Source organism: Ruditapes philippinarum, unplaced genomic scaffold (assembly GCF_026571515.1).
Source record: "Ruditapes philippinarum isolate M1 unplaced genomic scaffold, ASM2657151v2 ctg3134_1_1_1_1, whole genome shotgun sequence".
Classification (NCBI taxonomy): Eukaryota; Metazoa; Mollusca; class Bivalvia; order Venerida; family Veneridae; genus Ruditapes; species Ruditapes philippinarum.
The window spans coordinates 110-144,288 of record NW_026859358.1 but is presented as its reverse complement, the minus strand read 5'-3'; the positions used below and the strand labels follow the sequence as shown (position 1 = coordinate 144,288).

At 31.3% G+C, this 144,179-nt stretch overlaps 7 protein-coding genes and 1 long non-coding RNA gene across 15 annotated transcripts in view; 5 read left to right on the top strand and 3 right to left on the bottom strand.

Annotated features, from left to right (window-relative positions):
* Window positions 1-8,501, bottom strand: part of LOC132756236 (neurogenic locus Notch protein-like) — a gene marked incomplete at its 3' end in the record, with an annotated part of 31,261 nt that extends 22,760 nt beyond the window's left edge. The window contains exons 1-14 of the mRNA XM_060747252.1: window positions 8,471-8,501; window positions 7,911-8,102; window positions 7,505-7,684; window positions 6,324-6,486; window positions 5,096-5,198; window positions 4,546-4,626; window positions 3,919-4,134; window positions 3,297-3,461; window positions 2,708-2,790; window positions 2,356-2,419; window positions 1,970-2,158; window positions 1,288-1,502; window positions 863-1,127; window positions 1-112 (exon numbers count right to left, since the gene is read on the bottom strand). The exon at window positions 1-112 is cut by the window's left edge and continues 41 nt beyond it. Coding sequence (XP_060603235.1) covers window positions 1-112; window positions 863-1,127; window positions 1,288-1,502; window positions 1,970-2,158; window positions 2,356-2,419; window positions 2,708-2,790; window positions 3,297-3,461; window positions 3,919-4,134; window positions 4,546-4,626; window positions 5,096-5,198; window positions 6,324-6,486; window positions 7,505-7,684; window positions 7,911-8,102; window positions 8,471-8,501 — 2,059 coding nt within the window. The remainder of the gene's footprint in view (window positions 113-862; window positions 1,128-1,287; window positions 1,503-1,969; window positions 2,159-2,355; window positions 2,420-2,707; window positions 2,791-3,296; window positions 3,462-3,918; window positions 4,135-4,545; window positions 4,627-5,095; window positions 5,199-6,323; window positions 6,487-7,504; window positions 7,685-7,910; window positions 8,103-8,470) is intronic.
* Window positions 8,502-37,726: 29,225 nt separating this feature from the next.
* Window positions 37,727-86,330, top strand: LOC132756232 (phosphatidylinositol 4-phosphate 5-kinase type-1 alpha-like). Of its 8 annotated transcripts, XM_060747240.1 has the most exons (21): window positions 37,727-37,955; window positions 38,812-38,843; window positions 41,302-41,433; window positions 41,987-42,117; window positions 44,229-44,346; window positions 44,968-45,120; window positions 46,420-46,479; window positions 48,122-48,361; window positions 49,083-49,160; window positions 49,914-50,019; window positions 55,826-55,943; window positions 56,653-56,785; window positions 57,202-57,289; window positions 58,498-58,551; window positions 60,898-60,942; window positions 69,408-69,494; window positions 69,823-69,952; window positions 70,701-70,888; window positions 71,384-71,988; window positions 77,411-77,433; window positions 82,897-86,330. In XM_060747240.1, exons 1-20 carry the CDS (start codon window positions 37,925-37,927, stop codon window positions 77,414-77,416), a joined length of 2,535 nt encoding a protein of 844 aa, XP_060603223.1. In that variant the 5' UTR covers window positions 37,727-37,924; the 3' UTR covers window positions 77,417-77,433; window positions 82,897-86,330. The 8 variants fall into 8 exon arrangements, with proteins under 8 accessions (XP_060603223.1, XP_060603224.1, XP_060603225.1 ...); XM_060747241.1 differs by lacking the exon at window positions 77,411-77,433 and having other exon boundaries at window positions 49,914-50,007; XM_060747242.1 differs by lacking the exons at window positions 60,898-60,942; window positions 77,411-77,433 and adding an exon at window positions 61,537-61,554.
* Window positions 86,331-91,157: 4,827 nt separating this feature from the next.
* LOC132756235 (uncharacterized) lies at window positions 91,158-96,632 on the top strand. The gene is made up of 3 exons (XM_060747251.1): window positions 91,158-91,734; window positions 95,032-95,098; window positions 96,515-96,632. The coding sequence occupies exons 1-3, from the start codon at window positions 91,158-91,160 to the stop codon at window positions 96,630-96,632; spliced, it is 762 nt and encodes a 253-aa protein (XP_060603234.1).
* A 1,022-nt stretch (window positions 96,633-97,654) lies between these two features.
* LOC132756234 (uncharacterized) lies at window positions 97,655-102,504 on the top strand. The gene is made up of 2 exons (XM_060747250.1): window positions 97,655-98,202; window positions 102,300-102,504. Exons 1-2 carry the CDS (start codon window positions 97,655-97,657, stop codon window positions 102,502-102,504), a joined length of 753 nt encoding a protein of 250 aa, XP_060603233.1.
* An 11,069-nt stretch (window positions 102,505-113,573) lies between these two features.
* Window positions 113,574-116,366, bottom strand: LOC132756231 (uncharacterized). The gene is made up of 3 exons (XR_009629305.1): window positions 115,981-116,366; window positions 114,818-114,936; window positions 113,574-113,840 (listed from the first exon to the last, which is right to left on the bottom strand). It is a non-coding gene; the product is annotated as an uncharacterized LOC132756231 (long non-coding RNA).
* Window positions 116,367-118,087: 1,721 nt separating this feature from the next.
* Window positions 118,088-118,915, top strand: LOC132756233 (uncharacterized). Its single transcript, XM_060747249.1, has one exon. The coding sequence runs from the start codon at window positions 118,088-118,090 to the stop codon at window positions 118,913-118,915; it is 828 nt and encodes a 275-aa protein (XP_060603232.1).
* A 5,758-nt stretch (window positions 118,916-124,673) lies between these two features.
* Window positions 124,674-136,641, bottom strand: LOC132756230 (procathepsin L-like). Its single transcript, XM_060747237.1, has 9 exons — window positions 136,483-136,641; window positions 136,102-136,229; window positions 131,795-131,900; window positions 129,246-129,404; window positions 128,615-128,738; window positions 127,985-128,085; window positions 126,625-126,785; window positions 125,747-125,857; window positions 124,674-125,018 (listed from the first exon to the last, which is right to left on the bottom strand). The coding sequence occupies exons 2-9, from the start codon at window positions 136,227-136,229 to the stop codon at window positions 124,919-124,921; spliced, it is 990 nt and encodes a 329-aa protein (XP_060603220.1). The 5' UTR covers window positions 136,483-136,641; the 3' UTR covers window positions 124,674-124,918.
* Window positions 136,642-137,160: 519 nt separating this feature from the next.
* Window positions 137,161-140,415, top strand: LOC132756229 (uncharacterized). The gene is made up of 2 exons (XM_060747236.1): window positions 137,161-137,167; window positions 137,708-140,415. Exons 1-2 carry the CDS (start codon window positions 137,161-137,163, stop codon window positions 138,313-138,315), a joined length of 615 nt encoding a protein of 204 aa, XP_060603219.1. The 3' UTR covers window positions 138,316-140,415.
* Window positions 140,416-144,179: the final 3,764 nt, after the last annotated feature.

Here is a 144,179-nt window from a genome sequence, read left to right as displayed (position 1 = left end):
CTTCACCTGCAGTTTTATCTGGCATTTCCCTGATGGCCGGACTTGAGTAAATTGACTCTCGACATATTGTCTTAGCTTCATCAGCTGTTATATTAGTTTCTTCTGTACTTCGCTGAAAACACGGAATAGTATGATATTAAGTTACCGCCTCTCGTATTTTTAAATCCAAATTTCTCTGAAGGTTTTGGATATAAATATAGAAAGAAAAAAATAGTATTTTTATTTGAGGTGATAAATGGTATAAAGGTAATCAAATGATTTTAAACAGAATTATTTTATTGTTTTTATAATCAGAATAAACTGTCTTGGAATAAAAGAGTATGCTGCTAATTAAAGTAGCATGTGCCATTCGCTTTTTTTGCGAATATACAAACATATTTCTTTCATTCTTCCATGCAGGTTTTTTTCAATTTCATTTTCAAAATTAAAATATCAATTTTTGCAGCAGATAAATAACTTTAAATATTCTAATAAGTTACTATAACCTAGGACAAAAAAAAATGGCATGCATCTTAATGATTTTATATGGATAACCTGTACAGGAAATAAAACTTGATAGTAATGTACAAATCAAACCAAACTGTCTAATTATTTGAGGCATTTTCCTGACTAGCATACACCAATCAGTATGTAAACAACAAAAATGATTTTTGATGTTCGCGAGAACATATGTTGCAATTTTGTTTGTAATAAGGCTTTTAAAAATTCAATAAATAACTTTTTTATATTTAAATATCATTATAACGTGTGTACATGTATTTGAATAAGAAATCATTTAGAACACTGTTTAAGACGTTGAAAGTAAATCCATGAAAAAGAATGTAATACAAAATATTGCTTGTCTGTACGTTTTAAGACTAACCTTTACGATTACAGGTCTGGATGTCTGCATTAACTTATAGAGACGATCTATTTCTTGCTGATGCTTTTCAGCTCCCATCTCACGTTTCTTTCGGCTGTGTATGTCGCACTTTTTCTTTGTTATTGAATTTGCTGTTCGACCACATTCACGTCGCTTTTGCACAGTACAAATACCGTCTACACAACGACACGTCACTTCATTCCTAGCAGCCCAATTTTCTAAGACACGTTTAGACAGCGTGAACAGGTTGATATTTCCCGGCAACCTTCATAAAAGACCATAACATTATATCTTATGCATTTATATCTTTGCATTGCTGTGTAATATAAAATACGTCCAGAAAAGTATAAATATGAATATCAACAAAAAAGTTATTCAATGATTTGCTTGAAAACGATTTGGTGAATATTAAAAACAGACTATACCTCCAGCTTTCAGAAAACCTGTAATCGTTGTTATTGCTTGCTTGGGTCCCATCTTTTAATACGAAATCATTATTCGGATCCCCATCAAAGTTTCCGCATAATCCCTGTGTGTTCCCAAGATCTTTTGGTGACATAATTATATCAATATTCATAGTGTTCTGGTAATATCCCCCGAGTAAATTTACAATAACTTGCGTTCCGGTTGGTGTGATTATCTAAAAAGAAATCACTTTGAAAACTATCAAAATATTACCAGAATCATGAAAAAACGCAAATCAGAATTAAAGTGGCATTATGTTTATACATTATAAATCGTGTGAGTGCAAGTTAATGTCAAATAAGTTTGAATTTTGCAATAATTCTTATTTCTAATTTTATAATCAACTGTTAATGATTATATAATAACCCACGTTGCACGTGGGAGTTTCTACAGATATTTTTTTCAGAATTCGGATGTGTTCAATTGGCAAAGACAGTAGAACAGTCTAATTAGGCAATTTCTATATTTCATCCTAAACTTTTCTAATTACCATAATTAGTAAATTAACCATCAAAATGATCAATTCTTTGAAATATCTCTGATTGAACTGAACTTCGCAACGACAGAAAAAAAGCGCATGAGTTTGCATGAAACCATAACATATTAAGATATGGAAAGCATAATTCACTATTAAAGTATTACCTTATAAGTTGCATCATTTAACTTTTCTACTTGAATAATTCCACCATCATCACAACTGACGAAGTCGAGGAAGTTTATTGTTCCACAGCGGTTGATCATAAATACATCAGCACCAGCACGAACGGCAATAGCACATGCGCAAACTGGTCCCCTACCACCACCAAAGCAGTATTTCGTTCTTTCCTGTACCTTTTTACCAATAAAACATCAAATAATTCTTTTATCAATAATTATCAAAAAGCAATCGAAAAAGTCAATTTAAGCAAATAATAATTTTATCAAAATACTTTACCAGAAAACAATGTTGTTTTTCTTTACATTTTCAGAGAAAATAAAAATCTATCTCTCTTGATATAAACAGTAAAAAGAAAATAGAAAATACTAACTTCAATGTCACTGCTTTTGTGTTGAAACAACATGTAATATCCTTCTCTTTGGTTTTCATACGACCTTCAAGAAGAATGGATGATATGACAATGACAATTCACGAATTTAAAGACAATTCTTGTCTTTTGTCGGAAAAAAATATTAATTTGCGAAACTTATCTACGAATAATTAGATGTGCTCTTAAGCTAGTAATTCATTAGACAAACACGAATAAAGGAAAAATCTTGCGACAAAACTGACTTATTGAAATTTAAACCTTAAAAAGAGCTAAATAAAAAAACGTCAAGAAAAGATAACTATATTTCCACATAACAAAATAACATAAAATAAAATTAAATAGCACAAAATACCTTCCATCACCAGTTCTCATGTGTGGATCCACGTGCGAGTAGCACATTTTGTTTTGATATGTTCCAGTATCAGTCACTTTCACCTATTATAACCAATAATCACATACATTGTATATTAGACGAGAATCCTATAGCTAATTGTGTAATCATTTGTTCGCATTTATTCAAAATACAATATAATTATAAAAAGCAAATATAAAAGCCGAATAACATACAAAAATCATAGTAAAATTTATTTTTGTGTGCAAAAGAATAAATAAATAAAATAAAAAATAAAATAAAAATAAGAAATTATTTTTTTTAAATTAAACAATATTCACTGTTACGTTTAATTCAAAGAAACGGATTACTTAAAGAATTACATGGAAGGCGGTACGATATTCCAATTATTTGTATACAATTATAATATACCAAGCACTTCAATTTGGATGATAACAAAGTCTGTATTATTATAACATTATTTTGAGAAGAACTAAGTTATTCTTGTTTTAAGCACACGACACAAACATGACACAAGCGGATTAAACTGCTTCATTTTTCAGATAAACATGTCATCGAAATCGTTACAGAATGAAGGAGATATGCATACCTTGATATTTTCAATTGTGTATCCTTTCCATATTGCATGATCTACCGTACTTCCTATTTGTACACGAACACCAAACTCTTTCCCGTCATCATAATTACTATCAACAGTAGAAACTCGAAATTTATATTTCTTATTAGAGTCCCACGAATCTTTCTTTTGCAGAGTCTTGGGAAAAATCAAAACGAAGCGAATTAGCAATATGATAAGAACGATAGTTGACCGAATGTTAACACTAAGCAAATTAGAGATGTTTCTGCAGCAGTTATGTCATTATTATATCACAGTTAATTACAACTAGATTTAATATCTTGCTGGAGAAATAAAATGATACCTTATTTAATATTAGCTACATGTATCAAGAACCTCACTTTCATTTACTCTGATCTGATTTATTTTTAATGTTTCAAACCTGGTCAATCAGATTTAAGTCAAAGTATAAAAACAAAGATATCGAGTCAATCTAAAGAATTGTTATGGAAATGAGGTTTCTTCTAGTGTTTTTTTTTTTGTTTGATATCCTGATTGCAATAGCTTCTTTGTTAATAATAGCAGAAATAAATACTGCATTCTTGTTAAATTTATTTAACTAGAGAACAAAAAGTATTGCTCATGATGGTCCTACTTGTATTTGGTTTGTGCACATATCATCATTATCAGCGTTAACCGCAGATATTCCAGCTTCACATGGGTGTTCACTCAGATTACCATCGTATAAAGACACTGTAGTGGAACAAGACGTGGCTTCACCCTCAATATACCTGCATCCCATGGGAACAGTTTGTTGTACTGTAACTTCCTCAAAACTGCTTTTACTGACGGTTATTTCTTCTGATGAAGTCTTTAAATTTAAGCATTTCACAAATAAACATCTAATTACCAAGATTCGTGTGATAACATATTATGGTACATTTTTTATTTGCTGTTTCTAAAATACTCGTAAAACTAGCCATTTGTAAAAGATCTCATTATGAAGTTACACGAATGATATACATGTAAAGTCATATGTTACCGATGTCTGTGCTTCTAACTGATTACTTTTATTCTTTTATATATTTCATCATATTTCTAAATTAAAATTGGTAACATCATTTGTTATTTAGTTATAAATGGCATGTATTTATATTAAGAAATGGCAGCAATATCATTTACAATACCAGCTTTTTTGTCTATTTGATGTAATGACTTTTTATCAATTGTTTCTCTTCAAGACAATGTTCACCATTGTTCTTTAATGCTTTCGTATACTTACCTGAAATCCAGCATAGAACGATTGACTGAAAGTCTCACTTGATTCTGCTGTTTCATTGACTTCTATCACTCCACATTTTACCTGTAGTCATGTTACAACCTCTTGTAATTTATAAACATTATTTAATGAATATAGTTCTTAAACTACTTCGCATTATAATAGTCATTTCATGTATATAACAATATTTACCAAGAATAAAGATAAGAATAATAGTTCCTTTAATAGTAGTACAATGATAAAAATTGCAGACTCGGTTTGATGAATAAAAAGTATGTTTCAGAGAGGAAATGGAATGTTGTACATCACCCATGACCTCTAGTAGTATTTTCATTACATTAACATACAATAAGTATGATCACCTCTTTTGATTTTTTATGTATCACTTACATATACGTATTTTCGATAGGTCAATTTATGTTTATGTTTTGAAAGCCCGTGTACATGTTTTTTTTTATTTTACTTTACTCTCTGTCCCAGATATATTTTTGCAAACATTCAATATCAATGTTTCACATAAGAATACATTATTTCTATTTTCATCTACATATACCTCAAAGCCGAGACCATCTACGCCCATATCTTTTTCATTCAAAGCTAATTCTTCAGCAACTGTTGATGGTCCGTATTCTTTAATAAACACATTATTAATGTACCTGAAAATGTTAGATAAAAATGGCTTCTTATTTACAATCAATCATGTTTGAACTTCATTTTAGGGCACTGCCAACACAACTTTAATATATTTGATGTCTTGGTGTTATTGTGACAGCTTTTACTTTTGTTGTTATTGTTTTTGATGATCCTTTTGATTTTCCTTTATCTAATACCTTCCTCCGTATCATATTTTTATTCGAAATTATGATAAATTAAGTGAATCGACAACAGTTTCCTATCGCCTACTCATTTGAGTGTGTTTAGCAAGGGTAAACTACGTTAGTATTTTAGGTCTCTATGTAAGAACAGTGCTTGAAAGGGAAACATTTGAAAAAAGCTTAGTCATGTGACAACCAACTGACTTTTCAAGTAACATGTCTTAAAACCGACAAGAAAGCATCAAGTATATCAGAGCTAGATAAAAACTAAATCCCCCCCCCCCCCCCTAAAGTGGAGGCACAAAAATGTAAAAATGTATTGTTCCATCTGTCAAAAGTATATACATTGTTCCAAAAGCAGAAGTTAATAGAGTAAACAAATTATTAGTTTAATTTGTAAACAATTTGTTTACTGTATAAGTACAAAATGTACTCTTACCAATATAAATTTAAAATGATAATTTTGTTTGAAAGCCGGGGTGAAGAAATCGGAAGCATTATTCACAACAAAATTACATGAAAATTACAGATTCGGTTTGATTGAGTCAGTACATTAGGGGTTATTGAAAACATCAACCATGCCCCCTAGCACCGTCTTGAGCGGAACTCCAACAACTAAAATACTGGAATCAATGTGTCCGAAAGACCAAATAAAAAATAACAACACTAAAGTGATGTACGGGCAACTTTTTACAGCTGCCATTTAGCACTTGACACCTGTTGCTGTGAAGTATAAAAATCTGTGCAAAGTGTTGTCCTTCGGAAGCATTTATCACATCTTAATTATATGAAAATTGCAGACTCGGGTTGATTGAGTCTGTACATGACGGATAATGAAAAGGTGCAACATCCTTTACTCCTAGCAATGAGCGGTACTCAATTTTCAACAATGAAAGTACTGGAATCAGTGATCCCTACGAACATATTACAAGTTTGAATTTTAAATAATTTTCAAAGATATATTACCATTTAACTTTGTTGTTCAATGTTCTGTTTGTTTCTGGAATACATTTAAACTGTAAGGAAGGTGTTAACATTTGTCGACCACCAATATCTTCTTCTGTATAAACGAGTTCTGGTTGGACTTTCACAATAAGTCCGGGTGGAAGATAAACTGCAGAGCTTGGAACTACATTCGATTAGGAAATATCATTTTAGATACACTAAAACAACAACATTTGAATGGTGATATGAAACACCTCCTAATGCTTATGATTTGCTTCGGTATTTTAAAAAGGAAGTTTAATTAAATCGAACATGTTGAAAACGAAATTAATGCTCTTTGAAAGGTAACTCTTCAATATTAGTTTGAATGTTTAAGACTAAGAGTATGCCTTAATTTTATTGTTCATTGGAACTGTAGTAAAAAATTCTGGAAACAAAGGGATCCCTCGGAAGCATTAATCACAACAAAATATCATGAAGAATGCAGACTCAGTTTGATTGAGTCTGTCTATGCGGGATAATGAATAAAAGTGCAAAATCCCTAACGCCCCCTAACACCGGCATGAGCGGTTCTCAATTCTCAACACTTAGTAGGGCCGGTATCAATGATCCCGAAGGACCAGGAAATAAAACAACACTGAAGTGAAGTACTGGGCAACTTTTTACAGCTGCCACACGACACTAGACACCTGTCGCTGTGAAGTATAATAATCTAGAAACAAAGTGATCCTTCGAAAGCATTAATCACAACAAAATTTTATGAAAATTGCAGACTTGGTTTGATTGTACATGAGAGATAATGAATAGAGTAACATCCCTCCGTCCCCTAGCACCGGCTTGATCGGTAATAGTGCTGGTACGAATGATCCCGAAGAACCAGAAAAATATAACAACAAAGTTTCACTTTGTTTAGGAGGAGATGCACTTTAATACTAGTTATTTGCCTCAATCAAAATTGATGAGTATTCAATCACATTTTTCTGATATTCTTTTGACGGTCGAAAAAAGTGATTCAAATATGGAATTGTTGTCAATATCCTTGGACAATATAAAATTTGGTTTTCCTGGTATAACATTTAAAAAGAATAACTTTCAGTCAGAAAAGTATTATGCATTCAATTCAAAATAAAATAAAACATTTATCAGTAAAATGTTTTACAAATTGCTATTTCGCTTTGATTGAATTTAAGTCTGACATTTACCGAAACAGTAAGGCGTCCATGGATGCTGCCAGGCCAAATAAGGAAGATAGTAATGCAGTCTTTCACCACATAGACGTATTTTGACAACGATATTTATCATGCAGTGGGGGCTTAGTTCTTCATTTACCACGCAGGTATTAATCTCTTTAGGCTCCTCTCCTAATGTAGACGGTAGCTCCTCTGAAAATAAAGAAAGTACCTCTAAGCAACATACTACAACACATATTACTTTAACGAAGTTGTAGCAACTACAGTTTACTATTGATCTGAGAACTTTTCAGTATTTGACACGCTTTATCCTTATGATACGAGGCTTATCTAAAAGTTATTCTACAACGAAGACTTTGCACTATATTCATCGATGTCATAGTCGCAACTTAGAATATAAAATCCTAGAGCTGGTCACCTGTAAGAACTACGAAATATCCTACAGTACCACACACACTGTACATTTGACTTTGTGCAGGAAGTTGCCAGTTTCCAATCGGTAGTCTGTACCATCCTTCAAATCTAAACGAAGCATATATATCTTGGTAATACCAGATTCCCCTTGTTTCTGTAACGTCTCCTTCAAAACTATCACATGACTGCTGAACAGCTGAAAATATTAATATTTTTTATTTATTTATACATTTCGCGATAACTACCTCAGTATTGTTTGTCGTGGATTATGATTCTTTTAATGTCGCATATCGAAACACCGAGGTATTTTTTATTTGTCGTTTGCGACACGCAAAATTCATAACCTTTTATATTCTCTCACAATGCAATTTTGTTAAACTTACTGTGTTTGTTTCAGTCAGTGACCATACGAGATGAAAATAATGCATTACATTGAAAATTGCAAGTTACATGATATATAAACACATCTACTTAGGTAAGCTGACAACATTGCCAGTTTATGTTAAAATGTTGAAATTTGCTTAAGTCGAGGCAAGAAGACTTGGATTACAGACATCACTTTACCTCCATCGTCATCAAACAAGGCTTGCATCATATTTGTTCTTACTTAGTTACTTGGCAGTTGGTTCTTACTTGTTCTTAATGTTCGCCTTAACATGACTCACGCGTTCGTTATTATTTGGGCGGCGTATCTACAGTTGGCAGATGATTGACGAATAAAAATGGAAATCACCATTGCTATGGATGTTCCCAAAGATGACTTGTGTCCCTAATTCAAATTTATTGACATATAGCTAAATAATGTACGGGAATTACTTTTATTTTTATAATTAAATCACCATAAACTGTTTGGCAAAAATAATAAGCGGACAAGAATGGTCCTTGGCATTTTAGTATTTTCAGAATTCTACCAATAATCGAAAGATGCTGATTTTACTGCTTTGACTATGATAATTATGTTTATTATTTGTCAAAGACTTATATCATTAAATATCTTTCCTTTTCTGCATTTTCAGAACATGCCAGCATGCTCACGTAAATTGACGCTATTTTCATGACCCCTTCGTCGACGTAAGTGTTGGCGTTTTCTTTTACCTTCTATTTACTTAAGTCATAACTTTGAAAATTAATAATATGATATATTTTGATGAATGTTGCCTGCCACGCTAATTGTCTATGTTTGTGTGACCTTTTCTTCAAATTATATCTTACCTAAATGTACAGTATACCTACAATCTCTGAGAAAATTTGAGCTTGCTGCGAGTCTTACTGCTATTCTTTCGATTAGGACTGGTACTTTGCCAGTACAAATCAGTTAAAAAGAAGGTAATCACCATTTTCTGAGTTAAGATAAACTGTTGTTGGGTGACCATGATAAAACTTGATTTATGAGCCAGCCAACAGAAGTTTTTTTAGAACTGCTATTTTATGGTATAATAAAAAATGCATCGATATATTATCATTTATGTCAAAAAATAAAGCAATTAATTCTTTTGCGAATTAGTATACAATTTAAAAGGAATATCAAGTTTTTTTTACGATTATGAATTAAAATGAATATCCAACGATTAATATCTGAAATGAACGGAGTCAAGGGCATTCCATAATTTTAGAATTTTCACACATTTCTGACAATTTCACTCCTTTACTCTTCATTTGCTTATTAAGATCAACTTTTAAATAATGGTACTTGAAATGGTTTGGTTTATGGCAGTATATTTAACTCTCTAAATCAATCAATTAACAAGATTTGTTTTCAGTCTGATAAAAAGGACTTGAGCTATATTTATCTGAATTCTGTTCTCAAATTAAGAAGCAAGATAGAATTATGTCATACAACAAGTTTACAAAACGATCATTGAGAGATAAAAATGTATGTAATAAGAAATAACTAAAAATAAACAATAGAAATATGAATCAAATTTAGAATAGATAGTTTAACTTTTTGATTGATTGATTGATTGATTGATCGATCGATCGATTGATTTATTGATTGATTAATTGATTAGAAATGAAAATTAAAAAATCAACATATAAATCGAATGTATATTGATTTAATTATCTACATTTAATGAATTTAGTATGTACATGTATTTATCTATTATAATATCAATGTCACTCACCAATCTCCTTTTTTATCATTAACGAGTTGCATGCAGTTGGCATTGGATTTTATTAAGTTACCCTTTAATACGTTTTTTGTTGTTATTAAACAAGGAAGTGAAGATACAAATCAACTAAAATAAATCCTTCAGATATTTTTCAAAAAGAAAGTCTTCACTGATGTTTTCCTTAGGGATTATAAATTATTAAAAATCTATTGTCCAATATGTTTTAATTATTATTATTTTTATTCATCTTTCGGGCTTTATTATAATAATTGTAATTATATAACGGTTAATTAAAGTAAGAACTGTGCTAATTTGATAAAGGCCGAAACACTTAAAATACCACACACAAAAAAAACTATTATTCAATACAAATTTCGAGATTTACAACTCACACTTTGTATTAATGCGATATTTAATAGGAGAAGAAGTAAAGTTTTGTTCGCTACTAAAAAAACAAACATATTTAATCTCGCAAGTTATTTAAGCGATACCGTCTTTCTATTTAACTAGGTCATGGCATTGGTAAGACAGTTGATAAGATTGAAGACAAAAACAATGCCCTTTGTCTATTATACAGTCGCGGTACAATTTAAGTCAAAGGATCAAAATATAAACAAACAAAAAAAAGATTTATTATAAAAAAGGAAATACACCACTAAATCAGTGGATCAGTTTTAAAGTCAATTATTACAAACGTTTAGTGGATCTAAACTTGAAAATAAACACAAACATACACACACGCACGCGCGCGCCCACACACAAACACATTTTATCTAAATATTTAACTCTCATTACAAATAATCTAAAAAGTTTAAAATGTATTGTCTTAAAAGTATTTTCTTAAAACTACTTATGTATGGACACATGTTTTACAATCATATATATTATTTAAACTCATGGTGTTTCTTGAACGAAATTTTACAACAATTACAACAATATGCTTTTATTCCATTTTTAATTAAAGTTAAAAGAAAATGAAAACCATTAATTCTTCTTTTTTTCTTTTTTGTTATTTTTCAAAAAGAAAACCAAATATGTTATTTTTCAAAAAGAAAACCAAATAGTCAATAGCAAATGTCAATCAATTTTACCTGGACGAGCATGTTACAATTTGATACATAACTTAGTTTATCACAATAGTGTTGAAGTGTAAACGTACTTTTCATAAATTGATTGTGTTATGTTTGTAATGTCAGTTTCTTTTAAATAAGAAGTTTATTTACCTTTAAAATTTTGGAGATTAATAAAGTAATAAATGGATATTGTTATATCAGTAAATCCTACTTCTGAATAATAATTGTTCACTTCTACATTTTCTTTTTGCAAGATTTTGTTATGCCATTGCCAATATGCACACATTTAAAGTAGTCTGTTCATCCTCTATTTTCCTATTGATCGCCATAATCAGGATGATAATATATAATTGATAAACCAATTTCATTTTCTTAATTTTTTCGTTCCCTCCGTGCCAATTAAGTAAGGGTGTGTAAAAAGATGCAAAATTACCCCAAAGGGGGCCGTGAAAATTTAAGGTGCAAAAAAATTTTAGGACCCGTGGTAAAAAGATGCAAATTAACTATAGGGGCGGAAAAAAAATCCAAAATTTAAACCAAGGGGCCCCGGATAAAAAGGTGCAAAATTATTTTTGGGGTTTTGGATAATAGATGCAAAATTTAATAATGGGGGGCCGGGATAAAAGATGCAAAAAAAACTGTAGGGCCTGGTAATAAGATGCTATTAACTTTGGGGGGCCCAGGATAATAAAATGGCACAATAAAATTGGGTCCCGGGGAAAATGATGCCAATTCCTTTAAAAAACTGTGATAAAATGATAACCTTATTGGTGGTGATAATAAGTTGCACAATTAACCATAAGGGTCGTGATAAAAAGGTGGACATTTAATTATGAAATGTAACAAACGGTTCTGTTACGTAGCAATTCTGCAAGCATAAATATTCGACATTAGATGCTTATTAAATACAGTGAAATACTTTTATCATTCTTTGTATCTTTCATCAAATTCTTGGGTATAACTTAAAGCCAATTAAAACGACTTAAGACGAATTCATTTTGTCGCCATAAAGACAAGCAGTTTATTTCAAATTTGAGGAAAATTGGAAAAATGTTTGTTTTATGAATATAGAAGGAATTAATATTGGGCTATGAAATACTTAAACAATGTAGGTCAATGTTAGAGTTTCGATTTCATAAATGTTATCGAATTCTATTTTACTGCTTAGAGTTTTACATAAATCAATCGGTAAGTAAATAAATTTTTGTAAAATTTAGATCTTAAAAGTAAATAGATAAAGAAACAAACGTAAGAATTTATCATTTAGTTAACTGATTGATGAAATTTTTCTTTCTTTCTGATCGAGAAGTTTATTGAATTATTTGAAAGTCGTTCGATTGATTGTTTGATTGATTGATTGATTGATTGATTGATTGATTGATCATTTACTCAAATAAATTCATATGGAATTTAAGTATATATAAAAATTATGTGGAATTTTGTGATTAATGACAAAAAAAAAATTTAAAATAGATAACCGACATTTTAATGATAAAAAGAAAATCAAAATAGAAAATATATATTAATCTTAGTATTTCTTACTTCTAGTAAGAAATACAAACCAGAAAAAAAATGTTTCTTTTTGCCATGTTGAAAACACCAATAAAAGGTTTTGTCATTCTTTTTTGGAAACAAAGAACCTGTCAAATACTTAAATCTTCCGTAAGTAGATCACATTAATGTCTTTTTTGTTTAATGTTTTCGATTTCATTTGCCTTTGTATTCGGTTTGCTACTTCGTTACGCTTTTGATACGCTTTCGTATTTTTACTACTAACACGGAAGTTGAGATACACATTATTCTTTCTGATATATAAAAATATTTAAAGTCCATTTTGAGATAAACATTTTAATCATTTAAATAAAATATTTTTTTGTAATTTTTCGAAATAATTTGATGTATGCTATTATTTCTACTTATGAAAACAATTTAAGAAATTTTTTATTTATTTTATATTTATTTATTTATCTATTTCTGATTTTATTATTATTTTAATTATTATTAATATTATTATCATTATATTCAATCATCATATTATTTTTATTATTATATAATTTATTGTTCTTGTTGTTTTGTTGTGCACGTAATCACTTAGAGTACGGTGCTATAAACATAATAACTATGACATAATTTCTATTTATCCAGTCATCCGACGTTCATTGGTAGACTTCAATAAATAAAAGACAACAACAATAACATGTTCCTTATTTTAGTCCGTGTCATACAGAATCAAAAGAGATATGAAAAGATCATTATGACTCAAGTGCATAACTTAATATAACATGCCTCTCTACAGTGAGCAAGTTATTTCGATCATTTTTAAAACAATAACCATTAAAGATATCAGAACACACGAACTTTTGAAATGCTATAATAGCATTTAAAATACATTATGTTTTATGTAATGGCGATTAACGTTCATAATTAAAAATATACAAGAATCCACGATGTTTCTTTAAACCTTTTTTAGTTCTGATATAAAATTTAAAGTGCATTTTAATTTTTATGTTTTATTTTGATTTATGACGACGGCAGTACTACCGTACTACAAATAACGGTACGTGCTAATGGATCTGGGTATGGCGACGGAAGTTCTACACGTATTTATAAGTCTTCTATGTGTTATGGTTCCGTGCTGTTGATTCAGTGCATTACGATAGTAGTACGACAAAAATAAGTCGTGTGTTTGTCATGTTACATGTTTAATTGAAAATCCAAGCACGATACAAAATATAGAAACGTTAATACATATTTTCTTTACAAGTTTAGGTCTATGTTACGGCATATTATCATAAACAGACACGGTAATGTATTAATGTAAGATTAATTTTTTATTTGCATATATAATTTCTATTTCGGTTCAAGTATAAAATAAATCTCTTTGCGCTTTATTCATTTTTATTGTGAATTTATTACAAAATAACCAAGTAGTAAAATATTTTTGTCAGATTTAATTTATTAATGGAGAAAGTATTAAACGCAAGCTCTAAAAAAGATCAATAAATAAAAATGAATGAATGAATAAATAAATGAATAAATAATTTTCTCTATTATAAAAATAGCGAAAAAGAAAGTTATTGACCAAAATTGATAATAGTAAAGATAGTCTAAATATTTATCAAATCAACAGATGTTTAACTTACTGCTTTTTGTGATAATTAACACCAGTAAAAGAAAAAGCATCAGAATGAAATGAGCCTTTGCCGTATCCATGCTTAAATATCGTGATATCCTTTTAAGAAGAAAATTGCCTTTCTATTCCTAAAGTACACGTAACAATGTTACCACACCACTGTCTTTTTTTATGATTAACGAGTTGTATGCTTAGTGGCATTGAATTTTATTTGATTAAGTTACGCTTTTAACACGATTCGTATTGTTATTAAACAAGGAAGTGTGGATATAAATTAGCCATAATAAACCGTATTTGACTGATTACCCTTTAGGGATTATGAAAAATATATTGTCACTTGTGTTTTTTTTTCTTTTCTTACGGCCTTTATCAATAATTTAACTCTGGTTGATTCAAGCCAGAATTGTTTCGTTTTGTTAAAGGCTGTAAGGCTGAAACGTTAACAAAACTATAATAACATGAAAAAAAACCACGAGAAAACTTTTAATACAAGTTTTGAAGTATACGTTTTATACTTCGCAATGATGCGACATTTTACGGAAAGGGCTGACATTTTATTCACTCATTCTGACAAATACTACTCGCAATATAATTCAATTATTCTGACGTACGAAACCGTCTTGTCTTCTTATTTTACTAGGTCATAGCATGGCTCAGAGAGTTGATTCGATAGAAGACAAATACAATTACCTGTATCTATTATATAGTTGTGGTACAATACAAGTCAAAGGCGCAAAAGATTAACACAAAGATATTTCATTTACTAAACCAGTCGATCATGTTTTAGATACAATAATTACAAACGTTAATGGGATCAAAAAAAATCAAATAACTCTCATTGATAATTATTAAAATAGTTTTTTTTATTTATTGGCTTAAAACCGAATTTGTATGATAATATGATTTACAAGCAGTTCATATTCAGTTTCAATTAAAGTTCAAACAAAATGGAAAGCATGAAGTATTTTTGTGATTATCGATATCTATAATTTTAATAGTCTCGTCTTGTCGTATAGAATTGGTTCGGTTTTCTAAATATAACACAGTCTATATTTTTATAAATTCCAAGATATTCTTATATATTCTAAGATATTATAATATATTCTGATATGGTCTTAAATATTCTAAATACATTCTAATACATTCTAAGATATTTTGATATATTCATATATATTCTAAGATATTGTTATAGATTTAAATACATTCTTAGATACTCTATGATATTCTAATATATTCTAATACATTCTTATACATTCTAATATATTTTGAGACATTTATAATTTTTTTAAGATACTTTAAATATTCTAAAATTCTTATATATTCTAAGATATTCTAATAAATTCAAATACATTCTAAGATATCCTGAGATATTCTAATATATTTTAAGATACCCTAAGATATATTCTAATATATTCAAAGATATTCTAATATATTTAAAAATATTCTAATTTTATCTAAGATATTATAATACATTCTAAGATATTCTAAGATATTTTACGGTATCCTAAGATATTAGTCAGGTGAACTAATATAACAATTGCATTATTCAAGTTATCCTAATTGATGCAAGTTACTAACTTTAACCATACGTTCTGTCTTTATAACTGTTTAAATCGTTATGTTTTTTCTTATTAGCATCGATTATAACTTTGAAAGATTTTAAGCGTCATTTATATTGCTGTGAAATTAGCAATAAGCTTACCAACACAGTCGAAAAAGGACAAATTGAGCCCCTACCAGCTTTTTTCAAGCTTACATTGTGCAAATCTATGTTAAATATAAAAATGTATGTACATGTGTCGATTATCAAAGAAATCAAAGAATCAGTGCCTTACAAATGAACACAATAAATGACTTGCATTTTCAAGGGTAACATACTTTGATTATTCAATAAAAATAAAATCTCCTCACTTAAAAGAATTTGACATTTCAATGTTACATTTGTAGGTAAAAATGCAGCCTTTTTCACAAAAATGTAGATCTGTTAAAACATAATTGTCCTTACATTCTATCGTCTTATTTTAGTTATGTTTAAATGCATAATGACATTTTAAAATCCTTGGCCTGATATGACAATATACAAAGAATGCTAACTAATACACAATTTCAATGTTACCAATGCTACTTTACGTATACGTAATTGTACATGTATACGTTTACCTTTATGAAACAAAGACATTCAAACGTATACATCGACGATTATATAGGTTAAAATCTCTCTCCAGTTATTCATTAAATTAAATTATATAGAGGATATTTGTTTAGTTCAGTGTAAGATCGAAATATATTTCACCGAGTGAGCACCAAAAGGTATATTTCACGAGTGGCGCAGCCACGAGTGAAATATGAACTTTTGGTGTTCACAAGGTGAAATATATTTCGATCTTACACTAAACTAAACAAATTTTCTTTTTATTATATGCAAAGAAAAGTTTTAAAAAGACATTAAATCTAATACTGAATGAAATGCGCGCCAAATAATAATACAATGTGACGTCATTTACGACGTCACGTCATTTAGTTGGTACCCAGTACTGTGCACGCTGGTATTTCACTGAAACAACGTAAGGGGCTTAAATTCAAAACAGTGAAATTATCAAAGTGGTAATTTCACTGTTTCAAACAGTGAAATTGCCAGTTTTAAATCACTGATATATTTCTATAATCCACCGAAAAGCATGTAATAAATTGCAGTTGATACTTTATAATCATATCATTTTCTACGGTTAAGGAAAATGTTCTTCTTCATGTAATAAGATGAAAGCATAATTATGTTGGCAATGAAAAATTGAAGAATGTAATTATTATATAAAGGGCTGAATGTCTGATATTCTTAAATCTTTTTAAAAAAAGTAATGTCTCGTTCAAGAAAGTCACCTTACATAGGCATTGTTTTTACATCTGAAGGTTCTTTTTCTGAAGCTCAAAAGACACTTGCTCGTCAGGCCCCATAGGCAAGAATTAGAATCAATAAATATCTACTAACGTTTCGGATATATCTGTTCAACATAGGTTAGAAATATTGATAAACTTGATATCCCTTTATCCTAACTGTGGTTCTGAAGTATTATAATTTATACCTTTAAAAGCTATAGAAATGTTGCCCGTGCATTTTCTGCAAATAATATGTAGAATATAGAAAACTATACGAATTGATTTTATATAATTAAAGTAAACTTGCTAGACTTTCTTTTCAAAAAAATATCAATAGGTTTAAGTCCTGCTTAAAATGTGAATGAAAACGAGTTTAATTATGTAAGAAAAGTGAATCATATCTTACAAAAATATATAGACAATAATCCCTAATCACAAAAATGGTGTTATTTTGTTAGACATTTAATTCACAATCTTTGATTTTATGATGCATGTTTTTTTCCTCAAAATGTTAGAAACACAAAGGAACATTTAATTCTAGTCATGTAATTGTTAAGTAATTGTATCCTTTCCATTTATAGGCATTGTGTTATGTATGTGTATGATAGAGAATTAAATAGTCTAACGTTCTTCAAGGGTCTTAAGAAATTTCCGCCACACCGGCGTATAATCATTAATAAAAGAATCCGTAATCGATTCAATTGAAGTTCTGTATTTTTCCTTACATACAGAATTTCTATTCCGGTTCAAAAAAAATCTTCATGACTGTTATTAATTTGGTTGTTTTATTACAAAATAAAGAACAAATAAAATAAACAATTTGACAGAATATATCAATAAATAACATATACAACATTAATGTTTAAATATATAAGTAGATTAATAATTCATAATTGATTGATGATTTTTCTATTGATTAATTGACTGATTGCTTGATTGCTTGCTTGCGTGCTTGATTGATAGATTGATTGATTGATTGATTGATTGATTGATTGATTGATTGATAGATTGATTGATAGATTGATCGATCGATTGATTGATTTACATTTGTTTATTTGTAAGATTTTATCCATTGATTGAGAGTGTATTGAGTGCATATACCAGAATAAATAAATAAATGAATAAATAGTTAAAATGAATGAATGAATGAATGAATGAATGAATGAATGAATGAATGAATGAATGAATGAATGAATGAAATCTACAATAGTAAAGATCGTCTAATAATTAGAAAAATATTTGTTTAACTTACCGCCTTTTATGATAACTAGCACCAGTGAAAGAAAAAGAATAAAATTCGAAATTGCTTTTTTCATGTTCATGTTCAAATGCTTCGATAACTTTAAAACCATATCTAGGCTATTGAAAGTGTCTTTCAATTTATTAAGAACTCGTACAATGTTACACAACACTGTCATTTTTATGATTAACGATTTGTATGCAGTTGGCATTGAATTTTTATTTGATTAAGCTAAGTTTTCATATGTGTCGTATTGTTATTAAACAAGGAAGAGTAGATACAAATTACCTAAAATAAATCGTCGAATCAAACATTTTTCATTGATTTCTCTGTAGGAATTATAATTTGATAAAATATTGGCACTTGCACGTGTGTGTGTGTGTGTGTGTGTGTGTGCGTGCGCGTGCGCGTGTGCGTGCGTGTATGCGTGTGCGTGGTTTTTAATTTAAGCTTCTGTTTTACGGCCTTTATCAAAATAATACGACGCAAAATGAGTTCAGCTAGAATTGTTTTATTTTGCTATATGCAGAAAAGGCCGAAGCGTTAGAACAGGAAACAATATAAATAAATAAATAAATAAATAAATAAATCAATCAATAAATCAATAAATCAATAAATCAATAAATCAATAAATAAATAAAATAAATAAATAAATAAATAAATAAATAAATAAATAAATAAATAAAATAAAATTATTCAATAAAATTTTGAAGTTCGTAATGATGCGACATTTGAAGTGTGGTCACTCATTCTGACAGCTACTTACGAAATTAAATTTATTCCATCCCGCAATATATGTTGGTTATCCTAGCGATACCGTCTTCCTATTTTACTTACTTTACTAGTTTTACTAGGTCGTCTTAGCATGTGTCTGACAGTTGATAAACAAGAAGAAAACTACAATTATCTGTATCTATTATATAGTCGTAGTACAATACAAGTCAAAGGATCAAAAGATACACACACATATTTTAATTATGAAACAAAAGGTACATCACTAAACCAGTCGAACGTTTTTAAAAACAATTTGTTACACAATCGTTAACAGGATCTAAAAGCCTAGCAAACTAACACAAAAAACTGACAACTTTTTGAATGCTTTACTGACTGTCATTATCAATTATTTAAATAGATTTAATTTATGTGTTTTAAATTGCATATGTATGAACACGTGTTTTACAATCATATAAATTATTTAAACCCATGTCGTTTCTTGAACCAGTTATAACTTCAAATTCCTGATTTAATAAAAGTTTTAACAACATGATATTCTGTTTTAATTGAAGTTTAAAGCAGCATGCCTCCAGATTCATGCTAATTTTCATGAAAATTTTGAAAATGTATTTGAATGAGATATATCCAAAAGGAAGCCATTTACACATTATCAATGGCACTAACAAGCCATGTAAATTACCAAAAAGTAGTCAAAATATGCATAAATAGCTCTCACAGCGTTAGTAACGCAGTAGAAATACAGTTGTAGATACTTAAAATCAGTCATTAACCGCATACAACATGTAAAATATTTCTTGAATCTTGGACCATTTTACGTTTCCTAAAATCGTAGTACATATTTCTCAAGTTTGATTTTATTGATATATTTTGACTCATCTGGAGGCATGCAGACTTAAACAAAATGAAACAAATGGTAAAGCATAACTTTTTTTCTTTTTTTGTGTGATTATCCCAAATGAAAACCCAGTTTAAAGTTACTTCCGTATGTCAATTAATTTTGCCTGTAAGAGCATGTTACAGTCTGATGCATGACTATAACTAAGTTTAGCACTAGAGTATTGAAGAGTAAACTTCTTTAAGTGTTATGTTCATAAATTCGTTTTTTTCTTCTAAAATATAAAAAAGTTTTAGATAAATATAGTAATAACCAAAAAGTGTTTTATCAGTATATCAGTATTCTCAAAAACATATGGCATCTCTACATTTTCCTTTTTGCATACGTTAGTCATGCATTAACTTACAAGCAATAATGCATGCATTGAAAGTAGTCAGTTTTTCCTCTATTTTGACCGCTTCATTTCGGAAGATGATATCCAATTTCATTTTCTGTAATATTTCGTTCCCTTCGATGCACAATTAAGCGTAGGGTAGGTGGTAATAAGAGGCGGTCGTGTTAATAAGATGCACAATAAGCTACAGGGGCCGTGATAATAAGATGCACAATTAATTGTAGGGGCCGTGATAATAACATGCATGATTAACTATAGGGGCCGTGATAATAAGATGCACAATTAACTATAGGGGCTGTGATAATAAGATGCATAATTAACCCAATGGACCGTGATAATAGGATGGATAATTAATCTTAGGTGCCATGATAATAAGGTAGGCATTTAATTATAAAATGTAACAAACGGTTCTGTAACATAGCAAATCTGCAACCATTAATATTCGACATTAGATGCTAAATATATAGTGAAATACTTTTATCATTCTTTGTATCTTTCATCAATTTCTTGGGTATAACTTAAAGCCAATTAAAACAACTTAAGACGAAATCATTTTCCCTCCATAAAGACAAGCAGTTTATTTCAAATTTGAGGAAAATTGGAAAAATGTTTGTTTTGTGAAGATAGAAGGCAAAAATATTGGGCTATGAAATACTTAACCAATGCAGGTCAATGTTAGAGTTTCGATTTCATAAATGTTATCGAATTCTATTTTACTGCTTAAAGTTTTACATAAATCAATCGGTAAGTAAATAAATTTTTGTAAAATTTAGATCTTAAAAGTAAATAGATAAAGAAACAAACGTAAGAATTTATCATTTAGTTAACTGATTGATGAAATTTTTCTTTCTTTCTGATCGAGAAGTCAAATGACTTATTTATGAGTGGTTAGATTGATTGATTGATTGATTGATTGATTGATTGATTGATTGATTGACTGATTGATCATAAACTCAAATAAATTAATATGGGAGTTAAATATATAAAAGATTTTGTGATTAATAGCAAAAAAACAAACCGACATTTTAATAATAAATAGAAAAAGAAAAACAGAAATAATTTTTTTAATCTTATAATTTCTTACCGCCGTTTATAATAAATTCCAGTAAGAAATACAGAATCAGAAAAAAATGTTCCTTTGCCATGTTTTAATACCAAAACAAAAGGTTCATGCTATTCTTATTGTAACAAAGAACCTGTCAAATACTTAAATCTCTGTAAAGTATTTCACATTAATGTCTTTTTTTTATTTAATGTTTCGACTTCATTTGCCTTTGTATTCGGTTATGCTACTCGTACGCTTTGATACGCTTCGTATTATTGCTACTAACAAGGAAGTTGAGAAACAAATTATTCTCTCTGATATATAAGACTATTTAAAGTCAAATTTTGAGATAAACATTAAATATAATTAAAATTTTAACATCAAAATATTTTGTATTTTTTTTAAATAATGTGATATACTATTTACATGCTTTATGAAAATGATTTCTACTGTCACTGACAAGAAATGGTTTTATTTATTTATTTATTATTATTATTATTATTATTTTATTTATTATTATTATTATTATTATTATTATTATAATTATTATTATTATTATTTATTATTATTATAATTGTTATTATTATTATTATTATTATTATCATTATTATTATTATTATTATTATTATTATTATTATTATTATATAATTATTTTCATTATTTATTATCATTATTATTATTATTATTATTATTATTATTATTATTATTATTATTATTACGTGCGATATATTTCACTTAGTAGTACTGATGCTATACATATATACTATTGACGCAATCTTCCTATATAATTAAGTCTTACAATACTGCACGTTTGTGACGTCGCAACTTATAATGACGTTCACAATTGGACAGACTACAGATAAGATAATATATTCTAAAACAAAGAATGCGTAAATAGTTCTAACATGCCTCTCTTTATGAGCAAGTCATTTCGATCATTTTTAAACGAGCATTAAAGATATCTGAACAATTAAAAAAATACACGAACTCTTGAAATGCTATAATAGCATTTAAAATACACTAATTTTGTAGGTAATGGCGATGAACGTACATGATTAAAAATCGGATATATTGTATAAACCCACGGTGTTTCTTCAAACTTTTTTTAGTTCTGATATAAAGTTTATGTTTTATCATAATTTATTATGGCGATTGCAAGCCCACAAAGTCGTGTATATACAGTGGATCTGGGTATGGCGACGGAAGTTCTACACATCTTTATAAGTCTTGTATTTGTTATTGGTTCAGGGTGTGGCGACGGTAGTATGACAAATATCAGTCGTGTATGTGCTGTTGATTCAGTGTGTAACGACGGTAGTATTACAAAAATAAGTCCTATGACAAATACGAGTATATGTCGTGTGTTTGCTGTGGGATCATGGTATGGCGACGGCAGTAAGTCACATATCAGTGGCGAATGTGCTATTGAATCAGGGTACAGAGACAACAATTTTCAAGGTATAGAAATAACAAAATATTCTGAAAGGAAAAGAACCCACAAAAGCAATGAAAACAAAACATTTTTTTTTTAAATTACATGCTCGGTTTTCTTGAGTCTGTTTATGTGACATAAGAAATATCTATGACAAGCCAAACGGTATTTAATCTACAATTGGATGAAGTAACATGTCTTGAATATTAGTTCAAAAAAAATCTAAATAGATTTTGTCATGTTACATATTTTAAATGAAAATCCAAGCACTTTTATAACAAAATATAGAACAGTTTGAACATATTTTCTTTACTAGTTTAGGTCAATGTTACGGCTTATTATCGTAAAGAGCAGAAACGGTAATCTTTTAAGTTATGTCTATGTAAGTTTGATTTTTTCTTTACATACAAAATTTCTATTTCGGTTCAAGAAATAAAATAAATCTTTGCGCTTTTTATTGTGAACTTATTACAAAATAACCAATTAGCAAATTATTTTGGTCAGATTTTATTTATTAATGGTGAATGTATTAAGCACGTGTTCTAGAATAATTAAATTAATGAAATGAAGAAAAAAATAAATGAAAGAATAACCAATTTTCCCGATTATAAAAACACCAAAAAAGAAAATGTATCAACCAAATTTGATAATGGTAAAGATAATCTAAATAATTATTAAAACAATACATGTTTAACTTACTGTCTTTTGTGACAATTAACACCAGTAAAAGGAGAAGCAACAGAATCACATGTGCCTTTGCCGTATCCATGTTTAAATATCTTGATATTTTTTAAAAGAAGAAAATAGCATTTTCATTCCTTAAGTACCCGTACAATGTTACACACCACTGTCCCTTTTTATGATTAACGAGTTATATGCAGTTGGCATTGAATTCTATTTGATTAAGTTACGCTTTAGTACGCTTCGTATTGTTATTAAACAAGGAAGTGTGGATATCAATTAGCCAAAGTAAACCGTTTCTGGCTGATAACTCCGGAGGGATTATAAAAAATATATTGTCACTCGTGTTTTTGTTGTTGTTCTTTTTTTTTGTTTTGTATTTTTTTCTTCTTTTTTTACGGCCTTTATCAAAATAATTTAACACTGGTTGATTCAAGCCAGAATTGTTTCGTTTTGTTAAAGGCTGTAAGGGCGAAACGTAAAAAAACTATAATAAAATGAAAAAAAAAACACGAGAAAAATATTTAATACAAGTTTTGAAGTATACGTTTCTGCAATGATGCGACATTTTAAGGAATGGGCTGACATTTTTGTCCCTAATTCTGACAACTACTTACGAAATTAAATTGTTTCGATCTCGCAATATATTTCAGTTATTCTGGCGTACGATACCTGCTTCCTATTTAACTAGGTCATAGCATGTGTCAGACAACAACAATTACCTGTATCTATTATATAGTTGTGGTACAAGCAAAAGATAAACACAAAGATATATAACTATGAAACAAAAGATACATAAACCAGTCGATCATGTTTTAAAGACAATAATTACAAACGTTAATAGGATCTAAAAAATCAAATGCTTAACTATCATTGGTAATTATCTAAATAGTTTCAAGCTTATTGGCTTAAAACTGAATTTGTATGTTTCAATCAAAATTTTAACAAAATGAAAAGCATAACATCTTTTTCGTTATTATCGATATCTATAATTTTTAATAGTCTCGTCAAGTTGTATTGAATTGGTTCAGTCTTTCTAATGTAACACAGTCTATATTTTTCAATTCTAAAATAATTTTGTTTATTCTAAGATATTCTAATGTATTCTTAAATATTCTAATATATTCTAAAATATTCTAGGTAATCTAAGATATTTTGATATATTCTAAGACATTCAATGATATTCTAATATATTCTAATACATTTTGTGACATTTATATATTTTCTAAGATACTCTGAAATATTCTTAGATATTTTAGTATATTCAAAGATATTCTAATATATTCTAAGATATCCCGAGATATTCATATATATTCTAAGATATCGGTGCCCTATGATATATTCTAATATCCTCTAAGACATTCTCATATATTCTAAGATATCCCGAAATATTCTAATATATTCTAAGATACGATAAAATATATTCTAAGATATTCTTATGTATTCAAAGATATTCTAATACATTATATATTCAAAGATATTCTAATTTATTCTAAAATATTCTTTCATTCCCTAGAAACTTGACACTTACATTTGACCAATGGCATTCAGAATTGACGACACTCAAACAAAATATAATTTTCGTCTGAAAACTTGACACTTCGCTCAAAAGATTTTAATATTTCCCTAAAGAATCATAAGTCATTCTGACATTTTGCACAAAAACTTGACATTTCTCCTTATTAAACTTACTTAGCTCATAAAAACAACTCAAGGAATTGTACACAGATAACCTTACATTCCGTCCAGAAACCAGTGATAGTGGGTTGTTGTATTGCAGTTCTAAGTTAATTCAACGCTTGCTCCTTTTTTTACTGAATATACCGCGCATATCACGGTGTCCAGGTCACATGGGAACGAGGAAGATTATATAGACAGCCAAAAAGTGAAGAAAATAAGAACGAAAAGAGGGTAAAGAAAAGAGAACATGGTACAAAGAATTAGATACCCAACAGTTTAAAGTAACTGCTGTAGGATTTTGCATGTAAGAGCATGTTACAACTTGATACATTACTATAACTTAGCTAAACACAATAGTGCTGATGAGTAAATTTACTTTACATAACCTGATTGTGTAACCTTTATAAACTCTGTTTCTTTTAAATAGGACAGGGTTTTACCTTTAAACTGTTCGACATAAATATAGTAAAAAAACAGATATTTTATATCAGTATATCAGATTTCTGAACCAGAAAAACAATGCCCCTTTGCCATGTTCAAATAGCTGAATTAAACTTTCAAATCATTCTTATTGAAACAAAACACCTATCAATTACTTTAATGCCGTAAAATACAAAACATTAATGGCACTTTTTTTGTTTGGTTTAATGCTTTGACTTCATTTGCCTTTGTATTCGGTTGTACTACGCTTTAGTATGCTCCGTATTATTGTTACTGACAAGGAAGTTGAAATACAAATTAGGCTTTCTGATATATAAGAATATTAAAATATCAAATTTTGAGATAAAATATTTTGCTTCGTAATAATGTGATAATTATGCTGTTTGGGAAAATGGGGTTATTTCTCCTTTCACTGACAACAACTTAAGAAATGTTTTTCTTCGTTTTATTTATTAATTTATTTATTCATTTATTTATTTATTTATTTATTTATGTAATTTATTTATTCATTTATTTATTTATTTAGTAAATTTTGTTTTTAATTTTATTTTTTCATCATTGCGCTATATATTTCGCTTAATAGTATGCATGCTCTACACACTCTTCCGATTTAATTAAGTCATAACGTTAACAATTGTACAGACTGCAGATAAGATAAATGACAGCAACAATTACCTGTCTCTATTATAGTCGTGGTACAATACAAATCAAAAGGGCAAAAAATAAACAAAGAAATATATATTAAAAACAAAGGATGCATACATAATTCTAACATGCCTCTCTATATGAGGAAGTTATGTCGATCATTTTTAAAACAATAACTATACGACCATTAAAGAGGTCTGAACAATTAAATACACGAACTTTTGAAATGCTATAATAGTATTTAAAATACACTAATTTTGTACGTAATGACTATGAACGTACATGATTAAAAATAGAATATATTGTTTTAACCCACGGTGTTTCTTTAAACTGTTTTAAGTTCTGATATAAAGTTTAAAATGGATTTTGAATTTTATGTTTTGTCTTAATTTATGGCGTCGGCAGTACTACTGTACTACAAAGTAGTGTATGTGCTAGTGGATCTTGGTATGGCGACGGTAGTTTTACGCATATAAAAATTGCATGTGTTATTGGTTCAGGGCATGGCGATGGTAGTATAACAAATATCACATAATAGATATCTGTGACAAGCTCCAGACCTAAACGGTATTTGACATACATGCTAAAGTAACATACAATGTATATTGAATATCAGTTTTAAAAAATTCTAATTAGATTTAGTAATATTACATTTTTTAAATAAAAACCCATGCACTTTTATAACAAATTATAGAAACGTTTAAAGCTATTTTCTATATTTTTCTTATTAATCTTTTTCTATGTGATATTTTAAGGTCTTTGACGATTTACAAAGAATTTTAATTAATTCTGCAAAGCCCAATGAATATTATTTATTCAAACGTAAAAAAGAATGTCATGCGTGTTGCTCGGCTAAAGCTTAACAGACGGCAGGATCTAGAAGTACAACACCAATAAAACAAAAAGATTTACTAATCAACAAAAAGTGTGAAAGCAACTATTTCTTGAATGCGTAAAACTTCATACAAGATTTATCAAATTATAGCACGTGTTGTATTTTGTAATTCTTATATTGCAGACCTCCCACGATGACAGATTTCCAAATTATCCCCTGATAATGTGTGTAATGATTGCAATTCCCCAAAACTTTGGGCTAAAATGTAAACTTAGTAGTAAGATGGAGTAAAGGAGATGTTAAAAATCTTTTGGAAAGCCCCCAAGTTGCGTGATGTTGATATCTCCCAAATTACTCAGACAATGGTTGTAGTAAAAATTGAGAAATTTTTATTATTACTCATGAAGAAAAAATAATTATTCACAACACGACCACAATACGGAACAAACTTTAGGGTTCAGTCATTTCAATCATTCCAATAATTTGAGGACATAGCAAATTTCCTAAATGCTCACTTCAAGGCCTAATCTTCCGGTTTACCTCTTAAACAATCACCTTTTTGGTCAAAACCAAGTATAATATTTACATATATTCCAAGACTAATAGTGTGTAAATATTGTAGGATCAAATTGGAAGGGTAAAATTCAGAGGGAAACCTGATGAATTATACCCTTTCCACTTAAAGATCCAGTATGTTGTAATTAAGGTTGTTATCACACTTAAGTGAAATTTAATATATGTATATAATTATGCTTCTAAAACAATTTTAAACACCGAAGAATATGCAAAATATGTACTGCAAATATTTGTCCACATTATATGTAATCATTAAAATATATGCATTCATTTCTTATTGAAAAAATTGACATAAACTTTATAGAAAATAAACTTCTAATGACCTCCCTTTATTAATATGAAATTTAAATTCGGTAATATCTTTACAAATAATGCTTTCTGGAACTCACAATATTTATAAATCTTCATTTGAGCATTATTTTAATGATATAAAACCATAAAAAATTTAATTACATAATTATGATCTTTAATATAGTACTTGTTTTAAAGAAGCGATAAGAGATAAATAATTTAGGTCTATCTAGGTCAAAGCTATTCAATAGAAGTTTAATTTTTCCTTGCATTTCAATTTTCTATTTCGGTTAAAAAATAAATAGATAAAGAAAAAAATAAGAAAGAAATAAATCTCTATGAGCTTTGTTAATTTTTTATTGTGAATTTATTACAAAATAACCAATTAGTAAACTATTTTGGTCATATTATATTTTTTTATAAATGTAGTGTATTAAGCCTATGTATCTAGAAAAGATCAATAAATAAAATAAATGAATGAATGAACAATTTTTGAGATTATAAATACAACAAATAAGAAATTAATTAACAAAATTGGATTATAGTAAAGATTATTGTAAAGATAGTCTCAATAATTATTAAAACAATAGATGTTTTAACTTACTGCTTTTTGTGACAACTAACACGAGTAAAAGAAAAGGCATCAGAATCAAATGTGCCTTTGCCGTATCCATATTTAAATATCTTGATATTCTTTTAAGAAGTTAATTGCCTTTCCATTCCTTCAGTACCCGTACAATGTTACACACCACTGTCCATTTTATGATTAACGAGTTATATGCAGTTGGCATTGAATTCTATTTGATTAAGTTACGCTTTAATACGCTTCATATTGTCATTTAACGAGGAAGTGTGGGTATAAACTAGCTACAATAAATCGTTTTTCACTGATCACTCCGTGGGTATTATGAAATGTTTAAAAAAAAAATATTGTCACTCGTGTATGTGTGTTTTTTATATTCAAGTTCGGCCTTACGGCCTTTATAAAAATAATACAATTTTTGGTTGATTCAAGCCAGAATTGTTAAATTTTGTTAAAGGCAGAAAGGCCGAAACAGAAAAAAACACGAGAAAACTATTCAATACAAGAATTGAAGTGTACGTTTCATACTTCGCAATGATGCGTCATTTCAAGGAAAGGGCTGACATTTTGGTCACTTATTCTGACAACTATATACTTAAGAAATTAAATTTATTCGAGCTCGCAATATAATTCAGTTATTCTGACGTACGATACCTTCTTCCAATTTAACTAGGTCATAGCATGTGTCAGACAGTTGATAAGATAGAAGACAATTACAATTACCTGTATCTATTATCTATATAGCTGTGGTACAATACAAGTCAAAGGGGCAAAATATAAACACAAAGATATATAATTATGAAACAAAAGATACATCGCTAAACCAGTCGATCATGTTTTAAAGACAATAATAACACAATATCGGTAAGAGGATCTAAAAAAATAACTGAAATGCTTTATCATTGATAATAAACTATAAGGTTTTAAACTTATTGGCTGAAAACTGAATTTGTATGATAATAATTATGATTTATAAGCAGATAATATTCAATTTCAATTAAAGTTTAAACAAAATGAAAAACATGAATTTTTCTATTTGTGATTATCGAAATCTATAATTTGTAATAGTCTCGTCAAGTTGTATTGAATTGGTTCGGTCTTTCTAATGTAACACAGTCTATGTTTTAGTAAATTCTAAGATAATCTTATATATTCCAAGATATTTTAATATATTTCAAGATAGTCTAATATACTCTAAAATATTCTAATATATTCTAAAGTATACTAAGTAATCTAAGATAATTTAATATATTCTAAGACATTCTATGATATTCTAATATATTCTAATAATTCAATACATTCTAATACATTTTGAGACATTCTAATATTTTCTAAAATACTCTAAAATATTCTAAGATATCCTGAGATATTCTTATATATTCTAAGATACCCTTAGATATATTCTAATTTATTCTAAGATATTCTAATACATTCTAATACATTCTAAGATATTCTAAGATATTCTACGGTATCCTAGGATATAAGTCATGTAAACTTATATTACATTTGTATTATTAAAGTAATCCTAACTTTATACATGCAAGTTACAAATTTTACCTATACATTCTGTCCTAATAACTTTTATATCGTTATTTTTTATTTTGATATTAGCGTTAATTCTACCTTTAAGAATTTAAGAATCAGTTAAATTGCTTTGAAATTAACTACAAGCTAAACACAATAGACAACAAAAAAAGGACAAAGTGAGCTCCTACCATCTTTTTCAAGCTAACATTGTGTAAACATATGTTGTAGATATATATATGTACATTATATATGTACAGAATTACGATTATCAAACAAAAATGAAGAATCAATGCTTTACAAATGAACATAACAAACAAATTGCACTTATATAGGAAACATACTTATATTATTTAATAAAAATAAAATAATATTTGCTTACTTATTAGAATTTGACATTGCAATGTTACAATTATAGGCCAAAAATGAAACCTTCTTTCTCAAAAAAGTAGATCTGTTAAAACATAATTATATTCTATCGATATTTTAGTTATTTTTATATGCATAATGACATTTTAAAATCCGTGGCCATGATATGACAAATTACAAAGAATGCTAACTAATACACAATTTCAATGTTCTCAATGCTAGTTTACGTAATCATACTGGTATACGTTTACCTTAATGGTACAAAGACATTCAAAGGTATACATGGACGATTATTTAGTAAAAAATCTCACAAGTTTTTCATTAAATAAAATTAAATTGCAGTTAATATTTTATAATCATATCATTATCTAAGGTTAAAGCTACATTAAATAAATATGTAAAATTATTTTGCCGTCTGCTTAAAAACCAAGCATTCTACAGTTTCATTAACCTTTTTAACAATAATGTTGTAAATTTCATCAAATACTATTCATAAATTAGGATTTTAAACGGAAAACCCCACGGTAACACTAAAGTTCGTATACGAATTTTAACATGTAAATGAAGACTATAATCAGCTCGTGTATGCGCTACGTCACCGTGTTATAGCTGCTATCCGGAACACAACAAATATGAGATTTTCTTGTGCAAACACACTTTAACCGTTTTAGCTTCACGGTGCACTAGGCCTGGGGTCCAGAAAAAAGAAATCATCTCATAAAAAAGATTAAATTTGTATGAAAACATCCGTTACAATGCGGAAAATTACCGTTAAATTAGGACTGCTACTTATAGTCATGTTTGTTGATTTGATATTGATGTACAGATGATCCGAAGGCGGAGTTTCTCATGCAAACTGAAATTGTACTTTCAATTTCGCCACAATGAGGTTGCACCCTTTTTATGCTTATAAAACTCATTTTGGTTGTCTGGACACCAAAGTAAGATCTGGGGTCGTTATGAAACCCAATTTGTTTATGAAATGTCGCTATTTCTGTTTTTATGAAATTTATTTATTGTAGCTTTAAGGTAGGTGGTCTTTTCTCACTTCATGTAATTCGATAAAATCATATGTTGGCAATGGACGAAAGAAAAATGTAGTTAGAAAGGGCTGACTGTTCTGTCTAATTTAAACTGTACAGTAGAATCCCTCCTTAAGACCACCCCGGAATTAAGACCACCCCGCTATTAAGACCATTTTTTATAAGAACGGAATTTTCTGTTCTTTATGTCAATGGTTACATGATCCAGAATTAAGACCACCTCGCTTATCCACTTTTAAGACCACCAGATTCAGTCCCAATTCTCTATTTTGTTCTTTATTTGACCCCACTATTGAGACCACAGATTTAAAGTCAACACCTACCTAGATCTTTAATTTGTTGTTATGTTGTTATTTTCTGCTTAAATGCTCTAAAGGCATGACACTTCATTTCACAAGGTGTCAAAAACACCATTTGTTATTGGGATATTGTATGACATAAGGTGAGAATGTAGATTTTAGAGTGGTTTAATGTTGCTGTAAGCACATTGATTTTGCTATGAATTTATTTCTTATTTGATGGGTGTATTGTGTACATCATATAATAATTAATATTGAAATCAGATCAAATGGAATTTGATATTAATTGCTTCAGAAATGTTTTCTTCCCATCAGATGTAACATTATATCATACTTTAATATTTGCAGGTTAAGATACAAATTGTTTATTCACACAAATTGACTAAAATAGAACATGGTCGTAAAGTGTGTAAGCAATAAGAATACTCACAATTAAGACCACCCCGCAATTAAGACCACTTTGGTCCAGTCCCGATGGTGGTCTTAATTGAGGGTTTTTACTGTACTTCTGTTATAATGAAGTTAAGTTTCATTACATAAAGATAGCTATAAAGGTCAACTCTAGCAAACAAATAGAATAATAATAATAATGATAATAATAATAATAATACTTATTATTATAATTATTATTATTATTATTATTATTATTATTATTATTATTATTATTATTATTATTATTATTATATTTAACAATTAATTACATAGATGATATTGAATAAGTGTTGTTTTAATATCAAATTTATTGAACGAGCTGAATAAACTCATATCATGCGAGCCTTTGCCGAACATTGTTTACTAAAGTTATAAAGAAAATATTTGCTTTTCATAATCAATTTCGTGAAAATGACTACCTAGCCACCGAACTGAAAGTAACTTTTAGTTTCGTCGGTGTTAAATAGTACAAGAAAGCATACACTACTTAATAAATTGTTCTTTTTTTCAGAACACCTGAACCATCTGCCTAACTCCTGGTGTCATATAATTTACGAAATGAAAGCCAAATGTGATTCAAGAGCTATTAATTAATGAAAGAACCAGCGTTCTCTTTGAATTTCACCCAGAATATCAGCTGTACCTCGTTAAATAACTAGAGTTAACAGTATAATTTATAATAATAGTTTGAGTAGTCTCGGATAAGCTTATCATAAAAATGTTTAATTGTACTTATCAATATCGATCGGCAAAACCAAAAAACAAAAACTATAGCCTAGTCATTTGTTCGCAACTGACTCAAAAAGTAAAAACTTTAATGCGAAGATTTGTCACGAGGGTACAAATATATTATGTCCTATCAGTCGCATGCGCTGATTTATTTCTTTCAATTTTCTACTTGTATTGATTATCGCAAAAGGCAGCGATACACTTTGGTCCGTAGTTATCATTTTCTCCCTATAAAGATGCACACATTTTGGCGCAATTTTTGCGCAATCCCTGCAGTTTTCGACAATCCTGCTTAATGGGATATATATATACGGTTATTGTTATATAATGTTAATTTGTACGTAAGTGATTTACTAGATCTCTTTTAACGAAAGAGTCGGTAGGTAATTTAATTTCTTATCTTAATGCTTTTCTTAAATTTGAATTATGAAATACGTACATATATACATGAACTGTTAGGCACATAATACGGGGTTCGGATTACATTGGGACGAGGAAGTTTTAATATGCAAGATCAAAAAAAAAAAGAAATAAGGAAAACCAGCAAAAAATGCATCATAAAACATGTGTGAGAAAGGGTTTATAACACGCAACATAAAAAAACCTGTCTTTAGTAATACATTTAGACTGAGAGATTGAGTTACGATTTGATTTATTACTTTCTACCCATAACGCAATGTATTTATTTTAAATGTTAAAGATCCTGTAACACATTTTTTTCATGGTTTTATTTCATAAATATGATGCTCAAATTAAGATTTGTCAATCTTGTAAGTTCAAATAAGCATTATTTATAAAGATATTACCCAATTTAACATTTTGCGTAAATATAGGGAGGTAATTAGAAATTTATTTTCTATAAATTCCAAGTCAAATTTTCCAATAAGAAATCAATGCATGTAACTTATTGATTAAATTTAATGTGCACAAATATTTGCAGTACACATTTTACATATTCTTGAGTGTTTGAAAATTGTTTTATTTGCATAATTATATACATATATAATATTTTTTTTGCAAGTGTGTGATACATACAGTAACAATATCAATCATAAAACATACAGGATCTTTAAATAGGGAAACTTCTCTTTTTCAAGAAGAACAGTATATGCTAGGTTTTTTTCCCCAAAATGTTCTGCCTTCCATTGGACTTTGATGACTTAACGCTATCAACGTTATATTGAAAATATATTCAATCACAAACCTTCAAAGCAATCGCTATTTTCTAAAATGTGTACCTTTTTACTAATAAGACAGATATATCCCCGACCCCCCTTATTTTTAGTGCAGAGGATTGAATTAAACTTGAGCTGTGAGAAATGTTGCGTCTAACTTGTCCATAAATTTCATTAACGACACAACGGTTTTTTCTTTTGTATTTTTTTTCTTTTTTTTCCCCCAACTAAATGATATGTTTTGTCGTTGCCCTCAATATGTATCTTCCTATACCGTGATAGGTATACTTACAAAACGGCCTTCAGCTTTAATTTTCTGTCGGAAAAAAATAATTCTGTGTTGTTTCAAACTAAGTGTTTTAGTAATTTTATCTTGAAAAAAATTCCATCACTTCAAAGCCTTCTTCAAAACAGCGTATCGAGACCTATTTATAACGCGAAAGTGAGGTTCATTTCTAAATTTAGAAGACCTGAAAATGAATCGTCCGCTTTACCATATTAATTGATAATGTATTTTATCGTCTCCACCTTAATTATTTTGATTTTGATAATTTATATTAAACGATTTATTTAAAAAATGATACACGTGTATTTAACGTTTAGAACAGATACCTTAAAAACATTGATTGCAAAAGTCTTCATCACGCTGGTCTTTCCAGAATAATAATTACAACGTCTTTAGTGTTGAAAGGTTGAACATTGCTAAAGCCGGTGCTACATGGCGTGAGCGATGTGGCCGCTTAAATTAATTCTCATAAACAGACTCAATAAAACAGAGTCTTCGATTTTCAACCACAGGCGTTCGGCACATTTGCCTTGCCAGTAATGGTCAAATTATCATAAAAATCTCCCCTTGATCATCAGCACCCGTTTTCTATATAAAATATATACTATATTTTATCAGGGTCTTTCAAATAGAAAGACCCTGATTTTATACATGTATATACCAAATGCAAAATGCAATGTTTGGCAAGGTAAATGTGCAGAGCGTCTGTGTTTACAACTACATAGACTGTACATATTTGTTTATCATCTGAAGAAAGAAGCACTGAGTTTAAAAATGTTTGTCATAAAAGGAACAAAGTGTAAATAAAGTAACTTAACTTCCATACAAACTTTTGAAATGCTAAAAAAATATTTATGTGCAAAATAGCTTATTCATGTAAATGTATTGCTCGCAATCTAATATAAAAATCAACTCATTAGCAATAAAATAGAGAAAACAGAATCCCTAAAGAAAGCCCAACACGGCAAAATTGTAAAATGTTGCAGGCTCCAGTTCGCAAGATAAGACTTATATAGTAAGTACTATAAATGCTGACCTTGAATTTATATCTACCTTGGAAAGTCAGTGGTTAATACAATTTAACGCTGCTAAAACTGAAGTCATGTATTTTTGACTTTCCAAAAATAATCGCGACACTCCTGATATTTACTTCCAAAATAAACATCTTAATTTCGTTCAATCTCACAAGCATCCATGTGTTACATTATTAGTTATAAAGATTGTTGACAGGTTATATGATCCTATATAAACGGCTGTTTGTAAATACGGCCATATAACCTGTCAACAATCTTTATAACGAATTTATAATACAGCAAACATCATTTTTTAGAGAAAAAAGTAAGATTTCTTCATGAATCGACAACAGCCGTGTATATAAAACTTTATTACCCTTCCAGATTTTTTCCGCCTTTTTGATTGGATATTGATCACCCGAAAGAAATTGATATAACCGAGCCAGACGGGTAATATACACACTAAATTTCCCCGTTGGGTACCCAACGTTGTAAACAACATGCGCTAAGGTGATGCGCGTACGGATCGATTTTACGCGGTGTAAATTCCGATTTAAAAGCACTTTTTAAATGTCAAATGATAAATATTTACCAAAGTAGAGTAATGATACATATTACCATCAGTATCGAAAACAAATATGACCTTGTGAAAACTTGATATTAATTACAAAAAAGTGCGTTCAATAGACTACTCCTTTTCTCTTGTTTACATTCGTTAGGTACGGGAAAAATACGTCATGGTTTTATGTGACGTCATGTTGTGCCGAAGAGGTACCCTAAAGGGAATCTTATTTCGACGTTTTATTTGAAACAGTAATGATTTTTTTAAAAAATCGTCTAAACTCGGCAGGGGAAGGGTAATAAAATTATTATTTTGGTTTTGGAGTGATATATGTGGATATATTACCTGCAAAGATAAAATATCACCCTCGCCTAACGGCTCGGGTGATATAAATTCTTAACAGGTAGATTCTAATATATCCACATATATCACTCCAAAACCAAAATAACATATAATATAAAACGTCACGATTATCCAATGAAAAGCGACGTTACAAACTTGCAGTATTATAATAAGTATTGATGGTACATGGCATCAACATAATTATTTCTAAAATTCATGTTATCAAGAAACTGGTAAGCATATTCCCAGGAAATATTTTATTTTGTTCGTTATTGTCCTCTGTTTGTCTTGATACGTCATTTATTAGTAAATTCCTTGAAAAATATTTACAAGTTAAGACATGCCTAAAATATTCTCAGAATAAATAAAAATATAGGGCGGATTTTTTTTTCTTTTTCTTCAGATTACTACAATATTTAGACAAAGGCCGACACAAAAACTTAACCGTTCTTTGAAACAGATATGACACTGAATTAGAATACATGAGCAGGTTAACTGTTAATAATGCGCGTTTGGAGCAAGAATTTTATTGGATAATCGTGACTTAAAATAGAGGAAATAAGAATCCCTAAAGAAAGCCGAACACGACATAATTGAAAATGTTGCAGGCTCGGTTTCATTGAGCCTATTCATGGACGATACTGTTAAGTGCAAACTACCGTCCACGCTCCCTAGCACCGGCTTTAGCAGAATTCAACATTTTACATAAACTGGTACAATTTTGAATTTTGAAACATCCGCAGATGTGTTCATGTGGCGGTTATCATGGAACCTTAAATGTGACACTATAAGTGCCATTTCATGAAAAGCGGCAAGTAAAAAAATGCGTGTGTCCTAAACGAGAAAACAATGGGCGGAATAACCAAATAAAATGGAATTTTGAAAGGGGTCGGAGATTATGAAGCCTGCACATCACAGTTAAGACTTCAAAAGACAAATTTAAAAGGCAGGCCTAAAATCCTATTGGTGATTCAACGGTATTCAATTGAGGAATGCTGGAACCACCAAACAAGAAAATAGCCGAATTGAAAGAACTTAATTACCACAAGCACAACAATAATGTCGTGCTGAACGATCTTTAAGGATCGCAAATATAACATCTCGGGTTGAATGTACGGGGCGACTTTCTACAGCCTCCACACCGCACAAACAACGCTGGTGTGGCCATAAAATAGATAAAATAAGAATCCCTAAAGAAAGCCCAACACGGCATAATTGAAAATGTTTCAGGCTCGGTTTGATTCAGTCTGTTCATGGACGATACTATTAAGTGCAAACTACCGTCCACGCCCTCTAGCACCGGCTTAAGAAGAATTCAACAAGCATTAATGAATTAAGAATGATTTAAGACAAATATATATTTAACAGTGTTCAGCCTTTGGAGGGTGTAAATTTGGTTCTTTCTAGCCAACACGGATTATTGATCACAGGCAAATTGTACGCCCACACCGTTGAATGTACGCATGCGCACATCGACCGAGACACCCAAAGAATTTGGCATAAAATATTTAGATATTTTAATTAAATTTACGAGTTTCTCTGAACCCTTATTCATAAATACTTTAAGCCGATCGAGAAATCAAATTATGACCTGAGTGCCTGCAGAAAACTATTACCGATCGTGGGACCTAACGCACGAAATGGCGACGGAAAATGAGCTAGAATTGACAGGTGATTTTTTTCCTTCTTGGACAACTGTCACTGAATATGCATATAAAATTGATTTCTGGTTTTCCTTTTGTATCATTTTAAGACATTGACAATGCTTAAGAAGGAAACTGATGTTTGCAAGCTGAGCAAATAAATAGTTCTTTATATATTGTTTCCTCCTTTTGAAAGTGCCACTAAAAGTAAAGCCTTGATTTGATATCCTTTTTGAAACTGAAAATATTCCTCTTATTCAATCCACATCATAAAAAATTTCATCTAAAGCAGTGATTTTTAAGTAGCAAATTTTGTTGTCTTCTCCATTGTCTGCAAATTTAAAAGATAAATTCCTTGCCCAATACTATCTATATTGAAATTAATAGTCCATAAATGAGTCAGTGCACATAGCATCCAGGTGGACTTAAAATAGGGCCAGGGCAGGATTATTTTTGGATAGGACGAACTATGTGATAAATCCTAGACAAGGTTTTTTTTAACATCATTGACCAAACCCGTGGAACTGGGTTTTTGAATAGGTCCTATTCCAACTCAGCACATGTCAACGCGGCCCATTTTTCAATTTATTTATATATTGGTTTGTTTTATCACTCATTGTTGGACTGCATGGACTTGTTCGCAGACGTGGAAAGATGTTTTCTTGAATTATCATTACGTTTTTGGTAACGAAACTTTCGGAAAGGGTTTTCAATGATTTGGGTAATTGGGTAATAAAAACTTATTACAAGCCATCCTTGTGACATGATGTATATGAGATAAAGATTTTAAACATTTAAAAATATTTTATACTTTAATAAAACATGTATCATCAATTATAATGTTTTAGTCAATGAATTAGAAATTCTTTCAAATTTATTTTCAGGTATACGGCAGATCAAGACCCAAATTTCTGAGGTAGGTTTCTCAAACAATATTCTTACAACTTTAAAAAGGTTTTACATATGTTTGTTGCTTAGTCACGGTCTTTGAAGAATAACAAAAGTAGCTTGGCACCCTAAAAATTTGAATTCTAGATATTGTTTGAGTTAAAGTAGATACTATAATATAATGAGGAGTACTGTAACCTTATCCTATCTACAACTTTAAGACTAAAGAAATGTAACCACCAAGATTCTGATAGTTTTGTTTCATGCATAAATTGTTCAAACCAGACTTTCTGAAAAGTGTTTTGACTATACTGGCATGCGAGCAGTTCCCGTACAAAAATCGTAGTTACTTAAACATTATTTTTTATTACGCTCACTCACCAAAATTTGAATGTTACACATCAATATTCGGCTCGTCACACAAATCATGGAAATTCCATCATGTTCTAAACATAGAATAACCCTTAGTTATGAGGCCTCATATGGGGTACCGAAATTATCCATTATTTTGTATGAAGAGAAGTAGTTCCCGTACATAAAATTTAACCCATTATAATTATACAATTTTGTTATATCGGACCTATTTTTCAATTATAATTCAGGGCTCTAGCAACTGGGCGATTTCGGCGACTTAGTCGCCTAAAGTGTCAGAACTTCGCCGAGTTTGAACATCAAAGCGAAAACGATTTCGCCGCATTTTTTTACTGACCACATGTACATATATATCATACAGTGCATGTTAATTAAGTTAATCCTCGCCTCCAGGCATAAATCAAACTGAATTGGTGACGCACATGCAGTTACTGCCGATAATTGACATCAATTAACACATTTAAGTGACATGATATGCAGATTGCATCGGAAATTCGCCGATGTAAACATGACATTTTTTACGCATAATTTTACGACACCTGCCACTATTTTATCAGCGAGTGTAAAAAGATTACACCCGGAATTGCTATTACCATATTTGACAGTAGGCTAATTACACGCAACCTCACACAGACCGTGTAAATTTACTTGCATATAAATTAATACTCACAGAAGCACAAGTAAATGGTTTGATACCTGTTTGATAGTAAAAATGAAATTTGTAAAAGAACTTAAAAAACATTGACCCACATAAGACCAATTTTGAACAAGTCAAAAACAGTAGTAGATAAACTTTGTCTTTAAAAAGTTACATAAACGTCGGTAAATTATGCGGTAAACTACAAATTTGAAAATTTTGTTTTACAATGCCTGTTGCAATAGCGGATGAATAACAATCTAAAAATAATCATTGAATATTTAATTAAATATAATCAAAATCAACAACAACTAGAATTGTCAGTGTTTCTGCAGGTAACAGACAAATTTTCATTTGTCACATATTTTCGCGATGCCGATTTTTACGATGAAAATAATAGTTACCAAAAGGAAAATTTGTTTTGTTAAAATGTGTCCAATAACACTTAAAATGTAGTTTATTAATGAAAGTTCCTTATGGTATCGTTTACATTAATTTCCATTGAGAATTTTGCCAGTATGTGTTGTACAATGCATATTTTCTTAAGGGAGGGGGGTGTGTGGAGTTCATCAGGAAGAAAACATTATAATGGTCTGATGAAAGAGGGTTTTAGAACTTATACTTCAAATATCACTATCAATAAATAGGTAAAACTCCTCAATGTACTAAGCACTTTTTCACTTCTCCTTATGTCGTCAAACTTCTCCCTGATAGGAGCTGAGGGAGAAGTCACTTCTCCCTAAAATGTTGGTCTAGCTAGAGCCCTGTAATTGTTGAACAGACCATTTTCTTAGAGATAAATAGATGTAATTCAGGAAATAGAGCGTAGACTAAACGCTGGTATCTATTACCCGATACCGTTACCCAAACGCACTCTCATACAATGGCATGCTTGAATGCATGATATTTTACGCATCAAAGCCATAAAATTATTTAATATAATAATATTGATCAAAATTCTGATAATTAAACATGTTTTCATCACATTGCCTACTTATCTGTTAACAGGTGGTATTAGTGGAAAACCCTTTAACAGGCCTCACGTGTAAGTATTTTAGCGCATGCGCGCAAGGACGGAATCCCCCAGAGAAAACAAGGTCACGTTTTGACAACGCATAGGTGAAAGTGATTTAAAATGAGACTTTTATACGTACTGCCGAACTGACACTTAGATTTTGTCTCTTTTATGCATCTACTTGATTTGAAATGAATTTTTGAAGATTGCAAGTAAAAATCAAGCGTTTAAATGAAAAATACGGGTACTGCTTCTGTATGGGAACTGCTCGCATGCCAGTACTGTTTATTCGGTGCAGCAGTCCAGGATAAATCATAGAAGTGAATCAGTTTTTCTTGGACTGAAATCCTTTAACTTTTAAAAATTTCTCAAATTTCCCTATATGATCTATATAATTGATATTTTCCTCCATAAGGGTAAAAAGGTCCTGCTTTAACTGTATATATTCTTGTCACTTTACAGGGTGCTCAGTCTGAGACTGGAAGTTACCATGGCAGTAAAACACCGGGTACAGGTGCTGTGCCGAAGGAAAGAGAAAGAAAGATTGGGCACAGAAGGGTGGACGAGAAGACCGGAACTGTTACGTATAAAAAGGTACTTTCATATATATTATAATTTTATGTAAACACTGGTTTTTTCTCACTTAACTGGGAAGAGGCCTTAGTCTCTTGTTTTTGGGGGAAAATGTTGATATAATTGCTACTTTGGTAAGTAAAAAAGCTGGTGTAAATACAGAATTTGGGGAAAACTGCATGATTTTAAAGGCAATTTTAATTGGGAAGAGGCCTTTTATAAGAGTCTGAACATTATATACAGAGGAAAAATCACTGATAAATATTTCTTAAAGGAACTGCACTAAATGCAAAAAATGCTTTTATGCTCTTAAACATGTTCACATCAAACCTTTATAAAGATGATGTGATTTTAAAATATTTGTTTGTCAAATAGCTAAAGTTGATATTTTATCGTGATTATTTCAATTTACATAATTAATATTGCTGTATATAATCATACTGATACTTTATATTTTAGAAATGAACAAGTTATGTATATAGATAATAACACATCACAATTGGCCAATGACAATTCAAATTAAAACCATGAAGTATCATGTTGTTGAAATAATAATTGATGTTATACGTTTTAGAAACCGACAAGTGAGTTGATGGCGGCCATACAGTTAGGTATAGGACAAAGCGTGGGAGGTCTATCATCCAAACCAGAAAGGGATCTGCTCATGCAAGATTTTGGTGTTGTTCAAAGTGTCTTCTTTCCAAGGTACATGTAATTATAATTTCCAATGTAATTATAATTTCCTTAATGGCATCATTGGTTGCTGTCATAACTCTACAAAGACAGCCTGTTTTGCAGCTTGATTATTCAAAGATAAGCCATAAATATGAATTCAAGTTTATGTCCCCATCATGCTCTGGTTAAGGTTTTGATGTGCAAGTTGGTATCTTTAAGACAGTTTTAACTACTTAAACGAATGGGTTGAACTTTCACACATTTGTTCTCTGTGATTTTCTGACATGATGGGCAAGGGTCCCATAACTCATTTTACAGAGTTATGCTTGCTTCATTTTTAAAGTCAAGCACTGAGAATAGAACTCTTTGTCTAATGGACAGCTCTCGCTATTTTGTTTTGAAATTGGTGGATGCTTATGGTGTTGAGCATGTGGCCATCTTCTACAAAGTAACTGTATAATAATGTTTATTTGGGATGTTGAGAGGTGGAACACTTAGGCAGATGGCACTTTTATAAAGGTTGTCTACTAAGAAGTTTTATTTATAGTAAATTTTATCTTTTTATATGCCCGAAAGAATTTCGGGCATATTATGTTATACCCCCTGGCGTCCGTCCATCTGTCTGTTAGCAATTTGGTTTCCGGAGCATAACTTAAGTTCCATTTGGCCCACAATATTCAAACTTCAAAGGATGATTGTCCATATTAAGTAGAAGACCCCTATTGATTTAGGGGTCACAGGATCAAAGGTCAAGGTCACTATGGCCTTAAAACTGAAAACAGTTTCCGGAGCATAACTAAAGTCCCATTTGGCCCACAGTGTTCAAACTTCATAGGATGATTGTCCATATTAGGTAGAAAACCCCCATTGATTTTGGTCACAAGGTCGAAGGTCAAGGTCACTATGACCTTAAAACTGAAAACAGTTTCTGGAGCATAACTTAAGTCCCATTTGCCCCACTATGTTCAAATTTTCATAGGATGATTGTCCATATTGGGAAGAAGACCCCTATTGATTTTGGGGTCACAATGTCAAAGGTCAAGGTCACTTACCTTTAAACTGAAAACAGTTTCTGGAGCATTACTTAAGTCCCATTTGGCCCACAGTGTTCAAACTTCATAGGATGATTGTCCATATTGGGAAGAAGACCCCTATTGATCTTGAGGTCAAAGGTCAAGGTCACTTTTACCTTTAAACTGAAAACAGTTTCTGGAGCATAACTTAAGTCCCATTTGGCCCACAGTGTTCAATCTTCATAGGATGATTGTCTATATTGGGTAAAAGACCCCTATTGATTTTGAGGTCACAAATTTAAAGGTCAAGGTCACTTACTTTAAAACTGAAAACAGTTTCCTGAGCATAACTTAAGTTCAATTTGGCCCACAGTCTTCAAACTTCATAGGATGATTGTCTTTATTGGACAAAATACCCCTCTTGATTTTGGGGTCAAAGGTCAAGGTCCCTATTACTTTGAAATTGAAAACAGTTTCTTGAGATGAACTTATCTTCCATTTGGCCCACAATATTCAAATTTCATATGATGATTGTCCATATTAGGTAGAAGACCCCAATTGATTTTGGGGTCACAAGGTCAAAGGTCAAGGTCACTATGACCTTAAAACTGAAAACAGTTTCTGGGGCATAATTTAAGTTCCATTTGGACCACAATATTCAAACTTCATAGGAGGATTGTTATTTGAAGGAGGTAATACTTTATTTTATTCCAATGTCTTACAAATTCTTCATCTTTACAAAAAAAAAATCACGTTCAGGCATATAATGCTCTTGTTTAATCTTAAACATGTCAATTATCAATTGTCAAATGAGAATTCTAATAGATCAACATTACTTAAAATCTTTATTTTCAGTTAAAATTTTGTCTTTAAATTTTGTTTGCCAATTACTGATTATCACTATATTTTTGCATTGTTATTTAAAGTGTTAGGGCTAGGCTTACACTTATGTCATTCAGGTTGTTTTTAACATTCTGACCTTAGACATAGCCAATAAGACATATTGTGTGTCAGATATAATCACATTGTTGATTTTTTGCATGGCTTTCACTGTAGTTTCAGTGTTTACAATAGAAGAATTATGTTAGGTAAAAGATTGACAGATATTTTATCATTTTTATCTTACAGTGAAGGAAGTAACATGACACCAGCTCACCATTACAGTGATTTTAGGTTCAAGACATACGCCCCGATGGCTTTTCGTTACTTTCGTGAACTTTTCAACATTCGTCCCGATGATTTTATGGTAATGTATTGATGTAGTGTGACTTGTAATTAATTTACTTAAGAGATGGCAATTGTTAACCAATTACTTCCATACTCGAACGCACATCAAAGTATTGGTTAACAAAATTGATACTCAAGTACTCGGTTACACTGATTTTTCTTCCGGAAGAAAAAGTGAAATGAAATAATTTAGAAATTCTGAGCTAACCATCCACTTTACATTTTAACTTCAACGAAAAATATATGCATGGGTGCAACAACTCGGGTCTTTAAAAATTGAACTCTATTAGAAATTTGTGTAAAACTGAAAGCTTTTGTTGCTTTTTTCAAATGATAATAGTGTTTATCACAAAAGTGTTGTGGGTGGGGGAAGGTTAATGAAAATAATTTTCACATTTGTAGGACTTTAGTGGGGAATTCTTAACAGTTATGTCCCTTTTTATTTTACGATGCAAATCAGGGAGAAAATTTAAACTTATTTTAGTTTCCATCTAGCAATTGTCAGAGTAAATGGTTACCTTAGATTTTTATTCCTTTACAATGAATAAAGGGTCATAAACCACCAGTATTACAAATTAAATGACCCACTATTCCATTTAAGTGGCCTGTCTATATATTTTATGTATTATGTTCTTTCCAGTTGTCCCTATGCGATGATTCCTTGACAGAGTTATCTAATCCTGGTGCTGGAGGTAGTATATTCTATATTAGTGAGGATGACGAGTTTATAATAAAGACAGCACAACACAAGGAGGCGAGCTTTCTGCAGAAATTATTACCAGGATATTATATGGTAAATTTTACAGATGTTGTCTTTATATGGATATTTTATGGTAAAATTTACAGATATTAATATTGTTATATGGATATTATATGGTAAAATTCACATATATTAATATTGTTATATAGTTATTAGAGGGTAAATTTTACATATATTATTGTTATATGGATGTTATATGGTAAATTTTGAAGTCCTAAGTTATCTTTCTAATATGGATATTATATGGTTAAATTTCTAGATATTATTGTTATATGGATATTATGGTAAAGTTAACAGATATTATTGTTTATGGATATTATATGGTAAAATTTATTATATTGTTAAATGGATATTATGTGGTAAAATTTACAGATATTAATATTGTTATATGGATATAATATGGTAAAGTGTATAAGTTAAATATAAATTGCCCCTTACTTCTGTGGGTTTGAATCCTGCCCGAGACTTTGGATTCTTTTATGTGAGGTGGTTCTATTATGGTGCCCATCCTGGCTGAAAATGTTGCATGGATGGGTACTAGTAAGTGGTCATCATCAGTCAGTTAAACTTCTGACATTTTCATTTGACTTGTACTGTGTTGGATGTGCTGTAAAACACAACAAAAAAACTACAGGTGTTATTGTTACCAGGGTATTATATATGGTAAATTTACAGATGTTGTTACATGGTATTATATATGGTAAATTTACTTGTGTTTTATTAACCATAATATCTTTATCTTGCAAGTGTTTGACTTCATTGTCAAGTAGCAATTAAAGTTTCATCATTTGAAGTGGTTTTAATTATGCGTGTTTGTTTTTTTTCCTTATTTGTGGGAAAATATACATGTATTGACCTTAAAGGGAGTGGGGGGGGGCAACAATGTTAAGTATTGTTTTTGTAAGACAACATACTTTACTACTAGGGTTGAGAGGCGTAGTACAATTATAAATCATTCTCAGACAATAGTCCAGAACTAACTTGTTTATTCTATGATTTTCAAGATATGGCTTTTGACATCAAACCAGTTGCCTACCACTGTATAATCAAATCCTGCCAGGTACTTTGTATTCTTTCATGTGAGGAAGCTATCCATCTAGCTTACTTAACCTCAGTGGTTCTACTGGTGTGCCCTTTTTTACCCGAAATAATGAACTTTTGGACACATACCTGAGGTCCTTCCCCCATCAGTTAAACAGAAACTGGAAAGTAATCATATGAAAAAAAAGACAGAAAAAGATACGGCTGAAGAAAACTAACTAAATGGTTTTATGTAAACATTACTATATCCCAATTTCTATCTGATAATATATGTATGTTTTGTTCCTTCAGAATTTGAACCAGAATCAGAGAACACTTTTACCAAAGTTTTACGGGTTATATTGTTATCAGGTAAGGTTATATAACATAAAAAAGTTTAAAGTATTAGTTAATAGAGTTTTGTAGGGTTATATGACCCATTATAAATGTTTTTTATCTGATATGATTATATATTAGGGGTTATATTGTCAACAACTGTTTCTCAGTGGCCTTTCTTAAGGCCATACTTTCTTAAAGTATATAATCAGTGTTTAATTCTGTATATTGCTTTCTTTCATTAAAAATATAATTTAAGAAGTAGAGATCACCTAATAACATAAATCATTTCCAAATACTTGACTTGTTTAAGTGGTTTTATTACATACTTTTAAATGAAATATTGAGAAATATTGATGAAATAAAATGCGTATTTTCATTTTCCGTATTTTCACTGTAAAAATTTATTTTTCACTGCAGTGAAACATATTTTCCGTATTTTCACTGGTGTCTTGCCGGACTACTTTCTTTTAAATTCTGCTAGTACTCAAAGGGAAGTCTTGCAAATTTTAATGTCCAGAAAGGGAAAAATTTATATAATAAACAGAAAATTCAAGTTTTTTCTACAAATACATGATTTATTTTCATCTTGTGGCATGAAAATTACCATATTTCACTCGTGGCTACCGCCACTCATGAAATATTTATTTTCATACCACTCGATGAAAATAAATCATGTATTTATAGAAAAAACTTGAATATCCTCTATATACTGTGAATTGCCTTTACTTTATTAGTATTTAAGCGGCTTTTTTAAAACTTTTCTTGAATTCTTTATGTAAGAAACCTGCTTAGTTCCATCTCTGCAGATTCATTTGAATAATTTATTTTGGTAAGCTATTCAGCAAGATTGGAGACTGTTCTACCATAGGTTGTGTTTGGCTCGGTATAGCCAGTTGTTTGCCATTGTGCCATTAAAACCAAACAAACAAACAAACCGTTGGTTGTCCACTTGTGTCCCAATTAATGTACAAAGTGGCCACCTTATTTCTACCTCCTTGACGGATTGTCAGCATATGAGTTGAGTAGTTACATGTTGGGTTAAGTCATGCTTTGTTTTTGTGGTTGTTTTTTAGTGAAAGAAATGGGTTGGATTTTAAATCATGCCAACACAGTAAAGATCACCTTGGGTGCCATTCCCTGCAATATTTCTGGTAAAAGGAAATACCTGAGGTGACCTGTACTGTGGTAGTGCAATGTTAAATCCAGGAGTTGGTGCTATTTATTATAACGTTTATCCTTGCCTGATCTGCAGAGCAACTCCCTCTGGGAGACAATTCTATTGGTCATTTGCCAAGAGGTGTTGCTCTAAAGAAATTTCCTATTCAATATGTGAATTCTTCCTTTTGGGAAAAATTTGATAACTGATTTGAAAAAAAAGCTTATTGCTCTATAAAGGGCAGAAATTGCACTGTGTATTATTTTCTTTGATTATTTGAGCCGCGTCATGACAAAACCAACATAATGGGTTTGTGACCGGCATGGATCCAGACCAGCCTGTGCATCTGCGCAATCTGATCAGGATCCATGCTGTTCGCTATCAGTTTCTCTACTTGTTATAGGGTTTGTAAGCGAACAGAATGGATCCTGATCAGACTGCGCAGGCTGGTCTGGATCCATGCTGTTTGCAAACCCATTATGTTGGTTTTGTCGTGACGCGGCTCATTTTACTTTTCAGTGTGGCGGTAAAAATATACGATTTGTTGTAATGAATAACATTTTACCATCGGTTGTAAAAATGCACGAGAAATTTGACCTGAAGGGTAGCACACATAAAAGGAAAGCATCTAAAAGTGAACGAGCAAAAAGCTCGCCTACGCTTAAGGATCTAGACTTTAATGAAATGCATCCAGAGGGTCTGATGCTAGAGAAGGACACCTATGAAGCATTAATACGAACGATACAGCGGGACTGTAGAGTAAGTACTTGTTTATGTTATCTTTAACTTGATTATGAAATTTTGGTTCTCTCTTTTGACTTTCTGACTTTTTATTACTTTGGTTTGCTCAACAGATAATACAAGGTTTACATTATGCAATGCTCTATATCAAAAGGAAAAGAATTGCTTTTCAAGTGAGCATGTATTGAAATTATAACCAAGTTACCATTCTACAGACCACTTGACCTTCACAGCTGTGGGCTCAAACCCTGCCAGGGACACTGGATTCTTTCATGTAAGGAGGCTAATAAGTTAGCTTATATAAGTGATAAGGCATAGACAACTATAAAGCCTGATTTATTTTTCTGATTGTTAAGTGGTTATTGTCAGTAACTTCAAAGTACTTGTCCCCTCATAGCTGTGGGTTTACCATATAACCAGAGAGTGTGTGTGACTTAAAGCCAATCAAAAGAAACAAACAGTATGGGACATGGCCAAGTGGTTAAGTCATCAGAACAGTTACCTAGGGATCACTAGCCAAGTGGTTTCAAACCCAGTCAGAGGCAAGCCATTGGTTCCTTCAGGAATAAATTTTACGCTCATTGCTCGGTTAGCTCCAAAAATAGATACCAAAGTGTGTCTATAAGCTTCTAGCTTCCTTCTCAAACTAAAACAAATTATGTATGAACTAAAATAAACAAACAACATTGAAATTATTGTATTTATAGAAATCTAAACTTTATGAATTTTAAATTTTCAGGTTTTAGAAAGTTTTAAAATTATGGATTACAGTTTACTAGTTGGAATTCATAATCTAGATGCTGCCAAAAAGGAAAAGGTATGTGGTTTTCATAATTAAATAACCTGCATATTTATTCAAGTAAAATTAGATAAGAAACTTTGTATGAATGCACCATTCTGATAAGTTGTATTTCATGGAAAATTTTAAGCTTAAAATATGTCTTGTGACCAAATTTTAGTTTCAAAGAAAATGTTCTTTTGTCTCTTATGTTAAGACTATTCAAATTTTGAATAGTGATAGGAAACGTTGTATGAATGCATTATTCTGATTGGTTGTATTACCTTGTATGAATGCACTATTCTGATTGGTTGTATTACATTGTATTCATGCACTATTCTAATTGGTTGTATTAATGGCAACACAAATTCGGCAGATTATGGGTTAACCCTTACAAATGAAGCAAAAATGGTTAGCCTTTGCCACCAGTATGGAGCCATGTCAGCCTATGGTGTTGGCTGGCTATCTCCCAATTTTCATTTTAGTATCAGAAAAAAATTGTTATGGAGCATTCCAAAAAATGGAAACTAAACAAGCCCATTGTATAAATCCTACAGTTTAAAGTGACATTATATATGCTCTGTTTTTCTCCATCAAGTTGGCATGAATTTAAAGCTGTCATTGATTCAGTGCAAAGCATATCAACAATGTATCGATATTGAATGACATCATTTGACACATGTTATTTGTCTTACATGGCAGGTGTAAGACAGATTTTTGTAGCACCGATGTAAACAGTTGATAATCCTGTCCGATATAACAAAAATAATAATTTCTTATTCATGATTTCAGAGGCCACAAGATTCAGCACGATCTAACGAATCAACGGGAACCAGTAGCGCATTGAGCAACTCACAGGGAACCAGTTACTCGGAGACTCCAGATGGTAAAACGCGAGGTGGTGGTCAATTTTCATACTAATATACTAATAGATTTAGCTAAATAATACACAACTTATTTATTATATCATATTATAAACTGTGTTATATTCACTACTAGAATCTACTGTAAGGCCAGAACAGTTTTGTTGGTGACTTTGTTTCTTCTTTGAATTTTAATTGACTGGTTGTTATTTATACCCCCGCACAACAAAGTTGTAAGGGGGGTATACTGGAATCAGCTTGTCCGTCCGTCCGTCGGTTTTTTCTTGTCCGCCCAATAACTTAAGATTCCTTTGACCCTTAGTCTTCATATTTGGCATGGAGGTTAGTCAGGATTAGTAGATGACCCCTATTGATTTTGAGGTCACTAGGTCAAAGGTCAAGGTCACAGGGGCCTTGACTTCTAAAAGCTTGTCCGCCCAATAACTTAAGATTCCTTTGACCTACAGTCTTCATATTTGGCATGGAGGTTAGTCATGATTAGTAGATGACCCCTATTTATTTTGAGGTCACTAGGTCAAAGGTCAAGGTCACAGGGGCCTTGACTTCAAAAAGCTTGTCCACCCAATAACTTAAGATTCCTTTGACCTACAGTCGTCATATTTGGTATGGAGGTTAGTCATGATTAGTAGATGACCCCTATTGATTTTGAGGTCACCAGGTCAAAGGTCAAGGTCACAGGGGCCTTCACTTCAAAAAGCTTGTCCGCCCAATAACTTAAGATTCCTTTGACCCACAGTCTTCATATTTGGCATGGAGGTTAGTCATGATTAGTAGATGACCCCTATTGATTTTGAGGTCACCAGGTCAAAGGTCAAGGTCACAGGGACGTTCACTTCAAAAAGCTTGTCCGCCCAATAACTTAAGATTCCTTTGACCCATAGTCTTCATATTTGGCATGGAGGTTAGTCATGATTAGTAGATGACCCCTATTGATTTTGAGGTCACCAGGTCAAAGGTCAAGGTCACAGGGACCTTCATTTCAAAAAGCTTGTCCGCCCAATAACTTAAGATTCCTTTGACCCACAGTCTTCATATTTGGCATGGAGGTAAGTCATGATTAGTAGATGACCCCTATTGATTTTGAGGTCACCAGGTCAAAGGTCAAGGTCACAGGGCCTTCACTTCAAAAAGCTTGTCCGCCCAATAACTTAAGATTCCTTTGACCCATAGTCTTCATATTTGGCATGGAGGTTAGTCATGATTAGTAGATGATCCCTATTGATTTTGAGGTCACCAGGTCAAAGGTCAAGGTTACAGGGGCCTTGACTTCAAAAAGCTTGTCCGCCCAATAACTTAAGATTCCTTTGACCCAGTCTTCATATTTGGCATGGAGGCTAGTCATGATAAGTAGATGACCCCTATTGACTTTGAGGTCACCAGGTCAAAGGTCAAGGTCACAGGGGCCTTGACTTCAAAAAGCTTATCCGCCCAATAACTTAAGATTCCTTTGACCCACAGTCTTCATATTTGGCATGAAGGTTAGTCATGATTAGTAGATAACCCATTTTGATTTTGAGGTCACTGGATCAAAGGTCAAGGTCATAGGAACTTTGACTTCAAAAAGTTTGTCCACCCATTAACTTAAGATTCCTTTGACACTCAGTCTTCATATTTGGCATGGATTTTGATCATGACTATAAGGTGATCCCTATTGATTTTGAGGTCACTGGGTCAAAGGTCAAGGTCACAGGGACCTTGACAAAAGCTTTTCTTCTCAATTGCTAAAGAATGTCCTGTCCGCAATGTTTTGATTTTGACATTTTCACATTTGAAGCATGTAGAATACATTACTTAGCAATGCACTGGCTTAGTAACCTCAGATTTGGCAGGGAGGTTGTCCTTGAGCTCTAAATGGCCACTGTTGATTCTGACAAAGTGGTATGCGGGGGTATTCACGCCATGATAGTGGCAGTTCTAGTTTATGTCTGAGGGGTATACACCATGTTCACTAATGTCTGAGGGGTATACACCATGTTCACTAATGTCTGAGGGAAATACAGCATGTTCACTAATGTCTGAGGGAATTACAGCATGTTCACTAATGTCTGAGGGAATTACACCATGTTCACTAATGTCTGAGGGGTACATAACATGTCATCTAATGTCTGAGGGATATACACCATGCTCTCTAATGTCTGAGGCAGTCATCGAATTAAGCACTGGCCCATGGCCAGTTAAAATTAGTTTGGGCCAGTGCAAATTTTAAGAAAATTTAGTTAATATATAGTAGAATAAATTTAAAACTGGAATTTGGGCCAGTTAATAGCTGCTGAGGGATATAAACATTGTTATTTAATGTCTGAGTGATTTAATCTTTGTTCTCTAATGTCTGAGGGATATAACTCTTTCATTAGTGCTGTGCTCTAAAACTTTGCAATAATCTTAACTTGATTAACTTTCACACACTGTATGATAAGTATTGTTTGAATCACCAAACATCTTGTATGATAATATATCATAATATAAATTGCTGTGTATAAACACTTCATTAACCATTATTTAACATGCCAGAAATAAAAGCAATAAGCATTTGCCAGTGGTATACAGAAAAGTTAGTCTGTACATTTGTGCAATCGGGCCAGGCTGTTTAATGTTTGCCGACAAACTATTTTCATATTGATAGTTCAAAAATAAAGTGAATGCTAGGCGACTTGTCTATGTTTGTAAATTCAACCGATGCATGGTTAATAGCAGATCTATTCTTTATCATTCTATCTTGGTCAGGTTTAAAATTCATTGATTTTCTTGGATTATTTTGTAGATCTCCAATTATAAAGATCCAATTTTAAAGGTGGAGGAAAAAGTTTTCTTCATAAGCAAATTTCTTTTAGATCCTTAAATATTAATCTGATTTTTGTACAAACTGGATACTATATAGTGGAATTGTATTCATATAGTTTACTTTAGATATATGCATTTTATTTTAGGGACATATTATTGTAGGCTAGTTACATATAGAATATATACATATTGATAGTATATAGGGATACCCGGTCCATGATTGTAAAAGAAATAATATGAGGAAGACCGTTTTTTCAAATAGATAAACATTCTATACATATGCTGGAATTTGACAGACTTTAAAGTTTTATAAAACTGCACGTAAAGTATCTGTAATGTAGCCTTTCATTGGATAATCATGATGTTTATATAGTTTTATAGACAGGGTTGCTGTCAATTTCTGAAGAAATCTTACTTTTTCCTCCAACAAAAAAAGTGCTTGCTGTATTATAATTTTTTCATAAATGTTTATAACAGGTTACATAGCAGTATATAAATGGTTACTTGTATTATAAGCAAAGCCACAAGGAGAGGGTTGAATCCAAACAACTGTTAAAATAGGGCCATATAAGCTGTCAATAATCTTAACTAATGATATAAACTGGTTATATGGCCCAGTTTAAATGCTTGTTTTCTTATATGACCCAAGTTGATAGGTGAGGGCTATATAGCAAATACCTGTTTATTTGTGTTTATTCAACCTGTCAAAAGGTTATGGCATTTAGGTTATGGCTTTCTTAAATTAAGGTTGGAGTTAATTAACCTTTACCTCACTAAATATCTTAAATGGGCTTGTCCTTGTTATATACTGGACCAAACCATTTTATCATTTTAGGGGATAATTTCAAATTATGTACTGACTGAGTAGCAACAGTGCAGACCATGAATCAGATGGCATGAAAGTGTCCACATTTCTTGGTCTGCACTGTTTGCATGGGATAAGATTAGATGCTGTAATTAGGCTAAAAGTTAATAACTTTGCAGTTGCTTTGAACATAGATAGTAAAGGTCAATATTGTTTGAATGAAAAATAAAAATAAATTTGCATTTGAAAATAGTTAACTAGGTCAATCCTACTGTTATTGGACATAAATTGCTTTGATATTTAAAGTATATTTATTTGTTTTCAGTGAATATGGTTTTAGATCTTACTAAGAAATTAAAGAGTTCTTAAATATTTTTAAGAACGCTATGCGTGAGTGAAAACATACAGAGAAATTTTCACTTTGAAACAAGATACAATTCATATTCAAAATTTTCTTTTTTTCCATCAGATGTTGAAAGTTTTCCCATTTAAACCAGTTTTTGAAATCCTATGTCAACATGGTGAAAGATCTTTAATAATTGTGAGATTAACTTGGGAAGATATATCAAATACATATTGTTTGTAATCTTTCAGGTGGTCTTAATTATTGTTAAATAATTTTGGAAGATATATCAAAAATGTTTTGTTTGTCAGGTTTCATTTGGTCTTAATAACTGTAAAATTAACTTCAGAATGATATATCAAATATATGTTGTTCGTAATCTTTCAGTTGGTCTTAATAACTGTAAAATTAACTTCGGAATATATATCAAATATATGTTGTTCGTAATCTTTCAGTTGGTCTTAATAACTGTAAAATTAACTTCGGAATATATATCAAATATATGTTGTTCGTAATCTTTCAGTTGGTCTTAATAATTATCCCCTGCCGAAAAATTTTGGCGGAGGATATAGAAATTGTCTCCGTCCGAACTTCCGTCCGTCCGACCTTCCGTCCTTCCTTCCGTCGTTCTTCCGTCCCACATTTTTGTCCGGAGCATATCTCTAAAAGTATTTGAGTTATCAACTTGAAACTTCATAGGTGGATAGACCTCAATGAGGAGGAGTGCAGTGCACAAGAGTGATAACTCTACCTTGCATGATTTTTGAGTTATTGCCCTTTGTTATTTTTCAAAATTGATTTTTGTCCAGAGCATAACTCAAAAAGCCTATGAGATATTAACATGAAACTTCATAGGTGCATAGATCTCACTCAGGAGGTGTGCAGTGCACAAGAATGATAACTCTACCTTTCATAATTTTTGAGTTATTGCCCTTTGTTATTTTTCATACCTAATTTTTCACCTGAGTGGAGCATAACTCAAAAAGTGTTTGAGATATCAACATGAAATGTCATAGGTGGATAGATCTTATTGAGGAGGAATGTTGTGCGCAAGAATGATAACTCTTCCCTATACAATTTTTGAGTTATTGCCCTTTTTTTTTCATGCTATTTTGTCCAGAGCTTATCTCAAAAAGTATTTGAGGTATCAACTTTAAACTTCAAAGGTGGATGGATCTCATTGAGGAGAAGTGCAGTGCTTAAGAATGATAACTCTACCCTGCATTATTTTTGAGTTATTGCCCTTTGTTATTTTTCAAAATTAAGTTTTGTCCAGAGCATAACTCAAAAAGCCTTTGAGATATCAAAATGAAACTTCATAGGTGCATAGATCTCTGACTCAGGAGGTGTGCACTGCACAAGAATGATAACTCTACCTTTTATAATTTTTGAGTTATTGCCCTTTGTTCTTTTTCATACTTAAATTTTTCTCAAAAAGTATTTGAGGTATCAACTTGAAACTTCATAGGTGGATAGATTTTACTGAGGAGGGATGCAGCACACAATAATGATAACCTACCCTGCATTATTTTTCAGTAATTGCCCTTTGTTATTTTCAGCCATCAGTATTCACATAGGTTTCAAATCTGTAATCAATATAGCCATCAGTTTTCATTACCAAAAGACCTCTTAAAATAGAATTAATCCGCTCTACTACATATACATTCTTCCAATGAGCAAACACATTCCGCTGGGGATGGCCATGTTGACATGGCTCTTGTTGTAAAATAACTTCGGAAGATAATTCAAATATTTGTTATTTGTCTTATTTCAGCTGGTCTTAATAATTGTGAAAATCACTTTGGAAGATATATCAAATATATGTGTTCTTAATAATTGTAAAAATCACTTCAGAAGATATATCAAATATGTTTTGTTTGTCACCTTTCAGCTGGTCTTGCCCGCGGGAAGTCGATGAGAACAAAGGTGACCCAGTATTCTACTCCCATGGAGTCAATACAGGCCGAGGTTCCCGAATCGTTAGAGGAATTTGATGACGACGACATTCCGTAAGTTTTATGTAGTTAGAGATCTAAAATTCAACTATTTCGCTCATTGGTGCTTGGATCATAAAATGTTAAAATTTTGACTTTTCACCCTCCAGATGCACCTTAAGATGTCTCATTCATTTCTTATAGGGATACTTGGGCAAATTAATGACAGAAATATTTAAATGATCTCAAAATGACATTTGTTAAAGTCCCAGCATGAATTTCTGTATAAATTTTATAAATTTTTGGTTTGAAGCGAAAAATATATCAATATGTGCTAAACGAAATCTAGACGTCAAAAGAATCACCTAGTAGTTTTAAAACAAGTCATGTGACTTGAACAAACCTTGGAAGTTACAATAACAGATATTGCGGATATTGTTAGATTGAAGCAAGTTTTGCTGTAATATGACCCACATGGGTCAAATTAGGAAGTCACCATTTTATTCTTTATAAAGAGAAATGTTTTGTTCCTGTGACTGCCTTGTGTATTTATTTTCAGGACATTTACAGAATTATGAATGAAAAATTCAAAACAACGAAATGAAAATTTTGCCTGTGTCTCCCTTTAACACGTATATAAGTATATTATATAGTTACGATCATGAATGAAAACTTTACGAACCGGCGAAAACAGTAATATTTTTCTACATTGTGATTATGATTTTTGCAAGAGTCTAGAGTGACTGCTCCAACACTGTAATGAGTTAACATCCTTATTTTTCAGACCCGGGGGTATTCCTGCGAAGAACGCGAAGGGTGACAGACTTTTACTCTACCTCGGTATTATCGATATCCTTCAGTGTTACAGATTTAGGAAGAAGTTTGAACATACATTCAAATCCATGATTGCAGATGGGGTAAAACTTTGTTTCCAACCTTTACAATTGTTTATGTATTTTTTAAAAAAAATTTAGTGTTTCTAAATTATGAAAAAACAATTTTTCATTTTTGTTTTAGCTTACATAGCTTAACATTTGAACCATCTATATTTTTATCATCTAAAGAAGTATAGAAATGAAGCATTGTAAAGTGAAATTCTATGTGAAATGTTTTCTCTTTTGAAGTTAACACACAAATGTGTGCGTTACACTAAATGCGTGTCAATGATAAATGATTCTTTATCACTTTAAAAGATCTACATTGTAGATATGTGATAAATGGAATATTTAAATTTGTGTAAGTTCAGAGGCTTGCATAATATGAATTTATTCAAGTCGTTCAATAAATTCAGTATTAAACTTACACTCATTCAACATTCTCTCTATAATTTCAGGACACTATATCTGTGACCCGGCCTAGTTTTTACGCAGAAAGATTTCAAAAGTTTTTCACAAACACCGTGTTCAAAAAGGCTCCATCACGTAAGTGTTATATTACGTTAAACACTTTTATATATACACTTTGATTTGCTTGATGGAGTAGGGGAATTTTTTATGCTGAATTTCATTGAGGAAAAAGGGAAAAGATTTTGTTTTATCAAAATCATTTTTGATTGATCACAGCTTTAAAGTAAACCAATATATGCCTATAGTGCTTATTGTATTGAATGATATTTTTTTTGCAAGTTATAAACCGTGGCTTCCGTACGACACTTGTGTACAATTGAGTATTTTAAAAAAAGCAGTCCATCTTTATTATGGACAACAATGTAACATATATTTCTTTAAACAGTTTAACCTGTTTAAGGAAGATTTTATTTCTTACAAGTTCTTGAAAAAATTTAAGTAGCTCAAGTACAGTTTTCCCCCATTTGAGTATATAGATTAAATTTTATATAGTTTTGCCTTAAGTGTTGCTTATATATGAAGTGTTGCGCTTAATTAAATTAAAGATGAACATTGAACTTACAGATTACTGTTTAAACAACATAGGTGTTTATTGGTTTACAAGAGCAATGTTTATACTGCTGTATTGCTTACAATTAAGGTTAAGCTTTTATATTGATTTCTGATCAAGATATTTTTTTCCTAATATTTAAAACATAAAGTATAGACAAAATTGTTAAAATTATTATTATTTTTGTTTTTTTGCATAAAAAAGTGAGGTTGAATTTTTTTACTATCTTTTAGATTTACTGTATCCAAGAAACATTTTCTCGATATTGATTTATTTTTTTATATATATAAAAAACCTGAGCAGCATGACCCATATTCATTTTTGAATATTTGAAAAAAGGCCACTTTATTTCCTTTAATTATGTCATATATTTATTAGTATATAGGTAACCAAAATTTTGTAACAGTCCATTTTATTTCCTTTAATTATGTCATATATTTATAATTATGTTTATATTGTAAAACAAAATATGGAGACAGTCCAATGTATTTCCTTCAATTATGTCATATATTTATAATTATGTATATATTGTAAAACAAAATATGGAGACAGTCCAATGTATTCCCTTTAATTATGTCATATATTTATCAGTATATTGTTAATCAAACTTTTGTAACAGTCCACTTTATTTCCTTATGTCTTATATTTATTAGTATATAGTTAAATCAAAATTTTGGAATGGTCCTATTTATTTCCTATCAATCATGTCATATATATTTTTTATATAACTTAGTAGAGCAGCCCACTTTTAAAGCGACTCAGAGATTTCGGAAGCTCGTTGGACTAGGTATTGTCTTCAATATTATGTGTACTCTTCATTGCTGGAGATTCAAGGGCATTGTGATACATTTACACTATTACACTACTATATTTTATCTTACTTTTGAACAGTCAACCTCCTTTTGCAAAAAACGTTTCTAACTTCTGATTGAAGAGTAGTATATACCTTCTTCTGGAAGAGTTTACTTCATTTAAATCTGATTGAAATCTAAAGTGTACCTCTTTTTAGGAAGAGTTTACTCGACTACATCTTACTTCTGATTGAAGAGTAAATTAAATGTTTACCTCCTTTTTAAAAAAAGTTTAGTTCATCTCACTTTTGATTGAAAGCTAATGTGTACCTCCTTAATGAAGAGTTTACTCGACTATATCTTACTTCTTATTGAAGAATAAATTAAATGTTTACCTCCTTTTTAAATCTCACTTTTGATTGAAATCTAATGTGTACCTCTTTCAATGAAGAGTTTACCTTTCTACATCTAACTTCTTATTGAAGAGTAAATTGAATGTAAACCTCCATTTTGGAAAGCTAATCAGTAGCTCTTTTACGAAGAGTTTACTGTACTTTGTCTTACTTCTTAATGAAGAGTAATTTAAATGTTCCAAAAATGTTCTGTTCAATACATATATATATCTGGATATTTCTGGGTATTTCTTATGTAATAAATGCCTTGAATGTTATCATTTGTGTAATTTTGTTATCAGACTAATACCTCTAAATAGATTTACAAACATTCTTTAGCTCTTTAATTGAAAAAGTCTGCATAATTGAAAACTTAGAGCAAGTTGTAAAACAAAGACATTTGAAAAAGATGCTGGGAAATATAAAAACATAGTATTTCTGAACTTTTTTAAGTCAAGAAATCATATCAGAATTACATATACACAATAGTTATGTAAAACAACATTTACGGACCTGAAGTAATGATTCAGGAAAAGAAAAAAAAGGAATTATAAGGAAAAAGAAAAAAACTATTTGATAAAAAGGAGACACAAATCTGGTGTGACAGACTGACTGTTAAAGTAAAAAATATTAATGGTGATCAATTTATCTAATTTGGATATATTTAAAAAAAAAAAAAAATAAGAAAGAGACATATACTTAAAATTTTAAGTTCTGAATGTGATAATCTGTTTACATTTTTCTTTCTTATTTGGAACAATTATTTGTTTATTTTTGTACAAACATACGTATATAGGCGTATCATGGACTGAGTAGTACTGCTATCATTTCTCATGTATGAATGAATCACTTATAAAGTAGGATTGTTTAATTATCTTCAAAGTCCCTAAAAAGCCCATGCTGACACCACTGTAAAATGAGCCACGTCACGACAAAACCAACATAGTGCATTTGCGACCAGCATGGATCCAGACCAGCCTGCGCATCCGCACAGTCTGAGAAGGATCCATGCTTTTTGCTTTGAATGAATCACTTATAAAGTAGGATTGTTTAATTATCTTCAAAGTCCCTATAAAATCCACGTTGACACCACTGTTAAATAAGTCTTCTTGTAATGGTATTTCACAATGGAAATATGTCTTGAGTGCTTTACCACTTTCATACATGTAATTCAATTTCACAGAGGAAAACATTCAACTGTTTCCACAACTTCCAAACATGTTACACTATTTGACATAGGAAATGAAAATGGTCTTCCATTTCTACTTTTTTCATAAATGAATTGCATTGTTTTGATGCATGAAATAATTATGCAACATGTAACATTTTAATTTTTATACAAATTTGACCATTGCATTATATATTCACTCACAAAAGTAAAGGCGAAGCTTACAAAAATGAAGGCAGAGCTTTCAAAAAAAAAGTGAAGGCAGAGCTAACAAAAGTGAAGGCGAAGCTAACAAAAAAGTTAAGACGTAGATTACAAAAATAAAGGCGGAGCTGTGTCCTAGTGGTTAAAATAGTTATTCATAAAGTTTCCTTTGCCCCTCAGACCAGAGATCATGGGTTTGAGCTCTTCTGGCAACACAACCTTAAATCCTCATAGGTTACCAGTACTGGTTTATGCTCAGGGAACCAGACTTAAGATTGGTTCAATTAGATATCACACTTTTTTCACAATTGGACTATATAAAAAATGCTTACAAAACTTAAAATCAGCAAATATTGCATTTGTCTTTACAAAAATGGAAGGAAACAAAAAAATGGCTTATTTTTCCGTTTCAAGCTAAGACAACTTATTATGTTACATAATTATACATGTATGATAAAGTTCGGTTTCAAGCTGAATTAACTTATTATGTTACATATACACATGTATTTTATAGATACACCTTAATACTACCTCCTCCCAGTTTTGATATATGGAATTATTATGTTATGTGTATATAGGTGGGCATACCTGGATGGGAATAGGCGAGCAAAGAGATTCTGGTGGTAAAAAACCCTCTATAAAAGTTCACCTGTCACTACAAAAAATAAACCTTTTCAAAACTTTACATATACCCGATGCATTTTGCCACTGTCTCTCCAACAAACAATATTCCTGGACATTTTAATTATATCGCACATCAGTTTTTATTATCTTAACTAGTACAATCTGCATAGATAAAAAGTAAAAATGTTGGTTTTCTTATCTATGTATTATTATTACAATATTATACCAATACTATTTTTGAAGGCTTTAGGTGATAGAGGATTTATTACATACATAATTGCAAGTTTAGTTTAAGATACAAATGTTGCATACCAAATCTGTGAAAAACTGTCTCAATGGTTTTTACTTTTAAGGGAAATTACATAACTTCAGCTATTTAAGAAGTCAAAGACAACCCTGTATTGGATACATAATATTACAATAGAAGTTCCAAGTATATAAAGTGAATTGATACAGAAAAAAAATCAACATGGTCTTGGATCACTTAAGTACTATAACTTTAATAACAATTTGACCCTTGATTATATAGATGAAAATCAACTTTATGCAGTTAATTAAAAAATAAAAATATATGTTGGATGTTTCTTTTTAAGCTAAGACATTTCGTCGATGTAAGTTTGACAGAGCTTGGAATGTCGTTGAAAATTGATTTTTTTTTATATATATAATTTTTTTCCCTTATTTTTTACTCCTCTTAGATTTTTTTTTTCTATTCTTAAGAATTTTGAATGCACAATTAGTAAATGCTCCTATCCCCCCATATATTAATCTCTGTGATTTGACCTACATTATTAGCTGTTTGCGCAAAATTATTACTGCTTTTTTTACACATTATCCATGGCTGCCTCTTGTTTTATCTTTTTATAAAAATGCATTTTTGAGTATTTTATTCTGATCTGTTTTGCAAGAAGATAAGATTTATATGCTCTTGTTATTTCTGTACTTATTAATGTTATTATTAATAATATGAGATATTGGTAATTTAAAAGTGGTTTTATGAATACATTGTCAAAGTTCAAGTTGATGTATGCCACAAAAAGAAAAAAAATAATCAAACAATGGATAGTTTCATGAACACATGTTAATGAATGCTTAGCTATTCTAGGAAAGAGTATGTTAGTACAAAGTTTAAATAAAGCCAAAGAGAGTTAATTGAGACATCTATGTTCTGATTAAGCTAAAGATAGATAATTATTTGAAAGCTTTGATATGAATTATGATGAACAAAAGATAAATAAGACAACTAAAATTTCAATTTCCTACACAGTGATCTCCCCTTATCAGTACACAGAGATCTCTGCCACCACAGTCCGATATATCAGAACTTCTGATATTTTATATTTTTTAGCTTTTCAATTTAATTTTCATTATTTTGTCTACTTTTGATAATTTTTTGATAAACTATAAACGAACGTAGGTACGTAAAGTTAAAGATAAAACAGAAAGAGAAAATTGATGCAATGGTCGATATTTACATTTGAATTTCGACGTTATGTCATGTTACTTTCATCATCATGTGACATCTGTTAAGACAGTGATTACAATCTGCAAAAGGAGGTAATCACTGTGAGGAGTTTGCTAAAATTTTATGAAACCAATCATACAGAGTTTTGATTAATATAAACCAGAGAGAGAGAGAGAGAGAGATTATAATTACAAAGTGTTTTGATATAAAACAAAGATAGATAATTAATCAAAGTTTTGATTAAAACAAAGAGAGATAATTAATACAAAGTTTTGATTAAACAGAAAAGAGAAAATGCAAATTTGAAAAAAAAAGTTTAAGTGAACCATTAAGAGAGAAAATAAGTACTCAGTTTTGATAGAATCAAAGAGGGGTCCATTTGAGCGAACCAATGAGATAAATAAGACAAAGGTATACTTGAATCATTGTGCCACCAAAGTGAGAGAAATATTCAGGCACCTTGCCATTGTTTTACCTGGGCCATATTGCTAGTGACTGTACTCAGACCAGTGTAATTTCAGATTTTATTTCTACAAACCTTTTCCCAATTTAAGATAAAATTCTGATTTTAGATTTTAATATCCATAGTAATGAGGGGGAAAATCCATAATATTAATTATTCTATACTTTTAATGAACTTTTTTGTTAATTTCTTAAACTAAAACAAACTAACAGGCTAAAGAAAAAATAACATGCTACATTTTTGGTAATTTTATGACAGAAACAGGGGTAGTAACTCTTTTCACATTTGCCTCTGCTATAATTGGTATTAATTCTCAGAAACAAGGCACACTGCTTAGTAAGATAATGTATTTGGAGTTTAAGGGACACTCTTTATAGGTCCTGTGGAATAGTTTTAGTGTTCCTTGACCTTGTCATGAGGACATAATGAATAAAGTACAAATTATTCCAATATGGCATGGTGCACCGGCTGCTGTCCAAAGTAACATTTTTGTTGAGACAAAAAGTGGTGTGTTTTATTTTTGGCTGAATATTTGGCTGATTAACATTGTGATTTGGTTAAACACCATTTTTGTTTTGGCTGAAAATTTGGCTATTTTACATTTTGATTTGGCTGAACACCAGTTTTTTTTCCTTCTTTGGCTGAATGTCTTTTTTCAAAGCTTTCTTATTTTTTCATTGCTTTTATAGTAATGACTAAAAAAATAATTTTTGTAATTTTTGTAAATTTTTATTATTATAGTATGTAATGACAGTATTGTGGTTTTGATAGGCATGAATCTCCCATTTCTTTAGAAAGGCAGATTAGCAATTAGCAGGGAGTGATGGCCTTATGGTTAAGGTATCTGCCTCTCAACCCTGGGATTATGGGTTTGAGCCCTAATCGGGTCACTACCATGACACCAGTACTGATTGGTTCCAGGAAGCTGACTTGAAAGTGATAAATACAAGTTGCAAGAACTTGTTTCTCAATAGAGCTTAAACAAATATGTTTAAGCCAGCAATAGACACACAGAAATTAAAGGATCATTATAAATTGGGAGACACATTTCTGTGTAATTATAAGAAACATATGGTTATAGACTAATGATATATACGAAAATTGAAAAAAAAATAATGAAATAAACCTAATATCATAATAAGAAAATGTCAACAGAATAGATTGATGAGGGATACTGATTTATGTTAATACTGATTTTAACTGTAGACTTTTCATGACTGTGGATGCAGATTTTGCTTTCAAAGTTATCATAAATGGTAAAGCTTAAAGTCAGTATTATTATGATGTATCCTAAAAAGTTACAGATACATGTAAATAGACTTACTCCGAAATTAAGAACATTTCTGGGTTTTTTTCCAGGTAATCCGTATGTGCAAACAAACCTTTACAGTTACAGCTTCAAAAAAGAGCAAAACAGATTGACTAATCTATTGTGACTGATAGCCCATCATGAAGCTCTAATGGTAACAGTTTGTTTGTACCAAGGCATTAGCTCGGAAAAATCCACATTTGCCGAGGTCCGAATAACATTTATTGAAATTAAATAATAGAAATCAAGTATCGCTAATTCTTAACATTTTATCACACTGACTTTGTGTTGTGAGACCTGAGCCAGGATTGAATATTTGAAATTTGGAAATGGTCCATTTAAAGTGGGATATGATTGCAAACTGTAAAAAAAATACAAAAAAACATTGAGCCTTGAGGTACTGACAGTTAAGGGTCTGGTCAGACCTGTCTTGATGAACAGATTGGCCTGGCTCTTTAATTCCAGTGGCTTAGGGTAATCACCCTGGTTCAGCACTTGTTAAAGGTCAATTGACCTTAGTTTGAACATAAAATGGCAGAGAAAGAGTTCAAAGATTACAAAAATGCATTAACACTTGATTTTTTTTTTCTGGATATTTTATTCATTATGATTTATTCATTATAATGTAATAATGTTTTTATAATATCCTGCTTAAACTTAACTCTTACCTTGCTAGAGGCAACAGATTGTAGCACAGACCCAAGATTTGAAATTTCCCCCTAAAAATGATCAATGGTTTAATCTATATTGAAAAACGGACAAGTCCATTTAAGAAAAGTGTTCAGGAAGATTTAAACCAATTTAATTAAATTTACTTTTATCGGTTTATGGGAAAGAATAAATTTGCATACACAGTCTTTCCTAAATAATAAGAATTGATGGGTTTTAAGAATTTTTATGATTATTAAAAATGGCTTAATTATTCCCTTGAAATTCCAGTAATGTTTAGGCATGATGAAAAAAGTTTTTTATTATAATTTTTGTGATTTCCTGAGTTGTAGAATGTAAAATCAGCTTGATTTGTTAAATGCAGTCAAAATTTGAATTATAAAATTCATATCCGATAGAATTTGATCTCAAAATCTAATTTTCCGTACAGTGAAAATTTAATCTCAAATGGCATTTCATTTAAAATTCATATCAAGTAGAATGTGATCTCAAAATCTCATTTCCATTGCTGTAAAAATTTTATCCCAAAATTTCATTTTCCATGCTGTTAAAATTTGATCTCAACATCTCATTTTTCATGCAGTCAAAATTTGATCTCAAAATCTCATTTTCCATGCAGTCAAAATTTGATCTCCATTGCTGTAAAAATTTGATCCCAAAATCTCATTTTCCATGCTGTTAAAATTTGATCTCAACATCTCATTTTTCGTGCAATCAAAATTTGATCTCAAAATCTCATTTTCCATGCAGTTTATATTTGATCTCAAAATCTCATTTTCCATGCTGTAAAAATTTGATCTCAAAATCTCATTTTGTTTTTATAAACAAATGCTATTTTCATACAACATAAGTATGATATAATTGATAAAATTTTATCGTAATAGATTAAGATAATGTTAATAATCTCAAAATCTCAAACTGTTACTGAAAAAAAACCAAACAGCACAGATACTACCTACTAAGGATGCTTATAAATTTCTGTTCAAAAAATTGATCACTGTTCTTAACCTATTGAATTATTGAATTGAATTTTGCCCAGCTTTGAATTATGGGACAATCCATTCAAAATATAAGGTAATATTTCACTTTATCAAAGCAGTAAAGATTGTGTCAATCAGTATCAATCAAAGTATTGACCCTGGTCGGGACAGCATGATTTGCAGGCTGACCTAGCTCTATACTGCCAGGTTACAAAGATTAATTTCAGCTCAATCAGGTTAAATAAGCTAAAGTAAAAAACAATTCAAGTCCAAAAACCTCCTATTAAGATTAGAATTTTAACCTCTAATTATTAAGGTTACAATTTTAATCCTCTAACTATTAAGGTTAAAAGAAGGTTAAATCTGCTACCTGAACTTTGACCTGTTTTAATTCTAAGAAAAAAAAGGAAAGAAAAAATCCCAAACAAATTTTGACTGTATATTTTGTATTGGTGTAGTTCAGCAATGTTTAAAGCATGACAATTTTTACATTAAAGTGTTTTTTTATTATTATATTTTTTATTTCCTTCTCCAAAGGTCAAGGTCAGTGAGAAAGTGGAAAGTTTTGTATTTATAAAGTTTTAAGTTTGTCGATGCACTTATTTATTTATATATATTTATTGTTTTTCGTTACACTGTTTTATTGTTCACTCAGTATATTGCAATGTTTTTGATGTTAAAAAATTCTATTTTGTATTATTATAATAGTGATGTTGTTTTCCTTTATTTCTTGTTTCGTTTAGCAGTACGTGTAAGGGAACTGTTTTAGTCTACGCACTTAGCTCATTACGCAAGAACATTCAGTCACCTGAGTGCAGTAACAAAATAACTTCTTCTAAATTTAACAGGAGTTACACTCAGTTAATGCACTAAGGTGATGATTTTTTGTAATCAAGGGTTTGTGGTTCCATCCTTGGGTAAGGCAAAAATTCTTCCTAACAGTTGTTTATAATAAATATCTGAGCCGTGTCACGACAAAACCAACATAATGGGTTTTGCAGGCTTGTCTGGATCCATTTTTAATGATGTTACATAGTTGTTACCTTCAAACACCTATTACCAGGCCTAGATAATGACCTACTTTATGTGAGGGCGGGATTAGGCTGGGAGGGGGGGATCTAAAAGTTATCAAAACTGTGGCTGTTTATTTTCCCTTTGTGAACATATAAAATCTCTGCATGGCTCTTGTTTTGCAAGGATTATAGTTTGATATGATTATGTCTTACTTCTCTTTTGTTTGATTGATTGAAAACTCAAAGACCAGTGTGTCACCTTGTCTTTTTTCGCTCATTGTGTCAAGCACTGGTTGCATACTTGAAAAAAAAACTATTTTTAGCTCATCTGGCCATCTGTGTCATTGTTATTGCATGTATCAACACTAAATTTGAAAAAAAACATGAAGTTGTATTTAGACAAGGGACATTAAACTGACAGCTATATAGAAAAATTTTTGGGTTAAGCCGTGTTCTACCATAGGTTTTTTATTCCGCCAAATGTGTTTATTAATAGTCATTGCCTATAACAGTCAAGCATGTGGTGTGCTTGTTTGCCCCACCCTGTAAGATCAAAGGTCACAGGTCAGCAAGGTCAAAAGCTAGAAAAACTGCTCGGATTATAGTTCTGCTAAACATTAGAGTGTTGAGAATTTACGGAATATCGTGGTTCTACTCGGGTGTTGCCTTGTGTCTAAAATAATGCACAGAGGGGCACCTGAGGTCTTCCTACACAAGTAAGTTAGGAAAATCGCCACTTTATTCTCTATTGTGATGTGGTACAATGTAAAATCCATCAACAAAAAATTAAGATTCTATAAAACTGCGTTATCTTGTGAAGACAGATCTTATTCTATGCATGTATAACTCATTGTTTATTGATATACTATATTATGGTTGTCATTGTTTTTTACTTGCAAATGGTTATTTATTTGGCATGTTTATATTAAGCGCTGATCTTTCTTTTATCAAATATGATGTTTGTTGTTTTATGTATGTTGTTGTTTTTTAAAGAAATAATAAGTTACATAGTTGTGTAAGGTGTGTTTAAAAGATAGACTTGAGAAATTATGAATGACTTTTTAATCTTTAATTTAATTGAAAAAAAACAAACTTAGTGCTTGTGCTAAATTGTACTTTGTCTTTGAAAATAAAATAAGATTTCTCTCACCACTGTTGGTTCGGATCCTGTCAATGACTTTGGATTGAGTCATGGCACAAATTTTATTATGAGCAATCAGTTAAAAGTTTTATAGTATAAGGTTCAAATTAGAAACATTACTGTGATTTTAATGCAGTTAGATGTATTCACACACACCCCACACCCTATAGTCTAGCGTCAGTTTTTTTTTTTTTTTTTTTTTTTCAGTTACAGATTTTTTCTTTTTTTTGTGCATGATTGCTTTAATGAAAATATGTTCATGGCAAAAAATCTTGATTATTCATTCAATCACAGTTTGCACTTTATTGATGAAACTATAAAATAGGAGAAATTATTTGTCTTTTTTGAGTGAATATTAAATAAACATAATATTCATCTCATTGGAAATGTATGATATAAAGTTTATTTCACATCATTGAAGCTCTAATGAAGAATTTAAGTTGTTGTGGGTTTTTTTTTCACTCAAAAGATACAAATAAAGTTTCTCTGAATTTCTTGGGACAAAGTATGAACAGGATTAGCAACTACTGTCATATGTTAGTGTAAAATTGAGTGATCATTTAGCGTTACAATAAGTCTAGCGTTAAAAAAAAACTTTATTTCACTAAAAGTAAGTGAAAAATTAGAGTCTTTATTCTGAAAATGTATACTAAATAATCGAGTCCTGTTTATGCATATATAGCAAATTATTGTGTATTCATGAACAAAATAAATTAACATTGGTTTAACTTTGAAAAATAAGTACCTTCTTTTAGATTTTCTATCAAATGATTTTAATAAATAAATTTATGAATTTTTGTATTGTATGTTAGAAGAATGTAAATACGAAAGGACTTAAAAAATCTTTGGCCATGTGGCTTATACTTAACTAAATTCAAATCAGTGTTTACAAACAATAAAATATTGCCTTTCTAAAAGATGAGGAAACAAAATGGCTTATAAGCCCCTGAATTGACACGAAGATAGCGCTGTGATAGTCCCCCGTTGCTTGTCCGGTTCATAACTAAGTCCTAGCATTATATATCTTATCAAACAATGTGAAATGAATACCAGTTCATTATCAGTTAATTCAATTGATACATTAACTTTTATCAATTAAATATTTCACAAATGATTTATATTTCAATCAAATTACATTACAATAAATATATAATATTAAACTTTTTTTTACAAGACATAATGTTTTTGAATTGTGACAAGTGGCAATGGAAGATAATTAAATGTTGATATAAACTGATTTAAGTTGTGTTTTAACTACATAATAATATTAAAATATTTTGAATTCTAGGTAACACTTCATCATAAATTTTGATTTCTTGAATTCAGGAAAGTTTCATCAAACATTTTGAATTCGGGGATTTTTTTCATTAAACATTTGAATTCTTGGCGATTTAATTTAACATTTGAATTCTATGATATTCCAGCACTGAAGCATTCTCCGTCTAAACGAAAACCAGGTGAGAGAGGTCCAAGGTCAGCCAGTATGAATGAGGATAGAGAACATATTCCAGGTAAAAATTATCACTTTACATTTATTCAGGGAAATATAACATATTTGAGGTAAAATATTACACTTACATACATTTATACAGGGAAATGTAACATATTCCAGGTAAAATATCACACTTACCTACATTTATACAGGTTAATATAACAAATTCCAGGTAAAATATCACACTTACATACATTTATACAGGTAAATATAACCTATTCCAGGTAAAATATTACACTTGCATACATTTATACAGGGAAATATGAAATATTCCAGGTAAGATATTACAGATGCATACATTTATACTAATAAATATTTTACCAATTGCTCTACATTTTACATTACAGGAACAATGGGTGCTAGACCAGACTTGCTAATGGGAAGTGCAACTCCGCCCCCACCATTCTCGGAGGCTGCTAAGCCCCGGTCAACCACTGCCCCTTTACCAGTCATACGATCTTCTGAGGAGATACAAAGGTTTTACATGTTTTTCTCAACCCTTGTTTGTATTTTTATGCTCACAAAAATCTTTGCTGTAGCAGAATTAAATTCGAAGGCGTCCTTGGCCCCACTTGCCCCTTACAGCTGTGCATTAAATCCTTTAGATTCTTATCAGGAAGCTGTCCAGCTATTTTACGGAATGTTGATGGTTCTACTAAGCTTCCCGCTCTTGCCTGAAATAATGCATGGAGGGACACCTGAGGTCTTCCTCCACCAGTAACGCTGGAAAGATGCCATATGACTTTAACTGTGTTGGTTCTATCTTTGGATGTCAAGAATTGAGTAGGCATTAGGCCTAGGTCAGTTAGGCCCAAAATGAATTTTCCTGCTTTTTCTCCTTAAGGCTTGTCAGTTTTAGCCTGGAGACTTTAAAAGTGTTTCCATTTATTTTTTTTTGGCATCTGAATTTTCCTCCTAGTAAGGCTGGAATAAGTTGCCATATGATTTCATTGAAAAGTATTTGTGCTAAGTAACCACCACCATGACCTCCTTCCTTGTCCAAGCAAATTTTACATTTACTATTCCTATTTTATAATCTATTTTACAGTAACTCATTTTATTTCAACATTCCTATTTTTAAGCTATTTTATCATTTACCCATTTTATTTTTCCATAACAATTCCTATTTCTAACCTATTTCACATTAACTCATTTTATTTCACATTCCTATTTCTATGCTTTATCACATTTACCTATTGACTATTTCTATTTCGACCTATTTCAGATCTGATCGTTCCTATTTCCAAACAATTTCCCAGCAAGAAGAGACAAATCTATCAAGAGGTTCAAGCAGTACAAAAGTTCGCCATTCACCACTTAGTGTGTCAGAATCTACTCCAACTTACACAGAATTTACAGAGGGCACCCCTAGTTACACGCCTTCCAGTCCGTCGTGTAGCAGTGAGGTGCTGGGTAAGTTTCATCTTATCTTGTTTCTTTTTTTTCTAGAAATGCAAATAAGTTACTTATTACATATTACTAAGGTCACGTTTTAGCTGTGAGATGGCTCCAGGTGAGCTTATAGGATCAATGAACGTTTGTTACACCAGTACAAGTTTGAACCAAGAAGTGCACTCCAGGTTGTTTTATGAAGCTACAAACTTTCTTTTAATTTAAAATTGATAATGTGTAAACTAAAGACTGAACAAACCATTTAATCTTTATGATAAGTTACTATATTACAGTACTTACATGGTTATGAAAATTACATACATAAAGATAAACTCACAACACAGAACAGTTACCCTTTAAAGATAAGTTTGTATAGATCGTAATGTTCAAAGAAGCAGAGCATAGGAAATCATCGAAAACAACATTCTTTCATATCGTAATACACAGCAAAAATAATGAGCATCAGTTGTTAATTCAGAAAGGCATGTTTGTTGTTACAATATTCTCTTTTTTCAGATACGACGATTCCAAATCTACCCCATGACAACATGTCAGCTGATAATTCTCCGTCGAAGGCGATGGCTGCAAGCAGTAGTACAGAGACGTCGTATTATAGTACAGTGTCGCATTTAGATACGAGAGAAACTGTACAGGAGTCGACGGTCGCGACTGTTTCGAAATCTGAGGAACGTTTCAGCAATAGTCAAACTGTTAGTAACACTAGCAATCTACATAATAATGGCAATATAAGTCGGAGTGACGTAACCCAATCTAGAGGTACGGTGATCGAAATTGCACCGAACTCGCCCGATTCCCAAAGCAATATTCCAAGTGAGCCTAGAGTTAGTGTAATTTCAAATAAAAGCGCGGACACTTCATTTTCATCACAAGCAATGTCAACCGGTTATTCAGAATCTATAATTAGTTCCACGACCACCGAGCGTTCCAGTGAATATGGTCAAAGTGATAGTACAAACTTCTCCTCAAACGTTTCCGGTGTTGATAAAGAAATTGTGCAGAAAAAATATAGTGTAACTACAGATTCCAATGTATTGAAGGTTGAAACATTAAATTCCGATGTTGGAGTGAAGGAGGGCAGTGGTTTTGAAGTGGAGGAATCGGTTAGTATTTTTTTTTGAACCGTAAACGATAAATTATTTGAAAAGATTAGAATAGTACAGAGGGTAGGTCTTGAAGTAAACTCTTAACAGATTTTGTTTCGTTTATTAATAACATGATAACATTTCAGTTTAATGATTTTTTTATTTCCTTAAATGCAAATAATGGTTTTGAGTCAAGTGTTTTTGTTGCAAGGTGACCTTATAAAAGGACAAAGTTATATTTCATGGTCTGAAAATAATCAATTAGTCGCATAATCAATGATTAATTTAAACTTTTTTTTTTAAACCCAAGTAAAAACCTTTTTTTTAAAGTCAAGTAAAAACCTTTTAGTTGATTAAAAAACTAAATTAATTTAATCCTTTATGCTTCTTACCTAAATAAAATAAAACATTTCCACAGTTTTAGCATGATAAAAGAATTTCAATTTATTAGTAATATTGTGAGCAGAACACATGTATTCAATCATTTACTTTTGTGTAAATGATTAAAGTAATAATGTAACTTTAATTCTAAACACAACATTTCTCAAATAATTATATCACATTTATTTATTGACCGAAATATTTTAGCATACTGCTATGAACCATCCATCTTTGCTTTTTGGCAGGGTTTCAGCTGAATAGGGTTAGGGTCATGAAGACTAAAAATAAATTTTCCCGCTTTTTTCTTTATAGTAAGGCAATGAGTTTTAAGTTTGTATAACTCACATAGATCTGAGATTATCCATATCAGTTAGAGATATTTTTGTTCTATTTAATATTCAAATATTTAGACTGTATTATTTAAAAAAGCATGTTTTATGTAATTACATATTTATACGTATAATAAATGTATAGCACTTGATTATTTCAATAGCTTAAAGTATCAATGTAAAATGTAAAACTTATCACTTTTTTCTGTCCTTTTCTTTTCTTTGTTTGGCCACATAAGGAATTCATTATATGCTCTTTTTTTTATACCACAGAGTCAAACAATTGTAAGTTGAATACTTAACTCAGGTAACATTAAGGTTATTAGATCTTGTTAATAGTTGAATTGGGCTGGGTACTTCACAATAATTCATTACATTTAAAACAATTTTGTCAGGTTTATATGGCCAAGTATAAATTGTTGTCTGTCCATATAACCAGACCAGCTAGACAAGGGTTATATGGCAAACAGTCTTCTTTATACAGCCATATAACCTGTTGGAAAAAAGTTTTTGTAACAAATTTATAATACTGCACAATTCCTTTCTTTGATTACATTGTGTTACAAGTTATAATTATTTTTTGGGGCCCAAATAAATAAGGGTGACCTCATTTATTCTCCCTGTCCAAATGATCAGTTATGGTTTGGGAAACTTCCCATATTGACCTTATAAAAATCTTTTTTGCATATACATAAACAACATGAATGTGTAAATTAGCAATATTTCATGATTTTTTGGCCATACCCTATTTTGATGGCCTCACCCCATTTTTATTGGAGAAATACATGTAAATATAAGGATGAAAAAAAAAAGTAGAAATTAGTTTGTGAATTTGCAGCAGTGGTGTTTATAGATTATATAAACCCCATAATTGACCAATGAAAATGAATATTACATTTACATTTATTTGTACAGTATTATAAATTTGTTGATAAAATATAAACACTTAAACTACTGTATAGACAAACAGTCATCTGGATAAAGGGCTAAATAACTACACAGAATAACTACAAATATTTATACTAATGTCAAAATATTAAAACTAACTTAACTGGAATTTGTTTGCACATTATCTTGATGAAAGGGGATTTCCTTATTGATTTTCTCTTCTTTTAATATGTATATGGATATTTTATAACAACAACACATAGGAAACATCACGCTACTTTATAGCTTTCTTTCTGTTTATTACTGTTACTAACACATTATTTGGTCAGATAATTTTTAATCAGGGCTTCCACTAGGAATTTTTTTTAGGAAGTCAGGACTTCCTTTCAAGGAATTTTGGAAGTCATGAGGTAAATTTCTGGAAGTCAGTTGTTCTTACGCGTATAATTTTCATGTTTCAATGTTTGATTTATAGTATGGGATGATACAAGTAAAAGCAATTATTTTAATCACAAGATTCTGAAAATGTCATTCCTTTAAATGTTTTATTATACATATTTAAAAAGTTCAAAGTATCTTTACATGATTGTTGATATTTTCAATAGAAGTAAGAACATTACCCTGAAAAGGACTGTATTGTTGTTATTTAAGGACAGTGGTAACCGTGTAGAACCCTTCAGTGATAACATTCAAATAATTGCTCATTGGTATAACAGAAAAAATAATATTTCCAGAAAACTTTTAATTCTTTAATCAATCATGGTACAAGTAGATTCTGAAATGTGTATGATGGGTTCTTCTTTTTCTACCTCTGGATCAGTACCATACAGCTGTTGTCTCATGTGATCAGCCTGCACAGCATTTTTGTGGTCCTTGGATTCAAAGGGTGGATCTCTGTAGATTTCCTGAAATATAAAAAAAACATGACATCCTTTAGCATTGTTATATTTCTTATTTGTAAAATAAAAATTGTTGTTTAAATATCTCTTGTGTTTAAAATTATTTACTACAGTACCGAACACAATTTCAGTGTATCAAATGAATCATAACACATTAACAACCGAAAATGGTTAAATTTAATCAGGCTCATAAATTGAAAGTTTTATGAAAGTAATTTCGAACACCGTACTTGACCAAATTAATTTTTTAATTACGTTCTTGAGATACGCCAAATTGCAGAAGTGAGCATTGAGACATTGGCTATATCTTTTGAGAGTGGGTAGGGAAAAAGATTTTTAAATGTAACTTTGCTTCTCATAATAATTTCGTATTCGTAATTAGCGAGTGAAAAAAAATCAAATCAAATCAACATCGATAGAATGTGTGAAAATAAAACGTCTTTAACTTCAAAAAGGAAAAAAAATCAAAAGACAAAAACACGCTTCGCCGACTCGGCAAACTTTCGGATACATTCAAAACTTACCGATGCACACAATAAAGAATAAATGATTTTATCTAATTAAAGTAATTAAAAACAGATACCTACCACAGTTTACGTCAATTAACTATCCATTATCCGTACAAAACAAACAATTAATCCAATCACTTTGTTTTCACGATTATCAAGCTCATAAATCAACACACGCTAATTCGCCACGCGCCAGGTGCATTCGCATAATTTCCCCCATCGCTGTCATGTCAACCATTCAATTCAGGGGGCGGAGTTAGATAAATAATCCAATCGTACGCCAGGAAAGTGAGAAAATGTCGGAAAATGGTCGTGGCGTACGTCACGGCTTACGATTTTCGCCGTATTCCTAAATTTTTGGAAGTCAGCGGTACGTCATTGATCTTAATTTTCGGCGTACAGATACGATTTTCGGGCGTAATTTACGGCCGTACGCCCGTTAACGGAAGCCCTGTTTAATGATATTATATTTATTCATTAAGATACTAATTACACATTGTCTATTTTTATAATTTATTATGATGAAAAAACATTTCATTGAATTTATGTAAATATGGAAATTAAATTAAAATTAAAGCATTGTTTAAAACATTGTAGAATCTGAAAGTAGAAAAAAGAATGTATTGTTAAAATTGTTTCATTGATATCATTCTGTATCTCCCTTTCTTTTCTTACTTTAGGCATAGCTTTTAGCATTTTTGTTACACTTCTTTCTACAGATTTTATTTCTATTAACCTTTTCAGGCAACATAGGTGTTCAAAACTATGGCATTGATTATGAAAAATATTCGTTTTTTTAGACATTTTAGACATCCTTTAATAAGAAAATTTAATATTCCACCTCTTTCAAACATCCTTAAATAAGAAATATTCCACCCCTTTCTAGCATTAATTGATGGAAAATATTCCACCACTTTCAGACATCTTTTAAACACAATATATCCACCGCTTTCTGACATTCAAATAATAAAAATATTCCACCTCTTCTGGACATGGTTTAATAAGAAATATTTCAACCCTTTCAGACATCCTTTAATAAGAAATATTCCACCCCTTTCTGGCATTATTTGATGGAAAATATTCCACCACTTTCAGACAATATTCCACCTCTTCTGGTCAGGTTTAATAAGAAATATTTCAACCCTTTCAGACATCCAAATGATAAATTTTCCATCCTGTTCTGGCATTGATTGATGAAAAATATTTCACCTCTTACAGGCATCCTTTAATAAGAAATATTACACCCTGTTCAGACATCTTTTAATAACTAATATCCACCACTGTTTGACATCCATATGATAGGAAATATTCCACCCCTTTTTGACATTCATTGATGAAAAATATTCCACCTCTTTCAGACATTTGTTCACCAATGAATTTAGCAGATATAACCTTCCCTCTCTAATTTAAGTGCTTAACCTGAATGTAGATTAGTTTTGGCTTATGCATTTATTGGATGGTGCTTATCCATGAAAACTTGTGTTCAGTTAATTTAAGCATCAATTAAAAGGTAAATGGTCGGAATGAGTTAAGTCATTAGAAAACTAAAGGTGTCAGCGTCAATTCACTTTGTTCTTAAATTATTTAATAAAAAGTTAAAACGCATGGTCTTTTCAACAGTGTGACCAATACAGGCTGGTCAAGTAAAATATGTATATTATTACTCTTATATATTGGTAGGAGGTAAACCCTAACCAAGCAAAAAAAATAATTTAAGGATATAACTTAATAAATAATAATTTAAGGATATTATAACTTAATAAATAAACTTAAGTAAAAGCATGTTAAAAATGAATGGTCAATTGGTACATCACCTAAAAATGTTGACTAAATTACATTGCATGGTTAAAAAAAAGCATAATATAGATTACAATCATGCTTTTAAATATACATTTTTACATTTTCCATAAACGTAGATTTATATGAAATGCTATTCTGACATATTTCGTGATTTTTTTATTGCTTTGCATATTAGCACTATTTTGTTTGAGTGCATTTTTTGACTTAATGAAATAATACATTAATTTATCTTTGCTTAAAAGGGTATAAAGCTATATTGGACTGCTTTTAAAGCTGTATTGGACTGTGTTTAGTTCGCAGAATATTTGTTTGTTTATTTTGATAAATTTGATAATAGAGTACATACAACTTCAATAAAAAAAAAATATAACAAATTTACAAAACAGCAACCGTCCTTAATCAGGAATAAAGAAAGAAATAACTTTGTAAATTAAGAGCAGCTGTGTATATTTTGTTTATATAAACCTCATGATTATCCAATCAAAAGCGATGCTACAAAATTGCAGTATTATAAAGCTTTATATCCTTCAACAGATGTTTCACTATTTTGCTATCTAGTTGTTTAACTACTTTTGGGATGTTTGTGTGACTGAGTTACTGACTGTGTTTTATATTTTTGTTTGCATTTTTGCAGAAGTAGAAAAAAGGGGGACCTTGGTTTGTTGAGTTTTAACACTTTCTTTGTTTCCTAATGTTTAGCTTAGCTTGTAGATATTGCCTTCTAAATCAGCAGTGAATACATCTATTGCCTTCGTCCTATACATATACTTATATATTTAAATGGCTAAAAAAGATTTGATAACTCATTCTTTGGCTTTTTGCCTATTATATATGGCTACCAGAAATTTGGTTGCACACTCTCTGGCTTTTGGCCTATTTATATGGCTGTCAGAAATTTGGTTGCACACTTTTGGCCTATTTATATATGGCTATCAGAAATTTGGTTGCACACTCTGGCTTTTGGTCTATTTATAATATGGCAACCAGAAACTTGGTTGCACACTCTTTGGCTTTTGGCCTATTTATATATGGCTGTCAGAAATTTGGTTGCACACTTTTGGCCTATTTATATATGGCTATCAGAAATTTGGTTGCACACTCTGGCTTTTGGCCTATTTATATATGGCTACCAGATATTTGGTTGCTTATTACCTGGCTTTTGGCCTATTTATATATGGCTACCAGATATTTGGTTGCTTATTACCTGGCTTTTGGCCTATCTATATTATGGCATCCAGACATATGGTTGCTTATTCTGTGGCTTTTGGCCAATGTATCTATGTCTACCAGAAGTTTGGCTGTACATTATTTGGCTTTTGGCCTATTTGTATATGGCTATATGAAAATGAAGTTGTGCATTAACTGTTGGTAATGGGATTTTTTGACAGCTGTGTAACTTGGGGGATTTTGGTTTTACATTTGACCCTATATTCTGACAGCTTTGGAACTTAAGGAATTTCAGATGCAATATCCAACAGTTCTGTAAGTTTTGGGGTTTTGATCCAAAATTTAAGCATTCTGTTCAACATTTTAATCCTTATCTGAGAGATTTTTAACTTGGGGGGATTATGGTTGTACTTGCTAGCTTTCTGCCTAACAATTATGTAACCTGGGGGAATTTTGTTTTATATTCTAAGCCTCATCTTACAGCTTTGTAACTTGGGGGATATGGGTTGTTTAAGTCTTTTCCATCATATGGGGGATTCGGGTTGTTATTTATTAGTCATATTTCCATCAATTGTAACTTGAGGGATTTTGGTTTTTACATTTAAACATTTTATGTGACAGTTATGTAACTTGGGGGATTTTGTTTTTTTTTGCATTTAAATCTCTTTTCTGACAGCTGTGTAGCTTGAGGGATTTTGGTTTTTACATTAAACCTCTTTTCTAACAGTTATGTAACTTGAGGGATTTTGGTTTTTACATTTAAACATTTTTTCTTACAATTATGTAACTTGAGGGATTTAGATTTCACATTTAAAGCTCTTATCTTACAATTATGTAACTTGAGGGATTTTGGTTTTTACATTTAATCCTCTTTTCTTACAATTATGTAACTTTGGGGATTTTGGTTTTTACATTTAAACCTCTTTTCTGACAGCTATGTAACTTGAGGGATTTTAGTTTAACATTTAAAGTTCTTATCTTACAATTATGTAACTTGAGGGATTTTGGTTTTTACATTTAATCCTCTTTTCTTACAATTATGTAACTTTGGGGATTTGGTTTTTACATTTAAGCCTCTTTTCTGACAGTTATGTAACTTGAGGGATTTTGGTTGTACATTTAAGTCTTTTGCCCAACATTAATATTTTAACAACTTCAAAATTTGACTTTTTGCCAATTTTGTTGAAGGTTTTAAATGTAGCTTTTTTACAAGGAATTGGGGCATTAGATTATTATTAACATTTAACATATACTCAAAATATGTACATAATGATGTATTTTCTGAATTGCTGATTTACAAGGCTGGAATGACTTTCTCTGTGCAGGTATAATAAACCATGTAGCTTATTAAAATTACTTATTCTCTTCCATGTTTGTTTAAAATATTTTTTTAAATATATATGTTGTCTATTCATGCATTTACGTCAGTATGAAATAGATAAGAAACGAAAGACTTTTATTAGTAAAGAAATAGATAAGAAACAAAAGACTTTTATAAAAGAAATGGATAAGAAACGAAAGACTGTTGTAAAAGAAATAGATAATGTAAAAGAAATAGATAAGAAACAAAAGACTTTTTTAATAGAAATAGATAAGAAACAAAAGACTTTTTTAATAGAAATGGATAAGAAACGAAAGACTGTTGTAAAAGAAATAGATAATGTAAAAGAAATAGATAAGAAACAAAAGACTTTTTTAATAGAAATAGATAAGAAACAATAGACTTTTTTAATAGAAATGGATAAGAAACGAAAGACTGTTGTAAAAGAAATAGATAATGTAAAAGAAATAGATAAGAAACAAAAGACTTTTATAAAAGAAACAGATAAGAAAACAAAAAACTTTTACAAAAGAAAAAGATAATAAACAAAAGACTTTTGTAAAAGAAACAGATAAGAAACAAAAGACTTTTGCAAAAGAAATAGATATAGATAAGAAACAAAAGAATTTTATTAGAAACAGATATGGAACAAAATAATTTTATAAGAGAAGTAGATACAAAACAAAAGACTTTTGTAAAAGAAATAGATAAGAACAAAAGTATTCATAAGAAATAGATTAAAAGACAACAAAAAAATTGTGAATGAAGTAACAATTATACTCCTTGATTTCGATATTTTATAATTTTGAAAAGCTCTGCATTGTTTTATTATACCTGCGTAAACATACATGTTTACTGTAGATATGTAGTGAGTAAAAGTTTATTGGATTGGTGGTCATGTTATAGAATAGCTTTTATTAGTGCATTGTGGATAAGTGATTATGCATGTTATACCAAACAGATCATTTCAGCCATTGCTTAAAGACATGAGGTCAGACTGACACCCAGCTTTTTCCATGCAAAATATTTCTGTCATTATATTGTAACAACATACAAAGTTTAAAGTAATTCTATTGGAACAGTTTAAATTCTGCCTAAAATGTGTCTTAAAGGTACATTCACAATTATCCACAGTGTGCTATAGAAGATCATTAGGTTATGTAGCAGTTATATATTGTAGTAATAATTGTTGAAAAAGGGTCATGCAATGTTATGTTTGTGATTTCCGGAAAACCTTGTGGACAAGCATGTATTACACAGCTAATGGTCAATTGTATACAGGCTAATTTGGAACTTGCTAACACTAGCTAGTATATGTATCATATCTATATCTATATCAACTTCTATATATAAACTGATAGATAAAGTTAGTAATACTCATAGCATTTTTTTGAGTTAAGTTTTACAGAGATATAGTTAGTAATACTCATAGCATTTTTTTGAGTTAAGTTTTACAGAAAATCACTGTTCTGATATTGAGTAAGCTTGTGCAAGGAATTTTGATTTTTAGCCCTGCAATTAATATAATGATGATGATAGTCATCATCATTATTACCATTAGCATTTTCATTAGAAACATCCTCATTATCATCATCATTATCATCATCATCATTATCATTATTAGCATCATAATCATCATCATAAAAATTATCATTATCATCATCATAATAAGCTTCGACATCATCATAACCAGTATAATTTTAAATATCATCTTTATCGTCTTCATTATGACAGTCGTCATCTAAGACAGTGACATGTAAGTCAGAAATAGTAACAATTATCTATAATTAATTATAAATTGATAATCTTAATCACCAAACACATTGTTCTTGTTTTAAATGCTTATTGTTATTGGTTGTTTGTACATTGTATCTTACTTTTTTGTGATCCATAATTTTTTTGTTGATGAAAAATTGAAAGTCTTACCAACCAAGCATTAAAAATAATGTCCCTTGATGCTAAATTGTCTTAATTTATCGATGTTTTCCTTATAGAAAAGGGTATGGGAGGAGACACAAGACCGTTGGGTAAAACAAAAAAAACAAATAAGAATATTAAAAAAAAAGAGGAAATGACACCAAAAAGTTAAAACCATTACCAAAATGACTTAAATCCTTAAAGGAAAGAAATTTACTAAAAAAAAAAATTTAAGACTTTTTATTAATCATTAGAGGCAACAAGTTCAACATTTTTTGCCTTATCGTTCTTCTTTTGCTTACCTTTTTTACCACGATGGCCGACTGGTAAAGGTCACTTTTAACTGTTGGTTTGAATCCCATTCTGAGTGAACTTTAATAATATTCCTTCATGTGTGGACGCTATCTTATATATAGCTGATAGAAGTTTAATAGCTCTATAACTCTGGTGTCCATTGGTGCCAGAAATTTTGCAAGAAGAGGCACTTGTGGTCCGCCTCCAGCAATAAAAGCTGAAAGTTCGCCATTTGACCTTTACACACTATTGGTGAGGCTATAAAAAGTGATAAAATAGAAAAAAGAATAAATAAAAATATATATTACCTTTTAAAAGATAGGTTTGGATTAAACTTTTATAACGTTTCAAATCTTTTTAAGAGAAGAATAAATGAGATCTACATGGCTATGATTCTGTTTTTGATCATTTGTTATTTATATTATGAAATATTATATGCATTCTTCATAGTTGAGGTGCGTGTCCTTGGCCGAGTGGTTAAGGTCATTCACTTCAAACCACTTGCCCCTCTGTGACCGCTGTATTTCGATTCCCGACAGGGACTTTGGATTCTTTCATGTGAGAAAACTATCCAGCTAGCTTACGGAACGTTGCTGGTTCTACTCATGTGCCCGTTCCTGCCTGAAAAAATGCACACAAGGGCACCTGATGTCTTCCTCCACCAGTAAAGCCGGAACGTCGCCAAATGACCTATACTGTGTCAGTGTGACATAAAACCCAAATCAAACAAACAAACAAACATAGTTGAGGTGTAAGCTTTCTAAAAAAACAAAAACTCTTTTAACTCTTGAGTGCAGCATATTTACTGGAAACGTAAAGTAGATATTTGTGTGCATGTTTACTTTAAGTGTCTAATGTTATACATATATATATTATTTCCTATGTTGTTATAATCCATCTGTTGGTATAATGATGTCTGTATGTAATATATATGACCTGTTACTAAAAGTAATAGTGTGTAACTAGGGAGATGGCCCAATGTTCCAAATGTCTACATCTTATCCAAGAAATCTTGATATGGCATGTTGGTTCAGTTCTAATGGGATCACATTTACATTGTATAATAAATTCCTTTAATGTTGTGTAAATCTTAGTTCTTTCCGATTTTCAGGCTACTTTATTACTACGAATATTGCAAATTTTCCGATTTTCGGGCTATTTAATCATCTTGAATATTGCACACAAAAAATGTCTTGTGAAGAAAATCTTATTTACATAATATCATATATTTTTGAATTTCAATAATTTGTAAAGATGTATCATTTGATTTGATAAGTCAGTTTTGCAGTTTATAAAAAATAATTTTGCAAAATTGTTCCCTTTTATTCATAAAGTTAATACCAAGATTCAACTTACCATTTTAAATTGTTTTATTTGTAGTTATTATCATAAGCAAGAAACAATATTTTATCTATTTTCAGACATATTTATGAGCTGAGCAATTCCATTGGATAAAGACAATAACTATTACAACTGTGTCTCAATTTGATTGGCCGGTATTTATAGAACTCTTGAAGCAGTCAACCAATCAGTGAAGGATTGAATTACTGTTATACATGTGTATTCTATATTTAGATGAAATATGTTCTAATTTTAGATAAGGATGTTCTATTTTTAGATCAGTAGATCTGATCTTTAGGTCATGAATGTTGATGATATTTTACATTTCGATGTCTTTCTATCATTAATTCATATTTATACTCAATTCATTTTGCATTAGAGGTGCAAAATTTCTGTAAGAATGATTGACAAGAAAATCCATGCATTTGTAATGTGTTTTTTTTTTCTGTAACTACTTCAATGTTATTTATTCAGCTTGAACAGTTAGTTACATATTGCTCTATTAGGAGTGTGTGATCAAGCATGTGTAATGATTTTGAAGTAAATACTGTGACATACTGTGATTAATTCTTTTCATAAGTTACTGAACATTTATTTTGTTCAAAGTCCTATCTTCACAATGTATTAATTTATTCCAAGAAAAAGTTCTGTAATATGTCCAGCAAAATTAAGGGGAGAGAACTCTTTCTGAATAGGTATCACTGAGACAGATGAAGTTTTAGCCAGCTGGTGGCAGCTGAATCAACACATGCAAACTAGTGTAGACCATGTAGACCAAGATAAGCTGGTATAGCATATCTGTGCCATCTGATCTTGATTTTGAAACTGTCAACCAATCAGTGAAGGACTGGATTACTGTATATGTCTTTTTCTATATTTACATGTAGATGAATATGTTCTAATTTTAGATAAGGATGTTCTTTTTTAGATCAGTAGATCTGGTCTTTAGGTCATAAATTGTGATGATACTATGAAAATTACCCAAAAATGATATTAACGGTTTTATCGAGGATGAAAGATGGACAAGTCCATTTAAGATTCTTAGCATTGTCAGGGTAAAAATGAATTGACATGTAAATCACCATACAAAACCTTTACTTTAAATTCACTTCTGTTGTATGACTAAAGTTGTTATCAATTACTTATTTTTGAGGTCCAAAAGCACAATATTTTAAAATTTTGAAACCTTAGATAGACCAACTTTGGTACTAACATGTTAAAGAATGCATTAAATTGATATCTAGTGCAATTCTTAACCTGATTTGTGTTTAAATGATTATTATTATTATAGAGGGAATGTTCAAAAAATTGTTCAAAAATTATTTGGAATAGACCTACATCAAATTGCTAATTAAAATCATGAAAGAAAACTTCCAGTTTGGTCATGTCAAAAACTTCAGTTGACTTCCTGTTATCGCCACCCTGCTATTATGGTTCAGGCTGCATTTTTCGCCCACCTGTAATTTTGGATTCTTGAGTTCAAGACAAATTGCGATGTACTCCAACCCTTATTCTGCAATAAGTTCTTAATTTGAGTCATTATACTAAACCAATTAACACTTTAAAGATTTTATTTTGATTTTTATGTAAGGCACTTTCCTCACTGATTGGTTATTTTTATTGATAAAAAAAATATTTTTAAAGCCCAGTGATTGGCTGATGCCTATACCAACTTATGTAACAGCCAATATCATTGGATGCTATTTATAGTTACTAATATACATGAAAAACTATTTTTAGCATCTAATAGGATTGACCTTTAAATAACTACATTCAAGCAATATCTAATTATGTTTGGGGATCTTCAATGTGTTAAACATTGTTCAGTAGCCAGTTGTGTCAAAGTATTACCTTTTTAAATAAGGTTTCTGGGAACAGAAAGATTTTATGGATTACTTCTTTCGGCTGGAAGTAATGGTTTAAAAGAGGAAATAGCAGAAAAAAGCATTAATAAACGTTTTCATATCATACATAGAATAGTTTCTGTTGATCATTGCATATATCATACATAAAAACCAGTGATTTGCATATTATTGTAACATGCATATATTACCATAAATTTACATATAATTACCATCGTAATTTACATAGATTAGCATAAATTTCTTTTTCTTACCCGTGTTGCAATAGCATACATGCCATTGGTCATTATCAACATCAAGTCATTAAATAACCAATCAAAAGACAGGATTTATAAGAGTATTGTGTAACAGTACGTAATAAACAAAGATTCAATTTTTTTCTCTCCACTGATTTTTTTCATATCAATTTTGAACGGTGATGCATGCATGATTTTTGAAAAAAGAGAATTTCAATTTTATTTATGGATGTAATTTTGCTTTTTACAGGTCAAGATGATTCTTTTACCAACTGCTAGGATAATTTAATGATCAATTTTGCCCTGAAAAATCAAATAAAACTATTGTTTCAGTTAATAAGATAAGTTTAAAAATCGCTAATTTTGACGTTATTAAGGAATGCACACATGTATATGCTTCTTAACGCTTATCTTTATGATTGATTTGGCAGGGTTCTTGTCTCATTAGGAATATTGTTTTTTTTGTTTTTTGTAGGGGGGGGGGGGTGTTCACGTGCTTTCAACATGTAAAAAATTATGTAATTAATGAGTTTACAAAATCCGTTCCAGCTGGCATAACTTCTCCATACAGGTTGAAATTCTGTTAGCACAGGCATATTATTCTAACCATGATTGTTTTATTTTTGCTTTACTATCCCCAGTTTCTTCCAGATTGTTCAGATATTCAACAGTAAACTAGAATAAACAGTTCTGTTTATTTTATTGTACATAGAAGAAATTGAAATTTTCATAAAATAAAAAACTACTTGTTCAGTTTTTTTAGCAAAAGATTTTTTACTTTCCTTGTTTTTCTTAAATCTAGTCTTATACCGATATCAACGCTTGACCTGATGAAGTTAAGTATTAAATTTACTTAAAGCGACCTTCAGCTTTTCTAAAGGTTAAATATTTTATTTGTCAAAGCAAACGAATTAAAGTGGAAAATGAAATGTGCCGTCGGTAAAATACATAGACAATTAAAAAAAAATTTTGACACCTTTAGTCTATGAGTCCGGTCTCTATTTAAATTAGTAAAGCAGATGATTCGTTTCAATGATCTTCTATTTTTAGAAATGATCCTCACAAGCGTTATAGATTGCTCTCGAGGGACGTTGTTTTGAAGATATGATGCACTTTTCCAAGATAAAATTATTAAACTATTTAAGTTTGAAACAACACTGAATTGTTTTTCGAAATTGAAATAAAAACTGAAGGCCACTTTAATTGTGAAATTTGAACAGTTCATTCAACGTGAAAGGGGTTTTAAGTGAATTGGTCTATAATAGAAGGTCTTGAAAACAATTAATAATTATAAGGAGAAGAAAGAAATATCAATCAGATTTAAATCGAAAATCTGAATAATTCGATCATTGATTTGAGAGAAAAGCATTGCAACATTTTCATTTTTGGACTATTTTTTACAATAAAAATTATTCTGATTATTCTGGAAAAAAAACCAAGGATGAGGATTGGGCTAAAGATTTGCACACAAGTTATTGGTTTGGGCGTTAATAAATTGGTAGAAAAATAGTTTCAGCCTTGGTCATTCTAAAAACCTCAGTGGAGACTATTTAAATAAAAAAAAGAGCTACATATGTTAATAGTAAAGGTTTTTGATTTGCATGTGTTTGCAGGCTGGCCTAGCTGGCTGTACTGTTGACAATGGCATATTCATTGTCTCTAGGAGGTTAAGGGTTAAACAGGAGTATAAATTCACCGTCAATTTTTTATCATTAATGACCGAAATTGTACTACATTTGACAAAATGTTAGAAAAATAAAAATACTTTGCCATAGAATTTTTTTGTCTTATTAATGTATTTTTTATTTCCATGTTAAGAACAAATAGGACACAATTAAAACAGTTACCATTTGTTCTTTTTTTATTGTACTATTTATTATTCCATATTCATTTTTACATGGACATATATTACATATATGTTTACACATAAAATACAATGATAATGGCTGTTAACACATATTGATTTCTCTATGTATAATTTGGAGTGTAACATAAAAATATGTATTGTGTAATTGATCAAATTGCTTGATTTTGTATGAATACTAATTTGTACACATTAACTGTTGAAATAATTCATTTTTTTCTCTTTTGAACAATTACATGTACAATTTTTTTCCCGTTGCATATTAACGAATATGAAAATATTTCTAAATTTAATCCCAAATTTCCTTCCCTTTGTCTTCCTTTTGGGGGGGTTTTTTTTCCCTTTAAATAATTAAAAAATTTTTTTTTTAATTAAAAACCCAAAAAAATTTAAAAAAAATTTTTGGGGGGGGGAAAAAAAAAATTTTAATTTTTTAAAAAAAAACCCCCTTTTTTAAAATTTTTTTTTAAAAAAATTTTTAAAAGGGGGAAAAATTTTGGGTAGTCGAGCGTTACTGTCCTCCGACAGTTCTTGTTATAAAATCTTGTTGTCTTGAATTGGTTATTTAAAGGGGAAAAATTAATTCAGAAATCGATATGATTTTTCATCTGAAGAAAATAATTTTAATAATATAATTAGGGCACGTTATAGATGCTTATCATGTAAAAAAAAATGTCATACTTATTAAATTGTAGCATAACAGATCGGTATTTTGTATTCTATACAAATAATACTTTTAGACAATTAAATAATTATATTTTTTTTAAAGATTATGTAGGGCCAATGATTAACGTTTCGAAGTTTGTTAAAGGAAAATGAAAATTAAGGCAAATTAAGGCAAATTGAAAGAAAATAGCATGCTGGGAGATTAATGTTTTTATTCAATATTTTAAGGAACGCTGAAAAAGTTACCTGTGATGATAATAATACATTTTAGCTTGCCGACGGCAACATATTTTACTCATGTGACCATTGCAGACCAAGATCTGCCGGCATCTTGCTGACGTCGGATATGGTCATCATTGTCCGCTATTCAGCTAGTATATAGTTTGAAATTTTCCCTCAAAAATAATAAATGATTATGTCAAGATTGAAAGATTGACACGTCTATTTAATACGATCATTAGCGTGATTAAGGTCAAAATTTACTTTCTAACTGCTTGTCTTACCATAAAGTTACAAATAAAACGTTTCCAGGTATCATTTCGTTACATAGTCTCTATTTTGTTTTATAGATTTCCCAACAGTAGTGTTTGTTTCACAGCAACTGAAAACAATTGTACATGTGTCAAAGGTTAAAGGGAAATAAACGCTATAGATTCTCATATTTTCTTGCGTATTTAATAATTCCTCAGCTGCGTTTGTGAACGAACTTATCTTCAAAGTCAGACACAGGACATGCTCCTGTATAAGAACATGCATTTGGAGAGACACCCTTCCTAGTAGCAATACATTTTCTTTTTAGGTTGTGTTTCCGTCAGTATGCACTGAAAATGGAAAGTAATCCTTGTTTAATAGATTAATTCTTGATGGCCGATGTTATTTTAGTTCACCTGTGTACACTTTAATTTGTCCTCCACAAATTTCTTTTCTTGGAGCACGTGGTAGATTTTAACTAGACTCCTAAGGTGGCCCTCTACACATTTCCTATAATAATGCTTCCAGTCTGACAAGAGCTAAAGTAAACTTTAAGAATTAATCTGAAATTTACCTGAGACAAATATTTGGCAGGTGGTATCATCAAGTGGTTCTATATAAAATTTGTATTTATACAGATGTGGTCAAAATTGGCCTCGGTCTGGCCCCGTGTTCACTAAGAAAAGATCAGGATCAGGATCAAGTGATCCTGATTTTATTTTCATTGTTTAATGTTACCAAAACTATTTGTGTTTTGTTGAATTAAATTGTAAATATTCAAAATGTAAAAATATGCTGATTTGCAAAGAAAACAAACTATTTTGGGATAAAATCAACAAATAACAAAACAAATACAAAAATATTTGGATAAAAATAAGGATCAATTTTAGGATCAGGATCAATATTTGGATCAACTGTATAAATGCCCATACTTGCAAATAACAATTAATTTATTCTAAAAATTTCATTATACTTTGCTATTGTCAGTCAGTTTTATCAAATTTATAATCAGATATTTATCTATGAGGATAAACAATAAAAAATATCAGGGTTTTTAAATTTGATCCTGATCTTGATCCTGATCCTTAAATCTTTGTGAACACGGGGCCTGGAGTTAACTTACTACATATCTACGTGTTCTTGTACGAGACTTTACCTTCTCCCCTGGATATAGTTTAAGAAAACACATTTAAGTCTTCATAAGCGAAACTATGTATCACAATATACACAAATCTTAAGGAAAGCATTGCCAAAAGGACTTTTACGAAATTATATAACAATCATGCCCTTTGGATTAAATTGACAAAGCGCTATCGGTTTCTTATTTTACATCAGAGACATAGAGAATCCTAATGTGGTTCTGCAAAACGGTTATATGAATCATAGCCCTGGATTTAGAAATGGCCTTTATTTGGGATTCATTTTGTTGATACATTGTAACACATAGAGCTTCAATTTTAAGCAAATACCATTGCCTAATGTTGATAAATCGGAGCAAATGTTGCTTAAAGAGAAAATCTTCGAATACTGTTTACCACACAAGAGCCTACATACTGGTTTCGAGCTTATTGTATGAAGATATATTTCAATTCTTTATGTAGGTAACCGGACCAAATAAAAAAATAATACACAAAACAAAACATGGCTGATAGCGTGCCCCATTGGCGCCCCCTTTTGAGATCTTTTGTCGTCCATTTTTTACCAAGTGGTATTATATTCTCTATTCTGGTTGGCTTCGAGCAGGCGGTGAACGGGTTAAATAGTCAAATATTGTATATGTCGCCGTCTGGACGGTGACGCTAGCAGTCACGAGTCACTAATTTGATACAATTTGTACTGTAAAATAAAATAAAAAATCTTCTCCAATACTACAAGGGATCTCAAATAATCACATTGTGTTACTTTACGTTCTGTTTGTAAAGCATGCCTTGGAGGCCGTAATTTCCTCATGGATCACTTGATTTATATAGGCCTATATACAAAACACACGATGTCTTAAAAAATGACACATCCCATTGTGGCATAATTACCTGCCTATTCATTGTTGAACGTAGAAGTTGTTCAGCAATGACTCTCAGGCGAGTGATCGAGAGCCAACAATATTTGACTTCTAACTATATAAGGATCATATCCCAAAAAATCACTAAAATATTCACTTTTCTGTATGTTCACCATAACAATGACGACACATTAAAAAACTGCTAATAAAAAATTACTTGCCTCGAAACTAGAAAAAAAAAACAACAAAAAAAAGAAAAACACAGCATAACTTAAGTTTTTTTTTGTCCTGATAGAAAGTATTTTGAACTCGTTAAAATGACCTCGCTCACGTACAGAAACTGTGTCAAATAAATTTATTCTGTATCCCTCTTTTTTCTTCTTGTAAAAAGAAATTTATTTTCAAACCAGATAGAAATGGCGATGTCTTGGAAGTTCTTGATACATACTAGAAAACGTGTAACAACAAAAGAGCAGATGGGACATGTTTAGATTTTAAAAGAGTAATAACCTTTTAAGGAAGTTACATTAAAAAAAGTTAACATTAATAAAAAACCACGAAATTTGTTTGCTAATTTCGTTATCAGCGCAATATAATTATAGTACTCAACTTTTGCTCAGCAAAAAATGTTTCTTACTATATAAATATTAGATATATATAAAAGGATTCATTTTTTTTTTTGAATAGCTCGATTCAGCAATGATGTTTTATAGGAAAGGTCTCTGTGTGATCATGAAAAACATGCACCCCTCGCCTTCCTTCCTTCATTCCTTCCTTCCTTCCTTCCTTCCTTCCTTCCTTTCTTTCTTTCTTTCTTCCTTCCTTTACTTCCTTCCTTTCTTCATTCCTTCATCCATTCCTTCCTTCTTTCCATCCCTCCTTCCTTCCTTAAAATCGTTTGTAAGAGGCCGAAAATATTTACACTTAAATGTTTGGTACTTATCAAAAGTTAAGTAGTATAATATAAATATATTTATTTAAAAAATATATATATTTAACAATTTTAAGCATATAAATCTATAGAGTTTAGCTGTAAGCCATATAATTAAAAATTTTATTCGCAGATCTATATATCGAATGTAACTGAAACTTATGGAATTTAAAAGGAAAACGATATTCGGATTGTTGTTCATATTCTTTGTATATTTGTATGTTTATACATGAAACTCATCCACTCTGTGAAAATGAAATAGACAAACGAAAAGAGTTTAGAAATTTAAGTATCAAGAACTGGTCAATTTTAATGACTGTGAATGATGGGTACTTTGACTTTTTTCAAAACTGGATTCATTTCTACAATAAACTTCAATTAAACTTCCCCCTGATAGTAATTGCCGAGGACGATGATGTGTTTTTGAAGCTGCACCAATTAAATGCACAGTCGGTGTTCACTCTAGTCAGAAGTTGGAGAAACTCTCTAAGGTCGGCTGTTGTATACGGATCTAAAGAATTTAACGAACTTGCATCGGGAAGACCGACGTATATTCTGACGTATTTAGAAACAGGAACAAATATTCTTTACACAGACACAGATTCTGTATGGTTACAAGACCCTTTTCCATATTTCCAAGGGCCATTTGATATGTGGATGCAGGTAGACGGTCCTGGAAATTTATGTACCGGGCTGATGGCTATTAAAAGCAATAATGAGTCTATAAAATTAATGAGGCTATGGGAAGCTGCCTTGAAAAAACGTTTAGATATTGACCAGACAGTGTTTAATCAAGTTTTCACAAACTCGACAATACACTTAAAGCCACTGGACAGGAACTTGTTTCCATCAGGGAATCTGTATTTTGATCAGTTTACCGACACCAAACGTAAAAACGTGATAATTGTTCATAATAATTTCATTAAGGGTCATGACTCAAAATTAATGCGATTCAAAACATTTAAACTTTGGTTTACCGAATAAAAGACAAAGTAGACAAAACTCCATGGAAGATAAATTTTCCAAATAACTTTAAAGCTCTACCAACATTGGTATTCCAAGGAACATTTTATAAAAGTAACCAAGTGATAAATTTCTACACTTTTTATCAATATTTGAAACACTAATAAAAAGTGTCAATTTGGACCAATGTGCATTACAATGCGTAATCATGCATGTTACAAGTAATTTCTTTTAGTATTAAACTTTTTAGCGTTAAGCGTTTATTTATTTCATCAAATTTACTTAAAGCGGCCTTCGTCTTTTCTAAAGGTTAAATATATGAATTTGTGATATTCGTTTAATCAAATGAATTAAGGTGGAAAATGAAATTTGCTGCCAATTAAATACATAAAAAATATGAAAACCCCTCGATACCTATAATCTACTGGTCCAGTCTCTATATGTCAATTAGCAAAGCGGACGATTTTTTTCCACGATCTTCTATTTTTAGAAAAGACTATCACTAGCGTTATAGATAGCTGTTTTGAAATTATGATGCACTTTTCAAAAATTAAATTATTAAAATACTTACTTTGTTAGAACACTGCATTATTTTTCTGAATTAAAATACAAACTGAAAGCGGCTTTAATTTTGATTTTGGAACGGTTTATTCAATGTGAAACGGATTTAAAGTGAGGAGGTCTTAAATACAATTAATAATTATGTTGATAGTATTGAGTGTCATTACGAAATAATTTAATATGTATATTGTTGGAAAGTGTGAGATACCAGATCCGATCATACATATTTTCATCATGTTACTTGGCGATGAACATGTACATGTTTTGCCAATTAATTGTTTGACTTAACTTGCCTTTACATAGAGCAGATACATGTAAATAATTGTTTAAGAACATAATATTATTATTCATCAAATTTTAATGTTCATAATGAATCATTTAGAACTGTAACCAAAATACAAAATATTTTTCATGCAGTCTATTATATTAGAATATCCAAATAACATTTCTATATTTTTTTTATCAATATTTGAAATTCTTATGGAAAATGTGCCCATTGTAGATTAATTCACGTTAAAGTAACTCCAATAAGGTCTATAGGCATATAAACATAAATTTTAAAAATCTTCATATACAAAGTGATTGGTTTGGGCGTTAATAAATTGGTCATTCTAAAACCCCAGTGGAGACTATTTAAATATATATAAAAAATGAGCTAAATATGTTAATAGTAAAGGGTGTGATCAGAGTTACTTGTGTTTGCAGGCTGGCCTGGCTCTACTGTTGACAATGGCAAATCCATTGGTCCTAAGAGGGTAGAAGTTAAACAGGCGAATAAATTGACAGTCACTTTTTTTATCATTAATCACTGAAATCGTGCCATATTTGATAAAATTTTAGAAAAATAAAAACACTTTGTCATACAAAGTTTTTTATGTCTAATTTATAAATGTATTTTTTTTATTTCCATGTTAAGAACAAATAGGATACAATTAAAACAGTTACCATTGTGTTCTTTTTTATTGTACTATTTATTATTCCATATTCATTTTTTGCATGGACATATATTACATATATGTTTACACATAAAATACAATGATAATGGCTGTTAACACATATTGATTTCTCTATGTATAATTTGGAGTGTAACATAAAAATATGTATCGTGTAATTGATCAAATTGCTTGATTTTGTATGAATATTAATGTGTACACATAAACTGTTGATATAATTTATTTTTTTTCTCTTTTGAACAATTACATGTACAATGTGTTTTCAGTTGCATATGTAACGAATATGACAATGTGTATATTTCTAATTCAATCCACACTTTCCTTCCATTTGTCTCCATTTTGGATGAGGAATATTCCATTTCTTCAAATAATTCAGAGTACATTTTGTATTAAGTTCAATACATGCCATAACGTCCGGGACAGTCCCGGAAATAAGGTGTTTGTCCCGGAGGCGCCCCGGACCCAATAAAAATGAAAATCTTAATCTATTTTGTAGCCAGAAATTCCACATTTTTATAAAATCTTGTTGTCTTGAATTGGTTATTTAAAGGGGAAAAATTAATTCAGAAATCGATATGATTTTTCCTTATCAAGAAAATAATTTTAATAATACAGTTAGGGCACGTTATAGATGCTTATCATGTAAAAATTGTCATACTTATTAAATGGAAGCTATCGATCAGTATTTTGTATTCTATACAAATAATTCTTTTAGACAATTTATAATTATAATTTGCCAAAAACTTATTTTTTTAAAAGATTATGTAGGGCCAATTAGTAACGTTTCTAAGTTTGTAAGAGGAAAAAGACAATTATTTAGGGAAACTTTTGCAAAATGAAAGAAATAGCATATTTTTATTCAATATTTTAAGGAACACTGAAAAGGTTACCTGTGCTTATGATAAGGATATGGTTTTCATTGTCGGCTATTCAGCTAGTATATATTTTGAAATTTCCCCTTAAATATGATTATGTCAAGGTTGAAAGATTGACAAGTCTATTTTATAAGATAATTAGCGTTATATAAGGTCAAAATTCACAGTAGTTGCTTGTATTAACATAAATAATGTTACAAATTAATCGTTTCATTGATCCAGGTATCATTTCGTTCAATAGTCTCTATTTTGTTACATAGATTTCCCAACAGAAGTGTTTGTTTCACAGCAACTGAAAACAATTGTACATGTGTCAAAGGTTAAAGGGAAATAAACGCTATAGATTCTCATATTTCCTTGCGTATTTAATAATTCCTCAGCTGCATTTGTGAACGAACTTATCCTCAAAGTGAGATACAGGATATGCTCCTGTATAAGAACATGCATTTGGAGAGACACCCTTCCTAGTAGCAATACATTTTCTTTTTAGGTTGTGTGTCCCTCGGTATGTAATGACAATGTAAAGCAATCCTTGTTTAGTAGGATAGCTCTTGATGACCGATTTTATTTCGTTCACCTGTGCACAATTTAATGTGTCCTCCACAAATTTCTTTTCTCAAACCATTTGGTAGGTTTAAACTAGACTCCTTAGGTGGCCCTCTACAAAATTCCTAAAATATTGCTTCCAGTCTGATGTGAAAAATTAGGTCACAAGAGCTAAAGTTAGCTTTAAGAATTAATCTGAAATATACCTGAGAAACTATATGCCCATGTGACAGATATTTGGCAGGTGGTATCATCAAGTGGTTCTATATAAAATTTGTATTTTTACAGGTGTGGTCAAAATTGGCCTCGCTCTGGAGTTAACGTACTACATATGTAGACACATCTACGTGTTCTTGTAAGAGACTTATAGATATTTGCTATGTAGCATTGCCTAAAGAACCATTTCTTAAGTTATATTGGTTAAAACATATTTGTTTAAGTTCGACAGCGAAACAAATTCTTGCAATTTATATAAAATTGTGCAACTTTACAACTTTGCCATCCCACCTGAATATAGTCTAAGAAAACACATTTAAGTCTTGATATACACAAATCTTTAGTATTTATCGTAAAGCATTGCCTAAAGGACTTCTTTGAAATTATATATCAATCGTGCCATTTTGATTAAAATTGACCAAGCTCTACAGTATGGGTTCTTTATTTTACATCATAGATATGAAGATTCCTCTTGTGGTGCTCCAAAACGATTATGTAAATCATGGCCCTAAATTTTGAATTGGCCTCTATTTGGGATTCATTTTGTTTATATAGAGTTTAACATAATATATATTCTAACACAAAGAGCTTCAGTTTTAAGCAAATTACATTGCATAATGAACCTCGACTTAATGTTGATAAATCAGAGCAAAGGTTTCTTTAAGAGTGAGACTACTGTTTACCACTCAAGAGCCTACATACTAGTTTTGAGCTTCGTGCATGAAGGTAGTATTTCAATTCTAAATGAAGGTAACCCCACCAAAAAAAAGTATATGGCGCATGGCGTGTCCTTTTAAGATCTTTTGTCGTCCATTTATGTTCCTTTGTTGTATTAAATTCTCTATTCTGGTTGGCTTAAAGCAGGCGGTGGACGGGTAAAAGTAGTCTATTTCTTGTTATTTTCATAAGTCGCTGTCTGGATGGTGACACTAGCAGTCACGAGTCACTTGTTAAATACAACTTTTAACTGTAAAATTAAACAAAAGATCTCCATTACTACAATGGATCTCAAATATTTGCCATGAAGTATCATCACCTTGTGTTTCTTTACGTTCTGTTTGTAAAACATGCCCTTGAGGCCAAATTCCCTCATGGATCACTTGATTTATATAGACCTATATAGAAAAACACATGATGTCTTTAAAAATGGCACACCCATTGTGACATTATCACCTGCCCATTCATTGTAGAACGTAGACGGTTTCCAGCAATGGATCTCAGGTGGGTGATCAAGGGCCGCCAACAATATTTGACTTCTAACTTGTATCTCAAAAATCACTAAAATATTCACTTCTCTGTATGTTCACCATAACAATGACGGCACCTTTGAAAATTTGGTAATAAAAATTACTTGCTTTGAAACTAAAAAAACAACAAAAAAACAAAATAAAAAACGATGTAACTTAAGTCTTTACTTTGTCATATAAAGTATTTGTTTTACTTTACTTTGAACTCATTAAAATGACTTCGCTCACATACATGTTGCCAAGTACAGAAACTTTGTCAAATAGATATTATCCCTTTTTCTTTCTTGTAATGATAAATTTATTTTCAGACCAGATAGAAATGGCGATGTCTTGGAAGTTCTTGATACATACTGGTACACGTGTAGCAATACAAGAGCAGATGGGACATGTTTAGATTTTGAACGCAGCATGCCTCCAGATTTATGAAAATTTTAATGAAACTTTTGAAAATGAATTTAAATGTTTGATATTGTATAGTAACCAAAACTAAGCAATTTACACATCATCAATGCGACCTACCACCAACTTTAATTACAAAAGAGGTCAAAATATGCAACAAAATTGCCCTTACTGCGTTAGTAATGCAGTAGCAATATAGTTATACATAATGAAAAAATTACCATTAATCGCTCATAACATGTAAATTATTACTTGAATCTTGAATCTGTCTACTAAAATCTTAGTACATATTTCAAAAGTTTTTTTTTTAATTAAAATATTTCGCTGATCTTGAGGCATGCTGCTTTAAAAGAGAAATAACATTTAAAGGAAGTTACATTAAAAACGTTAACAGTTATATGTAAGAAAACCACGAAGTTTGTTTATCAGTGCAATATATACTACTCAACTTTTGCTCAGCAAAAATGTTTCTTACTATATAGATATTAGATATATATAAAAGGATTCAATTATTTTTTTTGAGTTGCTCGATTCAGCAATGATGTTTTATAGGAAAGGTCTCTGTGTGATCATGAAAAACATGCACCCCTCGCCTTCCTTCCTTCCTTCCTTCCTTCCTTCCTTCGCCCCTTCCTTCTTTCCTTCCTTCCTTCGTCCATTCATTCCTTCCTTCCTTCCATCCTTAAAAATCATTTGTAAGAGGCCGAAAATATTCACACTTAATTTGACTTTTAAAATGCTTGGTACTTATCAAAAGTTAAGTAGTATAATATAAATATATTTATGTAAAAAAATATATATAACAATTTTAAAGCATGTTCATGTATAGAGTTTAGCTGTAAGCCATTAATTAAAACTTTTATTCGCATATATATCGAATGTAACTGAAACTTATGGAATTTAAAAGGAAAACGGTATTCGGATTGTTGTTCATATTCTTTGTATATTTTTATATAATGTTTATACATAAAACTCATCTACTCTGTGAAAATGAAATAGACAATCGAAAAGAGTTAAACAATTTTAGTATCAAGAACTGGACAATTTTAATGACTGTGAATGATGGGTACTTTGACTTTTTTCAAAACTGGATTCATTTCTACAATAAACTTCAATTAAACTTCCCCCTGATAGTAATTGCCGAGGACGATGATGTGTTTTTGAAGCTGCACCAATTAAATACACAGTCGGTGTTCACTCTAGTCAGGAGTTGGAGAAATACTCTAAGGTCGGCTGTTGTATACGGATCTAAAGAATTTAACGAACTTGCATCGGGGAGACCAACGTATATTCTAACGTATTTAGAGACAGGAACAAATATTCTTTACGCAGATACAGATTCCGTTTGGTTACACGATCCTTTTCCATATTTCCAAGGGACATTTGATATGTGGATGCAAGTAGACGGTCCTGGAAATTTATGCACCGGGCTGATTGCTATTAAAAGCAATAATGAGTCTATAAAACTAATGAGGCTATGGGAAGCTGCCTTGAAAAAACGCTTAGATATTGGCCAGACCGTGTTTAATCAAGTTTTCACAAACTCGACAATACACTTAAAGCCACTGGACAGGAACTTGTTTCCATCAGGGAATATGTATTTTGATCAGTTTACCGACACCAAACGTAAAAACGTGATAATTGTTCATAATAATTTCATAAAGGGTCATGACTCAAAATTAATGCGATTCAAAACATTAAAACTTTGGTTTACCGATGAAAAGACATAGTGGACACGACTACATGGAAGATAAATTTCCGAAATAACTTAGAATTCTACCAACATTGGTTTTACAATAAAAGTAACCAAATGATTTATTTCTACAGTTTTTATCAATATTTGAAACACTAATTAAAAGTGTCATTGAGGACTAGTCTACATTAAAATGCGTAATTAGACATGTTACAAGTAATTTGTAAACTTATTTATTCGTTGACAATTGTTAGAATTTCACTTTGCGGAGATTTGCACTGTCCCGACATATAGGAACATATTGAGGCTAAGAATGATGTTTGGCGCGGCTTAAACCGGTTTAAAATCCCAAGTAGTGTTGTTAGTTTTAAGGCGGAACCCCATCCATCTGTGTGCATTCGCATGTTTCTCATGCGTGTTTTGTGTATTGTTACATGTTTTGAATGATATACATATTGTGTTATAAATTGTCGTTAACAGTCAACTTACTTAGATAAAGAATTAAGTAAGTCCTTAAACGCGGCATTGTACAGACTCAGTCTGTACAGTGAGAGCTATGGTAATCATATACTAGAACTGTACTCAATCTAGGCCGTTGTCCAACAAGTGTCTTGTATGCTGTACTTTTTAGAGGTTCAGAGTGGACCATGATGTTTCGCCGCAGAGCGCACACAATTGTTTTGACAATGCTTTCCATGTGCGTGTTCCCGGTTGATTATTTGATACTGTGATACCAATGTATTACATGTATGCTTTTTTGTACTGATTATAGGTTATTTTGAAGGGTATATTGTGTTGTTGTCATTTGGGTCTTGCGTTTTGTGATTTAGATGTTTCGCATTTTGAAGGATGATCATATATATCCGATTTTCAAGCCATGTGCAATATGTTCATTGCTTTACATATGATATAATGTGCATGTATTATGACAAGAAAACAAACAAACAACAAAATAAAATACATTTGGGAACAATGAAGGCTTAATCAACTACATTCTTGTTAACAAATAAACGTAAACAAATTCTTTCAGGTCTTGGAATATTCCTGTGTCTACCTTCCTCTATCAGTAATTTATGAACAGAACATCTAAATCGACAAAAAGTAATACGATAATTTAAATTACTAACACAGAACAAATATTTTTTCGCAACATGTTCATTTTTAAATATACAATAAGTTTCAAATTTAGGTAAATTGTTTATTTCACTTTGCAATTGTTGTAAGTATTGATCTTTTATTCGTGCTATAGAAATAGTTCAATTGTAACACTTTGATTATTCCATAAAAACGGAAACCTAACTCATCCAGCAAATCCCGTACATCACTGGACCACTTGTTTAAAAAACATAATTATCATTTTTCATACTTTAAATTCTATAAATAAGTATGTCGATATTTTCAAGAATTCTGTACCAAAATTTAATATTCTTATCTTTCTATATACAATAATGGAAATCCTCCTAATTCTCTATACACTGTTGTATATACAGTTTGTTGCCATACACCTAACAACTGTTTCAAAAAATTTAAAATGTACTCTTTCAGTATCAGGGAACATGTTAGATGTTTGTTACCTTTAGAAATTATCGTTCAGTGTTCAATTTTTGAATGTCACAAAAGTAGGAAAAAGTAAACAAAGTAGTATTTTGACGTCCATACAAACTAAACCTTTACAACGTTAAAGATTGCAAAAGCAACATAAGCAAAATATGTTTCAGGAAATTGGCCAATAGTATCTATAACAAGACAACAAATACGAAAAGACTTTGAGAAATAAAAAAAAAAACTTTCTGGGGCATAATTGGTCTTTAATACTGTCTAAATGTACATTTTGGTGATACAATTTGTATGAAATTTAACAATAAGTCTCCGAATATTTGTTGTCTAATGTTATCATAATTTTAGCATTCTACAAGGAAATATACTGTTTCCTTTTTCTGTGTCTTCCTGGTCAGGAAATGAAAATATGCTCTGATTTAAGTGTTCGCTGATAAATTGTCCTGTTTGAACTCTTCACGGTAAAATTCGGCACCATTATTACCGTTTGCTAAACGGAGCTAGTACTTTTTCATTTGTAAGTTTGAAGTCATTTTGCGATGCTTTTCCCCTTCTGTAAAAAGTACTTAAACCGAGTAGTATCATAATGTTTGATTTTGGTGGACACATTATTATAACGTCAATATAATCTAGTAGTGAAGCATTTTATCCATCGTCGGCAACCACCTCTGACATCCGGACCTCGGCAAATGTTTGTTTTCCCCAGCTTTTTGGTAGGGGAAATAACCCAGAATATACTTAATTTTAGTGTAAGTATATTGACGCAACGATCACAAAACAGTGTTATCCTGGGAAAAACTTACTGCTGTAGTTTTCATACTGTCTAATATTGCGTGTTTACTGTAGAACACTTTTTTTCAAAAGTATTCAAAATCAATATACCGTTAGTATAGACGTTTTCTATTATTCATCGCAAAGCTTTTAAAGCATGGAACTTTCCGTGAGTGATACCATCTATTGATTGAGGTCTTCGGGATCATTGATTTTAATATCCTTTGTGTTGAAGATTGATTAATGCTTATAATTTAAAAATGTCAGGTACATGCATGATTTGGCATTCTAACAGGCTTCGCACTTTTTTCCTAACAAACATTTGAACTCGAACGCTACATTACTCTATTTTCAATTTCAATTCATTTGCAATAACACTCAGTTTGTATAATTTACAAAAGAAAAACATGAGCACATCAAATATGCAAACATATAAAAGAAATGGGTCATTGTAATGCTTAAGTGTTGAAATAAACACACACACAAAAAGATTTATATGTGTAAGCTGATATGTAACATGTTATATTCCAGTGTTGAGTTTTAGTTTTAATATATTTGTCAATAGATATTTAGTATCGTTTGATTGAAAAACATTTGAACTCAGACGGTGCATTATTCTGCAACAATGCACACAAAATTGATATCCATTTCCTAATTTGCATTGCCATTTATAAAGTACGCATACGCAATAGTAATAGACGTTCAAAATTTTGTAACAAAGAAAAATTCGAAAAATTGAGGCTATATAAGTGATAAATTAACATAAACTGTGTGAAAATATGCGGATTAAGAGGTTTTATATATGCTTAAAGTATATGAGTGATATGAGGTTTGACTTTTAGAGCTAAATGGGAAGAAAGAGAAAGAAAAGTAAAAGTTCACCTCAGACAAAAGGTTAGCTATGGCGCATTATGTTCCCCCAATCGCATAAAGTCAGCAAATACTGCAAAAAAACGGACAATATCAGTCAAATATAAATGGATATAATGGGTATAGTGGATTACAACAGGCAAGTCCAAACATTGTTAATCAAAACCAACAAACAGGGCAACCTATGTTTCAGTATTCACCTGTTAATTTGGGGTCAAAAACTCTGACGCAGTACATTCCACAGCCACAAACACCGACCGCCTCGGAAACAAGTGTGAGCAGTGATCAATTTTCTTTGCTTATCCGACGTCTTGACCGTATAGAATGAAAACTTGCCCAATTAGACTCTATACAATCTACCGTTAACGGTATTAATATTCGTCAAACTGTCTGGATCAAACAGTTAACGGTGTAAAGACAAAAATGTCGGACATTGAGATAAGCCGTAACCATGACGCGAGCTGCATTAGTGATATAAGTAAAAAAAAAAGAGCTCGATTCTTTAATGTCAAAATTCAAAAAGTTAGAAAATGAACAGTGTAAAAGGGAGCAGAATATGAAGTCAGAAATTATTGACCTGAATGGGAGGAGCATGCGCGATAACTTGCTCTTTTTTGGCATTGAAGAAGAGAAAGGTGAGACGGACTCTGATTGTGTGCAGAAGGTTTTGACAGTTATCGAGGAAAAGTTAGGTCATGAAAACGCAACTTCAGACGTCAAACTCCACCGTGCACACAGAATAGGAAAGTAAAAGCCGACGGGCACTAGGCCTATTGTAGCAAGTTTGCTTATTTCCCTGACAGAGAAAAGGTGCGATTGGACGCTAGAAAATTAAGTAGGCCTTTTGGCATCAGTCAGCAATTTCCGGTAGAAGTCATGGAACGCCGACGAAAACTAGTTCCGGTCATGCTCGACCGGAAGGACGGGAAGGAAGCGTATCTCGCAGCAGACAAGCTGTACATTGACGAACATTTGTACAGGGATGGGGCGACTTCCGGTTCCGGCTAGGATTGCCACAGAGCAGAGATACGGTGTGTAACGTGGAATATTAAGGACTTTCTCAACTAAAGAAAAATAACACTGACTTTACAAACTTTATTGGTAATTATGACATCATATTTTTAAGTGAAACCTGGACTAATAAAACATCAAAAATAGAACTAAATGGGTATAAACTTTTTCACTCTTATAGAAAATTTCAGAATAAACGGGCCAGACGGAGCAGTGGGGGAATTTTAGCGTATGTTAAAAGCTCGATCATAAAAGGTGTTAGACTAATGAGAAATTACATTGATTGTATTATGTGGTTATAACTTTCCAGGTACCAGAAGATATCTTGCTATGTTCCATATATATTGCCCAAGAAAGTTCACCTGTTCATAATATATATGATACTGATATATTTAGAAAATTAGAGAATGATATAAATTGTAACGAAAATAAAGGAATGGTATATGTGTGCGGAGATACAAACTCGAGAATTGGTTCAAAATCTGACTGTATAAATTATGATATATTGTTATATGATCATGATTATTTAGCTATGGATTCAATTATTCCGCGGACGACGACTGATCGTGGTACAAGTCGGTTTGGGGAACAATTACTTGATCTTTGTCAATCTACCGATATACGCATTGTAAACGGACGGTTGGATAGCGACGCGAATCTCGGGAAACCTACTTGTTATACGTATAACGGGAACAGTGTAGTGGATTACTTGTTAACAAAAGCATGCAATTTTAAACATATTTCAGAGTTTCGTGTTCACGATTTGACCGCCCACTCAAATCACGCCCCGATTTCATTCTTCTTGAAATAAAGGACCGTGCCAGTCGTAACGAATCCGCGTAAACGCACGATTTATAAATGGAATCCCGAATATAGGACGGAATTTGTAAACGATATTTCGCGAGACATAGAAATGTTTTGTCAAAACTTAAATGAATCCAAGTAAAATAACCAGGATCCAGATGAAATGGTTCATATTTTTACAACATATTTATCTGAAAGAGGTAATTGTATTTTGAAACTTGTTGTAAGGCAACTGTTAACGCATGTTTCAGCGATAATAAAACGAATAAATGGTTCGATGAAAGCTGTAAACAAAAGTATACTGTATATAACAAGAGGGCCATGATGGCCCTAGATCGCTCACCTGACTCATCAAACTCATCCAAACAATTACCTAGACAAGCATTCTGACCAAGTCTCATGACAGGTGAGTCAAAAATGTGACCACTACAGTGTTTACAAGGATTATCAATATTTGAGCAGTGCGACCTATTTTTTTACCCAGGTGACACATATTCAAACTTGACCTAGAAATCATCAAAACAAACTTTCAGACCAATTTCCAGGATACTTGGATCAAAACAGTAGCAACTAGAGTGTTAACAAGATTTTTCTATTTTTAGCTCCGGTGACCTAGTTTCACATGCGATTTCGAACTCATCCAAGCAATTACCTAGACAAGCATCCTGACCAAGTTTGATGATAATTGAGTCGAAAATGTGGCCACTAGAATGTTATCAAGGTTTTTCCATATTTGGGCTGTGTGACCTAGTTTTTCATCCAAGATGACCCATGTTCGATCTTGACTTAGACATCATCAAAACAAACTTTCAGACCAATTAACAGAATATTTGGATCACGAGTATTAACAAGATTTTTCTATTTTTAGCTCCTGTGACCTAGTTTTTCATCCGAGATGTCCTATGTTCGATTTATTCCCAGTAATGACCTAGACAAGTTTCCTGACCAAGTTTGATGACAACTGAGTCAAAATTGTGACCACTAGAGTGTTAACAAGGTTTTTCTATTTTTAGCTCCGGTGACCTACTTTTTCATCCGAGATAACCCATGTTCGAACTCATCCGAGCTATCACCTAGACAAGCATCTTGATCAAGTTTAATATTGATTGATGCAAAAATGTGACCGCTAGAGTGTTAACAAGGTTTTCCTATTTATAGCTCCGGTGACCTACTTTTTCATCCGAGATGACCCATGTTCAAACTCATCCGAGCTATCACCTAGACAAGCATCTTGACCAAGTTTGATGATGATTGATGCAAAAATGTGACCGCTAGTGTGTAAACAAGGTTTTTCTATTTTTAGCTCCGGTGACCTACTTTTTCATCCGAGATGACCAATGTTCGAATTCATCCAAGCTATGAACTAGACAAGCATCCTGACCAAGTTTGATGATGATTGATGCAAAAATGTGACCGCAATAGTGTTAACAAGGTTTTTATATTTATAGCTCCGGTGACCTAGTTTTTCATTCGAGATGACCCATATTGGAACTCATCCGAGCTATTATCTAAACAAGCATCCTGACAAAGTTTGATGATGATTGGGTCAAAAATGTGACCACTAGAGTGTTCACAAGGTTTTTCTATTTTTAGGTCCTGTGACCTAGTTTTTCATCATAGATGACCCATGTTCGAACTCATCCAAGCAATTGACTAGACAAGCAATCTGACCAAGTTTGATGAAGATTGGTTCAAAAATGTGACCACTAGAGTGTTCACAAGGTTTTTCTATTTATAGCTCCTGTGACTTACTTTTTCATCCGAGATGACCCATGTTCGAAGTCATCCGAACTATCACCTACACACACATTCTGACCAAGTTTGAGGATGATTTGGTCAAAAATGTGACCTCTAGAGTGTTCACAAGGTTTTTCTATTTTTAGCTCTTGTGACCTAGTTTTTCATTCGAGATGAGCCATGTTCGAACTCATCCGCGTTTTCAACTAGATAAGCATCCTGACCAAGTTTGATGATGATTTAGGCAAAAATGCGACCGCTAGAGTGTTCACAAGCAATTGTGGACGTACGACGGACGACGGACATTCAACGATCCTAAAAGCTCACCCTGAGTCAGCTAAAAATGCTGTATTAGAATTTAATGCTAACAAATCTGTAGAAAATAGAGAATGTTTATATCTAAAAAAGAAGTATTATAAATATCATTGTAGAAAAGTAAAACGGAACTTTGACAGAAAACAAGCTGCAAAAATGAATGAATTGAGAAACAAAAAAGCCAAAAGAATTTTGGAGGATGTTTCGTCAAAGTAAATCAACCGTGTCTGATGAAAACATAGATTTGGATGATTTTTATAATCATTTTATGAATTTAGCATCTAAATTTTCTGTTGCGGAAGATGACGAAATTGAAGATTTTTTACATCTTCTGATGAAAATGCAAATTTTAACTCTACTTTTGAGGAGCTTGATGTACCTTTTACGACTGATGAAATAAGAAAAGCTATCAAAAAACTAGGAACAAATAAAGCTAGCTCTTTTGACCACATTATGTACGAGTATTTTAAAGAAGGTATAGATATTTTAGACAAACCTTTAGAAATATTGTTCAATCATATTTTAGATACGGGTTGTTTTCCCAAATCATGGTCACAGGGAGTTGTTATACCTGTTTTTAAAAAAGGCGATTCTAGAGAACCTACTAATTATAGAGGTATAACACTAATCAGCTGTTTTGCAAAATTATTTACTGTTGTTATTAATGAGCGTTTAAAAAAGTGGGCTTATACTAATAATATACTCACTAATGCACAATTTGGTTTTAAATGTAACTATAGCACAGTAGACGCTATATTTCCCCTTCATGCTTTTATAGAACGACAATTAAAAAAAAAGAAATTATATTGCTGTTTTGTTGATCTTATGCAATGCTTTGATTCAATTTACAGGAATGCCTTAATTATGGGTAAAATTGATAAAAAATGGTGTAAATGGACGCTTTTTTTGTGTAATAAGGTCTCTGTATGAAGATGTTAAATTATGGATTCATTGTCTGATTTTTTCAAATGTGATGTTGGATTATTGCAAGGGGAGATAATTTCTCCGATACTTTTCTCATTATTCGTAAATGATATTGATTTGTTTTCACAAAAAGATCATAGTTCTTGTTTGACATTAGATCAACTTTATATATACCTACTACTTTTTGCCGACGATGCAGTCATTTTCTCAGAGACGGCTCATGGGCTTCAAACTTCATTACATAATTTAAAAGACTATTGTAATAAATGGCAATTAAAAGTGAATGTTAATAAAACGAAGGTCCTTGTATTTTTTAAATCCTTTGTCAATAGAGCTGCAGCAATAAACTCCACTTTGCGATGCAGTAGCATGACATATTTTATAAGTTCAGCACGGTATGGAAAATAAATAATAGTAATAAAGACTCCCTTATCTGATATATATCGAAATTACTTTACAAAAAAAAAATATAACAAAAGCCTGGTTTCGCCCCTGCGCACAACAATCGTAATTTATATGAAAACCTGTTGATGTATATGCGTAGAACTGAACAAAAAAGTTTCGTATTTATATCCTAGCGTCTTGCTTTCACATTTTACAAACCTACCAATTTTATTTACATTTTCACTTTAAATTATCTACAAGTATGTCCATCCAGTGACAACTTAAATTTCAATCGAATCATATTGATTAAAAAACACCACTAAAACAAAGAATTGAAAAAAAATGAAACACTATTTTTTTTAAAAGGAAAATCACCTATAGTATATATTCTTTATTTGAGTCTTATCCATGCATGACGATATAAAACAATTCAATTACATAATTTTACAAAATAAAAGTTATTTATGTTCAGCCATTCTAATCAGAATTACAAGAGACTATAAAAATAATCTAATGGAAGGGAGGCAACTCTGCAAGAATTTCCAATATAACTTACAGACTTATCTCTTTTCTCATGGTATATCATCTTTATTAGAAATAGTCATAACAATACCCATAAGCAATATTTTTTGAATAATTACTTTGTTTGCTTATAATCTTGTTTATAAATTAGCACTAAGTAATCTGTGGTTTCTGTTCTGTATCCATACCACTTCATTCAGTTCCGAGGCAAAAAGATGAACTATCAATCGTTTATGATTTGATGTTAAGTAATGAGGTTGAATACCCAAATATTATTATTTTAATCAATTATATTTAGCTGAAAAATTAACAAATTTGGTTTATTATCTATGTTTCTATTATTAAAAAAAATACAATCTTATTCCCTGCGGTCTGGAGACCGCAGGGTATTGGTACGCGTTTAACTTTTGAGGCATGGAGGAGCACGTGACCTGTCTTCGGTACATGGAGGTGCATGTGATTTGTAAACCGTACATGATTGGTTAATTGACCTTTTCGAAAACCTGGCTAAATACCGTTTGCCGGTACGTTACGGATAATCCTCTAGGGAATAAGTCAGAATTACACCTACGTAAGAACAAAAAACTATTACGTGATATTTTTAATTTTCTATAATTATGTTACCGTTTAAGGTGGAAAAACTTGAATGATGTGTTTGAAAATTATCAATGTTTCTTTAATATGTATCTCAAAATGTTACAAACAATAAATTGTTTATACTGAAAATCTACAAAATTAAAATATTCGTAGTGGCATCTGCCATAATAAATAAAGATATTTTCTGCGAAAACTTGTGTTTACTTTATTTATTTTTTTTGCTCGGAATTATTCATAAAATGGTAGGCATATTTAATCATTTTCTTAAAAAGAAATAATTGTTTTATGTTCGACCTTCTCCGGTCATCAATTTCCAAAGACCTTCTTCTATATTGATCGATCATTGTCAACTATATTCCTGATACAAACGTTTATTTACCCCCCCCCCCCCCCAAACAATGTTGAAAATAGTTAAATGAAATATCTTTATATCATTAAAAATGTTCCCCGCAGGAAACCATTTTACTTGTAACAACTTGACAGCAACGAATGAATAACTTTAATATAATAAAGAAATATACAATAGTATACGGTATTAGAATACCGGTAGTATTGTTTTATCAATACGGACTGTTTAAATGAGTAAGTTGATATTAGAATGTCTCAAACAGTGCACTATTACTAATGATATAGTGATAAGTCTCTGAAAATGTATTGTAAATCAAAACACCTCCGTAGTCTGTAGCATCAAAATAGGGAAAAACAGTCTTCCTATATAAAAGCTTATAGCATCAAATAATTTATAACTTGTACGTATTTGAAATTTACGATTGCATAAAGGGACATAGGAATTGTTTCATTAATCACGTGCTTATAGCTATTTGTGTTGACTATTATTTTGTCCATGGATCCGATTTTTATCAATTAATCCCTTCGATTCACAGCAAAAAATAAATTCGGAATCAAGAACTCCTTCCAATTTCTATTGTTAAAGTCATATATTGGTTCCCACTTCGGTGATTCGCAGCATGTCATATTAATGAATGAGAACGGGAACAAATTTTAAGCGTCAACCGCAGACAAAAAATAAACTTAAATTCGGTGTTTTATTTCTTACATGTGTATCTACTACAGGAAATTGCTTATTATTTTGTAGTACACAGTGAGTTATGTATGCATTTTAGTGCTGTACATGATTTCGAAAGCTATAAATAGCTAGATCCGAAAATCTGTTTATAGAAGTAGTTTTAGTCTAAATGAAACGGTCAATCGTGTCGCGCTATGATAATAAATAAGAAACTGGAGAATTTTGCAGAAAATAAATACTTAAATTGACCCTGATTTCTCGAAATTTTTTATTCATTTTTTAGGCAATCGGTTTTATGGTGGTTTGAGTGGAATGTTGATTTTACGAATACTATGACATTTTAACAACAGAAACTTTCGTCTGCAGTTTGAACATGGGGTGTTATGTGTGTATAGGAATGTAAACACAGAAGGTTTTGAAGCAATTCAACAAAACAGTATATTGATCTCCCAATAAATCAATTAACAATAGCTCTTTATCTATCACCAATGTCAAGTAGCTTTTATATCTTTGACTCAGTTTTTCATTCCAGTGTGAGTTATACTTTCAGTATTTATCTGGGACTTGAAATTTATCTACTGTATCTTAAATGCCAGGCAATAATAGAAACAATGTTTTTAATTTGATATAAAAAATGCATGTAATATTACTATATAAGTCCCTTTTGTATATTTGTTACAATTATAATAATAAAAAACAGACTTTGTTCATTTTGACTACTGTTTTGTATGTTCCAAAGAAAATACATTTAATATTCTTATCTCTAGCAAGCCTTCCAAAGTTCATGATGAACGATGTCTTTTGTTCTCCCATTCAGCCATTTATCTATGATATACAATTCTGGTAATTTAATCCAATTGGCCATTGAAGACTTTATAAGTACATCTGTTCATCACATGTCTACTATAGTTTATCGTCATTTGCTGGACGCCCTTTGATGCTTTGCATCATTTTCTTTTCTTGTAATATCATGATATAACATTGCCGCGAAACATGCAAAAGATATTTTGAAAAGTAGAGTCCATGAAAGTTTTTATTTTGGCTCATTTACATATCGATTTTTATATTTCTTACCATGATTAGTTGTTGATATTTGTAGAAAATGAGTAGCGTTTAGGTGAAAAACTAATGTACATGCTTTGATAAATTGTTATCATCTTATATTACTGACTACAGTAGTGACACAAACATAACGATGTTGCACTACTGTAATGTCACATTACATTTACAAGTCTTGTAAGTCTAGTTTGTATTGGAATTAATTTCCTGCCAGGTAGGCATCAGTAAAGCATTTTTAAAAAATTTAATACGTAGCTCCTCTTTAATGGACAATGCATACGATAGGTTTTATTATGCAAATTTAAACGATTTATAAAACATCCGGAATAATGTAGATTTGTACTCAATCTAAATTGCGCAGGAATGATTAGGTAAGGTATCTGTAATGCATTTTTGCGCGGAACTTCTCAATTGATGCATTGCAGCAATATTTGTACTTGTCTTGTATTATGTTCACTTCTTAAAAAGCTGTTTTACCTATTTAGACAAAGATTGAAAACTTTTGTGTACACAAAAGTGCAACGTCACTCTCACATTATCATAGCGGCACTGTACATCTTAGACTTTTGATATCATCATAAGTAACATAAATGTAACATATATAAGTAATATATGTAACATAATCTTGAAGTTTGCAGTTTATAAATATATTTATTTTGAATAAGGAATTGAAATAGTAATTTGAGATAGAAATTGTTAGACAAGAATTTTAAACTTGCATACTCATGATAGAAAGAAATATATTTGATATATTTGATATTTGATATTTGAATAATCAAAAGTAAAGTAAGAAATTAATAAGTTAATATTCTGGACTGCACTTATATTAAAGTCAATATCTTTATTGCAATTACATTATAAACAATTATTGACTAGTGTGCCATTATTGTGATATTCACCGACAGATCTATGACCTATCGCCTCGGTCAATATGATTTTCTGCCGGTGAAAATCACATCATATTCAATGGTTCACTAGTCAATAATTGTTTTATTATATAAATAGGCTAAACATTAAAAAAAAGTACAACCTTATACATGGACATTTTTGCCTGCTCGTTGAAGCGTGGAAACAAGACGCACGTGTCAGGCGTGCAACGACTACGCTAAGTTTATACTCATCAATGCAGTGTAGCCTTTAAGTAAAATAGTTAATTAATTATAGATTAATCGAGAAATATGCTATAAAAGCCAAAACGAAACGTAATTAACAGTCTACGATGTATTGTCATTGAATATGTGTCTCAATCTATTTTTAGACTGGGAAAATCCAATTCAGCCTTCTCCCAGTTAACATACTTTTAGAAAAAGTTCTGTTGACTGCTGTTTGGACCAATGTGATTGCAGCTGTATTTAGTTCATATATAAAAAGATGTGATATCACACGTAGATGACATATTGACCGGGGCGATAGCCGGTGAATAACACATCGTATGAATTAACTATAGTCTGGCCCACCAAGTTTGAATATTTTTTTTTATTATATATTTTTTATATAATATAATAGTAATTTTTTTAAGTTAATGTCATGATAAAATGACGCCAAAATCTCTAGATATGTTTTTCTTTTTTCCCCCAAAAAGTCAGTAATATGGTCAAAATGTTAAAATTATATTGACTTACGTTGTAACCTGACGTGACATCCATTTCAAAATGGTGGCGCCCATACTGACGTCATTCAGGGTTCGTCTCACAATTAATAGCGTGAAATGTACTCAGATTATTCTAATTTACTTACTGATCATTAGCTAAATGTTAAAATAAAATGTGAGAACAAAGTTGGTGTCAAAAAGGCAATTTTACTAGTAACCCATAATTGTTTAAAATCATCGCCAATTAAAAACATTTGAAGTGAAATACCATTAACCGCTTTATAAATTCTAGCATACAAAAGATTTATATAATTATCATGATAAACGTCGTGTTTTACATTCATTTTAAGAGAAGGAGAGCGATGAAGTGATTTGTTTAGATCAATGAATCGCGCTTATCTTGAATACCGCAACGTGTCGTAGGGGAACGGTAACACTAGCTAGAAGAAAAGGGTTCTTCGCTTATGTTTAATTTACATAATTCTGTAGTTGGCTGAATTGTGTCCATTAGATTAAATTATATCAAGTCTGTTTGAAAATGATTAAACTGACCAAGTCCAATGTGATACAAAAATAAGTTACCCTACTTTATTATTTCGGGCGCGATGTTCGTGCTCTAAAACTTTTCGTAAGTTTCAAGTTTCAACTTTTACGACAGAAACCTATCGTAAGAAATTGAACACAAATACAACAATATCATGTAAATCTCACAAGAAATATATAGAAAAGGGAACTGATTCTCTATATGTTCAGCATTGGTTTGCTTGTAACCACAGTGTCTACTTTAACTCGCTCATCGCTAATGATAGAACATATAGACTCGTGCGCGGATAATGTGAATTATTAGAATATTATCATGTTTTGTAGTTTAAGCAACCAAACGTAAGCCTATACATTTTAAGCTCGTTAATACACATTTAAATTTCTGTCTCACAATTTTACAAAATGTCCAGAAATACCGGCAGTGATTTGATATTATTAAGAATAGGTTTGAATTATTTAAGCGTTCAATAAAGGACCATTTATAAGTTTATTTTATGTGGACTCCAACTTCGAGGTTACATATTATATTATTATGAAGGGGAGATCGGGCCAAAGAGAAACACCAAGTGCAGTCCTCAATAATTTTAGCCTTCCTTAAATTTGAAAATATTCCGTGGGAAAAAAAACACTTTTTTTTTCGCGGGAGAAAAACAAATGCAAATTGTATATTTTGAAGCTTAAATAGAAGGCCTAGTTTTACATAATTTGAAGTCATGAGTAACCGTTTAATATGTAGGGAAATCATTTTTGAGAAATATTAAAAGGATATTTTTTCGTTTGAGTGAAATATGGAATACATTTTCACGAAACATGATAAAATGCCACATATTTTCACGAGCCGGGAAGGCGAATTTTATCATGTTTCTACTGTCTACTGATGTCACGTAAACAACTCTTTAAACGTCTGTACAGCGTTAATAACTGAATGAAAGGTATTGGTGTTCGGATTTATTTTCTTGAAACATACTGAATTATGATGTGTTTAATTTCTACATATTTAATTTGCTAACCCAGATAAATCCACATATGGAACACTGTTTTAATAATGAGACAGATTAATTGAATAAAAAATGTGGATATAAGTTAAGGAATATGAGTCATCATGTCTTTCAGGAGTATGGGATCTACGGAACTGGATAGAAACTGGCAATGAAGGAATCTTCCTAATGCGAATGTGTCGTGACGTTTATAAAAAATTCATAGGAATTCTTTTCCACTTAAAAGTAAGTCTATTCCCTGTGACTCGATGTTTTTATTGTTTATTATTCATGTTGTCTTTTGTAAGTTTTACATCGCGCATAGCGACTAATCTGTTACATCTTGTAGATCAAGCTTTGTAACGACCCCGAGAAATTTATGTATATTTTAGAAATATAACATGTGCTTTCTCATGAAGAGTACTTCGGCAATGGCTACGGAAAATTAGAGAAATCAAACTTTGCTTTTACAAGAAAATGTTTTAAGAGAAAATCCTGAAAAATTTCGAGTGTGACTTTTTTTTTTAGTTTACAAAGATTGTTTAATTTTTATTCTACCTCGTTTTGTTGATGGAGACGGCCCACTGAATTTTCGACCCATATATCCTATAGTAAATCCATCACATTTAAGGCTAAATTCTGGACAAAGCAAATCCGGTACCGAAACTTCAGGACCATTTCTTTAAACACCAATGCGATCCAAGTAAATTTAGCACAAAAAAATAATACATTAGCCCTTGGAGTTTTTCTGCAGCTTTTAATTTCTGTAATCACTATAGAATATTCCAAATAGTAACTGGTGTGTATTCTTGTGCATAGTGCCTCCTGAAACCTTCCACCCAGAAATGAAATCCTGCAAAAATACATCAAAAACAACCTTTAAAGTGCTCAGAAATGAAACTTTATGTACACAATTAATAAAGATATACTTAAAATATAACCAGTATCAATTAAGATGACTTGAAATAGGCCATTTCAAAATTTAAAAGAACTACTTTCTAGACTACAATGGGCTGGGTCTAATTCCGTACCGGGTTGAGACCTAAATGAATCCAAAATTTAAGTTAAGCCAAACTTTATACTCATTTCCTAGTAATTTAGTGTTATACAAGTACAATCATATAGGTTTGACATGTCTCTAACAAATTACATTAATGCAGTACAATTTCTTAAATATGAACCTTCATGCGAAAAGTCAGGCTCGGCCAATAGAATTTTACGCAAAAATTTATATTACAAATTCTGTCATATCTTTTGATTCTGTCAATGGATTTTCTTCGAATAAAGTTAAATGTTACCGGCTAATGTCATACAGTTATTTTTATGAAAGAATAAGACCTTATTGCTTAAAAATTGTAATAGAAACTCCATTTCTTTAAATGAGAGCATGAAATTTTGGGTTAAAATACAAGTAATCACAATTAAATGTGCTTTTTTCATAACTTTTTCCTTCAATATTGTAATAAAACTTACTGATTATGATTTTTACCTATATACCATGGTAAATAAAGTAAAGAACCAACATACACACCCTACATTGTTTGCTTAAGATATCAATAAAGAGGTAATCTTAAGGTTAGCAAAGAGGTTACCATATCACCATGGGCTATGTCTTCTGACAAAGCAAGATTAGCCAACTCTCACACAAATAAGGCTTAAAAAAAGATGACACATACCGTCTCCCACTTTAAATCATTGAGAAGTCTTAATATAGTCAGAATTAGAGAAATTTTCTCCTGATATACATCAAAACAACTACCAAATATTGCCCGAGCATTGGGAGTCGCTACCGTCAATAGCTGAAATTTCAAACTAGACATAAGTTATTACCTTCTCAATGTGTCCTGACAAAGCTGCTGCCAAACTGAGCTGAAGGAGTGCTTCCATAGATCTTTACCAGGATAAGGTAAGGTCTTGTACTCAAACCCAGGCTTTGGTAACTGCACAGTCTGAAAAAATATGCAACACTAGTACATGCCTAAGAAAATTATAAGAGGCATTTATGCTGTAATTCTGATATCTGAAAAAGAAAGAAAATAATGTCTTAATTAATCAATGGCTAGATTTGCTAATTCACACTGGAGAGCATATATAAATATTGTGTGCTGAAAAATGCATGCCTGCATGAAAATAGCAGTTTAGACATTGTAAACCTAACTTAATTTAACTGCTGTAGCAGCTACAACAACAACAACAATCATATCAACTGTGTTATTCTAAATGAGCCAATTATCCATAAAGTACACTGTTTAATGACTAGAAAATGTGTATATATTAATAGCAAATACATTCTGCAACACAGCAAAACACCAAGTTTCACTACATGTACACTGAAAATGCCTATATTTCCAAAATATAAATCACATTTGTCCTGTTCAATTGTCAGTTCTGCTTCATTGAAATACAAGACAATAGTGAATATTTACATACTGATTACTACAGCATCAATCCTTTGCTGAAACATCAAAACATATAATGTGTGGTCCATATGAGCAAAAGGCTACTATGGTGCTTGTTCGAATCCCATGGCCGGTGCTTCTTGGGCCCCTAAGATCTCTGGAATGAGCTTGCCAATCACTTTTTTACCAATGTAACCAATCTGAAACCACACACTCCCCAATTCCTTGCAATGCATAGTTCATGCATAATTTAAGATGCATTTCTCTAAATATTATCATTTTCTATATGAATCTTATAAAAATAAGCTAGATTTATTGTATATTGCTAAACACAGGGTGCAAAAATAAAATTTATCAATTTATAAACTGCTTTTTAAAAAATTTAAATTTCATTTTTTAATTTTAAATTCATTTTTACAGTTTTAATTCAATAAAATGTGGTTAATCTTTCATGCAAAAGCTCTGTACCCTTCTCCCTGCTTACTGACACAGTAGCAGACATCTACATTTGAAGGGGAGATAACAATAACAACATATGACCCAATTTAAAATGTCAAAAATTAAAATTTCAAATAAAATTTAAAATTTTCAAACCTGTCAGTTATCCTTTATTTTCCTGACTTCTATTCATAAACACAACACTGATGCAAAGTTTCATCCATATCCATCAACCAGTTCCCATTTTTTCATTTCTTAAATTTAGGAGACGGCCCACTGAATTTTCGACCCATATATCCTATAGTAAATCCATCACATTTAAGGCTAAATTCTGTACAAAGCAAATCCGGTACCGAAACTTCATGACCATTTCTTTAAACACCAATGCAGTCCAAGTAAATTTAGCACAAAAAAATAATACATTAGCCCTTGGAGTTTTTCTGCAGCTTTTAATTTCTGTAATCACTATAGAATATTCCAAATAGTAACTGGTGTGTATTCTTGTGCATAGTGCCTCCTGAAACCTTCCGCCCAGAAATGAAATCCTGCAAATATACATCAAAAACAACCTTTAAAGTACTCAGAAATGAAATTTTATGTACACAATTACTAAAGATATACTTAAAATATAACCAGTATCAATTAAGATTACTTGAAATAGGCCATTTCAAAATTTAAAAGAACTACTTTCTAGACTAAAATGGGCTGGGTCTAATTCCGTACCGGGTTGAGACCTGATTCATACCAGGCAAAAGTTAATTTCCATTTTTAATGGGACAGACTATAGTCAGTAATTGTTTTATATTATGATAAGAGGATATAAGAATTAAATTAAATCAAAATGAGTTAACCTTTTACATTTACAACTTATATCTGTTTCGTTGAAGCGCGAAAAAAAAAGACGCACGTATCAGGCGTGCAAAAGCTAGGCGAACGCTGTGCATACAAAAGTAATTCAAGTTTATACTTATCGTTGCAGTGTATTTTTAACTATAAATAATAGTTAAGTAATTATGTTTTAATCAAGAAACATGCCATAAAGAACAAAACGTATAAGTTGTTTCTAATAAGCCAGCATAATTAACAGTCTACAATATATTGTCATTGATTATGACTCTCAAACTCTTTTACTGGGAAAATCCAATTCAGCTGGTGAATATGATACTACACCCAGTGAATATGATTCTATAAAAAGTACTACTGACTTCTGTTTGGACCAATGGGATTGCAGCTATATTTAGTTCATATAATAAAAGTCAATATTTTTGTACTCCAATTATATTATAGTCAATATTCTCGTACTTCAATTATATTATAGTCAATATTCTTGTACTTCAATTATATTATAGTCAATATTCTCGTACTTCAATTACATTATAGTCAATGTTCTCGTACTTAAATTATATTATAGTCAATATTCTCGTACTTAAATTATATTATAGTCAATGTTCTCGTACTTTAATTATATTTTAGTCAATACTCTCGTACTTAAATTATATTTTAGTCAATACTCTCGTACTTAAATTATATTATAGTCAATGTTCTCGTACTTAAATTATATTTTAGTCCATATTATATTACTTCAATCAGCTGATGAATTTGATATGTATTAGAAAGAGCGTCGAAGCACGGTGCTATCAGATTTGTACAAGGGGTTGCAGCCCCCGAGTATTAATCAGATTGCCGAGTGTTTTGATGTTCTTTCACTTCTGTATCATAGTCAAACATATAAACACATTCTGTAGTATCACAATATGAAACCCAAGAAAAAATTTACTAATGAAAGAGCATCTGAATATAATATTTCTATCGCTTTCCCTTTCTCTGCCGTCACAATAAGTAAACCCCGGCAAAAATGAGTATGCTCTGGAGTGCGGGAAACTAATGCCCTCACCCCAATTAACAGACTATGCATGTATATGTATACGATTTAACTCTATTTTCAACTTAAAGGTCCTTAAACTATGACACATTTTCAACTTAAAGATCCCAAACTATGATGCAACTCAAATATGTAGTAGAGTTAATTCATAGATCAAGTTTCAACTAAGTTAACACATATCACCTTACATAATAAAGATGGTTATTTTGACGCTTGAGCATATTTTGAATGTTTTATATAATAGTACCTTACAACTGTAACGTGTTTTGTTACATAATCTTCCTGCATTTTAGTGTAACAGATACCCGCTGCATGTAGGCTTGTAAAATACAAGTTGGTTGATAAATACATCTCTGTTTAAGAGAACAATTAATGAAAGACATGGAATTTAAAAGATGTTTGATTGGATTGGTTGTGATTTTGTTTTTATTTGTTTTATACACCTTCTTGAAACAAAAATCGTCAAATTCATGTCAGAAAGAAATCTATGAAACAAAGGAGAGAGATAATTTTAGGAACAAAAACTGGACAATTCTTATGACAGTGAATGATGCATATTTTGACTTTTTTCAGAACTGGATTCATTTCTATCAAAAACTTCAAACAAAGTACCCATTGATAGTAATTGCCGAGGACGATGTAGTGTTTTTAAAACTTCGACAACTGAATGGAAATTCATTGTTCACTCTTGTTAGGAGTTTGAGGACTTCACATAGATCGGCTGTTGTATACGGATCTAAAGGATTTAACGAACTTGCATCAGGGAGACCGACGTATATTTTGAAATATTTAGAGAGAGGAACAAATATTCTTTATGCAGACACAGATTCTGTTTGGTTACATGACCCAGTTCCATATTTTCAAGGACAATATGATATGTGGATGCAGCTTGATAGTCCTAGAAATTTATGCACCGGGCTTATGGCTATTAAAAGCAATAATGAGTCCATAAAACTTATGCGACTGTGGGAAGCCTCCTTGAAGGAACGCTTAGATATTGACCAGACCGCCTTTAACAAAGTTTACAGAAACTCGACAATTCACTTAAAGCCACTGGATAGGAGCTTGTTTCCTTCAGGAAATCTGTATTTCGACCAGTTTAGCGACGCCAAACGTAAAAATGTGATAATTGTTCATAATAATTACATAAAGGGACATGAGAAGAAGTTACAGCGGTTTGAAAATTTTAAACTTTGGTTTTCTAACTAAAAGGCGAACTTGTGTAAATTAAGTGAAAGACAGATATTTCTGATAATGTCAAACGGAGAGGAGTCAACAATGAATATTATAAGTGATCCAACGTTTAAATTTGCAACAGAAACCAAGCTGTCCCTTTAGCATTAAAGCAACACGCGTCCTGATTCATGCTAATTTTCATAAAAAATTTGGAAATGTATCTGAAAGAAAAATAATATAAGGTGAATAAATAAAGTAATTTCATATTGCAGTCGCCACTTACAATCCACGAAAATTACCAAGAATTGGTCAACATATGCAAAAACAGCCCTTACTGCGTTAGTAACGCACTAGAAATTTTGTGATCAAATACTGCAGGACCAGCGTTAAACAGCAAATAACATGTAAAATATAAAGCGGATATTGTGAATGTTTTTACCGTGCTTAAAAGTTTAGTGTTTTTTTCTCAATATTGAATCTCCTGAAATATTTTGACTCATCTTGAGACATGCAGCTTTAACATTATATTCATAAGTGATTAGCACACATTTTTAGGGGCCAAGTGTGAAGCGTGTTAGAATGCCAACACACGCATGTACATATCACTGGCATCAGCATTATTTAATCCTCAAAACAAAAGATAATTGAATCAATGACCCCGACGACGCCGATAAATAGATGGTATCACTCACGAAAAGTTGCATTCTATGACTTTAGTTTGAATAATTGACAACGCCCATGCGATCGGTATTGATTTAGAATATCCTTTTAAAAGGTTTTCTACAAAGAACGTTAAAACATTAGACAGTATTCAAACTACAGCAAGAAGTTTTTTAAGGATTACAATGTTTTGTGATCGTTGCGTCAATAGAATTACTCCGGAATTAAGAATATTTTGGGATTTTACCTACGGATTAGCTTGGAAAAACACGTATAACATGGGTGGTTGACGAGTAGATTCAGACGATGAATAAATATGCGTCACTGCTAGATTATACATTTATTTACGTTATAATAATTTGTCTAACGAAATCAAACATTGTGATAATACGCGGTCTAAGTACTTAATTTACAGACGGAAAAGCAACACCAAATGACCTTACACTTGCAAATGAAAAAGTACTAGCTCCGTTTAGTCACAGGGAATAATGGTGTCTTTTTTTTTTTACCGCGAAGAGTTCAAACATGACATTTATAATCAGAGAATATGTTGATTGCTTGATCAGGAAGAAATAGAAAAAGAAAACAATATATTTCCTTGTAGAATGCTAAAATTATGATAACATAAGACAATAAGTGTTCGAAGACTTACTGTTAAATTTTAAACAAATTGTATCACCAAATATATAAATAAAGCGACATGTATATTTATAGTAATAAAGGCCATTATAGCCCAGAAAAGGTTTTTTTTATCTCTCAAAAGCTTTTTATATTTGTTGTCCTTTTATAGTTTCTTAAAAGATACTCATTGGTCAATAACCTGAAACATATTGCCTTGTGTTGCTTTTGGAATCAGTAACTTTGTAATGATTATGTTTGTATGGACGTCAAAATACCTCTTGCTTTACATTTTGCGAACATTTAGCGATACTTTCTGAAGGCAATAAGTATCAAACATGTTTTTATAGCCTTATTTAAACATGATAAAACTCATGTTTCCTTATTCTAAAGAAGAAAAATGTTATTTGTATCTGAGGTGTAATGTGCCTTTAACACATTTTTTGCAAATGGATCGAGTATCAAATTGTAACTTAGTGAGCAGATAGAACCCTCAAATGAGTATTACTTTAGGCTAGAACAAGTTTTAATGTTTCATATATCCTTGGCATAAAGAAATTTATACTGGCCCGGTTTTCATTCATTTTTTCCAGGTTTGATTTCAAGATGTTAGTTTATCAAATCTAATTTATCAAGTTCGTTAAATTTAGAAAAAATAACAACAAACAAACATAAAACGAGACATGGTAATAAAGGAGAGCTTGAACCTTCCTATTCGTATCCTTTCCTAATCCTTTAAAACCCGTTACTACATGTATTTATAAATATTTGTGAGATAATAAGGGTGGCTGCATAAGAATTCTTTATTTTACTGGTGGTATTTTTGTCTACTATTAGCATTAACTGAAAAAGGACAAATATCATAATGTTGAATAATGAGAAAAAAATCTTTATTTTAATGGTGGTTTTGTCTACTATTAGCATTTACTGAAAAAGGACAAATACCATAATGTTGAATAATGAGAAAAAAATCTTTATTTTAATGGTGGTATTGTCTACTATTAGCATTAACTGAAAAAAGACAAATACCATAATGTTGAAAACTGAGAAAAAAATCTTTATTTTACTGGTGGTATTGTCTACTGTTAGCATTTACCGAAAAAGGACAAATACCAAAATGACAAAAAAAGGTATCATGCTATACACATTAAGAAAGCGAATGTAAATGTGTTTTTTTTTTTAATTTCAAGTACAGTACTGATTTACATAAAGAGGAAATATGATACATATATTATTCAATGCTACTGTTACGAAAGTTGTGTTTAATGTAGCTGTAAGCAAAGTTTGGGATGTATTAAATGTTATGGTTTAGTTTCAAGTTGACTTTCAGTAAGTAATATAAGCTGGAAAAATGTTTTTCGATCTCACGGTGTTTTATTTGAAAACAGACACGCGCTTATTAAAACGGCGTAGAGTGTCCTTAAACTATTGTTATGATTGTTATGAAATGTTTATGAACACGATAAACTTGTAGTATAAATTCATGACTGATTACCAGACTCATTACAAATTATGGAAAATATGCGTATATTTTCTTTCAAAATCTTTAAAAAAAACAAATTACAATAAAACTACAATTCCAGATATCAGAACTGACACATTTTCTTGAGTTCATTTCAGTGTGACATTTCAGACAGATCTTTCCACACAATTCATTCTCAAATTTAAATGTATTATTTATGCTATGAATGATATTTACATTTGTGTGAATAAATAATTAATGAATCAAGACGCTATGACATAAAAAAGGAAATTTATTTTAAGCCCTACGCATATATACTGTTGTTGTGTCCATGGGAGAAACAAGGCTTTTGTAATGTTTATGAAATCCGATATATAAAGCGCCAGGTGGTGTTGGGGCGGTGAGAGGGGAGGAGAGTCCACTTCCTGTTGACTTTGGTTTCTACTAGTCTGGATTACCTGCCCTTTTCTCTGCGTTCCTCTGCGTTCAATACTAAATTTTATAGTGCGACGGGAACCAGACTAGGTTTCTACCTAAAACTCCATATGTTAATGGATCTCACTGTAGAAGGATGCAGTGCAAAGGAAAGATAACTCTACCTCTTATATTGTTTAGTTTTGTGGCCCCTGCAAGTTTCCATTTATAATTTTGGTCCGGAGAAAATTACATAAATATTTGGAGTAAAATTGTGCAAAAATCATAACTCTTTCTTACATTATTTTGAGTTTAAATAATAAGTCTTTTTTACATTGTTCTGAGTAATGACTATTTTTTGTGCCTGATCATTTATTTTGTTATTTTCCATGTTTCATTCTAGTCCAACATCTCACGGTAACCACCGTCAATCACTTTACACTCGCGTGATTTATTTCGTAATATAACATATAAGGAAGTCTTTATAACGTCACTTTTATGTCTGTACTGGTTAGATATATTAAGTATGCTATGCTACTGCATTGCTACTGCAGATCTATAGACAAAAGATTTGCACGCGATTGAAACACTTGTAACGACTGCGGGTGTTTTGTTGTATTTTCAATGAAACTCTTGCAAATTAGTTTCTTTAGTATTTCTATGAAACGGGCATTCAAGAAACTGAAAATTTTAATTCATTTTTGAAAGATGTTTTGTGACTTGCTTAAACTGCATCGAACTATATTGTATCGCGTATGCATGAATATTGTAGTTGTTGGACCAGTTCAAGTGGAAACAACTTAAAAAGAAGGCGATATTGCCTTCTAAAACGATTTTGAGTTTAAAGGTGTTGCGATCGAAATTTAAATCTATTTATTTATCTCCTTGGAAAGTTTTTCTCCTCGCTTATGGCGTTATTTGTGACACTGAATGTTTCAAATATGTTTGTGGTTGAAATAGGGTAAAAAGTTGAATATATTATCACTGCCTTTAATGCATATCATATCATCACTATTACAAATCATATTATAATATTATATGATAATACATGTATAATATAATTTCATGTTATGATATTATATCATGTCGTAATATAATACCTTGTATGATTTGTTACCTTGATTAATAATTAGTAAAACGGGCTTTAATAGTTATCGGAAAGATCCATGCGTAGTAAAGAAATCTTTAATAAAGTGTCTTGTGTTTAAAAAATGATATATCTACTGTGTAAATATAGTAATTTGCATACACACGTGAACAAAAAAAAATTAACAGTCAATTAATCTATGTTGAGTAAGTAAATTACTTGTATTACTGTATTCATTAATAAGTTTAGAATTAAACATTATTAAAGATTTAACATACATTTACATGCATTTTCGGGTTTCTTCAAAAAAGAATCGTTTAAAAATAAAATGGCCCTATGACAATGAATCGCAAATTGATTGACATAAATAAACCCAAAATTGACTTCGACATGGCGCAAAAAATCCAAACTAGGTTAACCACGACTGATTATCGATTTTAAAGATATTTTTAAGTTTAAAATAAGTGTGCCATTAAATAATGGCTTTCTTATCTTAAGGCTTCAAGTTACATTTCTATTGTATATGCTTTATATATTATATATAACGCGTCCGTGCACATGCTTGTAAAAAAGCACCGTATACCGGTAATATTGTAATTAAATTTAAATTTTAAAAAAAATCTCTCAGTAATGAACGTTAAGGTAAAAAAAGTTTTCGGAATATTTGTTATTATGTTATTTTTCATGTTTTTTCTATATAGACATAAAACATTGTCACCTTATGAAGTGAAAAATAATGTAGTGAAGGAAGCACGTTACAATTATTTTGATGTATACACTAATAAAACGTCCCAAGTTAACAAAACACAGAAAACGAGATATGCTGAAAGGACAAACTGGACAATTTTAATGTCTGTAAACGACGGTTATTTCGATTTCTTTCAAAACTGGATTTATTTTTACAATAAGCTAAATATAAACTACCCAATAATAGTGATAGCTGAGGATGACGATGTGTTTTTAAAATTGCAACAACTAAATGGAAAGCCTGTGTTTCAACTTATTAGAAGCTGGAGACATTCTTCAAGTTGGTCAGTTGTATACGGGACAAAAGGATTTAATAAGCTTGTTTCAGGTCGTCCTAGTTATATACTGAAGTATTTGGAAAAGGGAATGAATATTTTATATACAGACATTGATTCTGTTTGGTTACACGACCCATTTCCTTTCTTTAATGGGACTTTCGATATGTGGATGCCTATTGATGGTCCGAATAGTTTATGCACAGGACTTATGGCCATTAAAAGCAACAACAAAACTATAAACGTTATAAGAATATGGGAGACAATTCTGAATAGCCATCTACAAGTTAACCAAGCGGCATTTAATAGAGCTTACAAACACTCAAAGCTCTCCCTTAAGATATTAGATATTTTCTTGTTTCCTTCGGGTGAATTTTATTTTGACAAATTTAGTGACGTCAAACGGAAACATGTTATAATAGTTCATAACAATTTCATAGAGGGTCATGCTATGAAATTACAACGGTTTAAAAAGTTTAATTTCTGGTTTTCTGATTAATACTGAATAAAGAATAAAATACACGTTCGTATCTGAAATATATATACTTGTCGAGAGACGTCTAAAATTATATATTTTTTGTAAATTGGATAAAGGTTGTGATTTTATTTGCAGAAATATCACATACATATCAAAGACTTTAACAAACAGACGAAAAGAAAGATTAAATGTTCTTGTAGTTCGTTTTTGTTATCCTTGCAAATGCAATTTATGCCACTGTTCCATCCTTTATGATGTAACCATGATTTGTAATCTTGATTCTGATACCATCATATTACATGATAGGAAATACTGGCCTCGTGGCGATGCCGCATTGGTTGTTCCTGTTTCTTGACATCATGATGTAACCTTGGTGACCCCAGCTTTTACCCCAGCTGCAAAAAACAACAACAACAGGAAATGAATTATCCAAAACTATGGTTTGGGCAAGTTTCTGCAAGGTATTTTTCAAATTTGTATCAATAAGAGAAACTTTCATCAATTATTTGACTAGAGGTCTTGTGCTTGAATGTATGAAGTAGTATCAAATTCAAATAATGAATGACCTCAACTTCTGAAAAAAGATATGTATCAGTCAAAACTTAAATTAAGGTTTATGTGTTACATGCAAGATAAGGAAATGTATCAGTTCTAATCTGAAACCAGACTTCTTCGACTACGGGACATTTGTTTACATTGCTTGGCAGTTGAATCTTACACAGAGCGTACATTGAAACTAACTTGACTACAGATAAACCGAAATTAATCTCAACGCATTTTTTTCTTGCTTATTCTGAATTGATCTGGAGTTCCTTTCCTTGCCAACACGTTTTTGCGTTAATAAGCGTAGACCACCGCCGATACCAGCGGGTACTGATTTCGAAGAACTACATTCATCATGCGAATGATATAGGTTACCGAGGATAAGCGTAGACAAACCAGGTTTATTCAACATTTTAAGTTTTAATCGGGAAACAGCTTAATTCTTTATATAAAGATTAAATGGGGAACCAGATTCATTCTACATGCTACGGTAAAATCGGAATATAAAACGAAAATTTTCACACTTGATGTTTCAAGTCCATTTATGAACAGCTGACTTTGAATCATGAGTTGTCTTTACCTGTTCTTAACGAGCCAGTAGTCACTGTTAGACATTTTACCATACCCCACTACGAGCACAGCATGGCCCAGTTTAACTGACGAGCAACTCTTCTCGTTATATACACCGGATCTGTTAAACGAGCAACAAACATGCACATTGTAATCGAGTAAGAAAATTATTTTTTGCTGTCCAAAGTGCTCCTTGACAGATAACTGGATCAAACGAAAGAAATAGTATGTACGATTAAATAAATAAACAAATTAAGTAAATAAATAAAAATTGAATAAAGAAAGAAAGAAAGTACAAAAACACTGTCGTAAATATAAAAATTGAATAAAACGTGAAATCGAAAAAAAATATCTAATTGATAGAACTAAATAACACTATGACATTAGGTGACATAAATTCATATAGCATGAAATAGATAAAGGATACTGTTGAATACTAATTTTATTGAACAAGTTGAATAAAATTTTGTTGTGAGCACAAAATAGTTTTACGTAACGAATTCAATAACTTAAGTTATGAACCAAGACGAATATAATACTTTGATTAGAAATAAGAATAACGGATAACGGTAAATATTTCATTTTTCATGAACGTGCCCGATCTCAGGACTATGCAGTGATCCCCCTTCAGTACAGAGATTACAATCTGCCAAGGGAAGTAATCATGGTGAGGAGTTTGGGACGTACCTAGTTTTGGCCTTATATGTAGTGTAACGCTATCATTTTTGCGCACTTTTACGTTTTATGTTAGTAAAATGCAAATGGAAACACGCAAAGTTATGGCACTAGTGTAATATCGTTTCTATTACACTTTTGCGCTGTAGTTTAAATATGATATTACATTGCGATCTATGTTACAATTTAAGTTATACCAACTATTAGTAATACCTGTAAAGTTGGAAAGATTTCTGGCTTGCATCTATGGATACTGATATAGGACCCTCTTCCGCTACTGCAGTCTGCAATTGTTGCTCAGACCCTGCCTTGATTATCTTACAACCAGTTGCTGTAGCTCCAACATTTTGTCGTTGAAACCTACATTGTCCCTCCTGAATTAAACATATATGTACAACGTATTTAGAATATTTGTATCATAGTTTGAGGACTTTTCTGTTGAAAATGTGTCAGAGATAAATTGTATACAAATACATGCACAGTGCGGTAACTGAAGTGCAGATATCAGTTATCCGCACTCCAGAGCATGTCCATTGATTGGCTCATTTTTGCTGGGGTTTACTTATTGTGAAGGCAGAAAAAGGGAATGCGACAGAAATATCATATTCAGATGCTCGTCCATTGATTACTTTTTTCTGGGGTTTCATACTGTGACAACAGGGAACGAGTATTTATGTTTGACTATGATGCAAAAGAGAAAGAACATCAAAACACTCGGCAATCTGATTTATTCTCGGTGGATACGCCAGCTGGTACAAATCAGATAGCCTCGTGTTTCGATGCTCTTTCTATTACTTAGAATATGGTAAAAAATGAACATACAATTTTGAACTTAAAGAGAAAAAAAACAAGTTAAAATTTTCTTATATATCGTAATACTGGCCACTGGTCTGGAGTGTTTTCCTCTGACACTGCGCTTCTTTGGAGTTCAATCCCTTTACTTTGCGTCGTACTAGCAGTCTATAATTTTTTCCTCCCTTACACTAGAAAGGCTAGAAAGTCTTTCCCTTCAAAACTTAGTTTAGGATCCCTTTTACACTATGAAGTCTGGTGTTTATTCCTCTTACACTACGTAGGTTAGAATTAATTTCCCTTACATTATATTGTCTGGATTTCCTTCCCCTTATTCTATATAGTTTGTAGTTCTCGCCTTTAAACAACAATGAGGTTTCTCTCCCTTACACTATGTAAGTCATAAGTCATAAAAAATCATCTAAAAGGACGTAGTGGTTATAAACACTCCTGAAGACAGGTTCTACACCAAATACGAAATAGACTGGCAGAACCTTTCAAATCTATGAATTTATGAATTTTCATTGGACAAAAAATATGGCAAATATTAAAATCCAGATGGACGGTTGGATTATAAACACAACTGAAAGCTTTCTTTTTGGACGAAAAAAAGGCAAAAGTATTCTAAAGGCGTTTAAAGGAGTGTACTGCTGAAAGCGATTTCTCGGATATACCGGTAAACAGTCAGAAAGTTTTCAAATTTCGACCCTCTCATTTGACGAAAAAGAAGGCCAAAAAGCTACAATCACACACATAAACAACATGAACAACAAAACGTTACCTTTGCGATGTATGGGTAAGATGCTTCAGTGTCAATTCCGCCATTTTTGATGACGTAGTCAAAGGCCTTATACGCAAGACCACCATTACACCCATGGTTTCCTTAAATAGTGTAAAATTATTGAAACGACGTTCACTAAGCAATGGGACAGGAAATTGAAAGATTGCACACTTGATTCAAGCGCGCGACATGTTTGCAAACTTGACAAAATGCCTACAGAGTCATAAATATTTATAACACACGCATGTATTTATCAGATAAGTAGACTTGTATGTTTTTTGGAATTTTAAAAATGTTAATGTATTAAAGAAATATTTATGACACACTTAGTTTAAGGTTTCAGCTTCCTAGCTTCTGATATTATTTAAGACATAAACAAGTCATGTGCACAGTTTTAAATTTGACAAGCGACTTTTCTGGTAGGGTTTTTACTCATTTATTTATATATGTAAGTTCTGAATGCAAGGAATCAAAACAATATACGTTTCTGTCAATACTGTATAAATGTTATAGTTTGCATGAACCAAATAAAGTTTCAATACACAAAAATATCTGGAGAATATATGTGCAGGCGTCACAAATATTCATCAACCGGTAGCCACTTTTATAATAAAGTTACAACGTACAAACCTTCAGACATTGAACAATCTACCAAGTTTTGCTCCGAGAGGGACACCAGTTTGCCAGTTTTCTTGAAGTTCTGTCCTTCAAGAGAACCCGTGGCCGAGAATGCCCAGCATGAGCCGCATTGTCCCTGAATATATAAAGAATGCACTGACAAAATTTGACAAACTAAATAATACCATGTTTATATATCTCGATCTGAATAGCATTCACTTTCCGACACATATTCTGAATTTACGGAATATCAGTATAAGTAATCAAAGAGCCAATTACAAAACTATATTTGATACAGACTTAATCTATTTTTTTATTTCATTGCTTGGTCTTATATATTATATATGCAAGAGAACACGGATGTTCAGCACATTTGACTTGTCAATGATGGTCAATTATCATAAAATGACCATTATTGGCAAGACAAATGTGCCGAACGCCTGTGCAATGGAACATAGCGCATATTAAGCAGGAACGTGTTCAATTCAGATGTTGGTATTGAACATAAGGTAGGTCAGAAATAAGAAAATGTTCATCTATTTTGTCGTTTTCCATTTTTATGTAACGACATATCATCATAATTATTGTATGCTTTGAAAGTCACCATACAGTTACAATATTGTAATGAACAGCAAATGGAAACCTGGTCTTTAACGCCAGTTACGTATCCCTTTCTTCGCCAGTCCACGTACGATGGTAATGACGTCATTTGCGTTTCCGGTGATGACGTATAATTCTTGCAGGTGAAGCGGGTTAAGTTTTGTTGGTTTCCATTCATGATATTAACAAATTCTGCTGTTGTCTGAAAATTAACGATATGTTCTCGGCATTCTTGGGCTTAATTGGTTTCATTTAGGTCATGATATTCCAAAATAATAATCGATTGTTCAAAAGAACAATTAGTCTATATATAGATCAATATACACAGTGACGAAGCATAGAACATATCTATAACAAAAAATGTCAGAATGACACATATGCCTCCCCCTATACAATAGACTTACTCCGGAATTAAGAATTATTTGGGTTTTCCCTGCTGATACGTAGGTACAAACATACTTTTACAGTAACAGCTTCGAAAATAAGCGCGGCAGGCTCACTTATGTATTGTGACGGATAGTGTACCGTGAAGCTAAAACGGTAAAAATTTGTTTGCACCTATGGATTAGCTGGGAAAAGCCAGTTCTGGATAATATCTTTTTGAGTATGCTTTTAAAACTAGTTTCCTTTTAGTTTTACTTTTAAGAAAAAATCCTTTAATCGTATGAATGATATTTGTACATTTTGGCCCTAAATACTGGAGTTACTTCCCCGTGCAATACGTAATAGGCGGCAGTTAATGTAGGCAGGGAGCCAGACTAAGCTCAAAGCTGCCAATACTCCAATGAATGTCAGAAAATTGATATATTTTTAATTATTTTCATATTCACGACCCTTTCAGTTTAATTTAAATAGTTTTATTTTTTTAAATACACAAAATGTTTGAAAAGATTCAATCAGGAGTTATATTTATAAATTAACAAACAATGATTTATATAGTATTTCATACATCATATTGATTTAGCGGAAGCAGTTTTCAAAGTCAGTGTCACTGTGACCTTGACATACACAAACTTCAATGAGGGTGATCATCCTACGACGTTACTATGATGCTGATCTGTCAATTCTCTATTAAGTTGAAACGACTTTTACAGTCAGGGTCACTGTAATCTCAATTTTTAGGCATTGTTGCACAAGAACAATAAGATAATGACCATTCCCTCAACGACGGTGATGATCATGTGAAGTTTGAAGATATGGGTAAAATGGTTCTCAAGGTCACTGTTACGTTGACCACCAAGCATAAGCGCATAACAGAGGCATTCCACTAAATAAGAGTTACCATCAAATGAGGTTTAAAGACTGTGTCAAATAGTTATTTAGGTACCAAGCAGACACATTTTTCACATTCAAGGTCACATTGATTTGGACCTTCATGAATGCATCGACACCACAGCACAATATGGGATTTTCTACTCAAAAAGGTGTTCTTCTATGAAGTAACGAAGGCTATAGGACGAATGGTTCTCCGGTTATTGAGTGAAAATGGTTTTAACATTTCAGGTCACTGTGACCTTGGCATTCACGCATCGGCGCCCAAAACAAAAGGTGTCTTCTACTTAATGAAGATTATCATTCTTTTCGGTTTTGACGACTGTGGATCGCATGGCTGTTAGGTATTGAAAGGGTTTTTAAAAGAAATCTGCTAATCTATTTGACACTGATCATCCTATGAAGTTTGAACGCTATTGATAAAGTGTTTATTTGGATGTTTTCATATTCAAGGCCGTTGTCACCTTCGGGCATCACCGCGCTGAAATAATAGGGGATGCTAAATGGTGTTGATCATCTTATGAAGTTTTGAAAGTTTATTTGGTAGTTTAGCAGAAACGGTTTTGACACACAAGACTTTGTTCACAGTGCCAATAGCTTTTACATATCGGTATTCTAAAACAATAGACGTCTTCTATTTAAGAAGTTGATCATTGTATAAGGTCTGAATCCTGTGGATCTAAATATTTCTCCAATAATTGAGAGGAAACGAAAAGGTCTGTCGACCGTCAAACAAATTGACATTCGCCAAAGAGCATACCCCTTTTTCTTCGATTTATCTCAAATAATATTTGATATATGATTATCAGCGCAAAGTTATCTGTTCTTCTTAACGTAATAGCTATACTAATTGAATACACAAGCCTTCTGTCAAAATCTTAACTTATGAAGTTATTTTGTTTACATTGTTGGTAAACAAAGTCAAAGGCAAGTAGGTGACGCGATAGCTCAGTTGGTTAAACCACTGATTGTCACTCCTGAGGTTCAGAGTTCGATTCTGGGTAACACACTTGGGAGTTTTCAGAAACACTTTCAGTGTTCCCACTTACCTAGAGGTATACTGGTATGAAACCCAGGTAATCCTCGCATGTATCAGTGCTATCATTGGGCATGTAAACAAACCAAGGGGCCTATTCAGTAAGAGCTAGGGACTGGTTTCTTGATTCCATTTGTATCTCAACCTGTCTCTGGAGTCTGCTGAGGTAAGGACCCTACTGGAAAGAAGTGCTTGCACTTTTGTAGGTTATCCTTGACCTCCCAGTCTAAAGAAAATCAATCAATCAATCAATCAGACAACGGTTCAATTTTAGAATGGCTTACCATGTCACCGTATTTGTTCATGCCTAATGTGTATGTGTACGCTCCGAGTTCTGCTTTCACATTATGTTGTTGTATATACTTCATGTTATCTTCCCAAATATATCGTCTGAAGTTAGAAACGAAATCACTAATAATGACAATGTTACATGCGACGTTTCTGCTAAATCAAAGCTTGATTTGTCAAGACAATACCGTATGAAGGAATATCTAAATTATATTGGTCAATTTTAAACTTTAAATCAGTGGTAAAATTCACAATAAACTGTTCAAAGCCACGTTATGTCTTGGAATACGTGTTTCCTTCTTTAGAAAGTGCAAAAATGATTGAGTTGTAGTTTTAAGGTTGAATAATGGTTTAAGAGCATGTAAGATGCTTATAACAAAAAGAAAATAACATTGAATGTGCAAATTATTTGTCATAAAAGTACCAAAATGTAAACAAAGTTTTATTTTGACTTTTAACAAAATACTAAATCACTTTCAATGTATGATTTACTATTCTAACACGACCCACATTTTTCCCCATTGATCATAGAAAAACCGAAAATGTGTGTAATTATGCAATAAAATCACAGTTTGATGTTCTAAATTAGACATGTGACGTTATCATTATACCATGACGTAACCACTAAAATGGTGACGCACTGGAAATAAGGACGGAAACAAATCAGGCGCAATTTAGGTTAATATCAGTACGGCATCATTTTTTTGTTGATGTGTTAGAATCGAAATAATATATCCATATCGGCCTCGTGATATAATTCCTCGCATCCGAACTCCAAACAGTGATTTTATTGAGCGATAAAACCACAGTTTGGGATATATTATTTCTTAAACAAGCATTAGAAGCAAAATGTTGTACAGGTAAAACGACTACAGACAACAGTACATAAAAAAAAAACTTTTGAGAGTTAAAAAGTACGCATTACTACATGTGGATTAATGAGCCTTTAGAGTTATCACCCTTTTTCAGCAAAAGATATTTTATTCCAATTTACAATTTCATTGGAGAAAAACGCCGAATATTGTTAAACGTTTAAAACAGCTAACTATTTTGAGCGGTTTAAATCGTTTCTTTTTTTTCTTCTTAGTGTCTTAAGATAACATGATAACCATATTCTTAATCGGGTTATGATCTGATTTAAAAAGAGGACACACATTACGGGGAGAACACTGTAGCATACGTACACGTGATATTTGGCCAGGGTTCAAGGTGAAGATTTTTTAAAAATTGTCCCGATTCATTTTTGCTTGCTTTAGACTGCATGATTTTTCTTCAAACAATTTGCATGAATCCGTACATTTATCAGACCTGTTACAAACTACGGTGAAGTCTCTACGATAACCAATTACAATCTGAGTGTTCAGGATAATTTGATATCTAAAGAATCATCACTATGTATACAAAGCTATTAAATACTAAATGAAACAGGCTATGAAATGCACACTATTGTGTAGCAGTTTACTTTTATATCATATATAGTTATTTGAGTACAAATGGTCTGAAACCCGGAAGATTTTATCTGTTAAACACAATGATATGAAACAACCCGAAACTGATTAATCACCCACCCACTGCTTGAACAAACAGGCATCTTATATTGTTAACTTTTGTTCGATTGTGTCTTTATTTTAAACATTTTACATAATATGTATTTTATGACTAACTGCAAACTTAAACTACAATATTGTTTTTGCTGTAGCATCGGCAATATTGAAACAACCTTTTTCCGGATAAGTACAAAAATTGATTATATAATGTCGAGGATTAATATACATGTCGTATTGTAAAATACAATGGACGTGGCATCATGAGCTGTTGATTGTTTAAGCTGGATTAATTATTGTTTTCCTGTGTTCATAAGTGTATCGTACTGTGGCATAGAGGGGACATCAGAAATATTTTATCTATCAAGTGCGCACGCGATGGGGGACATCAGAAATATTTTATCTATCACGTGCGCACGCGATTGGGGACATAAGAAACATTTTATCTATCACGTGCGCACGCGATGGGGGACATCAGAAATATTTTATCTATCACGTGCGCACGCGATGGGGACATCAGAAATATTTTATCTATCACGTGCGCACGCGATGGAGGACATAAGAAATATTTTATCTGTCACGTGCGCACGCGAGGGGAGAAATCGGAAAATATTTAAATACCACGTGCGCACGCGAAAGCTACCACGTGCGCACGCTATGACTACTACGTGCGCACGCGATAGCTACTACGTGCGCACGTACAATTTATTACGTGCGCACGCGATAGCTTTTAATTTCAAACAAGTCATGAAAAAGCACTTTCCCGTCCATTTTAGAAATGGAAGGTATTACGTGCGCACGTATTAGTTACCGCGTGCGCACGTAGTAGTTATCGCATGCGTACGTAGTAGCTGTCGCGTGCGCACGTAGTAGCTGTTGCGTGCGCACGTATTAGTAGTAGCGTGCGCAAGTAGTAGCTATCGCGTGCGCACGTAGTAGCTATCGCGTGCGCACGTGATAGATAAGATATTTCTAATGTCCCCATCGCGTACGCACGTGATAGATAAAATATTGCTGATGTCCCCATCGCGTGCGCACGTGATAGATAAATTATATCTGATGTTCCCCATCATGTTCGCACGTGATAGATAAAATATTTATGATGTCCCTCATCGCGTGCGCACGTGATAGATTAAACATTTCTGATGTCCCCTCTATGCCACCGTAGTATCGATACAAGATAGAGTAAAATAAAAATACATTTGTCGCCCTTTATCTGTAACCTGTCATACACTTTTACCAAATAACGTTTCCGTTTTGTGAATATTTTACAGTCCTTCAAAAGTTGAAACCCCACAGATGAATTATTGTTAAAATAACACAGGATAATAGATATTGCCGATGACCTTTTGGTATTTAAAGCTCTAGCTGGAGTTCTCTTTTTTTTAACAAAAAAAAAAAAACTACAGACTAGAATAAGCCTTTTGAATGACTGACAAAATAATTGAATCAAAATGATTGACTCTGGCCAATGTGCGATAAAAATGATCCTGACTCAGTAGGTGTCTGATATGCAAGAAATTACAGCGTTTTATAATTATGAACCGTTTTGTATACGTGTATTTGCCCTTTTCAAACCCAAATAATATATTTGTGGTAGCATGCTTGCATAAGTATAGGTCGACCTTGAAGAAGTTGCCATGATGCTAAAAAATGTAGTATTCCGTCATTTAGTTGTACATATTTATTTTATAACGATTTTAAAATGACTCCAGGAAGTATGGATATGCATGGCGTTTTTTTATATGGAAATATGCATTTGTCATATGGCGAGAAGTTCGTGTAAACAAAAGAGGAAAATAGATATCAGCCAACCTTTAAAGGCCCATTCTGACTCAGAAATGCTGTCATTTTTATTTCTCAAAAACACTTTGGCATCATTTTACAGTTTCCGAAAAATTACTCATTTGCCATAAAGATTAACTATATTTGCTACTTTTGTTCTGTTGGAAATTGGAATAATTATATAGTTAATTACATTTTTGTACGGAAGTCAAAATACTACTTTGTTTACACTGTGCTATCTTTATGACACGTTACTGCACGTTCAGCACTATTTCCGTCAGTTCTTAAACATCTAACATGCTCTTAATCCATTATTTAAACATTATTTAACACATGTTATATATATCTCAGGAATTATAAAATGATATGGATATATCTGAAGCATAATGGGCCTTTAATTAAAAAGTTGAGTCACGGATGACCTGACGGATATCGCGTTCCATTTAAATGATTACCTGAGTCACAATATATGTACAGGGAAAATAATATACGGAAATTAATTTCCAGTTATTTTATCTTTTGTTGATTTTTTAAACTTGTTTTCACTTTTCTTTTAGAAATCGTACATGAAATTGTCAGACTTCCCTTGCCATTCCCCCCCCCCTCCCCCGTTTTTGGTGTGGGTGAGGTGGAACTGACTAGTGTAGGAGGATTGTAGAGTGGGTAAAGGGTATATACATGTATGTGGTTGATAAAATGTTTTAAAATAACATTGTAGTTAAATCCGATTATTTTGACATTGAATAATTAGATCATAAGTTCTTTACTTCTTTCCCCTTCTCAACAAATTGATAATAATAATAATAATAATAATAATAAATAGATAATATAATAATAATAATAATAATAATAATAATAATAATAATAATAATAATAATAATAATAATAATAATAATAATTGTAATAATAAATGTTTTCAACTACATATTGTATTATCAAATACATATCGATGAAGAAGAAGAAAAAAAACTTACCGTATTTTCTCAACGTGAGGCTCATACTTCTTGCCATACGATGACTTGTATAATTCCCATTCGAGGTCCATGATATCAAACGACCAAGATGTTGCCAGAAGACATCCGAATACAACCGCGTAAAGCATCTGCAAACGAAATGTATCTGATGAATGCTAATTTTTATCCCAACGTTACGTATTTTGGCATTTGTCTTTCATTATGTTAAAACAACCAAACAACAACAACAACATCATAATTAAACAATACTTTAAAAAATCAGTATACTTTTAATAGAAATCCATATGTATTTTTTTTTCAAAGTCTGTTTAGCAAAATCATGTTATTTGTTTAATAAATTAAGATACTAGATCTATAAATTATATGATTATCTAAGATTACCTTTTTGTTTCAAAAATGGCTGTTTAAACGTGTTGAACGTGTACTTTCAGTGTGAAGTATAAACGCTTTAGATAATCGCCGGATGTGTCAAATCAGACTTTTTTTATTTATAAATACAATGTGACCTTAAGACAAGGAAGTTATTATGTTTGATATTGCACACGTATTTGCCTATCCTTTTTATATTTGTAGAATTGAATAAATGCTTTTAAATTTGACATAAAGTTTGTTGTGGTTTGTTTCTGAAGAAATGTCTTTTGGAAAAAAATGACTTGCACCTTTTGTCAGATACAGAAAACCATTTCATTTTACACCCACACACTCTATATATCCACTCATTTTGACTAAACCCCGGCTGCAAGTTTGTTATTTATTTCCCATTATCTCATTGTCTATATCCACCTCTTCCAGTGGCGTAGCTACAATTAGTCCATGTAGAACAGGGCCTACAAGTTGGTCAAGAAAATGACATTTTCAAAAGTCCCAAAAATACATAAAATCAGGACGGGATAGGGTTGGTAGTGGGTTAAATCTATAAGGTCAAATCAAGTATATGCTTTAAATAGGCTTTTTCATTATTCAGTAGAGTTTGCATTTAATCAAATTCATAGTTTAAAATTATTGTTTTGAAATTTAAAGTGAGGCCTTTATTTCCCCTCCCGCTATCTACTGACAATAATGCTAGGTACCCAACAAATTTTATTAGCTGTTTTTGTGTTGCACATGGAAGCAAAGATGATTGGATTTGCTGAAATTTTTAAACGCTGCCATATATTTATGGAAATGATTCAAACTTGTTATTTGTGTAATTTAATGATTCAAACTTGTTATTTGTGTAATTTGCTTTAAAGATCTGAAGTGGTTAACCACAATAAGTGAAATTATATATATGTACATAATTATGCATATAAAACAATTTTCAAACATTGAAGAATATGTAAAATATGTACTGCAAATATTTGTGCATGTTATATGTAATCATTAAAATATATGCATTCATTTTTATTTTAAAATATGACTAAAACTTTAAAGAAAATAAATTTCTTATTACCTCCCTTTATTTACATGAAATGTTAAATTCGGTAATATCTTTATAAATAATGCTATTTTGAACCTACAATATTGATGAATCTTAATTTGTCCATCATATTTGTGATTTAAAACCATAAACAAAAATTCATCACAGTGATAGAAAGTTAAATGTTTTAATATTGTTGTTTTTAAGGTCTGCACGGTGGATGGCATGGGAAGGTTGACATACTTGTCACATGCAAGAATGAAGAATTACTACCTGTCTTTATTGGAGAGTCAATCGACGATGAAATTTTAGAAACTGATGAAAACATTGTGGACAATTCTTTAGATCAGATTATGGCAGAAGCAATTGTTTTCTCATTTTTTCAGCGTAAACAGTATTTCGGAAGATTAAAACATAATTTGATTCCTAGCATCGGAATAATCAGTGGCAGGTTAATTGTCTTCATGTATGACTGCGAGAATGATGTTCTACTTGGATCAAGTGTAATGCCCCTGTTGAATCAAGGTGGTATCGCTGTCAGCAGTGTTATTTCTCTCTGGTTAGTTCTGAACTACAAGCTGTTCGGTACAGGACTGATTGATGAGCTTAAAAGATACCAGGCAAATGTACACAGACTACTAGGGGATGAAAAGCTTGAGGAATACAGAACTAAAGTTTCTATGCCTTTTAACAACACATTTTGTCAAGATATATCATATGATCCAACAAGTTTTTTCAATGAAGATCCAAAAAGGAAATTAAATAGCTACCCTGAAGATCAATATCCAGTGAAGAAACTGTTGAAGAAGCAATGACAGTAGCCATGAATTTTTAACATCAACTGCTGAAAAATCAGATAATTTTTTAAGGTCAAAATTTTGAGAAATGAACAATTCAGACTACTGGTCAATGTGAAATCTTCACAAATTTAACGCATCTTTCTGCTTATGCCCATAAGGTGGCATATGTCTGCGGTTTGATTTCTTTTTATGGACAGACTTCAAAAGAATTTTGTGTTGCATATGAGGACAATAAGCCCCATGTTATTATATTTGAAAGGATTTTTTCCTTTAAGTGTTTTTTCTGTAAGTTGTATTCTGTCATTTCTGTATAGATTTTAAAGCAATATGCAATGATTGCATTCAACATAGTAACAAGTTGTCGCAGACAAAAATCAGGTATCAACAAGTATGATGATTATAATTATTTCATAAAAGTAAAAACATTGATGATCACGTCTGGTCAACATTTCCACAAATCCTAGATGGATTTTTGTATTGACATAATTATGTTGTGCATACCAGGTGTCAGTGCAAGAACAAGGACTCCAAACTCAAAGGTCACACTTGTACGTCCAAATTCTTGTTCATATTAGTGCATTCATGGACAATTGTAACCAGGTTGATATTTCTAGAATCCTAGAATAATATGGTTTTTGAAAATTAATTAAATTTAATTTGATTAAATTACTTGATACAAATATGTTAGATATGATGGTGACACATAGCGCACAAATATCGGGTCTGTAGCTCAACGGTTAGTGTCACACTTATAATGTCCTTTGTGGTTTAGGGAAACATTCAAATGCTTCATGTGGTGCTGTTTTTAACCAGGTTTTCAACGAAAACCGGGTTATTGTAATGCCGAAGACGGCAGGCGGACGTCAACTTTTGGTTTCTGCTCAATAACTTGAGTTTGCTTTGGCCTATTGACACCAAACTTGGTGTGTAGGTAGCTTATATCAAGAGGCAGCTTGGGATTGCTACCCAGATGTCTGTGATCAAGGTTAATGTTACTAAAGAATAGATATTCAGGTTCTGCTCAATAACTTGAGTTTGATTTGGCCTATTGACACCAAACTTAGTGTATGGATAGCTTATATCAAGAGGCAACTTGTGATTGCTACCCAGGTGTCTGTAATCAAGGTCAAGGTCACTGTTACTAAAAATAGAAATTCAGTTTTCGCTCAATAACTTGTGTTTGCATTGGTCTATTGACACCAAACTTGGTGTGTAGGTAGCTTATATCAAGAGGCAGCGTGGGATTAATATCCAGGTGTCTGTGATCAAGGTCAAGGTCACTTCCGAAAAAAGAAATTCAGTTTCACCTCAATAACTTGAGTTTGCTTTGACCTATTGACACCAAACTTGGTGTATGGATAGCTTATATCAGAAGACAGTGTGGTATTGCTACCCAGGCGTCTGTCATCAAGGTCAAGGTCACTGTTTCTAAAAGAAAAAAAATCAGTTTCAGCTCAATAACTTGAGTTTGGTTTGGCCTATTGACCCCAAACTTGGTGTATGGGTAGGATATATCAAGAGGCAGCTTGGGATTGCTACCCAGATGTCAGTGGTCAAGGTCAAGGTCAATGATACTAAAAAAGAAATTCAGTTTCTGCTCAATAATTTGAGTTTGCTTTGGCCTATTGACACCAAAATTGATGAATGGATAGCTTATATCAAGAGGCAGCTTTGGATTGCTACCCAGGTGTCTGTGATCAAGGTTAATGTATTCAGTTTTCACGTAATAACTAGAGTATGCTTTGACCTTTTGACACCAAACTTGCTGTGTGGCAGCTTTGGATTGCCACTTAGATATCTGGGAGCAAGGTCAAGGTCATTTGTTTTCACTAGAATTTTCAGCTTCTACTCAATAACTTCAGTGCACTTTGACCTATTGATTGCTATCACATCAAAACTTGGTCGTTGAAAACTTGGTTTTGTCGCATTGCGGCACTTCTTGTATAATAGAGTAAAACTTCAAAATGAAAAACAAGAATGTTTGCGAAAATTGTTTCCAGCACATCATACTTCTTTAAAGCGGCCTTTTAAAGTTAACATGTTATTTTAAGATAAATTGTTTCATATAATTGTCAGATCAAAAGAATCTTGGAGGAAAATGGAATTTGCCATTGATAAAATCACGGGGGGGGGGGAATCACGTGACTTTTTGTAGTAATGCCCACGAGAAAATGGCGACTGCTGAGCCCCGGTAAGTACCTTATTATGTTAAATTAAGTTGACAAACGTTTCTTAAATACAAACAAAACCTAGCGCATCATATGCGCGCAAATTTTCTTCAAATGATAATACAAAGTGCATTATCCTACGTCTTGTGGTTTTTGAGAACATTGTTTGAATTGTGTGAAAATTGCACAGGCAGCGATAGTAATTCGCACGAAGCGGTATAATTTGGTACCAAAATAAATGAAAATAAGCTTTCTTTCTGCACTTAAGACGCCAATTCAATCATTTTATTGACATCTATTATCCTAGAAGTCCATATAAAACTTTGTTCGGAGGTCTGTAGCCTACAAATGTTCTTTTCAAGTGTATAGTAAGTAAAACGAACAATTTCTAGATAGTAAGTCGCACGAAAACAAAATAATAAGTTTCACGCACAGTTTCCAATAGCATATATATTAAAGGAAGATTACGGGTTGTAAATGACCTTTAAATCTCTAAAATTTAATTAACTTTTTATATTGTTTTCAGAATGGACTTTCGTTTTGTATGCAAAACATGTGGAAAAGGATACAAAAGTGCATCCGGGCTATCGGCGCACGAGAGAACCCATGCTGGTAATGCCCCCTACAGATGTTGCGGAAAGCTGTTTTTCAGCAAAGCAAATATTACCAGACATAGGTATTTTAAAATTATTTATTTCTTCGTTAAATAAGATACATAACAAAGAATCAATAACTATAGTGTTTGATTGTATTTACATTTATTACCGTCAGCATAAAAGTAAATGTGCTCCTCAAAGAAGCATAAATCCATTAATTCTCAAAATGATATCATTTTTATTTTTTCAAAAACGTATTTGTTGTACTGCTACATTTTCCAAAAGATTACTTAATACCACTTTACTCACATTTTGATACATTTATAACAAATTATTTCACATTCAATGCTCTTTTCTTCATGCGATTAGCATATACAACATGGGAATATTATAAAACACATATTTTCCTTGCTACAGAACGAAATTCAAGGCTGAATGGGCCTTTAAAAATGATTCAAAGAAAAGTTTAACGTATGATCTCAATTTAGTGTGCTTTTCATTTTGTGATGTTGCAGGTGTTCTAAGCACAAGGAAGAAATGCAGTTTGTATGCCACTGTGGAAGCAAATTTGCAGTGGGGGCCGACTTGCGGGCTCACCAAAAGGTGCATGGGTCGGCAGCGTACACATGTGACATCTGCAATACAAGTATCCATCGGAAAAAACAATTTGAGGACCACATGGCTATGCATAGAGGGGAGAAGAACTATGTATGTCCATGTGGGAAGAGGTTCACACACAGACCTAATTTGACCCAGCATTCAAAGAGATGCCAACAGAAGAAGTGATAAGAGTATATGATTTAATTTGAGACATTATGACATGTTTTATGTAACTCCCGCATAAGGAAAGTTTTAAGGTTGTTCGTCTGGCCGTCCGTTTTAACTAAAACTTGACAGAAGTAATTTACATGCGATTTTTATAAGAAATTTGACTTAGACTCATAAATGCCATTGACCTTCAAGGTCAATTCCTTTAATTTTGCTAAAATCTGCTAATTTCTCCAAACGTTTTGTTTTCATACTTGGACATTATACTCAAGTATGTCATTGACATAAGAATAAATGACCGTCAATGCTTAATCATTTAATTTCGCTAAAATCGACCATAGCTTTATCAATCAATCATAATCAACACTAGTTTTAGGAAAAACCATCAACGACATTACCGTTAAAATACGGTAAACAAGATCCACAAGGAAACAATTCAATTTTGTAAATTTTGCAAACATCACTCAATTTTGATAAAACTTGGCACGACTAACTAACATTAAGTCTACTTGCTAATATTATATCGAATTACTTAGATCATTTTTGGTCGACTTTTTTTTGAAGAAAATAAAATAGATGCATTGTTACATTCATTGTTACGGGCGTTCCCGTTTTCGTCATCAAATCATAACTTATTAAGTTGTTACTGTATTTTCTTCATACTTGACAACATCAACCCTTTGAACAAGATTATTTTTTTCAAGTAGATTAGACATAACTTTACCTTCATTCATAAATAATGACCTTCAAGGTCAAATGATATTTTAGTGGCTATGATTTTTAATTATTTGAATCTCTTCAAACAGGAACTCAACAAAATTTTAGGCTAGACCTTAAGTTAACCAGAAAGACATTGACTTTCACTAATACATGACCTTGACCTTGAAAGTCAAATCATTGATTTTGTTGCTGTAACTAGCCTTGTTATCAATGAATGGATTAACTTCTTATTAAGATACACGTTCTTCAGGATTAGACTTTCATGTATATTAAACTCAAAGTTACCTTGGCTCTATGACCTTGACCTTTAAACTATTGAATTTCAATGTTTTGTTATAAAGGATGTAACTTAGTAAGCAATCAATAGATTATCTTTATATTTGGATAAAACATCATTAAGTTGAGCTTACCTTTGCCATGAGCTTTAAATGACGTTGATCGTCAAGGTCGAACGATTGAATTTTGGTTATATTGTCATTAGTTTATTTATATACGATTTTGATTTATACGTAGACAAAACAACAGTTGTGACAAACGGACATGTTGAATAATTTAGATATGACCTTGAACTTTAAATGACATTGACCGTCAACGTCAGGTGACTGAATTTTGCTTATATGTTTTTACTTGGTCCTTCATTTATTGAAATGATTCAAAATTTAAATTAGAAATAGGAAAACGTCAATTTTCTACCTTATTGTTTTCTTTCATTGATTAAACCTGTATGCGGGGGTATTATAATATTCATTTTATGAACTGTTAAGTTATTTAAACTAACATCGGAGATCCGATGCAAGCTAATTTTAGTTAACATGGTTACAAAAAGGCAATTGTTTACGTTTTCTAGTCAAATGTTGTGTAAATGGAACAATATATTATACTTTCATTTTACACATTTTACCAAGATATTTTTTCTATCTGTCATGTGTTACATACTTTTCATGTACTTTTTATTCAAACATTAATGTGGATTGATCTCAGCAAATAGTGCGTTTTACAAAATCAAGCATCATCATCATCATTATCATCATCATCACTGCCTCCACCAACACCATGTTCACAAGCATCATGTTCATCATCATCATTTCGATCAACAACAAATTGCCACAACTTTCATCTTTTGTTATAATTTATTTTAAATTTTGTATTGGACAAAGAAGTCTATATGTTTTATTTTTTCTTTGTATGTTTACTTTTTATTGTCAGTTGACATGTTCACTTCATCTGTGATTAAGCAATGATTTTAATCTGTGATTACTTTACTACCTGTGATATTTTAAGAATGATAATTAAATAATAAAAGTGATAAAAATTCATATGTGTTTTTTTAATATTTATTCCATTTTTGTATTTTAGCGTGTATGTATATACTTTGCAGTATGAAGCTAGAATAAAAGCAAATCACAAATATTACATGTATTATTGGCAAATACTTAGAAAACTGTAAAGATAACATTGATATAGTTATGTCAATGTGGTGCATTATCTTATACATTTCGCAATTACATATTAAGTCGTCGATCGGAAAAAAATAAACATAAAATAGACATTTCTTGTAGGAATGAATAATTATGTTAGGAATCACTTTTTCGACACTTAAACACAATGAAACAGTAAACATGTACAT

Excerpts from the sequence above, each read along its gene's own strand:
- LOC132756232 (XM_060747239.1), top strand. The coding sequence starts at position 37,925 with ATGGCGACGGAAAATGAGCTAGAATTGACAG. Across the intron at positions 49,161-49,913 it reads ATGCTGCCAAAAAGGAAAAG|AGGCCACAAGATTCAGCACG; the intron begins GTATGTGGTTTT and ends TCATGATTTCAG. Across the intron at positions 69,953-70,700 it reads TCTTCTGAGGAGATACAAAG|ATCTGATCGTTCCTATTTCC; the intron begins GTTTTACATGTT and ends GACCTATTTCAG.
- LOC132756235 (XM_060747251.1), top strand. The coding sequence starts at position 91,158 with ATGACTGTGAATGATGGGTACTTTGACTTTTTTCAAAACTGGATTCAT. Across the intron at positions 91,735-95,031 it reads TCAGTTTACCGACACCAAAC|GTGTGGTCAAAATTGGCCTC; the intron begins GTAAAAACGTGA and ends GTATTTTTACAG. Across the intron at positions 95,099-96,514 it reads AGACACATCTACGTGTTCTT|ACCAGATAGAAATGGCGATG; the intron begins GTAAGAGACTTA and ends ATTTATTTTCAG.
- LOC132756234 (XM_060747250.1), top strand. The coding sequence starts at position 97,655 with ATGACTGTGAATGATGGGTACTTTGACTTTTTTCAAAACTGGATTCAT. Across the intron at positions 98,203-102,299 it reads TTGTTTCCATCAGGGAATAT|AGAAAAGGTGCGATTGGACG; the intron begins GTATTTTGATCA and ends TTTCCCTGACAG.
- LOC132756233 (XM_060747249.1), top strand. The coding sequence starts at position 118,088 with ATGGAATTTAAAAGATGTTTGATTGGATTGGTTGTGATTTTGTTTTTA.
- LOC132756230 (XM_060747237.1), bottom strand. The coding sequence starts at position 136,229 with ATGCTTTACGCGGTTGTATTCGGATGTCTTCTGGCAACATCTTGGTCG. Across the intron at positions 125,858-126,624 it reads AAATCTTTCCAACTTTACAG|ATCCGGTGTATATAACGAGA; the intron begins GTATTACTAATA and ends CTCGTTTAACAG. Across the intron at positions 125,019-125,746 it reads TACTGGCTCGTTAAGAACAG|CTGGGGTAAAAGCTGGGGTC; the intron begins GTAAAGACAACT and ends TGTTTTTTGCAG.